The sequence below is a fragment of the Conger conger genome, chromosome 9 (assembly GCF_963514075.1).
Source record: "Conger conger chromosome 9, fConCon1.1, whole genome shotgun sequence".
Classification (NCBI taxonomy): Eukaryota; Metazoa; Chordata; class Actinopteri; order Anguilliformes; family Congridae; genus Conger; species Conger conger.
Window position 1 is genome coordinate 15831129 of NC_083768.1, and position 142341 is coordinate 15973469.

Sequence of the window (142341 nt, forward strand, 5' to 3'; positions counted from 1 at the left end):
TCAGGACAGCAGAATCCCTCCCCCGATTTCGACGCAGACTCAAAACACACCTCTTCAAACTCTACCTTAGTCCTCCCTCCCTCCTAACCCCCCCCCCCCCCCCAAAAAAAAAAAAAAAAAAAAAATGCACTTATGATGACGACTATATGTTTAGAACAGCAGTCCAGCTGTATTTTCCTAGTTCTGGATGTGATGCTTTGACCTGTGGTAGAACCTATGCACTTGTAAGTCGCTTTGGATTAAAAGCGTCTGCCAAATGACTAAAATGTAAAATGTAAAATGTAGTCCAAAACGTCAATACATTTGGCAAGGGGCAGGACGGAACCCTGGAATAAACGGCTTAAGCGCTTTGTCAGCTGGAATGAAAGGTGTTATCCTTATCTGGTCTTTACCCTCAATGGTGAACAGAAAATTGTGGCTTGTATTCAACCTAGAGAGCACAGACTGGGTGAAGTTGGTAGCCTCAATGCATAATTCAATTTAGTTTGCTAAACAAAATGTCAAATGAAAGATGGATTAATCAGCTACTGATTCTGATACACCTCATCAGCAGGGGTGTGTGTACAGGTGGGCTAGATAAACCTTACAGAGATAAGCCTCGTCCACCCAGAGGAATCATCATTTCTGTTATTTTGTCATTGGTAATCAAAAAATGCACTGCGTTCCTATTGGTCATTTTGAAGGTGAGGGTGTGCTTAGTCAGTGCTCCTCCTTACCTTACCGAGACGGTGGTTTCCTTAAACACGCCCTTGGTATTCCTCACGTTTGAGCGCTGTCTTCATGGCAGGAATGCCAAACTCGCACTCCAAATCATTCTTTAAAAAAAAGCGATGTTTAACATTCTTGATAGAGCTACAGCGGAGATGGAGACAAGATTCTCTCAAAGAAATGTTGATTTAATGAGGGTCAAATAGTATGAGCTTGCACAATGAAATTGCCGTGATCACCGTAATGTCGTAATAACTGATTCAGACCTTTCTGCAGTATGCAAATGGGTTCAGGAGCACAAAGAGGCCTTCCCTATGTTGCTGTATTTCACAGCACTCATCATTGGTGTGTCATCAGCTGCATGTGAAAGCTCTTTTTCTACCTTGTCTCGCATTCTCACCCCTTTCCGCAAATCAATGCTGAATTCAAGGAAAAGAGATTTAGTCATTTTGGCACACAAGAAAACCATCACAAAAAATTGGGCCATGAATCAATTTGTTTGAGAATTTGCCAAGACTAATCGCAAACTGGTCCTGTTACTGCATTCAGCTATATTTTTACTGTTCTAGCTCCCCCATTGTCATCATACAGTATGTCATATGTGGTGACCCAATCATTTACTTTACATTATCTTAGATAAACGCAGCATTCAGCAAGTAGCCTGTGTGATTTAATTGCACTCAGAAGGCAAACAGAAAACTTTTTTTATACTGTCTCCATTCTAGTTTAATCACCTGTGTCTTCTTTTACCTTTATTGATGTTTACCCTAGCTAGCTATCAATTGCATTGTAGGAGTTCTACATTCCTTGACACACACAAACTAAATAAAAAAAATACAAAATAGTTCAAAATTATTCATTAATAATCCTAGTTCATCATACAGGCACTGCTGCCTGACCCTGTGCATTCTATTATATTGCAGCCTACTGAAGATCCATAACCAAAATTTGCTCACAAAGCTTCTGCGTCATAAACAGATTGCCACTGTGAACAAACCTTGAGCTACACATCGAAGTGGGTGTGATTAAAGTGTGGTGTAAATTTCTGCATAAGCTGTACTTCAATTACACACCTACCAACACAATACCACATCACAGTATAGTCATTTCCTGCCTTCAGAAATGGAATGTTCTTTTGAGAATTAATCTGGTATAAACATGGTGCACAACAGTGAATACAAAGGGAAGAAATCCTTTCAGTAATGAAGTGTTTGAACATTTGCTTCTTTCATTTTTGACCGGCTCAGTGTGTCTGCCAAAACATTTACGTACCTAGTCTAGGATACATGTTATTTGCATACATGAGTTCCAGTGCATTGGAGCTCAGCTTAAAATGTTGCTGCTGGTACTAAGATGCTCTCTGCTGCAGCAACGCCTGCAACACAGTTCTGAAAATTCAAACTCACTTTTTGTCATAACAGTAGGACTGTCCAGCATGTGGAAAATTATGCAGATACTATTTAAAGTATAACCACTTTGCACACTGTCACTCTGCTCCTGCTCAGCCCTTAGCTGCTGAGCTAACTAACTGAGACGCCACATGCCCCATCACCACTTACACAGTGTACTCTCTGCCACATGCCCCATCACCACTTACACAGTGTACTCTCTGGCCCATGCCCCATCACCACTTACACAGTGTACTCTCTGGCCCATGCCCCATCACCACTTACACAGTGTACTCTCCTCCAGAGTCCAAGACCCGTGTTTGCACCCTGAGTGGCACTGAGGTCCATTTTAATTCAATTGATCTACTGTCTTCAGTCAGCTGGCCATATGTCAGGGCTATTTACAGGTTCCCCTTGCTGAGTAAAGCTGTAAGGGGGCGGGGTCGGAGGACCAAACGCGACCAAGTTGGGTTCTAAAAGTTCACAAGACGTGTTATAACCACTGATATAACACTTGGGGCGTCCCTAGTAACAAGGGGTAACCAAGAAAGGGATTCGATAACTTCCCGACAATTAGCCAACCAATAAAACAACCTATCAAAATATTAATATTAATCTGAATTCAGCAAGGAAATAACAAACATTATGGCATTTACCAGACGCTCTTATCCAGAGCGATAAACAGTATGTAAACTCAACCTCTCATCCTTCTGATTACCATGGCCATGAGATGAAAGGAGTATGAGGTAGGTAGCCTATGCAAACTATGGCAGGGAGAAACTACACAGGCTCCCAACTGTGCTATAGCCTACCTCGGACCGGGAACGGTAAAGTGATAATGAAAGACATCCCGTCTCCTATTCCACGGACAAAGCAGGAACGCTGAACCTACCACTACACAAAAACATTTACAATTTAATTCAACTGTCGAAGCAGTCTTACGGACCCTAACACTATAAGACACGAAAACATTTACAATTTAATTCAACTGACGACGCAGGATTACTTTGAGGAGGAGACGGGAATACATTAAACAAATTAACACCCCTAGTTCCACTGGCAAAGCAGGAATCCTTATAACGGGATAGGACGTGTACATACACAGTGGCGGGGGTCTCAGTTCCAGACCCCCGAGCTTATCGGCGAGTTCGCAAAGCTCCTCCAATGACCGTGTACACTACTTCACATTGAGGAAAGTCAGCAACCACAGAGATTCACCAGGTGCTCACCTAGGCTCACTGACTGGCCAGGAGACTCAGCACCCCGGGGCGGTCTCCCACGACCATGCATTTCATCTCAGTGAAATCAACGCACTAATAACAAATATACATTATTCATAAATACAGGAACAGCCATGGAGATCTCCGATATAGAACTCCGGGCTACCGGAGCTTCACACAGTTCTTACTGGCAGGCTTGATAACTCCAAACTCACGCATATATATCCTTAGTGTAATATGTAGAAACAAACATTGGGACGAAGAAGGGAACAAAAAGCATAAGTACCTTGGCCAACAGGCTTATGCCAAAGTAACCCAACGACACAAGCCGCCAAGGGGATATAGGTGTGACCTGTGTTCAATCCCTGGTGTAGCCACAAGGCCCTTGAGCAAGGCCCTTAACCCTGTGTTGCTCCAAGGGAGAATTGTCTCCTGCTTAGTCTACTGCTTACATCACTCTGGATAAGAGCGTCTGCCTAATGTCATTAATGTAATGTTATTACACAAGTTCCTTTTGGCCACACAGCAGCCCCTAGCTGCTTTCAGAAAATCACGGCTTCAATTTCAACAGGTGTTCCTCCTTTTGTATCCCACTTTGCTTTCTGTAGATCTGTTTCCTGTTCATTATTCGTTTCACCTATTCATTGTTTCCTGATTCTTAGTTACCCATCTGTTAGTCATTATACCTTGCTATCTGTCTATTTAAAACCGCTCAGTGCCAGATTTGAATGTGCTCCTACCATTCGCTCCAGCGGTTGTATCTGATTTACCTGTGCTTTGACCCGTTTCTTGTATCTCTACCACCACCTTTTGGATTATCCTTCTGTTCGTGTTCGTGACTCACTGTGCTTGGACTTTGTTTGGACTCCCGGTTTGTGATCTTGCTTTGGTTTATCTGCCTGTTTGGACTGCCTTCTCATTAACAAACTTTTGCCTGTGACCATGCCCACTTTTTTGGATTTCCTTTGCTGTGTCTGTTTGCCCCGTTATCGAACCTGGACTATTGACGACAAACTATAACCTTCAACATTACCGTTTGCCAGTGTCTGATCTTGCCTGCCTGTTTTACCTGCCAGTTTGCCAATAAAGACTTTTTGGTTCCTGGGTTCTGCAATCTGACAAACAGAGCATTGTACCAGAGCTGGTTTCTCCCTGGAATGGATGGGAAGACCAGGAAAGTCCAGGTTCACCCAGTTGGAATCCTAGAAAGGTATCAGAAGGACAACACTGTCACTGATCATTAGTCAGATGCTGTCTCACAACAGGCCTCTGAGCTACCTGTGCACGGTGTGGAACGGTAACTTGTTATATGCTACAGGAGCCCCAATGGCAAGTAGTTTCACTGGATGAGTTCCGTCAAGCCTCAGAGGCTGGCCCACACTTCACCACTCACGTACAATACACTAAGGAAGGCAGGGCGCACATGATTGGAGACAACATGGCCCCTGTTCAGCATGTGCACCATGAACTTACCTGCTGGAATGATGTCTGTGCGGCAAGGCATCACAGAACAGTCTTGTCTCCTGCTCTGCGGTCCTGGGGTGCTACAAATGGCTCATGAATGGGATTGGGGTAGTGTCAAGGCCAAACAGTAGCGTAGGAAAAAGCAGATTGAGCTCCTAGATAGAGACTGTACAGCGTGCCCCCTCAGTGCAAAGAGTGGGCAGCCAGCTACAACTCCCTTGCAGCCAGTGGCTTGGCCAGAAAAACCCTGGGAATACAATTTCTGCATTGGCATTGATGAACCAGTGCTTCTTTATCATCATTTCTGACTTCAAATGGACAGAGGTTTTCACAACTGCATCAGTGACCACCCAGGTTGTCAATATCCTTGATATGCTTTTCTCCCGATAGGGCCTGCTACGCTGGATAACGATGGATAATGGGCCTCAATTAATTTCTGCTACATTTATGTCAAGGCTAATAGCTTTGAATATGTCAGAACTGCAGTCTACAACCCATAAACAAATGGTGGGATTGAAAGATCCATCCACGGGGGCATCCACGCCCACTTTTCACAAGACTGCAACTTGATACCATTCTTACCAAACTTCAAAGAATTCAGCAATTGTTGTCGTTTTTTTGCAGCCTTCCTCATGCTAGGCTGGGGATACAACTGCTATTGGACCATTTATGTTCAGAGGGCAAAATAGTTAACTGTAGCCTACCGAAAGCAACCAGAGAGCAGCACCAAAGGGAAATGACAGTTTGACAAGACACATTGGATTGTACTCTGAAGCAAATTGACTGGGTCAGGTTAATGAAGCCGACTAAAAAAAACAAACAAACCGCATTCATCGTCCACCCCGCAACAGATTTTAAAGAAATTGGACCAGTCACCTTCCAGCTCCACCTTGGGTCACCTTGGCACGCTGATGAGTTCAGCCTCCATCACCCTCAGAACTCCTACCAAAAACCAGAAACCCATGTCTTCCCCTGGGAGGAGATGCTGTCGGGGCTCAGAACAATGAACCCGATAGAGAACTCACAGAAATTCCAATAAAGGACTTTATTGAATATTGGGAAGGTTAAACAGGTGAAGGTCGATTGCTGGCAAACAGGAGTGTAGTAGGCAAAGCAGTTTGTGAATGATAATCGAGGCAAGAGTTTGGTAACGGGGGCAAACAGACACAGCAAAGGAAATCCAAAACATAGTCGCGGTCACAGGCAAAAGTTTGATAACAAGAAGGCAGACCAAACAGGCTGATAAACAAAAACGAAATCCCAAAGCATAAACCGGGAATCCAAACAAAGTCCCAGAACAGCGGGTCATACACAAACAGAAGTAGAATCCAAAAGGCAGTGGTAGATGTACACGGAACAGATCAAAACACAAGAAAATGCCCTTTTTACATATCACAGATCCACAGTAAAACAACAATATACTTGAGTTTAACTTTGTATATAACAAGCCCTGGTTTTAGTTGTATATTTAACTTTGTAATAACAGAAAGTGAGAGAGCTTACCGGCTTTTCCACAAGGGCGGAGACAAAAACAAGGAAGACATGATGCTGACAACCTAGGATTATTATTATTTAGTCTCCAGATAAACTCAAACCTTGCCAAATGATCAGCAGAGACATTAATCTCACAGGCTGTCTGTCTGTTTGAGAGAGAGAACATTCTTAGAGCATATTTCCTAAGCACTTAATTCAGCATACATGGTCTAAGTTGTAATAAAGATTTTAATAAAGGGTTATTTTTAATCACTTGATTGTCTCTATGTTAACTAATTTATATGTCAATTAAATTACCCTTACATAAGTCAGAATTAATAAATGCTGGAGAGAATGGTGGAGCACATTAAAATCTGGCATTGAACCAACGAAACAGACAGCTAAAGGCGAAACAAGAATCAGGTGTGCACGATGATCAGGAAGTGAATGAACAACATGACTTAACAGAAAACAGGGAAACAAAAGGTGAAATGATGGGGACCTAGACAGAATACTGATACAGACAACACAGATCATGACAGATGCAGAGAATGGGCAACTAGGGAACATGCCACAGTCACCCCTTGCTAGGGATGTGTATCATTAGGAGTTTATTGATACCGATACCAATACCGATACTCCTTATCGGTGACGGTATTTATCGATACTCTTATCGATACCACCAATCATTTTTTTATTACCACAAGGGGGGTAACACCAGCAACATCATTAAACAACTTACAGCACCTGCCTTTTAAGCCCTTAGCAAGTCAACATGTGCAGTGCGAGGTATGTCAAAAAAACGAGCAGGCAGCTCCATACAGCCTTAAAGGTAACTGTCAATGTGATAATGCTTCAACAGAACAGAACCCCAACTTAAAATTACAAATGCTTCTCAGAATAGATTAAATTAAAAAGAAACCTAGGGAGATGACCAAAGCTCTTGCCTACATGTTCAACCCAACAGACACATACATGTAAACAGAACAGTGTAGGGGAGGCGCTTCTCCTGACGCATTTAGCCCTAACAGTTTTTGTTAAGGAAAAGCAACATATTAACTTTCTCTGGCAGCAGCCGAGATCGCTCTGGACAGAGTGACGTCACGCTATACACTCGGATAAAATGGCGCTGTGCATGTTTTACAAAATGGTAATTTAATTACTTATTATTTTTAATCCAGCTTTACTGGCAGTCTTAAACCTTTAAGGATGTATATATTGGGAATCAATCTTGTAAATTATGCCAACTTTATCTAGTATTTCACTTCCCCTTTAATGATTCATACACTCACCGTGACTTGATGAAGAAGCACTGTCGGAGTCTGCCTGCACGGAGGAGGGCACGGTGTTGTTAGCGTCTGCCGGTTGCTAACTTTAGATGCGTTGTTTAGGCAGTCAAACACGCCACACTCCTTCAACTTTATGCTATGGGTAGACTGCAAGTGTTTCATGATGTTGCTGGTGTTACCCCCCTTTGACACAACTACTTTCTTGCATATATTGCACTGAGCCGAGGATTCATTGAGTTTGATGAAGTGAGCGGTACTCTGGTACCAACCAATTAGGAAAGGGTACCAAAAAATACTGGCTCTCGGTACACATCCCTACCCCTGGCAATTAGCTATCTGCATTTACTTGGAAAATTTTAATCACATTATCTGAGAGGACAGGCTGGTGATAAGAACAGAAGCCTCTCTGTGGGAATCGTGTCTGATCATGGCCCGCAGTCTGCAAACTGATGGCCATGATCAGACACAGTGTCCACAGGAAGGCCATGAAGCCTGAATGCATGTTGGGCAATACGCTGAGTGGTCTCTCAGGCTGAGGGGAGCTTGGGCAGAGGGACAAAGTGGCCAGCCTTGGAAAAGCTTTCCATGACATCCAGCTGCTGTCCTCCTCAGATGGCTCAAGGTGAAAGAGCATAGTTCTTTGAACCTGGATGATAGGAGATGGTAAACCTGAATCTGTTATAAAGCAATGCCCACCTCGTCAGACGTGAGTTCAGGCATTTGGCATCCTGGATGTCTGTCAGGTTCCTGTTGTCCACTCAGACAACAAAGAGTTATTCTGCACCCTCCAGTCAGTGCCTCCACCCTACTCTCTCTCAGTGGAACTGGTGTACGGGTGCCGTTTCTGGTCCTTCAATGTATGCTTGAGCATGACTGCATCCACTCTCAGCTCAACTTCTGAGGACCAGGGGAACTGGGAAGAGGAGCCTCTAGTGAGAGTCATCAGGGGAGCTGCCAGGGAACTGAGTGGCTCTGATGAAGTGCTGATAAAGGTTGACAAACCCCAGGAGATTTTGGTTTAATGTACAACTGGTGTTTCATGAGCTGTCCATGGCTTGGTGGACACGTTGCACATGTTTGAGATGCATTATTTGCATTTGTGCAAGAATTATGGGTTTGTTTTCACTTATGTATAATACCAACCCACTTCTCCTGTGTGAGTGGTGGGGCGATTTGAAAACTTCATCAAGAGTTATTTACAAATAAGTGTTTTAGCACCCTGAAAGTGATGTTTTTTCACCAAAGTGTTTTTTGATTAACTGATGGACACCACAGAGTCCAAATATACCTCATTTAACTAACTGTTTTGTAGGTTATGAAGCAGTATAGGTTTGGAACATTCACTAGCAAGCAGAGACTGTGAGGCATGCAAGAGTACAACTCGCACAATATGAATGCCTATTGTAAATGCGTCAGCCACAATAACTTTTAATGTAATGTTGTATATTCCATGTGGACCATGCACTTATTTGGTCCTATTTAGCACTCACTCGTATCCATTTCTTTCCAGTCATGCATTAGATATTAATGTTGCCATATACGGTTAGTAGCTATAGACAAATTATAGACCACTTCTACAGGACAATTATCAAATTTTTAAAAAGCATTTACCAGTCTGTTACCAGCGGCATCCTCATCCTCGCTGTTGATACGTCGCCGTCCCAAATTAGTGTTGCCGTCAACTTTATAAGATAATAAAAACTGTTAAAAACTGATAATAATAAAACCGCAAGACGGCGATGCCAGATTGTTAAACAGACTCTCCGCTTGCAAGAACAGCACTTTAGATTTGTATCTACCTCTTACTTGCAAAAAAGGGACAATAAAACAGCAGGTTCCCCCATGCCATATGAATGGCTTACAATGTTGACCGAGTCAGGGACTGAGATAATAAAAGGCATATTCTAACAATCTTTGATACAATTTCCCTATGTCAGAAAATCATGTTTCAATATAAGAACAAAAATATACAATTCAGAAGTTGCATGAATAAACACTTCTTTTTTTTTTTCTTAGCTCACCTAAGATTCCAGAATTAATATACAGATGTGCCCAATTGCAAGATTTGGACTTGCTATAGATGTAAACCTGTAATTGTGGCTAGCAGGGCTCTGGTTAACCTAATTTTTAAATAATGTTCCATTTTAAATGTGATGCAGATTTGTTAGAAAGCGTTAGGTTGAGTAATCCTTTTTGGAGAGATTTTTGAACACTTTGGAGAGCTTTACAAAAACATACTCTCATACATGTAAATAAAACACATGTGAAGGTTAATTTTCTTTACATTTTGTATCAAAAAGTAAAAGCTTTTCTGATCATTCATGTGTCTGGACAAAAACATATATAGATGTTTTGTATTCGGGTAGATTTGGGGACACTTGAGGACATCTGTGTGCAGTTTTTGGAAAACTCATGTAGAATTTGAATGCCTGTCGATATCTCTACCATATTTTGTACAAAAGTTGACTTCAGGTTTGTGCACAAATATAGTAGTTCTGGGTTGGTCCTTGACTTGGAAATTGAGATATTCATTACTAAACTATAAGAACACAAGGCTTTTTGTAAAATATTTGTTAAGATTTGTAAAGATCAAAAAAACTGAAAATCCAAAAATCAGGGCACAGAAAAACTGCTGAATAAAAAAAAGCTGAATAAGGCTCGAACCGGGGGAAAGGGATACAAGGGCAGACATACTAGCAACGAGAAACTGAAAAGGACAGGTTTAAATACACACCTAACAAGCACAAAAACGTGTAACAGTTGGAATGAATGACAGGAGACAGGAAGGAAGTACATATAAGGAGTGGTAGGCGGAGAGTGGAAAGGGTTAAACCGGAACAGTTTCACTCTGACCATGTTCGACTGAACTGTAATCACCAGGAATGTCCTAGAATTGCATCGATGGTCTATCATCAGAGAACATAGATGTGTCTTCTTTCTAGAAGAAAAATATTTGCTCTAATATGTGTATATATTTTTTAATTCAGCAAAAACCTAAAAGTGTTTGGTTGTTCCCCGGTCTTCCATAGTTTTTTATACAGAGGATTAGGCTTGGGCCAATTTGGTTTATTTTTGTATGAATACAGATTTCACTGGCTGAAACATTATCTCTCGGGGTATACCATAGGCTACAATACTTAGGGGGGAATTAGGGGGTGAAGTTAGCTGTAAAGTATTTTGGGCAAAATTCGAGAAATACCTGTGCCTACCTGTCACGGACAACTTGGCTAATCGGTGTAATTGCTCCCAGCAAGGATTTGGCGCATCAACTTTAATTAAAGTGACCTACAGAGTGCAAGGCGAGCCGCCTTCTTGGCTAATGACCAAGAAGCTCCTTCTTCTTTATAGTAAAAATAAAAAAGCAAACATAACTTTAAATAAAACATCCACAAATCACCGGGTAAAAATGTGACTGACGGTAGAAAGCAGGGAAAAGTTGCACTTGCAACCTCTAGCGGTAAAACACATTTCCGCTTAGCACATGCCGATACACATATGTGCCATACATATGTGAATACATGCCGATACACATATGTGCCATACATATGTGAATACATGTGCTCTCTCTCTCTCTCTCTCTCTCTCTCTCTCTCTCTCTCTCTCTCTCTCTCTCTCTCTCTCTCTCTCTCACACACACACACACACACACACGCTCACACACAGACACAGACATACACTCTCTCACTCAAGCACACAAGGCGTATTTTGATTTGCCAATTTTCTAAAATAGTAGCTTCTCTTTTCTTTAAGTTCTGCCAGTAATACCGACATTTTCCAAGTAAACAATTGCAGAAAGGTAAATAGAAGAGACCGTCAGCAGTCAACAAGAATACTAACCTTCGATTCTTAGAGTAGGCAACGGGAGATGGCCATGTCGGGAGCGATGGGGTCAGTGGAATGCGACGGCATGTACTCCAAACTTATAAATAAGGAAGAAGAAGATACGCTATATGATGAGAAAAATCACAAACGTGAAAGTTCTGATGTCCAAGGTAAGTGACTAGAATGTATTATTATTATTTCGAATGTTGTCGGTCCAATTGTTCTCTTTGACATAGCCTATATAGCCTAAACTTCATCATTGCTATGCCTATAACTAGGCATGATAGTATCGATTTTTCAGAATGTCTCGTATTCATTTGTAATTTCGTTGTTATTCAAGTAGTTATAGAATACACATTATTCTATTGCCCAAATTATGCCATGGTTCACAGCACAAGCAACACCGACAACTGTCATAATCATAATCACCATTATCGTAATTTCCCTAAAAAGTTACTTCTCGGTGCGATTGGTCTAGAACTACAATATCATATTGTGGGAAGTAGGGTATTGATATCCATGTTGTTATTCTCGTCATTACGGTTATGCAAATCATAATATTTATATTCTAGCACGTGCACAAGAAAAACTTGAACAAACAAACTCCCTCCCAACCACAGACTTGTGTCAGACTTGTCCAAACATGATGCTGATCTGTTCAGGATATAATCCTGACAGCAGGATTATTTTCACCCCGAGATATATTATGATAAAGGTCACAGTTGCTTTTCAAAAGCAGGCTACACATTCTATGTGTAGGAGACGTATAATCTGATTGAAGAAATTAAACGATTAGACCTGGCCTACACCTCTACACACTGCACTCCACACACTTTTCTAACGCCATGGGCCTGCATGTTAGTCATTTTATGTCTACAATTTTATTTCCGCGGTCCTGGCTGTCCAAATATAATGCAAACAAAAGAACCTTTAAATAATTTATATATACAAGTCACTGGTGTGTCTGGAGAAGCTTGAATTCTGAAGCAGCAGGCAAAAATATATAATTATGGGCTTCTCAACCTAAAATGTGCAACAGGAACTCATCATGTAAATAACAAAATAATTAGAATGTACGTGTTCATTCCTGTGTGCATCCGAGGTGGTTGGAGTCATTAGGTTGCAGTCTCATTATTTATGTCCTGCAGTACCTGTGCCCTCAGCTGGAGCTGCACCTAGCTCTCACCTGTACAGACTGGCTACAGGGTGCCTTGGTTTGCTTTGTGTGGTGTTTTTGATTTCCATCGTGGTCCTGTGTGCACACTGTGAGTATGCCTCACCATCATGTCCTTTTCAACACGCATCTTCACAGTAACATGGTCGGTGTTACAACTGTAACAGTGTTAAATCATGTACACGTGGTCCCTATTGGACTCATATACCCTGTTAGATTTGTAGTGACACTGGACATTTTACTGTGTGCCAGCAAAGGTTACACTCATGTTTGTCCATGTCTCAATATCTGGAAATGTTCTTAGCCAATTACGCAATGTCTCTCTGCACTCTTTCCACAGGGCAGTTCCCAAGCTGCACAAATGTAAAAACAGCACCACCTGGTGGTCAAGTCCTGGGAACACCTTGCCTTGCCATGCAGAAGACAGTTGCCAAGTGCTGTCAGTTCTAATTGGGTGTTGTGTTCTCTTACTCCCCCCCCTGCAGATAAGAACCTGTTGTTTGGTGTGAGTGAGGAGCATGACATGATCTCCCAGAACTATTCCTCAGCACAGAGCACAATGGAGCGCCTCTCCTTCAATGTCTCAGCTTTGTCTGATGCCATCAGCAAACTACAGAAAGAGAAGGCAGATTTGGAAAAAGACAGGGAGAGACTGCAGAAGAGGGTCAAGGACCTAGGTATGTGTGTGTGTGTGTGTGTGTGTGTGTGTGAGAGAGAGAGAGAGAGACCTGAATATACTGGAAATCTCACACTGATCTGTTCTTATTACATTACATTACATTACATTACGTTATTGCCATTTGGCAGATGCTCTTATCCAAAGCGACATACAGTTGATTAGACTAAACAGGAGACAATCCTCCCCTGGTGCAATGTAGGGTTAAGGGCTTTGCTCAAGGGCCCAACGGCTGTGCGGATCTTATTGTGGCTACAATTAGAACCACCGACTTTGCGTGTCCCAGTCATTTACCTTAACCACTACACTACAGGCCGCCCCAGTTTCACAGTTTTTTAATTACAGTTTCACACTTCACACTTGTTTTGTCCATTTATACATTCTTTGATATAAAGCAGTTGTACAGCATGCACATCAATGCAGGAGCTGAGATGATGCAATTGAGACAATAAAAAAAATGTCTCTTGGTCTATTTACTTTGCAAAACTCAAACCTCTGAAAATGTCAGCAGGACCTCAGTTCCTTTTTATTTCACTTATTAAGATATTAGGAATGTCCAGGTCAGCAAATAGTTAAAAAAGGAAAAGAGAAACTTACGCAATAGAACGTGGTCATAAACTGTGAATGTGGCAGTTCTTCAGAACTTGGGGTTTGAGGAGCAGTCTTTGTAAAGGTGTGACCTTCCTCAAGCCCAACAGGTAGCTCCACGTTTTGACTCCATTAGATTCTCTAGTTATTTGGAAATAAGTAATGGGCTGTCAGTGTATAATTATTCTCTGGTGTTTGTGCTAACAAGCTGTTTCCATTGTAAACTTGGGTTTGAACAATTGCCCACTTCCCCATATTGCCCACTTCCCCATGTTTGCCCCATTGCTTTGAGGACTCATCTATTAAAAAACTATACAACTATCAAAATTTCTCACATTGTCTTCTCAGAAACCTGTTTTTCCCATGGCATGCACATGCGGCCAGGGGCAGAAAGTCACTGATTCAGTGCAGGTCCTCAGGTACTCACTCAGTCAGTCACTCAGTCATCATATTATCATTTTTTGTTATTTCAGGATCGTTTTCTTTTTTTGTTATACAGCGGTGACTTCTTGGGACTCTCAAATAGAGTACTGTGCAAAAGTTTTAGGCAGGTGTGAAAAAATGCTGTAAAGTAAGAATGCTTTCAAAAATATAAATATTAATAGTTTATTTTTATCAAAGTCGAATGTAGAAAGTTTGATATCCATGTAATGCGCTTGGCTGAACATAAAATAGCAATTTTGAAAATATGTATTTCTTAGTCTTGATTTTTATGAGGAGATACCAATGCTGATACCAATATGGATGCTACGCAATTGTGTTATGGATGTGACAGGTCTGAAATGTGCATTGTTAGACGATCTACTTCCCAGTCAAACACAACACAGAACCTTGACCTTGAGAAAACCATCTGAAATGGTTTTGAATGTTTTCAAGATTGCCAAGTAGCATTGATATCAACGGTAATGGGACTAATAAATACATTTTAAAGCATTTTCCTGTTGTTAATCTACAGTTTATCAGATTTCAAAATGGTCACAATCAGCTGCTTAGGACATAATAAGTTTAATTGGGAACTAAGTATGTTTATTTTTTTACGCTCAGGTTGACATTACTGTGGAATTACCCATATAGCTGTGTATTTAAACCGTGAAAAACATACATATAACATCACATAGTTTGCTTATATTTAGCTTTCAGCACTCTTAATAGAGAGCAGCATACTGGAAGTATCGTTCCCGATATATCCACTTTACCTCACTATTAGCTTGGTACGTAACTAACGTTATGCACAAGCTTTTCAGTTATCTGATTTAAACTAGAGTCCATGGGCCTCGTTGTGCTGAGCACAAGGGAGTAATAGCATTATTGCAGACATCTGAATTTTATATGTTTTTTGTCTCTCAGAAGAGGAGCAGGTGAAACCCAAAATCTGCCAGCCAGAATGGATTCAATTCAACACCAGCTGCTACTTCATCTCCAGCACTAGCAAGTCCTGGGATGAGAGTCAGGGATATTGTGCAGAGAGGGGAGGACACTTAGCCATCATAGACACGCCAGAGGAACAGGTGAGAGGAGTCAACTTCTTCTTATTGCAGTTCATACGCAGATTCGACAGTCATCTCCACCTTCATATGTATGCTTCTGTGACCTACAATGGGGTGCAGCAATTTGGCCACCCCTGGTTTAAATGTCTGTTACAATGAATCTGTATATGATCGAAAGCAAACCTGGTAAACATGAGACCTTTCTGTAAATTTTAAAACAAGATTGCTTTTTATTTTAATTTGACTGTTTATAAATGATAAACAAAAATGGAAATGGCCCTGTGCAAAGGTTTGGGAACCCTTTTGGATTATCCTTTGTTACTTTAAAAAAAAGATTATTTCTAAACTCAGACCCAGATGATTTACTTGTTAGGGCTTCAAGTATAGAGTCAGGTGAGTATAATTCCAGGGCTGGACTTTTTATTCTGAAGTAACTTCATGCCTTCTAAAGTATCCCAACTGCAGTAGCTGTTCTGTCTAGTGTTAACAACCATGGGTTCCTTTAAATAGTTGTCTTAAGGATCCTCAGATGGTTAATTTCTACCAAGAAGGAGAAGGCTAAAAAACTATTAATGTGTAAAATGACCTATTTCCACAGTCAGAAACATTATTAGAAAATGGAAGATAAATGGAACAATTGAAGTCAAGGCAAAGTCTGAAAGACTAAGAAAGATTTCAGATAGAATGGCCAAGACCTTGTGAGAACTGCTATGAAGAACCCACACATCACTGCAAAAGAGTAGCAGACACAGGTCTTGCTGTTGATGTATGCAAAAGAAAACATTGAGAAGCTTGAAGCCTTTTGGAACAATGTGCTTTGGACTGATGAAACCAAAATTGAACTTTATGGCCTCCACCAAAGAATATGTTTGTAGAAAAATGGGTGAAGCCTTTGTAGAGGCTGTGAAGGCAACTGTGAAGCGTGGAGGAAGAATGGATCCACCAAATATTAAGAAATTCTAGAGGCTAATGTTCAATGGCATTGAACATTAAAGTTGAAGAGAGGTTGGGTATTCCAGCAAGACAATGATCCAAAGCATACCTCAAAATCAACCATGAAATACCTCCAGGAAAGACAGATGAAGGTTTTGGAATGACCACCACAGTCCCCAGACTCGAACATTATTGAAAATCAGTGGAGAGATCTCAAACGTGCCGTACATGCAAGGAGGCCAAATAATATTTCAGATCTAGAGGTGTTCTGTCAGGAAGAATGGGGAAAAATTGAAAGCAGGAATTGAAAGACTTCTTTCAATTTCTGGCTACAAGAAGCGTTTACAAGCTGTTATCTTTGCCTGAGGAGGAGTTACAAAGTACTAACTGACAGGGTTCCCAAAACTTCGCACAGGTCCTTTTTCCTTTTTTCATTATTTTGAAACTGCTTTAAAATTTGAAGAAATGTGTGATGTTTTACATTGTACTATTTAGAGGTCAGGTTCACTTCTGTTCACTTAGATATTAAATGTTTTTGACCAGGAGTGCCCACATTTTGGCACACTAACCTCACTTCATATCATCCCAATGATGCACCTTTGAAATTGAGATTATATTTAATAGATAGACGGAGAAGGAACAAAGAACAAAGAAATGTAGCACTGGCTGGACTCTCATTGGTTAACACTGAAACTATGAATGGGAATTGAACATTCGTCACAGGATTGTTGATGGAAGGGATTTGGGTTTGTGGGCCCCATGTAAAAATCTGCAGGACCAAGACCAGCCACACTGAAAATTGTGCAATCATGTATTTAACTGAAGTAGAGCACATATTTCCTATAAACACAGTTAGAGATGATTTAGTGGAAGAAACTTGCAGGAATGGTGTTTGCTCTCACTTGGAGAACACTTGAGGAAACACTGCACTGTGGGATCAAGAGTAGGAATGTTGCCAGCTTTTCTGATTCTGTGTCATGTGACTGTGTTGAAGACTTTTCTGTGGAACCAATTGGTCAGAGGTCACTGGAATGCATACTGGTTTGGGATCAGTGATGAAAAGGCAGAGGGCGACTGGTTCTGGGTGGACGGGACTAAACTTGTTGGAGGGTAGGTGTGCTCTCTGCTTCATAACATGCAAATGAGTCAACTCTCATTGCCTGTGCTTGGTAATGCCCCCCACATGCTTTGTGATTGGTGAGCGGAGTAATCCATGCCAATTGGTGGATAATGTTCCTTCTCAATTTTGTCTCTTAGGTAGTCTTATTTTTCTTCAGTAAACTGTGTTTCCAATGTTTATTTAAGGATATGGACATATTCAGGCCTTACTCTTTGTTTTCTGTTCTCAGAGCATGTTGACAGTATACACAACAACACAACAGTTTGTGCAAATTTAACTATGTACTAGACTTGATTGGGTAGCATGCTTGTTTGATATCTTGTTTGTATTTTAAATTAAAGTACAGTATACGGTATATTCTTTCTGGAACGTGACATCCCACAGAGGGGAAACAGTCAAAATGTTCAATGCTAAATATATTTTCTTGATGCTAATTGAGTTTCCAAATGGCATGCTCCATCAAGCAAGATATAGGAATATGGGTAGACACCAGTGCTAAGTTTAAAAGTGTGATTTCAGCCTTGTCCATTTCATGCTAATATTTATCTACCAAAGCGACTGCACTACATACATTTTTTTCCCACTTTGGGTGTTTGGGTATTAATTGCATGGGGTGGGACTACTCTCCTTCTAGCTTCTGGATGGATGGCGAGCCCAACAACCACATTGATGAGGACTGTGGCTATATGGTGAAGACTCGCAACCCAGGCATACTGGCCCTGGGGAGCTGGTATGATGCACCCTGCAGCATGCACTGGCCATGGATATGTGAGGGTCCAATCAGTTAGATATTCACATTTGCACTGGAAAATGGGAATGTGCCAAAGCATCAACTTTAGAATCATCAGTCTTTAGGACAACAGTTTTATAGACAATAAAAATGGGCAAACTAAACACATATTGGGAAAGGTTATGTAACAATGTTTAATGTGGCATAGAGAGAATTGTATTAATCAATTACCAGTATCTGCTACGAATACTGTAATAATAAAAAAAAAGTGTTCTCAGTCGGAGCTGGACTCTTTTTTACTGTCAATAAATGACCATGTTTCAAAAGACTGAACTCTTGATTGCTTCCTGTCTTGAGACCGATACAGTTTCTAATGCCTTGCTAATATGTAATATATGTGTGTATATGTGTGCATGCGTGTGTTTGTGTGTATGTGTGCATGTGTGTTTCAAACCTTGAAGTAATGCACAGGTATTTGTTATTCATTCATTATCCTAACCGACGAGCTGGTTGGCGCCTTGCATGGCAGCCAATCACCGTTGGTGTGTGAGTGTGTGTATGAATGGGTGAATGAGAAGCATCAATTGTATAGCGCTTTGGATAAAGATGCTATATAAATGCCAACCATTTACCATTTAAAGCCACATTATTTTCAACAAATTACCAGGAAATCTTGGCAGAAAACGTGGTTGCCTTTACTAGGAAGCTGAGGCTTGGTCGTAGGTAGATTTTTCAGCTGGACAAAGACTCCAAACATAGAGCAAAATCCACATGGAAATTACAACATCCATGTTCTGCAATGGCCATCTCAGTCTCCAGACTTAAATCCCATTAAACACCTGAGGTCTGAACTGAAGAGGGGGGGTCCATAAGTACAAACCCAAGGATATCAATGATTCTGAAAAGTTCTGTTTGAATCCCTCCAAATCAGTCCTCTAAACATATCAAATTATAGGAAAAGACTCATGGCTGCCATCTTTGCCAAGGGTGTTTTGCACAAATTATTAACCCTAAAAACGCTGGCCCCTTGTGGTTGAGTCGTCTGCATCTCAACGCCAGATTGTAACAAAGATTCTCCACTAGCGAGAACAGTAGATACTTATCAGCCTATTATTGTTAAAGCAGGGCAATAAAACTTCAGCATCCCTCTCGCCATACTCACAGTTTACAGCCCTCACCTCACCACAGACAATAAAAGCCATATTCTAACAATCCTTGATACGATTTCTCTATGTGAAAAATCATGATCCAATATAAGAAAGAAAATAAAAAAATGTGAAGTTGCAAGAATAAACACATTGGGCCTCATTTATCCAATGTGGGTTGAACGAAATTGACCATAGAAGGAAAGTAGCACCCTTTTTGCCTCCAGTTTAATGTCAAACCATTTTCTTTTTACCTGCTCCATAGCATGTTACTTGAGAAAGAGATTACGACTGTCACGTAGCGCGGAGCAGAGGAACCAGAAGCAGACACAGGGGTGTAAAAAAAATGGCAGGTTTAATGCAAATAAAGGTCAAAAACCAGGGGGTCAGTCCACACAGGCAAAGGTACCAAAGCTGATCCAAAATGAGACCAAAAAGCAGGCAGGAGTCAAACACAAGAAAAACAGGAAAACAAAAACCAACCGGACAGAACGGCAAGGGCAAGGGCAAGGCTCTGGAACAAGGGGGCTGGAACAGGGGTAAGGAAATAAAGGCTTCGGGACTCAACAACAGGACAAGACGAACTAGCCAGGTGCAACTGAAAAGGACACGTATAAATACACAGAGGAATGAGACAAACTCGGCGGGGCATGGGAGTGAGGGTGGTAATAGCACAATAACGAGGGGGAAACGAAAATGCGGACTGGATTCACAAAGACACACATGTAATACAAACAGCTCCTGACTAGGGAGTAGACAATTGCACAGAATCAGGAGATGTAGAGATGTGGAGAAACAGGTGCAAATTCTTTGCTGAAACTAAGCAAGTAATCAGTGATAGAATAGGGAGGCAGAGCTACAGAACAGAATTGAAACTGGAGATGCGTTAGTAAGTTAGTTACGTGATTTAAATTACCCAAAACTAGTGAATGTTAGTTTGTTAGTTTGATGAACATTAGTGTGTTAGTATAATTAGTACTGTACAAAATCTAAGTTGGAATTAGTATATTAGTGCATATCTAATACATAATGCATGGATATGCTTATGCAAAGAAATGAATAATTAAATAAACTAGGGGAGACCAGGGAACAAGCACTTTTAGGTTTTTGCTTAATTAAAAAATATATACACGTTAAAGCTAATATGTTTAATCCAGAAAGAAGATACATGTCATCAGTACAGTTCTAGGACATTCTTCGTGATTACAGTTCAGTCGGAAATAGCGGGATTGAAACTGTTCCAACATGCCCTGACTATTATTTGCTCTGGGGCAAATTTAAACAGTGTTGGAAAAACAGACTGGAAAAATGCTTTGTTTTAATACAAGTCAAAGGTTGGTGAATTCAGCATTTCTTGCCATTTACATTTTTCATCTGATAATCCTGTAGAAGTTGTCTATATTTTGTAATGCATGGTACACATGGAATATAGAATGTCACATTCAAAGTTATTGTGGTTTGATACATTTATAACAGGCGGGGGCATGTTGCAACACAGCATTGGAACACAGTCTCTGCTTGCTAGTGACATGTGCCAAAACTATACTGCCTTATAGTCCACAAGACAGTGATTTACATACTTGTATTTGTGTCATAATCAGCTAATCAAAAAACACTTTGGTGAAAAGACATTCATGCTACTAAAACACAGAATTGTTAGTTACTCTTGGTGAAGTTTTCAAATAATCTTGCCACTTGCATATGAGAAGCAGGTTGCTATAATACATAAGTGAAAACAAACCCATCATTGTTGTGCAAATGCAACTACGTTTGAAAAATCCCCATGTTTCAACATGCTCCTTGTTACATATCTCCCCTATTCAGAAATTGTCAGTATGTGGCTTGCAATTTAAAAATGAAAACAACCAGACTTCCTTAAAAGCTTTGTGGTTAAAGAGAAGCTTCCCTTCTGGTATTAGAGAGCGACATTTAAACAGAACAGGCAGACATCAGGGCTCGTATAGACCAATATGAGAAAATAGTACTAATATCAGAAGATAACAAGCTCAGACAATGGAAATATCAACTCTATCAACAGATAATTCGTATGAAAATACAAGCGGTACCTACACCGGACTGACCTTGACAGATAATCATGAATATAGCACATTGGAACCAACCTCAAATCCAATTCCAGAGGCACAGATAACAGGTAAGCACCCAGTGAGACTTGGTCTGGCGGAGAAGTGGATTGTCTCGGCCCGCCTACTGGTGGAAAAACACATGCAGCTGTGTTGTGTTAAATAATCAGCCTAGATGCTTAAAGTTTGTTTGTTTCCACAGTGTGGGAGACCGGGAGCATGCTTTTTAGTTTTGTGTTGTAGTTTTTATTGTATGTATGCCTCTGAAAAGCAGTCGCTCAGTTTTACTTTCTTATTTTAATTTATAGTGTTTGTTTGTTATTTTATTGTTATTTCCCAGAATCTGTGAGGGGGATGAGGGACCTTTTATTTAATTATTTTTGTCTGTTTGTGTGGGGGCTCTCTCTCCGTGCGCCAAACAACAGTGAGAAACCTGGAAGTGACCCATCTCCCTCTTAGGGGAGTCACACGGTGTGTGGCACACTCCTTTCATAGAACTGTGAACTCCATATAACCCATTTGACATTATTCAAAAACAATGGAATTTGTATTGTATCTTATGACCATCAAAAATAACTCTCAAACTTCACGTTTTTTGTTTTTTCATTGTTCTAATCCTCAATTTCGTCTACACTCTACAGCTAAAAGCAGGCACAACTGTGCCCCTTACAAAATGGCTACAGTGTGTCTGGGACTGCTATGTGCCTCCTTAGTGCTTGCCATCATTACCCTATGTGTCTACCGTGAGTACCATACTTTGCCACAATTTGTTCCTTAATGCACAAAATATCACAGAAGATGTTAAATGTATCTGCAAAATATTTCAAAGAATATTTAAAACCCCAATTTTATACTTGGACTTTGCATCTCATTACATTTTGGCATATAGTAGACATGTTTAGAGACTTGCATAGATCACATGTTTATCATATTGTGGATCCACCAAACGTCGCCATTTGGGGGCCAAGACTTGGTCCATTTTAGATAAAGATATATAATAATATTATTTGTTTTTGAGCTGACACTTTTATCCAAAGTAACTTAGCAATGGACAATCCCCCTGCAGCATTTGGGGTTAAGGGCCTTGCTCAACAGTCCAACAGCTTATTGTAGCTACAACAGGGCTGGAACCAATGAAATATGGAGGCCACGCCAAGTGGGATTTGGTTCAGAATTACGAAAGGAATGTGAGCAATTGTGTGTCAAAAGGAATGACACAAAAATGACTTGGGGCCTTCCTGGACGGTTGGATTAAACAAATGTAGAACAACTAAATATCAAGCAGCACACATGAGGTAATGCTGCTCATGTGTCTCATTATTAGACCCTACCTTATATTCACGTTACCAACCTTAGCATTATGACCAGGCGTGTGTGAGTGCAGCTCCTGTCCGGCATGCGTATATTTAGTTTCTTTTATTGACAGTGTGGCAATAGCTGTTCTGTATATTACTGTCATTATCAATTCTGTGACATGCATTTGAATGGGTATTGCTATGTTGAAGATTAAAATCACTTAGCATCTGGCCTCTCATAGTTGAGATTGAGTCACTTGAATAAAAACTGCTCAGCGTCTGACCTTATCTTTCAAACTAAGTATTATAGATTTACCCCACCTGTGAAATCTAGCAGGCCAATTTAAACTCTTTAAGCTAAATTTTCTGGCCATATCTGGTTATATCTGCAGTGTTGAAGTTAGTTGTCCATATTTTTTTGCTCTCTAGTGGAGGCCCCCACACGGTGCCCTCAGGGCTTTGTGCCGTTCCTCTCACGGTGTTACTACTTCTCCACGGTGAAGAAGAACTGGACTGACAGCCAGGAGGACTGCAAAGCACGTGGAGCAGACCTTGTGATAATAGAGACCAAAGAGGAACAGGTAAAGACGTTGGGATCTGGAGCCAAAAGCTATACAGTACATCACGCCTTGATGTGGATGGGAGTAACACTCCTACGGCACTGTAGTTTGAGCCCATCCAGGTTCTTACTAGATTCAGGATTGTTCAATTACCGGAAAGCACACCCTAGCAACATGTACACCCGAACAACATGTTGCAATGTCGTACATATTCTATTTTGGTATGGGAATGGCTGAACCACTATACTTGTGTGTGTACACATTTCCAACTCCACATGCATATGTTTGTCATTCTAACAGGTGTTCATACACAACCACTGGGGAGGTGAATTATACTGGATTGGGCTGACAGATTCAGCCACAGAAGGGACCTGGCTATGGGTGGATGGGTCTCAGCCTAATGTTTGGTAAGACTGCTGATGACCCATTCTCAGCACATAGAGTGGCCTTCTGACTGAGTAGCATGGTACAAACCCATGACTGCGTGAGTTCAGAATTGCTGACATTTTCATCTCAACATGTTGAATTTGTGGCTGTTTAAGGTACTGGAAAGATGGCGAACCCAACTCCCATAATGGAAGGGAAGAGAACTGCATTCATGGATACAGCTATCCGGATCCTCTGAAGAGCTGGAATGATATAGAGTGTCGTGTCTTCTTCTATTGGGTCTGTGAAGCCAAACCTCAGTGAAGTCACACACACACACACACACACACATACACACACGCACACGCACGTGCACACGCACATGAAGTGACCTGTCTGCACAGACAAACACAGGATGTTATTTATGCTTCTTTTCCCGCGTTGTTTCAAATGTATAGATGTGTAATGTTTAACACTGGCAGTATGTTTGACGTAAACTATGCAGATACACAGAAATATTATACAATGGGCTCCAGAATTATTGGGACCCTTCATAAATATGCACAAATATACTGTAAACTATAAAATAATAAAGTTATTTTTTCAACATGTGTAAAGTAGTACACTATACTAATGATTCATTTTGGCAGAAAAATGAAACTATATGCTTGAAATACGTAAGACAGATCATTCTGATTTGAGCAGAAAGTTTATTCAGTTTATTATATTTTTTTGTTTGCAGCCTTGTTACCATCTATACAAAAGTGATCATACTTGCATTGAAATGTGCATGTATATAGGGTAAATATAGATGTAGTTGTCACTGAAGAGATTTTTCCGCTATTACTGCTGTATATGTACTGTTGAAACACCTGGCTGTCATTTCAGTGAACAACCTACCCAGGTGTTTGTTGTTTGTACCACATATACAAAAGGGGCCACCTTTGGATTGGCATTGGCATTTTTTAGCCTTGGTGGGGAAAATGGATGCAGCCAGAGGCAAAGGAAGAAGACGTCGTGGAAGAGCAAGAACAGTTGTGTCTGATGAAATCAGAGCCACAGTCATTGATCATGTGGTAAATCATGGTCTGTCCCTGAGGGAAGCAGGTTGAGGGTTCAACCAAACTTGCCTAGATCCACAGTGGCTTCAATAGTGAAGATGTTCAGGCAAACCAATAGGTACTATGCAGTATTTACAGCATTCTGACTGAAGGAGTTCAATTGATGTGTATATTACAGCAGTACTGTAATTTGAGAAGTCTCCAGAAAAAGCAGATGTATCAGTGCACATTTGTCTTTGACTCACTACAGGACCCAGCGGTTACCTCACACAGTCACACAGGGGGAAGGGGAATAATGTTTATGCCTCAACAGGAGGATACAATGGGATGGTCATTGTCAACAACAGCATCAGGCTAAGAGAAATATGCAACAACATAATCGCAGACAACAACATATTTCCAAACATTGACAGTGTAAGCACTACAACCATTTCAAGAGTGCTACAGAAACATCTGATCAGGATGAAACTGTTGTACACTGTCCCCTTTGACAGGAATTCTGAGGTTGTCAATGAACTCAGGTACCAATATGAAGTTTATGAAGGTATATGTGAAGGTTTAGGACCACCACCCACATGAACAGATGTCACTTCTAGATGCAATGGCTGCTGGGTGTATGGACATAACAGTGGAAATTGTTATTCTGTGTTTCCAATATTGTAAAACATTTATTCATTTACAGTTTACTGTAAATTTACCACACTCAGTCATGACATCTATTGTGAGAGGCAAACCAACAGATCAAAAGTTTCTTTCGCTGCTTGGCTTGAAATATTTGTGGATGCAAAAATAGAGGAAAGGGAAACACATAATATATGTATTTAGCATGTATTTATTGTGTTTTGTAGTTCATTGAACATTGAGTGACAAAGTAGTCTTATGGGAGAAAGCATATGCTATAGTTATGGCAGCATGAGTCACTTTTGGGTGAAATATTAAGTGTTTTGGTGGTTGAAGTGCATTTTGCACCAAAGGTTAACTGATTGCTCAGGTGTGTGTTTCAAAAGCACACTGTGTGAAGAGTTTTGAAAAAGTGGACATGGTATTGAGTGTGAAAACGATTGTAAAAAACTGTAAATTGTGCCACTGGACCACTGGCAGCGAATTATCTCCAAAACATCAATGACCCACAAACAGGGCGGCCTGTAGCGTAGTGGTTAAGGTAAATGACTGGGACACACAAGGTTGGTGGTTCTAATCCTGGTGTAGCCACTATAAGATCCGCACAGGCGTTGGGCAAGGCCCTTAACCCTGCATTGCTCCAGGGGAGGATTGTTTCCTGCTTAGTCTAATTAACTGTACGTCGCTCTGGATAAGAGCGTCTGCCAAATGCCAATACTGTACTGTAATGTTATGTAACGTAACATATTTGACAGTAGGTATGAGGCCCATCTCCTTGTATGCATTCCTCTTTTGCCACCAAACATGTGGATGGTGTGTATGGCCAACACTTTACATGTTATTCTCATCTGACCATAGTAATCTCTTCCAGTCATAATGCCAATGGTTTTGTTTATTGTACGGGATCGGGGTCAAAACAACAAACTAAAATAATCACGACAAAGAAAACTTTCACTCTGCAGCTTCCACTGTGTCATTTGTCAGCTCTGTGGCTTTCAGCCTGACTCTCACCCAACAGCTCTGCTGTACATAATTCCTCATTCTCAGATGCTTCCTGAAAGACAGCCTGGACTAATTCATCATGTAGAGGACCGAACACACCATCAAAATGTTTGGTGGCAAAAGACTACTGATTAAGTAGACAAACACCTGGGCTACTATTATTATTATTATTATTATTATTATTATTATTATTATTATTATTATTATTATTATTATATTACACATTATTCAGGGCTCAGAACAAAGGAACCAAATCGCGAACAGAGAGGTATTTGATAAAATGTCTTTATTCAATACACAGCAGGTCAGATATGAGCAGACCGGAATATCACAGGTAATAAAGTTTGTGGTGATTAATACAGGCCAGACTTCAAAATCCAAATCCAAGAGGCAACAAATGAAAGTCCAGTCCAGATCTGAAAACAGCGGTTCCAACACAGACAGAAGGGTAATCCAGAAAACAGTGGTCGGGTTAAACGAAACGGGTTGGTACACAGGTGAATCAGAGAACATGTTGGAAGCAGACAGAAGCGGGTTTAAATAGATAATTTGTATGTAATGACTAACAGGAGGGTGACACAGAATCAGGAAACAACAGATGAGAATTATTATTAGTCATGCTGTGACAAATGTGGTTTACAAGGTTCTCCCAAAATGAATAGACTAATGGGCTTCAGTTTCCATGAGATAAATACAGACACGTCACACGTCACACGTCAGCCCCCTGCTTACTTCCCTCCACTGGCTGCCTGTCATGGCTCGCATCAAATTCAAAACATTGGTGCTAGCCTTCCAAGCAGTTAAGGGGTCTTCCCCAGCTTACCTACAAAAAATCATCAGACCCTACACCCCTGCCAGACCTCTTCGTTCAGCCTCCACATGCCGCTTGGCACCTCCCCCTCTCCGAACCTCCACCTCACGCTCACGACTGCTGTCTGTTCTGGCTCCACGGTGGTGGAACGAACTCCCCATTGAGGTCAGAACTGTAAAATCTCTCCCCACCTTCAAGCGCAAACTGAAGACGCACCTATTCAAGCAGCACCTCTCCCCGTCCCTCCCTACCTCCCTGTGAACCTCAATTGTTGTCTTTGTGATTTACTTTGTGTATTGGTATTTTTAGTTGGCTAGGTAAACAGTGTTTGGATAGTTAAGTTTGGTCACTTTTGCTTTGTTGTTTGTTTATTTGTTTGTTTAAAAAAAAAAAGAAAAAGAAAAAAAAAGGCCCTGGTCCTTATCTTTATTGTACAGGTAAGCAGTTGAAATTGTACTTCCCTCTAGGGTCTTTCAGCACACTTATCCCTGGTTATGGGTATGCACTTTGTTATACGTCGCTGTAATGTAATGTATTCTAATGGAAATTCTCTTGAATTGCACCATCTATGCGAGAACAGTGAAACAGGCCGACATGGGATGTTTTATGTACTAGTGTCGAATGTGAAGTCTCTGTGGTCACAGACCAAACGATTGGTACTGAATGTCTCATGCCTGACAAACCAAAGAGGAATTCATGTGACAGAAACTGTACTTCTCAGAGAGATCTCTGTGGCAAGGTTCATAGGATTCTGCAGTGCATCTTCTGGCAAACAACTTCTCTACATTGCATAACAGGCTCCACTAGTGGCTAATGCTAATGTGATGCACTGATCAAGGGGTTAGAAGTTGAACCCCATGTTCACTCACCTGACCCATGGCCTGTTCTCCCACTCTGAGTAGGTGTGTCCAGCAGAACTGTCCCAGCAGTGGTGCCACTTCCCACCACCCAGGTATACCCTCAGCTCCGGGCACTAGCCAACACTCCTGACTCACTGACAGACTCCTGCAGTGACTTATACTGACATTTTCTCTTTCCATCCATAGGGTTGACAGCTCAGACATGAACAAAATAAGCAAGATAAATAACTGAGGTAGACAAGTCTGTCTGTGGGCATGAGCTTGAAATGGATCACACTAGTTTATAGTCTCATATTTTATCAAATGGAGCGAGACCCAGTTCCTCTTCTTCTACTGGTGGGAACCCCAGTACAGCATTGAGAGAGTGAGAGAGAGAGAGAGAGAGAGAGAGCGAGGTAGAATAACTGATACTGTAATACATTATGTTAATGACAAATGAGAAACATATGCAGGGAAGTAGAGGTGGAGCAGACACCTTCATGGAAGGAATGAGGGGGAATGTGCAGCCGGGAGAGATTATGAATCATGGACATTTCAAACAAATGTCCTTTCTCTTATGGTTTATAATGTCAGTGAATACTCTCAAACACGTCAATCCAGATTACAAACCTTTATTTTGCATTTGTGACACCAATGATACGGCGGCACAAAATACAACAAAGAAACACACTGGTGCAACACAAATGAAAAATCCCAGAAATGCTGTTTTACACACCAAACGCCCCTATGGGAGTATTATTAAAACACACACTCATACACGTAACATGCCTTAATGACTGTATCATGACACTCATACATACAGAACATGCCTTTACAACTACCTCACCATGACGCACAGTCACATGCATAGTACATATCTTTATAATCATCCTATGACTACAAGCACTCAAAACATTGCTCTGATACCATTTATACATTTTCCCTGCATTACAAAAAATATCCATTATAATCCATCATAGTCTATTATAATGTAATCCTCATCATGTTCTTGTCCTCAAACCCGCAGATACAGCCCCAAATGGCACACATAGTGCAGCTCTGGAATGGAAAAAATGCAGAAGTAGAATTAGCTATCGTGAACGGACTACTGAAGATAAGCCTTGGTTTTGAGTGATGTGGGAGCAGGGAATAAAGCAAACGAATTGTGTGCAATTTCAACTACCCTCAGGTGTGTCATTCAAGGTCCATAGAGACCACAGTTATGCTTTGGCACGTGACTAAAATCGAGTTGTTGCACGCACGGCTACTGGGAAAGGAGTGACACTAAAGGAAAAAGGGTAAAGAGAAATGAGGAAAAGCCAACTGCAGTTTTCTTCAACATTCTCAATTGTTTACTTAAAGAGGCATCAAGTGGGTCTACGTCAGAGTAAAGAAAAAGCAGTTTTGATGAACTTTCTAAACATTTGTTCATGTAAACATGCCCCCACATAGGGGAGTGAGTGAATGACTCCTTTCAGCAGCAGCAGCTGGATAGCATTCTGAAACAGTGTAGCCCAAAGAAATAGTTGTTCTTGGGTGGAGATTTCTTGACAGCCAATCTGGACAGGAATCACATGGAAACTGCATTCCTCATCTATTAGGGAGCTGAACGAATTATTGCAACATAACTTCTGAGACATATGGAAAATGTTTCACGGTAACAAGCAGTATTCCTATGGCAGGTCAAAAATGGTTCTGTGTCAATGACCAGCCTTGTTTCATTTTAGTGTTTTAGTGTTGCCATGTTTCATAAATTATCCCCAGCTGTCTTTGCATATAGTTATGTACAAATTATCGTGATGTCCTTAGCCCTCTCACTGGTGTCCCATGTGGCATGGGGCTGGTGTATTGGTCTTCCTTTTGGGGTTTGGTCCTTTTTCATTGATTGCAGGATGGGCGGCACCTGTTTGGAAATCATTTATAAGGATTGCTTTGTAGGTTCTCACTCTGCAGAAACCAATTTAGATCCATGCTGCCTGTGTTACTGTTTTTCCTTTTGGTTAAAATAATTTCTGTTAATAAATTTGTTGCTTTCGCTAATATCTATTTTTCATGCTTCGTGCTTTTTGCTACTTGCCAGGGGCGGACCATACGTTATGTGCATGTCTTTGACCCAAATGAAAACCCCCTAGTTTTCAGGATCATTTATCATTTTATAGATCGCAATATTGTCCAATTTTAATTTAACAAGCTTCAGTCATTTAGCAAGTGATCTGATTCAGAGTGAATACAGAATATCAGTGTTACTGAAAACGAAAATGTGACATGAGCAGGAAGACATTTATAATCAGTAAATTTAATGTAAACCGAACAATTTGTGTTGTGAATACCACTTGACAACTTAACCTATCTACATAGCTATACCTATAAGTCCCAAATGGAAATCCAAATAAATGACAGCAAAAGAGTGTTATGGGAACAGTGCAATCTGAAGGAGTGGGTCTTCATCTGAGTGGGTCTATCAGAAGAAGGAAGTTTTGGGGGTGGGGGTGTTTTTTGGTTGCCACATAGCCCCATGCCAAGTGGACAACATTCAAAATGGCTTTGTTCCCCATCACCACTTTGGACAACAAACACAATCACACAGGCAGCAATTAAGGGAGGAATGCACAATTTTATTTTTTAAAGCAGGGAGAACACAGTTATCACTCTTTCTTGCCACATTTGCCAGAAGCAACACTTTGTCTGAAGTGTGCACAATTTTATAGTGGATTCGGTTAAATTTTTCGGTTGAACTTTTCTGGTCAGTGGTTTCTTAAATCTGTATCTCACAGGGGAGAGCAGGAGCCGGAATTGGCCGTAGCAGCAATAACATCACAATCAGTGCTAATCAGTGGAGAGTGAATAGAGAGGTTGAGTTTGGAGAGTTCATGAGTTTTGTGAAAAGGGAAAGGGAATGTGCCAGGACACGATGGACACCTCCCTCTATTAATTCACCCCTTTAATCTGTCACTCGCTTGTGTACGTAACAATTACCTCTGTTCCATTTGCATCCAATCCTCTCTTTGGACCTCAGAGCTACTCTTCTGCCTTAACCCATCTCTCTCACTCATTCATTACAATGGAAGTACAGGTCCCTCTCAGTCCTGTATCTCACTCTGTAGTGGTACAGATACCCTTAACCTCTCTCCCAAACTAACTAAGGTACTAGTCTCTCACCCCTTCTGTCTCACTCAGTCACTCCTAGAGATGGTATTTGTCATTCAGTGAGGTACTCTGCTTGAGGGACAGGTATCTCTCAGTCATTCTGATATAAAGGTACAGGTATCTCACTCTCAATTTGTCATGTTCCTGATGAACTACAGGCATCTCATTAACTCTCCTGTAGAGGTATCTCAACCTCTCTCTTAACTCAGTAACTCGCCTGTAGAAGCACAAGTACTTCACTCTTTCTCTCAGGCTCTCTCCTGTAGAACTACAGGTATCTTTCTCCACTCTCTCTCACTCAGTCGCTCTTCTGTAGAAGTACAGGTATCCTAGGTCCTTGGGGGGCTTCTCAGAGGCACACACCTTCTGATCATTGAAGATCACCCACCTGAAAAGAAAAAAAAACCATGAATAATATGCTCTTTATTCAAGCTTGAATAGTAATATGCTATGGCAGTGATCACCATCTCTGTTCCAGGTGATCTACCGTAGGTTTTCATTGCAACCCAAATTTGGCACACCTAATTCTACTAATTAGCAGCTAACAGGATCTTTAGCTGTTGAATGAGGTGTGCTTTACTGAGGTTGGAGTAAAAACCAACAGGACTCCGGTTCTAAGGGCTGTATACATGCTGAAGCGTTTGGGAGGCAACTGCTCCCAGCCTGCTGTGTGGCCAATGAGCATGTCCCATGTCTGCTCCAGGCACTACTGGGCCATGGCTATGGCTATGGCTACTGCGTACACAGCTTTTAGGGTGGCTGAAATTACATTTGGATGGACTGATCCATACTCTCCAATCTTTGTAGAGTCTATTCTTTGACCCATGGGGCACAGAGGGTTGTTCTCATGCTTAACGTAGATGCATATCATGTGGAGGCAGAGGGGCAAAGTTGCAAAACATCATTATTGGTAGTGCTGTGTTAAGCTGAACCAGCCATGGATCATTATTGATAGCGCTGTGTTAAGCTGAACCAGTCATGGTCTGGTGGTGACTGTCTCAAGCCTGCCCTCATGGCTGTGTTGGCCACTGCCTCTGTTTCTCTTAGCTTTGCTGCCATATGATGCCAGGGTTTTCCTTATCGCATGCAGGCGCCTCTCTCCCCTGCTGTGATTGACCAATTACCATCTGAAACCCATAACAATGTTATGTTCCTCTTCTCCCTGCTCTGGGCACCTGCCCGGAGCTCTAGCCCAAGTTTCCTGAGCACCCCCTCCTGGCCCAGAGCTCCAGCCCAAGACCAGCTGTGCACCCTGCTCCTGCCACTGCTGATTCAGCTATAGCACCAAACCTGTCCCCTTGTCTGACAGCGCCACCCGTTGGGTGTTCCTTCTATCCCTCTACGTGACCGAAGTAATCTCTGCTTGGACTAATTAATTGGGATTGGACATTTATGTACTATAATTAATCTGTTTATATTTACAACCATTTTTACAACAAACCGGCGTCAACCAGTGGCAGATGGGTTCCCCCACTGAGTCAGGTTCTACTCAAGGTTTCGTCCTGTTAGCCTCGCCACTGTTGCCCTAGACGTACTCTTGGGGGCCGGTTCTCTGTAAAGCTGCTTTGTGACAAAGCCACCTTAACAAATAAATTGACTGATTGATAAACTTTCATTTCTGAAGCTGACAACATTTAAACATTTAAATTAAAAATTAAACAGCTCATATGTCCAGCCCAACACTTTCCTTGTGTTTAACTTTCAAATATAACCATAAAAAATGTCATTCACTGCAACATCAGAAGGAAGATTACTGCCGGTGCAGACACGTTAGAAGACTGCCAAGTTCTTTGGGTAATGGTGCTTCCGACCCGCCTCAATTGAGGCCAAAACCCATTTCAGTGGCTGTAGCTGAAATTATGTCCTTTAAGTGATCCTACGGGAAGATAAAAATTCCTTGTTTTTGTGCGTAAAGAGAGTGAGGACTGTGGTATAAATGTCAAAGATTCTCACTGCTCGTCCTTCTTGATGTGGCAGACATAGTGACCACACATGGTACTCGTGCCCATGTGACTGATGAAGCCAAACAGCTCATACTCTGAAAAGAATGAGAGAGGAGAGGACAAGATGGAGGGAGATTATTAGTACATTATTACATTGTGTGTGTGTCCATATATGTACATAACATTCATGGATTTGCATCTTATTTGATTATTTAAATAATATAAAATTTACATGACTGTAAGTTTTACAAATATTAGACAATTGGATTCAGGGGGTTTCATTCTGTCTTTTGTTATTCAGCATTAAATTGAGATTTTCACTGAAATGAAACATTTTCACAGCACATTGCAGTGCATTATATTATTGCCATTTGGCAGACGCTTTTATCCAGAGCGACGTACAGTTGATTAGACTAAGCAGGAGACAATCCTCCCCTGGAGAAATGCAGGGTTAAGGGCCTTGCTCAAGGGCCCAACAGCTGTGCGGATCTTATTGTGGCTGCACCGGGGATCGAAGGCCGCCCTACAGTGCAAACAGGATTACATAGCTAGATGTTCATCCATCTAGCCCACTGCCCACGTTCTCCACCCTCCCTGCTTCCTCCCCTCCTTGAGGGGGGCCCCGTGACTGACTTCCATCTCCGTCCCTCACGCGGGGTCCTGGGGGGGGCTCCCTGCCGCCCTCGCTCTCCGCAGCGGAGCGACCCCCCTCCGACACCTCCATGGACTCCAGGTCATCCAGGTGGGAGAAGATCCAGTCCACCGCCCGCTCCAGAACATTGCTCTGAGAGAATGGGGCCAGAGAGAGACAGAGAGAGGAGAACGGGGGCAGCAGAAGAGCATGATGATCTCAGATCATAGCAGAAAAAGCAGCTGCATTTAGTAATGTTGCTTTTACAGGTCTGCTTTGGCAAGAACATGAAGGACATGCTATCCTAATGCTATGGAAATTGAAACTCTGCAGCCACAAATCAGGATTTGGCATGCATGAAAGATATTTAAAAGTAATTTTTACCAACAAATAATTGTCGGGTGCAATGTGAATAAGGTAATATTATACAGTTAGGCTCTGTACATATTGGTATGTAAGGTGGGGACCATGTGTGCATATGTTCTAGCACTCAGCTGAAAGCCTTTCTTAATCATTCCTATGAACTGTTTTATGGATAGAGTTTCATTAATATTTCCAAATGAAAATACAAAGCAACAACTGCTAGACTCAAAACAATCTTACCCATATACATTTGACTCTCCAGGAATGCTGATACAATACAGATTGTATCAGTAAGAAAACAGCCCTATCCGCACTGCATAAGATATGTGCTTTTCCTACTGTTGCGCGGAGGAAGCACAGCAGTGGGTTAACTTACTGGTGTAAGCGCTGAGACTCACCGTAGCCCGCAGCGCTCGTGTGGCCTGATCTCGGCCGAACCCCATGGAGACGATGGTTGCTAAGTGCTCCTCGGATAACGTTTCAGTGGGCGTGGACCCCGGGGCCGAACTTCCGCACGGCAGCACCATGGGGGCAGAGAAGTCTGCAGCCAATCACAGAGAGGTAGACGGGAGAACAAAAACAATTTAGTCATATTTCAAGTAGGCTCCAATTGTTATCATAATGTTAATGTTGACACAGCCATAGCTGCTTTCTGACCCATCGGATGGACCCTTTCCACTCACCAGGGTCGTCCATGTGACCCATCACCCAGTTCATAGCGGCATCAATCCCAGTGTTCCCAGTGCAGTAGACCGCCTTTCTGCAGGCCTCCAGGGGGAAGCCCATCTCACACAGCTGGGACACTGTTGAGTCATCTAGTACAGGGGCTGAGAGAGTGAGAGTGAGAGAGAGAGAGAGAGAGAGAGAGAGAGAGTGAGAGAGAGAGAGAAAGAGAGAGAGAGAGTGAGAGAGAGAGAGAGAGAGAAAGAGAGAGAGAGAGAGAGAGAGAGAGAGACGGATAGAGGCAGAAGAAACTGTTTTAAAACGTGAGCCAATACAGTATGTTCTCACAGTAGCACACTGGACCAAATTCATTTTATGGGCATGACTAAGCACAAATGTAAAAGAAAAGTGGGGACAAAAAGGGGACCAAAAACAGACAAAGGTACAGAAACAAATAAAAAGGAAGGAAAGATGGAAACCAAAAGCCACACAGTGGACAGATGAGAGGCCCGACAGAAGTGAGGATAAAATACAGACAGACTGACACAGCAGTGGGGAGTACAGCGAGTCGTCATCCTCGTTGCCGTGGGAGCCCAGGATACCTTTGACCTCCACGTCAGGGGTCATGAGAGGAGGGGGGGCCACCTCCGGAAGCACCTCCTCCCCGGGCTGTAGCCCAGTCCCTCTGAGCGAACTCAGATCTAGTGTTTCAGGCACATCAATACTCACATCTGGAACCAAATAAACAACAAAGTTGTTCATCCCTGTCTGTAAAGCTTCAGTACAGTCATATATGAAATTAAGGCAAGCAGTGCAATGCTTACCCACCTCTCATCAAATTTTATATTACATTACATTATTGGCATTTGGCAGACGCTCTTATCCAGAGCGACGTACAACAAAGTGCATACCCATAACCAGGGATAGGTTCGCTGAAAGACCCTAGAGGGAAGTACAATTTCAACTGCAGATTGTGCCCATGCCCCCACCAGCAGCAGTGAAGTCTGAAGTGGATGCGCTGTCCCAGTGCACTAGCCCCTGAACCAATGATTGTGTCTCACACTTTAAGCCTGAGAGCATACTATACCGGAGCTAGCACCAACCAGGGCAGCCAATCACTAACAGTCGGGTAGCTTACAGGATACTCTTTCAGCAGTTACCCAAGCAGCCCTGACCAACTTGAACCCACTCTGCAAAGCCAACTGTGTCATGTCATTGCACTCCAGTCACAGTAGGCTAATCACATTGACAGATACCTTCTCGTTTACACTGAAGTTAGCTAATTTATCAGTTTCCAATTTATCAATACGGCTTTGAATTCAGGTGCGCTCTTACATTGCAGCCTCTGGAAAACAGTAAGATAATGCTTTTATTTCCCTCCATTTAAAGACTGAGCTCTCCGTAGGCCTGGTTCATACCACAACAAACTGTAAAATAGGGAGATAGTGCTATTAGCCGAGAGGCAACATTTGTTTTTTATTAACATGACTTATGCTTGGCAGAGACTACAAATGACAGTTCAGGTGAAGACTCTAGAAAGACAGTATTTACCAAGCTTCTTTGGTACCCAATCCAGGCCAAAGGTGAACTTCTTGATTTGGATGACAAGATAATCAGGGAAGGACGCAAAGCTGGTCGTCCTAAGCAAGACACAGGATAGTTATGTCAAGTCAGCAATGCAGAGACTCTGCCTATTTGCTGTTCAGGAACATTACAGAAACACTGTAACTACATCTTTTTAATATATCAGGGACAGTGCATATTAATCAACATTTTCAGTTTCCACATCAATATAAATGTGCCAGTTAGCTAATGAGCTTATTTTCATCTGTAGTCCCAAACCAGCATGTCTTTCGACTGTGGGAGGACACTGGAGTACCCGGAGGAAACCCACGGAGACACGGGGAGAACATTCAAACTCCACACACCAGAAGGCCCAGGCGGGGCTCGAACCCAGGACCTTCTTGTTGCGTGGCAACAGTGCTAATGCACCACCGTGCCGCCCTATCCAGTATGTGCCTCTTGAAGCCAAAAATCTAAAAACTTTTAGACTTCTTTCTTCTTGGATAATTCATGTGAATTATAGGGCTGATGGTGTGGTCCTATGATAAGAAACCCCCAGGGCAAGTTTCTGGGTTGACTCAAGCACTCACTAAAGCATTTATATAGCAGCTGCCAGGACACTGTTTTGCTTTTGTTTACTTGGCACAGTATCTCAAACATTCCCATTTGGTTCATTATTGTGCTGACTTGATTAAGAGCAAAATGTCTTATGACAAACATGATTACATGGACTGGATTATTTATAACGTAAAGTATCTTTTTACAGCAATCATCATGAGATACTGTACATGTGCATTTTCATTCATTTACAAACGTTACGTAAATAACACCTGCCACCTACCTACATCACTCCTCTGACACAGAAACCACTGTATACATACTGCAGATCTCTTCTTGTTGTCAGTTAAACTATACTTAACATTACTGATCTCCAATAGCCCACAACAATACTGAGCGAAACCAGCCCGTACTTGCTGGCAGTGGTCTTGGCGTGGACAGCAGAGCTCCAGAAGTCTACGAGAGTCTCAGGTTCACTCAGGGCATCCAGACAGGCATCGAATGGGATATAAGCCCTGGGGGTGGGAGGAGGGGGCACGCCTGCAGCCTCCGCCTCCTGACGTTTCTGCTCCACCTCCTGCAGCTCATCTGATGGACAGCAGATGTTTGTAAGTCTCCATTTTGCAATGGTCCATTAAAAGAAAAAATCTAAAGGCCAGTGGGTGCTGGGAAATGTAGTTCACCTGCGTTAGTGGCTTGTTCCATAGGCACAGGTAACTGTACGATGTAGTCCACCCTCTGTGTGTACTTGACTTTGTTTGACTGCTGACAGACAATCCTTTCCTCCACCAGGAAGCGAAAGGCCTCAGAGGGATTTTCCCCATAACGACAATTCCGCTGTGGAGGAGCAGAACAAGAGATGAAAGACCCCATCCCGTCTTCCTGTTTTTGCAACACACTTCCTTTCATTGCAACATGCCAGTCAGTGGAACTACTTCTCCAAAGACAGAAACAGCACTCCCAACGCATAGCATCAGCTGAGGTGGCGCGGGAGGGACTTAATTATGCTAAGTGCTTCAGCTAACATGCATAAAACAGTGCATGTTAGGTCAAGCATACAACATCACAGGAATTTACAGGAAATCAAATGCATGTACCTCCACCATGTTAATGAAGTGCAGAAAAAACTCCTGAGCATCTTGCTGCCGATTGGTGGAGAACTCAGGGTGTCCTCGACCAACTAATGCTTTGAACATTCGCGGCGCTATGCCGACCTGATCACCCTGAGTGCCAAAGAAAAAAGTTTGAATATATAATACATATTATGACTTCAGAAATACAGAAAAGAATGTGTCCGTAACTGTACGTTCAGGGCTCACACTGGGGTTATCTTCAGAGTCGTGGGCAGGTTTTGAATATTCCCCTGACAACAAGGCATGGCCCAACTTTGCCCTGAAACACAGATGGAGAAATGCAGACATCGATCCACCAGTACACTGAAGTACTGCAACTGAACATGAAGGGCAAACATTTCCATTGTGCCTCCCATAACAACTGACACAGCAATTTACTGCTCAACTGAGACAACAAATAGCGCAAGTCAAAAAGTGGAAAACAAAAGATAATAATGTACAACTGCCACAGCCATGCACTCTCTGTAGTGTTTTAATTTAAAACTCCAGGCACTAAGGACACATCGGAGAGCTCAAGATAGACAGGGAGTAGAGTCCGCTACTTTCTTCTTTATCTTGTGCCAAAAGCTGTTTACACCACTTCAGTGTACACAAATGTCCATTGTTCACATTGTGAAATATTCAGTACAATGTTGCAAACACTTACACTTGCGTTTTGAAGTCATGTGTGGGGTCGCTTGGAGCGTTGGCAAAAATCTTTTCGATGTTGGAGGCATACCTGCAGAACACGGACATGGTGTACAGACAGTTGTCACACAGAGGGGAGTGGGCAGAGAAATTTCACGCCCTGCCCCAAACGGTCTCGTCCTCTATGATTTACATCTTATTACATCTTTACCGAAATACTCATAAACTGAATCCAATTTTGTCACGTAAACCTGCTGCCTTTCCACAAAGTCAGCATATTGCAGTTTCATCTTAGAACTGATCTAAAACATCACAGGATGTGTTTATGCACTCAGGTTGTTTATGCTGTGGATAGGATGTTTGATGATTTGGTTGGATATTGCCAATTGGTTATCTAGCCCTTCTTTTTCCCTTGATTTTACACTGTATCTGAGGTGGGTAAAAACCAGTACTGACTTGCGCTGGAAGTCCGGCACGGTGAAGAGCACTTGCATGACAGAGTTGAGGTAGCAGCTGTTCCCCAGGTTACTCATTCCAGTGAAGCCGGGGCCTGTCAGGGGTTGCAGCGTAGCCCCCGACTCTTGGATCACCTCCCACTCCCCCATACGCTGGTTAGCCGCAATTTCCAGCTCAGTCATCGTTCTCTCTGTCTAAGAGACACAGTACACATGGAAAGAACCATGACGCACATTGGCATCCAGCAGCCTTCCTGTCCCAAGTAGCTCAATCTAAGTGCCCCTGGGTGGGGCTCGGTTAGTCCTTTCATGCCTTGTGCCATATGACAAGACCTACCTGTACTCATAAAGCGCCTTATAATAGGAAGGCTGATTTAGGATCAGTTTTCAACTAGTGGTTCATAATAGGCGTTGTAAGTATGACCTAAAATCTTTGCCCAAATATGGATTTCCGGATCAACAGAGAATTTCTCTCTGGAGAAAATCAATGTTTCACTGGACCGTCTCCGTCACGGTCTGTGATTTCAGCTGGCTGGCAGCTGCACGGTTTATCTGCACACACTTTTCTCTTAAGTGGCGCTCGATCCACTGAATTCTGATGCTGTTTTCCAAACAAAATAATTATTTTGCTAACAGCAAGCTAACACTGCTGCAAATGTTATGTATTCACAGCTAGCGGCTCTGTGGCAAGGCTTTTCAAGCTAGTCATATGAATATAAATTAAAAGAAACTACTTGAATAACTTTTTTTGACATAAAATCTATTCTTTGATAAAATTATTATTTGAAACATCCAGATGTCATATATTATTTCAAGAAAATTAGGAAAATGGAATTAATTTCTCACATAGGCCATCAATTATTTTGATCTGGATGTCTCCGAACCTAAATGGAATAACAACATGACTTCTGAGACCCATGAATAAGGCTAGGATATGAACTGGGGCAACCTGATCCAAGATCAGCACTGTCACTCAAAGATTCTTAATGAATACAGGCCCAGATAAAAGATAGATAAGCAGTTAATATTCCTGTAGGGGACACCGCTCATCTCAAACAAAGCAGCCCAAGGTCCTGGTTCAGTCATGGGGATGCTGCACTGAAGTACTGCATGACAGTAAACATGACAGTAAATAAAGGATCTGAAATAAAGGATCTGATTCAGTCTTTACAATACCTTCTCCATGGTCATCATATCAATGCCAAAGTGAGACAGGTGTTCCGGCAACTTAGAGTCCAGAACCATGTCATCTTCCTCATAGGAGTACACATCTGAAACATTCATAAACAAAGACGCCAAATGACTCAGTTCTCTAACTCATCTAAACTTCCACACATGTAGAGTGTGCACATGTCCATAATGTTTGGGACAAAGACCCACCATTTATTTATTTGCCTCTGTACCTCACAATTTGTGATTTGTAATAAAAAAAACACAATCACAAAGTGCACATTGTCAGATTTTAATAAATGGCATTTTTATACATTTTGGTTTCACCATGTAGAAATTACAGCAGTGTTTTTACATAGGGCACCATAAAAGTGCAGCACATGTTAATTGTGTGATTCCAAATCTAAAATTGTGGCAAATTAGAGGCAAATCAAGACTTAATGGGTCTTTGTCCCAAATATTATGGAGGGCACTGTACATAGTATATACATTTTTAAATGGGAAATCATATTTTAAGAATGAAGATTTATTTTAAAACCCAGGGGAATGAAGGCCCGTCTGAGAATTTGTCCTGGAGACTGGGGTTATCACCTCTACATGCCGTTGGATTTTTACTGTCAGTCAGAATCTAATGTCAAGTCCCCGCAAGAGTATCTACCACAGCATCAGAAATGAATGGCAGTGAACAGGCAAATCAGGCAACTGCCTGTTGCCCCAAGCATCAGTGGGGCCCCTCAGGGCTGGGTTTTAGGAATTTTAGGTCACATGATGACAGTAAAAGTCATCCAGAATGGCCCCATTGGACTTTCTTCCAAGAGTCCCCCCCCCCCATTCTCTAGAACCACCTCTCTGAATTTATACTGTAATCATATCATACAAATATGAATTCAAAGCTCCCCCCCATCCTCACCTGCTCCATCAGGGGTAATAGTACCCAGTTTGACAGCTAGGGGGTATCCGGTCTGCTGGAAGTGCGCAAGGGCATGATTGTTGCCTCCGGAGCCATCAAAGTACCTGCGCCCACAGAGGATCTTCCCATCTGAGAGATTCATCCACAGGTTTTCCTCCAAGCCACACACGTCACACTTCCACCCGCTGAGAGAGAAAGGGGAAAGGGAGAGAAGATGTGAGGGAAATGGGTGTCCAGTGGGGTATGGGCCTGTGTAGTGAGGTCACATCGGATCCTGCGATGGTGGTTCTGTGGATTATCTACAGTGTAGCAATTAACCTAATGTGTTAAGAGTGAAGCGGGCAACACACAATTATTTAGCAATGCACTAGACACTACTGGGGTTGGAGTTTGGGTCAGTCAATTCAGGTAATAAATTTAAATGTATTTAAATTCTTGAACTGAATGAATTGAAATGTAATCGACCCTATTCCAACTGGACACATTACTTTAATATGAACTTTCACACACTCACACACACAGATACGCCCACACACGCCCACACGCACGCGCACACACGCACACACACACACATTGACTGGCCCGGAGAGACACAAAGACGCACGCACACACACACACTGACTGGCCCGGAGAGACACAAAGACGCACGCACACACACACACTGACTGGCCCGGAGAGACACAAAGACGCACGCACACACACACTCTGACTGGCCCGGAGAGACACAAAGGCAGATCACCGAGGCCCGCGTCCTGCACCTGGGAGGTATCTTGACGCCGTTGTCCAGCTGGCTCAGGTCGGCCGCATGCCGGGACTCCTGCCGCACCTCGCCGTCCCACTGCTGCACCTGGATGGTGTGGGACACCGAGTCTGCCGACACCAACCCCGTCATGGACAACGACACCTGTGAAGGAAGAGGATGACTCAGCAGCCACGACTCCAATCCTAAAGCCGGGGGCTACCATCCGCAAGAACTGTGCATACAGCACAGCTGTTGCTTCAGCAGGGAGAAACGGATGCATTCTACAGTATACAGCGAGAAAGTCACCCTCCGTCACTGTACAGTGCTTTGAGGCCCATGCAAGGCAAAACCAATCAAATGCATCTTTTTCTTCATTAACTGTAAGTCTTTTCAACCTGACAGGCCTCACCCGCTCCCTGACAACATCGGGCATGGTCGTCAGGTCCTCCAATGTCACTTCCTGTTTGTCAGGAAAGAGGACAACCTTGACTTCTTCCTCATACTGCTCCTGCTCTATATCAAATCCCCCTTCTATGCCTGGAAAAGAGAGGGAAAAGAGAACAGAGAGAGCGATGGATTGGAAGAGTACTGTACTATGTTCTGCTCACATACTATACCAGAATTTGAATTTAATAAAAAGACAAGGCTAAACCCAGTGTTTTACCAATAGCCAACCGTATCGGCTTTTTTGGCGAGTCAGAATTTGCGTCCTCGTCTTTCTGTAAGCACATCACACAGAATATATTCTTACACATCATGATAGCAAATTAGCTAAAATTATCTGTCAAAGCAAAACACGGAATCCTGTCAGCCATATTGTCTCAGTAGTGTAAAATGTTGTTAGGCATGACAACAGATTAACAGACTTAAACAAAAAGTGAATGGACTATCCAGAAAAAGAAAGAGCATTGAAATATCTGGATTGCATATCCGATTCCAAAACTTGAAGAAAAAAAAACGATCTACTTTTGTTGAGCAATATTGTATAATGCCCCTTTAAATGCAGTATAACATGTTATTTGTACTTGAAGGCATCATCATTGGCAGCAAGGTCGTTAAGGGAGCAGGTGGTTACCTGGGCTTTACGAGTGCGCTTGATGTGCAGATACGCCCTTTGGCCATTCTTATTGTGATGTCTTTCCACGTACTGAGCACCAAAGCCAAGGAAACTGTTCATACACACATACAGACCACCCTCTGCTTCCTGCGACACATGTAAACAAATGTGGTTAGTACGGTGTCGTAGCTGGCGAGCACGGGTACAATCTGATGACTGCAGATGCTGATGATTGTACATAAAAAACAAATGCTATGACGAAGGGGGATACTTAAAATATAACAGGAAAAAATGATAAAGATGGATGAGAACCAATGGAATAGAATATCAAGCCCACAGTGACACAGCACAGTGGTGAAGCAGAATGAGACTGCGCGACAAGGGACATATACGTTGATGTGGCAGAAAACGTGGACATGCACAGGCAGCGTAAAAAAAAGTAAAACATTGAAATTAAATAATAACGAGAGAGCTAACTACGAATACATGCGCTCACCGGATTTGCAAAAGAGAAGACGCATTCGTCTTTGTGGACACGATCTCCGGGCCTCGGAACCCGAATCGTGGACAGAACAGACATCAAAACCTCACTCACATCAGCCATCTCTCTAATAAATGGTTTGCTAGCTTCTGTCTCTTGGGCACTCCCTTTTCCCAAGCCAACTCCCTGTTTTCCCAGTCGCTCACTCCCTCCTCTTCCAATGATCCTAGCTACCACCCTATCTAGGTCCTGTGGTCCTGTGTCATCAGTTGATAAAAGACGGGGCTTGAGTGCCACCGACAAACACGGTTTTGTGGGTACCAGCCGTAATACTGTGAGTATGAGCGTCAATCCAAGCACAGTAAGCAATATGTACCGGAATGTATTTAATTAACAGATTATACATTTTGGATCACATAGTATACATTCTGATATTATTATTGTTTATGTTAGAATCGAGACTTATGTGTGAGTTGTATGTGAACACTTGGGTAAAAGTTGCACCGGACTGTTTTTTACTGCGCAAAATTACAATCATTACGGTGGCGTCAGATTGCCAATGATGAGAAAGCAGAAAGTTATTGTTGTTGTTCAGTTAATACGTCATCGCCCCCGTGCAGCTGGGAGTGGTGTTGCAAGCACCTGCACCCTCAGATCGAACACAACTTGCCTGTCCTGGGACGTTTTACGAAAGTCTGTAAATTCTCGGTCCGTGTTTTGTATCCGTATCCTTATGAAATTAACCCTTGTCACTAGAATATAAAGCTCACGATTAAAAATATTTTTTATTTTATATATATTTATACATATATGTTACACATGAAAGGTCCCGGTTAAAAAAAATAGAGATCACAGTCGGCTAAATGGCCTACATTTATATTTCGCAAAAATATATTATCCAATGTGATTTCCTAGCTTTTTGGACTCCTGATTATATTTCGCTAAAACTATGCTTAACGAATACCACGTGCTGTGTGCTTAAACGCGAGCCAGCTTAAACGTAGCTCAAGCTACGTTTTGAAACAGCTGGTTACCAGCTACCAGCTGTTTCAAAACGTAGCTTGAGCTGTTCAAACCATGTTGAGTATAGTGCTGGTATAACTGCTCAACCAGCTACCAGCTGCTTCAAAACCTAGCTTGAGTTACAGGGTACAATGCTGATGCACTATCCTGGCAGAGTTAGCAATCTGTGGTCAGTAGCCATTCCCCTATCCTGTCTGTGTCAGTCTTTTGGTGAGTGATGAAGACCAATTTTAAGTTTCATTATGATCAGCACCCATTGGTGTTCTAGCTGGGTTGAGATTATTTTCCGCAAGGCTTAAAGGCGTGGGTGCTAATAACCCTCCTTCAGCGATATAATGTAAAAGTTGTAGATCATGATACTGTTACAGAATTAGTCCAGGCTACATTGTGCAATTTCAACGTTGAGCTTTAGGGGGCAGTAAGGACATTTGAGTGCCCCCAACCACCCCAAAGGAAAAAGTTGCATTACTTGCATGTGTGTGTTTTGCTAAAAACTGAATTTTAGGTGTTAACATGATACTCTTTCATCACTTACAGTGCATTGTGGCACTTTGTCCAGATAGACTTTTTATTACAGATGTTGCCAGTGAGGTGGCCTTTGAGAGCAGAAAGGATGATGATCAGTTATCCGCTGACTGGTTAGTGGTTTTAATTGTGTATTATGTTTTTTAAATGATTTCCTGTACGGTCATGAATGAGGTCTCAGTATGTAGCAGTTATAACTGCTAGAAGTCTTGGTTATGAGAGAGGGCCGATGGGTTTAGTTAATCTCAGTCTAAAGGAACCCTATTGTGTCATTCCATCACTGTTTCACTAGATTATAAAAATGGGGTAACAAGCATGTCATCCTTCAGCATGGGAAAAGCCCCTCCCATAAGCACAAACTCAAGGATATCAATTATTCAGAAATTATTACCAGGGGTGCCAATGACTGTGAAACCTGGGGAAAAATGTAACATGTTGGTTGATTTCATTTAATTATCAATAAAGCACACTACACATGCTGAAAATGAAAGCTTTTGTCAATAACTATATTATTTTTCAGTTTACTATACTATTTTTTGCACATGTTTATCAAGGGTGCCAATAATTCTGGAGTCCGCTGTATGTAGTTGTGCCCACCACTGGTCCTGAAGAACCATTGGGTTTAAGAGATCCCTTTCAGTAGCTTGCAGGAACTATAGGTGGACAAGTTGTAATCTAATCATTGGAGCCAATGAAGCTGTCAAGACTGGAAGTGAATTTGAGATGGTACCTGCTGTATATATCTGCAGTGTTTACTCAAGTTTTCTTGTCTCTCCTTCCTGTTATTGCCAGCTCTGCCCCTCGATTGCACTCTGGGAAGGAGGCCCGGTATTATAGTGTCAAGTCGAGTCAATTAGTGCACACTGGATTAACCCCCTAGCTGCCCTGTGCTACAATCCATGTTCAGCAGTTAAGTGGGCTGAAAAGAAAACGAATTGGCCTCTTTTGTATTAACCTCTCCACTCACTCTCGTCATCTCACTCACATCAGCATTGTGTTTATATCCTCTCTCCAGCTCAAATATCCAGTCACTAGGTCACTGTGTATGGAAAAAGGAAACCAGTACTTGATTATGACATACTAAATAAAGCTGCATGCTCCTTCAATAACACGGTGTAGATATGTGACATCACAGTCTTTGGGAAAACGGAAAATCTTGGCATAGTCAAGTGTATCGAGGCATGGTTGTGTCCCACAGCTAGTGCACCAAGTGAGCAGCCCAGGTCCCTGGTAATGTGACTGATGTTTAGGCCTTATGTTTAGGCACCAGGGCATCCAATGTGCCTGTCCACGTTCCAGCTCTGCTCTCCAAAGACCCTTCATCTACTGTACATTCAATGTTCAGTGGCAGCGTGCTCCTTCCCCCACTGTCTTTCTTCCACTGTGGTGCATCACTGACCCCTGAGACAGTGTGACTGTGAGAGCACCCAAGCTCAAGCAATCTTGTGTTCATTCGGTTCAAGAAAAAAAGGAAAAAGTCTACCCCTCTCCCTCTTCTATCATCAGGTTAAGGTGCATCACTTCCTGGGCCAGTCCAACGGAGGGTATGTAATGTTCCCCTTGCCCCTGAGCTGGTTACCAGAAAGTGATCAGGAAGTTTGTTAGCCTGCTTCTGTCAAAGTTCGTTAGGATAAGAGCGAGGGAGAGAGACGGTGAGAAGTGGAGCGAGACGTAGACAGCAAGAGGTTAATGCTAACCTCTTTATACTCAGAAGGACTGGACACCGCTTTATATTGGCGCTTCTTGAGACAAACAGTACAGTAGGGGTTTACTACTTTAATTTATTTTCTCATAAAATTATATTTAAAAAAAGTAATTTTCATAATGTTAAGTAAATTACAGTAATGTATTCCACTTTGAAAATTCCACTGTAATTGAATGTAGTAATTGAATATATAATTTAAATGTCAAAATTTCCTTAAAATGTCAAACATGAAAAGCATACCTATTCATAGCACACCACATGAAGTAGAATGTTGGACACATGAAATGCTCATTAACATTTACACACCTCCAGGTAACTCTGGCTGTGGAGACCTCTATGCTGGGGAAAACATTAATATACAGTCCCCTCCAAAAGTATTGGAACAGCAAGGTAAATTCCTTATTTTTTGCTATATACAGCAGACAATGGAGTTTGAGGTCAAAAGATGCACATGAGATGACAGATCCGAATTTCAGCTTTTATTTCCTGGTATTTTTATCTATATTTGTTTAACAACTTGAAACATATCACCTTTTATATCTGACTTTTGTGAGCAAAAGTATTGGAACATGTGACTGAAAGGTGTTTCTTGTTTCCCAGATGTGTTCTGTTAAGATTGATTAGTTAAATAATAAGTAGTTTGTCTACTCTTGATGTTAACCTTGGGTTTTGCCTGTGAAGACTGCATCTGCGTTAGAAGAGATAAACCAACATGAAGACCAGAGCGCTGTCTTTGGGAGAAAAGCAAGCCATTTTGAAGCTTAGAAAAGTGGGAAGTCAATCAGCGCCATTGTACAAGTATTGGGGATTGCAACAGTTGAATAATGCAACAGTTTGATGATGCTAATGGACCACCGGCTTGATGCAGTTATTGCAAGCAAGGGATATGCTACCAAATATTAAGTGTTATTTACTTAAATACTCTCTGTTCCAATACTTTTGCTCACCTAACAATTGGGTGGTCTGATACCAAAGGTGCTATGTTCTAAGTAATTTTAACATATCTAGGTGTAAATACCAGGAAATAAAAGCTGAAATTCGGAACTCTTGTCTCATGCTCATCTTTTTATCTCAATCCCAACTGTATTCAGTGTATTGAAAAAAAAACAAAGGAATTGGCCTTGTTGTTCCAATAGTTTTGGAGGATACTGTATATGAATAATGTATTGCCAGGAAGGCTCCAACTGCAACTAGATATGATGGTGACTAAGATGGTGACAGCAGTGATGTTAATGACAAGATCCATATGTTGTTGCCTTTTGAACTGCGACAGATATTCTTCTGTCTTGGTTCTGTTTACTTCAGAATGATGGTAAGGTGTGTCACAGGCAAGGAGAGATAGCACCCTTATCACTTTGCTCAAGGACTGGTTCACTATGGAAAGTATTGCTGTATAGGTTGCAAGGCCCATAGCTCCTTGGTTCTATAGAAACTAGGATCCTGTGTCCCACATTGCATCGTGTTTACTTTGCACAACATGCTGTCCTACATCTGTCATACAGCAGTGTCTTTATATACCTGATGTTAACCAACAAAGCATCTGAGGGATGCTCTGGACTTGAACCACAGCCCAAAGTATTGCATCCATATACACTTATTGGTCTTCTGCTGATGTAGCCTATCCACTTAGAGGTTTGACGTGTTGTGTGTTCTGAGATGCTCTTCTGCATACCACTGTTGTAATGTTTGGTTATTTGTGTAACTGTCATTTCTTGTCAGCTTCGAACCAGTCTGGTCATTCTCCTCTGACCTCTCTCATTAACAATGTGTTTTTGTGCCAACAGAACTGCTGCTCACTGGATGTTTTTTGTTTTTTTGCACCATTCTCTGCAAACTCTAGAGACTGTTGTGCATGAAAATCCCAAGAGATCAGCAGTTTCTGAGATACTCAACCCACCCTGTCTTGCAACAACAAGGTCCAAGGTCAAAGTCACTTACATCACATATTTTCTCCATTCTGACATTTAGTCTGAAAAACAGCTGAACCGTTTTACTACATCTGCATGCTTTTATGTATTTAGCTGCTGCCACAGGTTTGGCTGAATAAATATTTGCATGAACAAGCTGGCGTATAGGTCTACCACTGAGTGTATGCCTGTATAGTTCAGTGTGCAACTTGCTGCTGAGTGGACCTTGGGGCTGACTGGTGGCAATCAGTGATTGCAGCAAATGGTGCCAACATGGGAAATTGAAGTCCTTTATTAGAAAATTGAGGTCTTCAATCACTTAACATTCTCTTTGATTTAGTCATGGATTCATTAACAAATCAGTTACAACTACCGTATCGTTATCTGCAGTTCAGTTTTTCTGTCTGATAAAGGGAAAGTTGATACATTTTTTTAGTCAAATCAGTCATTCAGTCATTTGGGTAATGTAATGTACCAGTCCAGCACCAGTCAAGACTTCTTCATTAATAAGAAAACAATTAAAATGTAACTTGTGTGAGCATTTTGCATGTCAACTCATTAATATCTTTCTTTTTCTAGGTATCCCATGCAGCACATCTCTAATCCATGCAGTCATGCTCAGTGAAAATCCTATTGTTAACACTGGCCAAACTAATTAATGCAAAGAACGGCCACTGTGCAATTTGAAAGCCCATCTTTATCCCCGAAATGAGAATATTATGACAGTTTCATTACCTTCATACAGTTAACAATTTAACTGCATTGTGGTTGGCAGTTAAACCTATAACATTTGTTTATTTGAGTCAGTGCAGCTGAATGTCAAAGAAACAGAGCTAAGTAGCTTGTTGCAAGCAGCAGGAGGTGCAGGTGCCAGATTGTCTAAGCACTGTGTCTACTTTCAGTTGGTGCATTCTCCTTGCTCAAATTATCACATGTAATATACACTCAGTGAGAAATTTATTCGGGATTTATTAGACTTATTTTTTAGACTTAGTAAGTCTGCTGCTGTAGCCTATTCACTTAGAGGTTTGACACATTGTGATTTCAGAGATGCTCTTCTGCATGGTGAAAATGGTGAAAGAAAATCCCTCCAGATGTGTTCTCTAATCTCATCACAAATTATAGGAAAAGACTCATGGCTGTCATCCAGGGGTGTTTGCACAGAGTATTAATCCAGGGGTGCCGATAATTGTGGAATCTGTTTTTTTGGAAATCATTAATGAAGCACACTACTTTATACATGTTGGAAAATAAAGCTGTATTTACTGTATTATTTTTTTAGTTCTTAGGCATTTTTTTGTTTTGTGCATATTTATCAAGGGTGTCAGTCATTCTGGAGCCCACTGTACATTTAATGACATGCTTTCAAAAGAAAATATTTTTAAAAGCTGGCAGAAGACACTTAATGTGTAAAAAAAATAAAAACAGGACTTCCCCTCTCACTCCAGCCGCTGAACTGGGACGTGCATGTCCCACTGCCATTAAGTGTAATCACTATAATCAGTAAATGAACTAAAAAGTAAAGCCACCAATTATTCAAACATTTCAAGTGACATCCTATTTCTGAACATGATATGTGCACATTCATTTTTGAACTTTTTATGTGTGGTGAATATTATTCTGTCATTATATCAGAATTTGGACAGTGCTCCAAGGTGGTTCTGCTCTTCATGTCTAGAGGTGTTTCATGTGCAGAACACATGTTGGCAGGAAGACTGTTTGTTAACAACACTGCGTCTAGGTTTAACAGTGGAGTCATTCTATGAACCTGCCTCATTAACACTTTCTCCATTTTCCCTTTTCTCCTTCTTGTCGTTCCCTGTGTCTGTGGTGACGTATGTTCATCTTTGGATGTTCTAATTCCATAACAAGATTTCAGATTCCCCCGGATATCCAATTGGATCCTGATTAACTGGGCTGAGCTAATTAACACTGACAAACGAATTCAACCTCTTCAGCCTAAACCCTCGGCCGGAAAAACTTCACCTACTCGTCCAGCTAGAACCATATTCAATATCGTGATATTAATCTTTGTGAATGATGTAATGATAATGTCTAAAGCAATTGATGATGACCAAAACCAGTACTATTGTCAATATCGGACTGTGTTGGCAATAATAAGGATGCTAATGAAACTAATTAACAGTGACTGCTTGCATTAGAGGCTGTCCATGTACTCTTGTAGACGGCTTTCACTGGCTGGGAAAAGTCTAAATCCCTCCATTCTGCTCTCCTCCTGGCACACCTATGTCCTCTGTTCATTTGCCTTCCTTCCAGCCACCTCATCTCCATCTCCTCCTGTCTTCCTCTGCATCTCTAACCACCTCCTGTTGCTGGATATTCTTCTTCCCCCTCTCATCTCCCTCTTCTCTCCTCTGTCCTTTGCTTAACTTGCTGTTTTTGACCTCATGACCTGATTCCTCCCCCAATCCATTTACCTGACTTCTTCATTCCCTTGTGCTCTGACTCCCACCCCGCCCTCTCTCTCTTTCTCTCGCTCTATCTTTCTGTCTTTCTCTCTCTCTTTCTTTCTCTCTTCCTCTCTATTTCCATCTTTGGGCTTATCCCTTCAGCCCTGATCTCTCTTCATCCCCTTCAATCCTCAGCTGTTCCTTGGTCCTCAGAGAGGGAAGGGAGAGCCAGAGAGAGTTTCACAGGTACCTGTCTGTCAGTCTGTGAGAGAGGGTTAGAGTGACTGAGAGAGAGAGAACAAGTCCTGGAATAGGGGGAGAAAAGTTGGGCCACAAAAGAAGAGAAGAGAAGAGAGAGAGAGTGAGAGGAAAGTAAAATAACCCTTTAGCAAAGGTAAAGGTGAGTGATTTGTTTTTGCCCTTTTGTCTTGTCTTAACCACTTGACGCAGCACGTCACTTCTGAATGCCTGCTTTGCTCTGATGGGAAAAGTCAAGATATTAATTTCTTTTTATTGAGCAGTTTTGGAATTTTCCACCTCATAGTCCTGTTATTTCCACTATGATATCAGATTGATATCTTGGGTGGAATGCTTGCATAAACCGAAATGCAAACGCAGTTGGAACCTATATGATTAGATAACAAGGGGGACATTGGTAATGTCATGTAATTTCACAAATTCTCCCATATTTATTAATTGTTTCTTGTAGCAGATTTGTTTGCATGGCATTTTGTAGCATTTGATTGTAGAGTGAAAAGATTTAAATTACTGATTGTCATGAAGCCAAGGTAAAGACTAATCATGTTGGTCACAGTTGCACTATAAAGCAATAAATTAGCATGGTTTTTGATGGTCTCTGTTGAAAATAATCCTTCTCTGCACCAATGAGAAGCATAATGTTGGCATTTATAGAATAGATCTTATAGCATTTTCCAGTACAGTAATGTATGGCAATAGTATTATTAAGACAATATTACATATGTTGATGTTTCAGTTAAATGCATTTAAACAACACTGAACTAATAGTTTGCTTGAATTTAATGAAGCGAGTTGTAATTAAATAGTAATTGGGCTTACCTCAGGAGCCAGTGCTTCTGTCAGTCAGTCACTGTATCATTCACATCAAGGAGACAACACAACAGGATATATAAATTATAAAGAATAAATTAGCATTTTTGTATAAGCACCCACCCATTTCCCCCTCCCTTTCTCCCTCCCTGATCCTGTGGAAAGAGCAATCAGTAATCGGATGACAGAGGATTTGACTGAAAAGGCTTCTCTTTAAAATCTCCTCCGGGGATTTGTCCACGGTGCCTTAATGCTCCACAGTGTCCTCCACACCTGTACAATGTCCAACACCTTTAATTCATTACAAGTAAAGGTACAATAATGCTTGGCTTAGCAGTAATTATAGTGGAAAAGGTACAGATCGTTCTGCATAATTTTGTATAATGCTGTAGAAGCATAGAATTTGAAATGCCATGCAACAATGGCCTGAAATTATGTTCTTATAACCCAATGATCATAGTAAATAGTATTAGTAACATGCTACAGTGCGTCCAGTTTTTTTTATTTGCATGTATATGTGGAAGGATTTACTAGGCCAAGGGTGTGTACATGAATACTGTATCACTCTCTCTTGCTCACTCTGACTCGGTTTATTGTTTGGTTTTGCAGCTGCTGTTTAGGAAAACTTCAAAATTGAACAGAATGCAAATGCAATGTAAAAAACATAGTCCTTTCTTATAAGTGGTCCTTAGCATGCCAGAACTCCAAGATGGCTGCAACTATCAAAATGGCCACCAGTATTCCTGCGATTGTGATTATGATGGGTGCCATTATGGCACTGATGGTAATAAATGCTTAGCAGAAACATAACTTAAAAGTTTTGGCCAAGATTGCATAGTATAATGGCTGAAAGGCCAGTAGCCGTGTATTTTAAACTGTACCCTGTTCATATACCTTAAACCGGCACTACTGAACTCCACGTCTTGCAGGCCGCAGTATCTGCTGGCATTAGCTTCAACCGTGTGGTACACCACCTCATTTCACTAATTAGCTTATTATCTGAACCAAGCAGGTAAAATAATTAGTGAAATCAGGTGGTGTAAGAACAAATACCTGCAGACACAGGGGCCCTCAGGACCTGGGGTTCAGTCACACTGCCCTAAATAATGCACTGTACCCTGCTCTCCCATAATATAAACATTGGATTGATGTACATGCATAGGTGGTTTATTTTCTATAGAGACAATGCGTAAATTTGACATATTTGTTTTTTTACTATGTACTGTATACCACTGAAAACTCACAATCTTTGAAGATTGGGAATATGCATGTGTACTGTATGTATGTGTCTACATGCATGTGTGGATATGAGTATGCGAGTGCATGTTCTCATGTTATTATCTCATGCATATGTACATATGTGTGCAAGTGTGTGTGTGTGCATACAGTTGCATAGGAAAATGCCTTGGGGTCTGAATACATAGATCGCAGGTGTATGAATGCAGTTCTACAGTTGCTGCATAATAATATAAAAATTCAGTAAGATTTCATCCTAAAAATAAATGACAATTTAATTTTATTTTATTATTTATTTAATCTTATGCACAAATGTACAATTCAGGACAGTGATACAGAACAAATATTTAATCAATATGCCGGAGAGGTTTGGAAACCCCTGGTGGCTTATGCTAGAACCTCACCTAAAAAAAAGAATATTTACATTATTTTAATTGAAGGATACAAAGAGAGATATTACATTAGAAGGCTAAACAGAAAGAAATTATATATAAAATGAAAAGAAAAATTAAGCATAAAATTTATACATACATGGATGCTATTGATGATGGTAATTGTAACACAAACTCAGCATGAAAAATGTTTTCCCTCTATCTAACCCAGGCTTCTACCTGTTTGATCACACTCCTCTGTCGGTGACAGCACCTACCAGCCGTAACCATGGGTGACTTGGAGCAGCTGAAAAAGGAAGTCAAAACCATTAAAGAGCAAATTGCAGTGAGTTAAATGAACCATAAAGCAGCTTTGTCTTGTTGTTCGACCTGTAGGGCAGCGCCTGTAGCGTAGTGGGCCTGTAGTGTAGTGGTTAAGGTGCATGACTGCGGCCCGCGATGTCGGTAGTTTGATCCCCGGTGTAGCCAAAATAAGATCCGCACAGCCGTTGGGCCCTTGAGCAAGGCCCTTAACCCTGCATTGTTCCAGGGGAGGATTGTCTCCTGCTTAGTCTAATCAACTGTACGTCGCTCTGGATAAGAGTGTCTGCCAAATGCCATTAATGTAATGTCATGTAATGTTGTGTAATAGTAATCATTGCATCTCCGGAACTGGCAGAATTAACCACAAGCCCTCGTTAATGTGTCATATTCCAAAGTGTTAATATTAAAATGAACACTCATCTAAAAGAAAAAAACACTGTCATGCCAAATGACATTATCAACAATATTAGACGCACAAGTGCAGTGATAGAACACAATTGTGTTCTGGGATTAGTCACATTTTTTTTATTTGCATTGTAAATGTTCAAATATTGCCAGAGCTGAAGGAGGTTTCCTCACCACTATTACCGCTGGGAAGTATGTTTATTGTTGTTATCGGTGACTATTTCCCTTCCTACTTCCCAGTCGGCACGCAAGGCAGCCCAGGACACCACCCTGGACTCTGTGGCCTCTGGGGCAACAGCAATTGGGCGCATCCAGCCAAAGACTAGGAAGACACTAAAAGGACACCTGGCTAAAATCTATGGCATGCACTGGGCCACCGATTCCAGGTACGAGACCTCTATGTGCTCCAATATAAACACTCGTCCACACAAAAACATTCACGCAGGGATTTGCCTGATATTCATATTTATCCATCGGGTCAAGGGTAGTCATTACTGATCCTGTTGAGCAGCGTTGATACATTGCTCACCCACATCCTTAATCACTCCACTGGGGCATTTCTGAGGCTCCTGAAGAACCGCTCGATTCTCTGATTCTCCATTCTGCTGATTAAATACAGTAGTTAGGAAAAAGCTGAAGCCCATAGAATCTGACTTTGTGACTTGACCTCAGTGCTCACAGGTCCATGGACCAGTGGATTTCCATCGATTTTACAGCTATAGTTATTGAACTTACTTCATCCCCTTTTCTAATCTTTCTTATCAATTTCTCTCTCTCTCTCTCTCTCTCTCTCTCTCTCTATCTATCACACACACACTAACTCTCTTGCTCCCCACTCTCATTATTTATGTACGTTTTGTCTCACCCAGGCAAATGGTCAGTGCTTCCCAGGATGGCAAGCTCATTGTGTGGGATGCCCACACCTCCAACAAGGTAACCTAAACACTAGATTCAGATTGCAGGTGAAATGCAGTGGGAGGAAATGTATATGTAGATATGTTATATAAACTCAGTTATATAAAATATGATAATGCTCCTCTTCTTTTTAGATCTCAAGACATGACAAATGTCCGATGTAAACGGGACGTTCTCTGTGACACAAATTGTCAGATTCTGTTGGTAATGGATATAAATGCAAACACTTCTTCTGTTGCCAACATTTAACTTTAAAATGATGGTGCCAGAATGGACCCCAACAGTTTGAATTGTATTGTAAGTTATTGTAAAACAAACCTGTTGACACTTTGTGTGTCACCTTTTTATTGTCTCCCAAATGATTGGCCTTTTATCCATAAATATGAACAATCTGTGAGAAACATCTCATATTAGAGCCTGTGGTAAGTGAAAGTCTGTCACCTGAATGGAAAATTACCACCAGAATCATCCACAAAAAAATCAGAGATAAAAATAAAAATGCATATTTTTGCATATTTTCTATACAGCTACAGAGAGTAAAGCTAACCCCACACAACACCTTTGTTTGTAAAGTTTTTACAGGACTTGAAAACATTGCATTAAGTTTATTTCAAAATTTGATATCGATATCATACAGTGAAGACTACATCAAGATTTTAAAAAGATGTCAAACATTGAATGGGGTCAAAGAGACCCCAAACATAATATGAAGGTTAATCTTTAATAATAATAATAATAATAATTTAAATTAACGTTTAGGAGAGTTTGATGTATAATTTAGTTCTTTTTAAACCTATCAATGAACTGTTATCACTGCTCACGTGACATAGATCTTCTTCCTCTCCACTCAGGAAGTAAGTGAAATGTGGCACTGGGTTGACCCCTCCCCTTTCCCCCTCTCTCAGGTGAATGCCATCCCCCTGAAGTCCTCATGGGTGATGACATGTGCTTTTGCACCCTCTGGGGACCTAGTGGCTAGCGGTGGCCTGGACAACATATGCACTGTCTACAACCTGCAGGGCAAAGATGGCAACGTCAGAGTGCTGAGAGAGTTGGATGCCCACTCAGGTGTGTGAGGAGCAGTCTCTGATTGGGCATTTTTGCTTTCCAACCTCACTTGTAGTCCAATAAGAATCTGTTTTTCATTTACGCAAGCATTGGTGTCTTTTCACTGTTCTGCCTATAGTACCTGCAAGTACATGCATGTCACACATCTTGCCATCCCCATGTTATCAAATTAGTGAATTTTTCACCAAATAGTTAAGTAGTGGTAGGCAGTTAGATTTTTTATTTTGATAAATGAATTCATTCCATCTTGGTGGAAAAATGAATTATCATTAATTAATTTAATTTGAGGTTGATCACTTTGGCTTCAAACACCTAGAATAATGGCGCGATCTAGGTGCAGCAGGCGTAAAATACCCTGCCCTGTTCCTGTCTCCTGCCATCTCAGGCCATGGCAAAATGGAAAGCTGCTTCACTTAAAGCAATTTATGCTCTTGTCCCAACTGCCTACTTCTGAAAGCTGATCATGTTCCACATCCCCTAAACTAATCTGAATCTCATTCTTTAACTGAAGGGGTTCATACACTGCCACTGAATTAGTTGATCTCTGCCTCTTATGGAATCTAAATCTTTCTCGATTTCTTGATTTCGTACTGAAAGTTTGGTGGCTAGTTTGATGGATTGTGCTTGAATGTTTGGCAGGTCATGTCAGAAATCTTCATGAAGTTCAACAGTGGCAGTCACTCACGCCAGTGGACTGAATTATTAATTCACGGAGGAGCTGTTCCTGAACTGGGAACCACTCTGCTCTGGTCACATATGGCTAACGGCCTTCCTGTCTTTGTGCTTGCCCAGGTTACCTCTCCTGTTGCCGCTTCATGAATGACAACGAAATCATCACCAGCTCTGGTGACACCACTTGGTAATCAATTATCAACATAGATGATTGACAGTTCCCCTTCCTTCTCTGCACTGCTGCACGCTGTGCTATGTCCCAGTGACTGCCCTGATGAACGGGGCTATGTTTGTACGACTGCTGCACCGTCCTGCGATCCTGACCCTACCTATCTCTCCCTCCCACCAGTGTCCTGTGGGACATTGAGACGGGCAAGCAGAAAACAATCTTCGTGAACCACCTGGGCGATTGCATGTCCCTGGCCTTGAGCCCAGATATGAACACATTCATCTCCGGGGCCTGCGACAACCAGGCCAAGCTGTGGGACATCAGAGACGGAACCTGCAAACAGACCTTCGATGGCCACACGAGTGACATCAATGCCATCTCAGTAAGACGTCACAGACACACACACAGACATGACATGTGCTATCTGTGGGCTTAGGGCTAGTATTTTCCCCTTTTTTGCTTCCCTTCACTCCGTAAAGCGCCTTTTGACAGTCTTCTGTGAAAAGAGCTGTACAAATAAAATTTAATTGAATAGAATTGTGCATACACGCACACACACTAAAATATTTCTGCACATACACACACTTGCTTACCGTCCTTGAACATGATAGACAGGCTCTCTCTAATGCACGCATTTACAGTATGTGCGCACATGCGCAGACACAGACTGAAGTTCAACGCTCCACAATTGGACTGAATTGGGTATACTGGCAGGATGTGCTTTATCAAATCAAAACTATTACATGGTTGAAGTTAAGAATTGGCAGAGCAGAGCAGTCCTATCGCTGTGAAACAGCCAGCAGGTTTTCTCACGGGCCTCGTTCTCTCCACCCCCCTCTCCAGTTCTTCCCCACCGGCACCGCAATCGTGACAGGATCCGACGACTGCTCCTGTAAGATGTACGACCTGCGCGCAGACCAGGAGCTGACCACTTACATGGACAGCAGCATCAAATGTGGCGTCACCTCCCTGGCCCTGTCTGTCTCCGGCCGCCTGATCTTGGCCGGGTACGATGACTTCAACTGCAACATCTGGGACTCGCTCAAGGGCGAGAAAGTTGGTGAGTAAGATGGTCAAAGGACGTTTGGTAATGGACAGGGGCGTAGAGGTCGGGGACAGGAGGTGCGTGGGAGAAAACAAGGAGCGTGGCGTGAGAAATGGGAAGGGGCAAATGGAGAGATGGTTAATGGGTGTGTCTAATATTTTAGGGTCAAGGCAAGGTGCGTGAAGAGGAACAGTTTGTTGGATAGGCATATCATAGTTGTTAATTGAATTATAGTTGTTAATGAAAATCTTGTCTTATTGTCCCTGTCTGTTTGGCAGTGATAGATTGGTAAAGCATAATGTCTTTGTCTTCCTCCTTTCTCAAACAGGAGTGTTGTCTGGTCATGACAACAGAGTGAGCTGCACAGGAGTGCCCCCTGATGGTATGTGCGTTTGCACAGGATCCTGGGATAGTTTCCTGAAGATCTGGAATTGAGTTGGTCCCCCAAAGGCGGAGTGAGGATGAGATAGAGCAAGGGAGAGAGTAAGAGAGAGGGAAGGGGTTACGATAAGAGAGGGAATGAACCAAACATGTCCAGAGAAGTCCTTCTGAAGAAGCAGAATTGGACTCCTTAGAAAATATTCATTGCATCTGTAACAGCATAAAAAATGAAGATGCATTTTACACTGAGGTCCCATTGCTAATAACATCAATATTTCATCAATGACCATGAAAAATAGTGATAAGTAATATGTTAAAAACCATAAATATGCTGTTATTGTATCTATGTAAAAAAAATAATTTTGTTGATTGATAGGTTTTTGACAAAACTGAGTGAAATACATACAGTGTCAAAATGAGATATAGCATTGCAGTTTTTGTCTTTTTCTCTTTAAGATCTTGGATTGCGATTTAAGATTCTACCCTCCCAGTAGCTGAGTGTTGCTATATTGGTTTGTATATTTTCAGTAGATAAATTAGGATGCAGAGTTGCTGGACAACACCAAACAACAAACATTTCAAATACTGACTGAATGTTAAAATCATTCTTTAAAATGAAGATGAGGCTAGAAGTGACTTTTTCCCACGGTGGTTGGAATAAGGCCTCATACAGCGTGCTACATCTATTTGAGTGAATACTGGTGCTGTTACATGATATGGCATTGTGTGCAGTGCAAAGCAGTAGACTATATTATATTGCATTGTAGCTTTTTTCCGTTAAGCAGCTACATTGTACTGTTCTGTTTTGGGTAATGTAAGGAAGATGAAATGTATGTCTCGCATAACTACTACAAATGTATAAAACACCCCCTAAACATTTACTGCATTTTTGTAGTGGTTTTCACATCTTCAACAGACATTGTTCATTAAAAATACCTTTCTAATAAATATAGAATTCTGCATTGAAGAGAACATTGTCTGTATTTATGTGTGAGTGAAATGTGTGTCAACACAAAATATACCACAGACAGTCACTGCCGAAATGCAAAAAGCATACTGAAACTCTGTCACATGCCGTGAGACTCCCCAGGGAGACAGAAGAGCTGGACACAAGGTGATATGAAAATTCCGAACATTGCTGGTCGTTATTTATTCAAGTTAGTCACAATGGGGTGGTTACGGAGAGAGAGGGAGGGCCACAAACAGAAAAACAGGCCTTCAGCCTTCACCCTCATGAGATTTGGACTAAAAATAACTAAAAATAATAAATGCAATAATGATAAATGACCCGACTCGCATGTAGCTTTTCAGCTGGCTATCTTTTCAGCTCTCTGCTCTCTAGCGGTTTCCCAGAGCACACCTCATAAACCCCTGGACTGATTCATACCGTCGTCCAGGCGTGTACCTTACCCAGGAGGAGTGGTCCTCAGATTGCCCAGCTTCCTTCCAGCAAACCGAGTCAACGTGCCGCACACTCTTACTCAATGTTTAATATGACCCAAAGTTTTCTGTTCACTATTATTTTAATTTCAAATAAGGATATATTCTCAATCAGGAGCAGAAGGCTACTGTAGGCTTGTGCTTAGGCGGTCAAATGTCAGAGGTCAGAATAAGATAGATACAGGTTCATTTCATTCATACTTATTGGTCTCTGTGGTGAGGTACTTTAAAAGCTAGCCGACCCATCGCTCCCAACCCAGCTATTCCTTAGTTCACTAGCCCACAAGTGACATGGTATCAGTTTCAGTTTTTAATATCCATAGAACTACTTTTGCTAAGCAGAATTGACTTCCATTCTGGGTAGCATAACCAAGTTAGCTGATGATCTCTAAGGCAGTAGCCAATAAATCATGCAAAGTAACACAATGGTCCACATAAGACCATGAGAGAGAGCTTGCAATCACTCCCTGGTGATGAAATTCTCTGAAATTCTTCCCAGATCATTGATAGATCATTTGCATGAACTTTAGATTTTCTGCGTGTATGAAATTCCAAACATTCAAATCATTTACAATGTCAGAAACAAAGAATACAGACAACAGTTCACCATAGTTTATTAGATTATTTAATTGTAACATGATACCATCAGCTTGTGTATGGCAATATACAAACAAACAGCATATACACATCATTCAAATGTTTTTATTATGAATTTTATATCAGTACAATGGGTCAATATAATAATTTTTCACAATCATTGTATAATGAGTTTTTTATGGGTACTATATAATTATCATAGTCATATTAATACATTATTAATGCAACTGTTCAGTTTCATATTACATTGAAAAAACACAGGCTTAATTTAGTGACAAGTCATCACTGTACACAATAACACACAGACAGACACCTAGGTAAACAGGAAGAGGTGAAAGGAAGCTGTAGGAAGAAGGAGCATTTAATTACATGGACAAAACACAAAGGGTGCAAAACATTGGAAAGTGTGAACAGAGAGAAGAACGGGTGAAAGAGGGAAGGGGAAAGACCGGCTGAAAATGTCGGGGATTAAGAAGCCGTGGAAGAGGGAAACAAAGGAGCAAGGTAGAGACACTATTATATCACAACAATGTGCCTTTCAGTTCACAGAAGTCCAAATGCTTACATACAAATTAACTGACACTAAGCAAGCTTGCCGTATTCATAACTATTACTACTATTATTGTCGTTGCCATAACCAACAGCACAGGTGAGAGTTCAAATGAGGGAAAAAGGAAGAATCGGTGTTAAGACTGAATATTTCTCTCCCCTGTTATGGGAGAAAGAAAGAGAGAGAGAGAGAGAGAGAGAGAGAGAGAGAGAGAGAGAGCGCCACCTCTGTCTACATAGGCACAGTGGGAGAACTGCAGCTCATCAAAATAATAGTAATAATACTGTAATAATAATAATAGTATTTACAAAATTTCAGTACAATCAAAAGTGCCCAAGCTGAGCTGACATTCAGGATACAGTGGGGGTAGTGATGAGGGTAGCAGACAGTCAGTGCAGTGGAACTGTTCAGCTGTGAGGACCGTGTACGTGAAGTGTTTCAAACATAGCTTGTGTTGTACCATCTACAACAACCACATCAACGTGTCACACCTTATTACTATTACTCGTGTGCTGTATCTTGTGGCAAAGGGATGTGTAAATTGTGCATCAGTGTTAAACTATTTGTGTGTTGTAGTTAATATCTTTGCTTTTGTATTTTATCGTGTAATACTTATTTTTTCATATTATTGTTTTGCGTAAATGTTTTTGCTTTTGAGGATTTCAACATTTATTTCCTCAACTCAACTTCGAATATCCCAAACAAACATGAACCGATTCCTTTAGGAATGCCGTCAGACATGCAATAGAAGGAACTTTTTCGAAACATTTTAGTGACAGTTCGATGTCCGATTATTCATGAGAGATGATTCCCGAGTCGTTTCGTGAAAAAAGGAACTGTAAACAGATAGCAATAATTCAGGAAACACTAGAAAGAAAATAATAGGCAGGTAAGGCTTGTAAAAAGAAAATCGAAATTCTCCCAACGTAAGTATGTTGTGTATTTGGTTTTTGCCTCAGACATTTCTGTAGGTATATTTCCCGTGGTCAAGAACTGAGTGATAAATAATGTGTAGTGTAGGCTAACTGTGTGGTATTCAGTATGTTTTGAGCAGCAAGTGCTGAGCTGTTAGCACTGGTTGTGCATATGATGACATTGATTTTGAGTAGCATTGTGCACGTCATGCATAGTCCTTACGAATGTACACTCTATGGTTGTCTTTGCTGTGGTATACTTGCGTGTGGTACGTGTTTGAGTGTATACTCTGTGCTGCGGTGGTTGTGTGTAGTGACTAGGCTGTGATTGACTTAGTAACGCCGGGGGGCAGAGTCTCTCCCTTCCTTCTTGATGATGATTTGCTGATCATCGCTGGCATCGCCAGGTGACTCCACCCCTTCCTCATCTTCCTCGTCTTCGCCCTCCATATCTGTGGCCACGCCCATCCTCGACTCATACGTCTGAGATAAACAGAGAGGAGGAATAGGCCATGCATATACATTACCTACTGTACATTAGTCATTACATTTTCAGTGTATAAATGTATTACATTTTATAATGGGGATTCCCAATATTGTGTAAACTTGAAGTTGGTCAACGTCGTGAAAAATATGATTTTATTTTATTTTTACAAAGTAGGCCGAAAAGCTGGGAGAAAGTGTAAAAGGTCTAAATATGCATCAAGGAGCATGCTGCAATTTCCACAGTTTTCACTGCATTATTAATGAAGTGTTCTCATGCACTAACGATGTGGCAAGCTGTCACTGTGCACCCCATTTGGGTTCTTCTCAAATCAGGTGACACCACTAAAAGGCAGTTTTGAAAAACTTGGCATAACTCATTGCTTTTTGAGAGATCTATAATACATGTGTTGCACATCATCATGGACACACAGCAAACGAATGAGAATTTGATGTTGCTGCTGTACCTCCATGGGGTTAACGATGATGGTGAGCGCAGAGTCGTCCCATTGGCCGCCACCTTCCTTCTCACCGCCCCTGACCCCGTCTCCGCGGCGATGGATGGAACGGATTCTGAACACGCCCAGGATCACCATGACAGCCAAGAACCCCACGCAGACCATAATGATAACCGTGGCTGCTCCTGGCACAACTGAGAGAATTAAAAACAGGAGGGCTTAGCTACAATCGGTGACAAAGATAGATGAGACATTTGCGATGTTGTGAGGAGGGTGCGCCAGAATTAGAAACAGACAGATATATTCTGACACACCAGCGACAGAGCTGTTAGTGCGTGGGTGGGAAACACGTGCTGGAGAAAGAGACGGTGAGTCACCGAAGAGGCAGGCAGGCACAGATGTGGTGTAAATTTGGGGTTGGGCATTAGAAGGAGAGAGGAGAGTGAGGTACCAGAGCTGTGCTGGGAGCTGGGGAGCGCGTGTCCGCTCAGCTCTCCAGAGTGGTGGGACGGGTGGAGGAACTGCTGCTCTGAGGCCAGGAGGTGTGAAGGATGGTACAGACTGTCCAAGGAGTGCAGGAAATTCACCTGGGGGAAGTTTGGGACGGGTACAATAAGGAGAAGATCAGGTCTCAGCCCAGCTAAGACAACATGTCCTCATAATGTTATTGGAACATTTTGTTATTGTTGTTATACATCACAGCTGCATGGCAGCAACATTGTGAGAATATTTAGTGTTAGCTGGAAGGATGGTTAAAATGAGCCTGAGGACCTGGAGTACACCTGTGTTTGAGGAGGGGAGGTTAGATGTACCTCCAAAGTGAGCTCGTTGCTCGTGTATCGGCCATTCATCTCTGAGCAGGACAGACGGAAACGCCTCTCGAAGCGGGCGGAGTCCTTGGCCAGGCGGTATCGAATGGAGCGCAGGACGTCTTCGTACACCGAGATGGACTCGGCTCCTGGGAAAGAGAGGGACGGGATTTGGCACAGTGCGTCAAGACTAGACTAGACCTTGAGGAGAGTGTATCTATTGAGTACAGTAAGCTACTGACCCTTACCTCCCCTGGACCCAACAGACCACTGGAAGATCATTGTGACCACGACGAAACATTATCGGATGGCAAAGAGATGTACTGTTTTGCATCTTATGACAGTCAGTGTTCCATCTACACTTAGCTTCAACAATGGCTCAGAAAGGCAGAGCACAAAGGCAGAGGTCACAAACCCTGTTACTAGAGATCTACCGTAATGAAGGTCGTACCTGTGATTGCAATGTAAGCCGTCGTGTTGATGATGTCCAGCCCTCTCTCTCTAAGTGACTCCATGTCCACCATAAGCTCCTCCCTCTCTGGGTTTAACTCCTCCCCCAGGGGCTGGACCTCACAGCCATCCAGAGTGTGGGCCACGGCATCGGACATGAGAGCTGAGTGAGAGAGAGGTTTTTTTTTAGCATTTTATCCTTCATGATGTATAAAAAAATGGAATGCAATGGAATGCTATCAAAACATCAATAAATCACAAAATGGCACCCTTAAGCTACCCAGGGGCACATGTGCTGTCTGTGCTGCATCTGACCAGCATGGAGGGGGGCTGCAGTCGAGCAGTCTGAGAGGGCATAATGAGCTCACCCCCTCCCTCCATGTCCTGCGCTGCGGTGTTGACAGTGTGGGACAGTGAGCAGGTTATCCTCAGCTCAGGGAACAGGGGGATCCCGCGGGGCCCCTCAAACTCAGGGGCCGGCCTGGCCAGGTGGGGTCCCACCCCGGACAGGGAGATCTGGGGAGCGTCGGGCTTAAGGACCACAAGGTACCCCTCGAGCTGCTTGAGAGACAGACAGCTCTCCTCGCTGAAACACCTGCAGAGGGAGAAGGAAGGGCCATTTCACGGCTGTCTAAACAGAACTCTGTAAGAAATATCTGTCTCTGATTCCATTATGTGTGATCGGCACACATTCCCTTGATCTTATCACAATTACAATGCAGTTAGCAAACATTGATTAATGGTAGAATCGTGCCTAGGAGTAAGAGACTAGGAGCTACTCAAGACAACAGACATGCTATCACCACAAGGATGGCCAATACACAACAGCCTATTTGATTGGTGTCACAAATTCACTGCATGCTTTCTATTCTTGTACAAAGCATCATTCCTGATCAAGGTATAAAAAGCTGTCATTGCAAAGGGTCTAAGTTCAGACTAACTCCACTGAATCCAGAATGTTTCATGTATTTCTGACAACTACCTTTCCTGTAAATAAACGTCACTTTCATCTAGTTCGAGAAACCTTCTTTTTTCATCTTGCAACTCACTTTTTTGCCTTTAGGTTGGGACCGTTCATTTATGAACATCCATGAATCATAAATGAACGGTCCTCAACTGGCTCTAGGCTATCTGTTTTTTTCTATTCCCTCCGGAAACCACTGTCTGGTGATTTGTGACAATGGGATTGTACAAAAGGGCTCTTTGATTGGCTCAACGATAGTGACACAGCACAGGTGTAGAGGCACCTGTGCAGGCTGTGGACATTACATTACATGACAGTCATTTAGTAGACGCTCTTTTCCAGAGCGACGTACAATAAAAATAAAGAACCAGGGACAAGTGTGGACAGGTGTGGAGGACAGCCCACCTGAGCGAGGTGGAGAGCCTGAGAGGACGGACCCCAGGGGTGGCAAAACGGAGGGAGTTCCTGTAGGTCACCTGCTGCACTGCGCGGTTGAAGCTCTCGATATCATCCCCTTCCAAAACCAGCGTAGACTGGCTTGGGTTTACGTGCACCTAGGAGGCAGCAGAAAAGAATGGTCTGTGTTGTCAAACAGGAAGGCACGCTTTCAGTGTGTGGCTGGGCCCCATGGTCTGGTACTGAATCTGGGCCATGCCTGTTGCCTCAAGGAACAACCAAGGACGGAAGGATTTCAGTTGGCTAGTATGACAGCATCTCACTGTGCAACAGTGACCTTTGCTGAACATTAAGGCACCTGCAAGTCCATTCGTTGTATGTGCGAGCCTAACTCGTAAGCTATGGTGTGTAAACTAAGAAGCCCAAACTGACATTAAACGCTTAGGAAGAGAACATGTGCTCATCTACACTCTCCAAAACGAGTCAGGCAATGAGCAGTAATAAAATGTAATTGGGCGTTCCAAATTGTGGAAAAAACGGGAGACTGCAGTTTATTTAAAGACACTGAACTCGACAAAGAAAAGCTATTTTTAATCATCTTTGGTTGTTTGCTCCACCACACTCCACAGACCACAGAGATCCCAGCTGCTGGAGACCACAGCTCCTTACTTTCATCCCTGATCCCAGCGTTTCCAGGTCACCAAAGTCCAGCCCCTCTCTGCAGGCGTACAGGCACTCCACCACACTGTGGGGCTCCACACTGCCTGGGCGCACGGTCACCCCTGACAACAGCCCCCGGTAACCTCCCACAAACTTCGCTGAGGGCAAGAGACAAAGACCATTGGACACCAACCTTCAAATACACCCATGGCTGCACTCCAGACAAATAGTGCAGTATGCCCAAATAAATACATTGATAGATGAATTAATAATTGAATGCCTGCTACTAATATGTAGATGACTGCAAAGCATCAACACTGGCTAACAGTGACTCACCTGTGTCTTTGCTCTCAGGAATAGTGTTGTTCACAATATCCTTTGGTTTCTCTTCTGGTTTAGAGGGAGAGAGAGATGGATGTGCCATTACTACCATTAGAGCTGTATCCTATGATAGCAAATCAATTGTGTATCAGCGAATACAGTGACTTACTTTAGCACTGACATAAGTACCAAATAAGTGTACATCCTGGGTTATCAATTAGTTAACACAACTTGTGTTATGTTTGGCTGAATTCTGCCATAAACAGTGCTAAGATTAGTCAACACAATGATAAATAAGAAGAGGCTTTGCTGTGTCAGTATCCTCTTGTCCTACTTATGTCATACATACTTGTGTGAAAAGCTTCCATGACACGTGCCTAGACTCCATAAGGCAAGCAGGAAGATATTATCTCATTAAGAGTACAACAGTAGACAGTGCAGTCTTTGTGTTGACTTCTTTTTCTCCCATGGGCCGCCCCTCATTTGCACAGATAATCCAATTCTTTAGGAACAAAGCTGCTACATTTCTTCACTGAAGGGAATGAGAGTTATCGCCCACATACAGTATACCCCAGAGTTTGAATGCAAACGCAAAGATGAAACCCAAAGTTCACAACTGCACGTCAATAATGACCAGAAGAACAATAAACACTATAAAACTAGTGTGGTTCAGTTGGGTTGGATGATAGGTACCCCAGCATGCTCCAATGACCACACGCTGATGAGGGGCAGGGTTGGGGATCACGCCGTTGTCATGGATGAGGGCAGGGTCGAAGGTCACACCATCGACGTAGAGAGTGACGGAGGGGAACTGGACACTCAAGGAGAGGTGATGCCACTCGCTGTCACACACCTGGGAGAGGGGCAGGGAGAGGGGGTCTGAAGGACACATTGGTGCACAGAAAGTGATTACTGACTAACAAGGTGAAAGAGGTGCACTAGAAACTTTTCACCAAAGTCCCTAAAACCATCAATTTAAGCCTACTCATGGCAAGCTCTGTAGTACCCAGTTAAATCCAGGCGACACTTTATGGCAAAGGCCACCCTCTGACCCCCTAAATCCCCTATATCGGCAATGCCCCATTTCTCAGAAGTTCCCAGCATTCCCAAGTAACCTGTTCCAGTTTCCAGAGGAACTTGATGGGACGGGCAGCAGTGACATCAGGCCAATAGAACAGAGACAAGCGGCAACCATGCACTGACAGGGAGTAGTGAGAGAATGAATCATCTGAGAGAAATGAGAGAGAAAGAGAGAAAGGGGGAGAGACATCAAATTGATGACTGTTTAGTTGACTGATTACAGAGTTCAATCAGAATCAGAAAAAAGAGGACACAAGTGACTGTTTATCACAACTACTGTTTTGTACACAGGTCACGCACAAAGATCACTCAAGGACAAACCTAACAGCCAGACAAATCAGAAGGGCCACAAGGAAAACTACATTTTGCCTACTGCCACACCCTCACGTGCTGATACAACAGGACTGACCATTCCTGACAGTGCTGCAGATGATGGTCTCCTCCTCCCTGTGGCTCCCTCTCGCCTGATTGGTTGGTGCATGCGCATTGGCTCCACCTCTTCGCATCCATAACTGGAGGGTAAAGTGGTCACCGGACACCGTGGCGGCCACCGAATCTGGCACAACGGCAACGTGGTTCGTGCCATTGAAGGAGAAGATTAGCGACGAATCGGAGGAAGGGAGGGTGGGGAGGGCTGCTGTCCAATTGGCTGCTGGTGAAGGGGGAGGGAGCAAGTCGGCTTCCCCCCTTAACGCACCTGGAAGGGGAGGGGAAAACTCAATTCACCTGAAGACACATTTTGTGAACATTTTACACCACTGCCAAAAGCACTCATTCTGACTTGCTAATACTTTGCCTTGTAAATTTGCCAAAGCTATTTACAAGAGCTTCCCATTAATACATAATTTGTGCACTGACATGAAAAATGCTATTAATTTCACACTGGTAAACACATGAGTGGCACAAGAAAACCCAAAAGGTATTTAATTCAACTCTGAAACGACAAATTCTCATTTGCATTTAGTGCCCTGCGATCTTCATTATATATCGACTTTGGTGCCTTTGGTAACTTGCTGGGAAATGTGGCTCTGTAATTGTATAAAAATAGATTTAGCTGGGGACAAGGTAAAACTCATTATGTACTACACAGAAGATTGAGGGGGAGCTAGAAGAAAAATGCATCCAGCGCAGTACGTACAGTTTGCTAAACATACACAAGACTGGAGTGACAAGTCAAGAAGAAGAAACTCACAGGGGGAGCTCAATTATCTGGTCACGTGACTTACTGTACCCAATACAAAAAGAGATACTCACCACACAGCCTGCGGACCGACCTATCAGAGTAACTGTCCCTGTCGCAGCCCTTCCCGATGTGGCCCGTCTGCAGCTCGATGGTGGCCTGAATGTTCCAGACCGTCTCCTCGCACGTCTCCAGGTGAAGGCTGGGGAAGAGGGGGATACTGCCGGACCCTGGGATGTACTCCACACGCTTGGACCACCCTGAGGAGCACAGAGGATTCACAGAGTTTGTTGTATTTTTTTGTGTTTTACTATGTATTTCCAAGCTGGCTAGGGTGACCGGATTCCCTTGAGGACTGTGTCTACAATGCAACAAGAATCTACAATAATGGAAAGCAGAATCAGAAAAACCCATCGAAATATGCTATGACAAACTCGGAACATGTCGGACAGGGGAAAAGGTTCTGAAATATGGGACAGCTGGTCACCCTTAAGTGGAGCACGGCGAATGGTGAACAAGTGGGCTTTCGTTATGGGTGGAGCTACCATGCATGCAGCCAGTCAGAGTTGCTTGAACCCATGAAAATGAGTTGTGATCTCCACAAAAAAAATCACATAATCCGGTACACAATAGTTCAGATAATTCAACCACTGACAGCCCATGATGGGAATATCCATTTTGGGGTTTGTGAAGACTCACTAATCTCTCCACTTCCCAAAAGCCTGAGAAAGGAAGGCAGCCAGCGCAACACCATAAAAGCAGGCAATTGAGAGCGAATCTGAGATTACCGATCCAGCCGGGCTTGCAGGACGGTTTGACGGTCACGATGACCTGGGCGTCGGCCTGGGCGCGGTTCTTGCCGCAGTCGAACGCGGTCACCCAAAATGTGTGCACCCTCTGACGCTTTGAGTCCAAGGGCTCCGTGTTCTTTATGTTCCCTGCGAAGAGAATTTCTGGGATAAACTATGCCTGCAAGCTTCAGCATCTCTAATGCAATTCAACTGACAGTTTATGGGAGGGAGAGGGTCATTCATTCAGACACATAAATATTGCATTTTTAAGGCAACAATTCATTGGCTAAGTCTCTCCAATATTGAAACTGGAAAAAACGCGTCCTTCAGGAAATAACGTTGACCCAAGAAAATGACACTGAGGGAGAAATGGTCGCCGCTCACCGTCGTTGTCGATGGCGAAGGGCACGTCCGGAGTGATGATGTCATAGAAACAGATCTGGCTGTACTGCGGGGAGCAGTCGGCGTCCAGCGCCTCCACCCTCACGATGCGGTCGAAGAGGCGGCCCTCGGGCACGGACGCCTCGTACCGACGCTCCACAAACACAGGGGAGAACTCGTTCACGTCGTTCACGCGCACGTGTACTGTGGCCCTGAGAACCGGAGACAGAGGAGGAGGGGGGGGGGGGGGGTGTATTCATATATAGTACATACACTGACACAGCCGGGATATTGCATTACTGAAACACTGGCAGAGTGAAAGTACAGGATGTACACGCAGTGCAAGATCACTGCATCCTGCCAGCAGCCCAGCTCCGTTCGGCAAGACAAGCAAACACGACCGTACACTGGGCAACAGGGTTAATAAATGCCATAGCCAGCTAATGTTGCCAGTTCATTCGCTAAATGTCATGGTGTCCAGGTTCAAGACATCCGCTTTAACGGCGTAATAAATTCATTGACATTGACACCAGATGATAGCTGGCGGTACACCCCATTATATCAGACAACTGACAAGGGCATTCTCTTTAATCTGGGAATTAAATGCGTTTAACTATTTTACTCCGTGATGCACGATGGTTCCGGAACGACATCACAATTTCACTCTCTTTACTCTCATATACAGGTGTTCATCAGGAAAGCCTTCTGGGAATTGCAGTGTTTCTTACTTGTGTGATTTTTTGCTGTTGGACCCATCAGGGCCCTCTCCGCAGTCATAGGCTTGGATAGTGAAGCTGTGCTCTCGCTGGTTCTCACAGTCCAGAGGTTCCTTAGAGCGGACCAGTCCCTCCCCTGTCGACCGGTCCAGAACCACCGCCTCAAACTTAGCTGCACCGGAGCCCGAGGTCCCACTGTGAACCTTGAAGCCACAAATCTCACCTGGGAGAAAGGCGAGGAATGGGGTCATTCCATTAATACACATGCTAATATAGTAAAGGAAAATACAGAATGGAGAAAGCTATAAAATATGTAAAACTTTACTTTATAGTAATATGTAATGATTTCTGCTCTGAAATAAGTATTTTGAGTCAGCTGAGTCCATTACATAAGTGAGGAATAGAACCAAAGTTTTTTCTAATTTACTAAATATAGTATTCATTCATTCATTCATTATCCTAACCCGCTTATCCTGAACAGGGTCGCAGGGGCCTATCCCAGCATACATTGGGCGAAAGGCAGGAATACACCCTGGACAGGTCGCCAGTCCATCGCAGGGCACACACACCATTCACTCACACACTCATACCTACGGGCAATTTAGACTCTCCAATCAGCCTAACCTGCATGTCTTTGGACTGTGGGAGGAAACCGGAGCACCCGGAGGAAACCCACGCAGACACGGGGAGAACATGCAAACTCCACACAGAGAGGCTCCGGCCGACGGGGATTCGAACCCAGGACCTCCTTGCTGTGAGGCAGCAGTGCTACCCACTGCACCATCTGTGCCGCCTAAATATAGTATTACTAAATATATTTTGTCATTCTTTTAAACCATGTCTGATATTTTTCGTGGGACAGATCTATAAATATTCTTTGACATATCTTGTATGAGAATTAGCTATCTGTGTTTAAATCTTTTCATCAAAACTGTAGAGATCGGGGTGTCAACAAGACCGGAAGCTTTGCTGCTTCCAGGCTGAGAGAAACCCCCTCATCCCCAGCCCCCATTGTAGGGAAATATTGAGATTACAGGCAGAAAATGGGGGAAACATGGTCAGATACAGGAGAGCTATGAATATGGCTTTTATGAACCACATAATGGTTTTTATGAAGCTCATAATAATCGGTGAGCCAGAGTCTTTTTCTTGTTATCTCTATAGTAAATAAAAATGCTAAATGCATGTATAGTTTATATCACCTTTCATGGGTATTAAAACATTTCAGATTGAGGGGCATGACTCACCTCTTCCACCACCAATATGCAGCACCCACCTGGGTGAGTCACACCATGAATTTTGCTTCATAACATTTATTACACCTTAGCTGAGGTGGAGAGGGATGATTATAATAAACCAAATAAACCGTGCATTGATTTTGAGGCAAGACCAACATAGACAGACGGGATATGGGGAGGCAAGCCGTGATTTTCTTTTTTCAATTAGCAGTACAACAGTGATTTTTACTGACTACATTTCAGCCAGAGAATATCTTCTTCAGAGACAGTTTCCCTATCACTGCAATGGGGGTCCTCACACCGACATGACGTCCCATTCAAATGCCTACCAGGCCCCACCCCCACTTATACTCCACCACCACGGTATACAAGCCTGCAAGCAAGCCCACAATTGTCTATAATTAGCCTATGAAGCAGAGGCCTTTCGGACACTGCGCAGTGTTGTGGTCGGAGCGGTGGGATATCCACGCTGACGGATGACGTGGAGAGGAGGTGGAGAGGGGCGGCGAGGCGTGGAGAGACGGCTACCTGCGTAGTGCAGAGGCGCGTCCTTGTCCACGGCGAAGAGAGGCGGGTTCAGCAGCACCGTGTTATCGTTCTCCATCACGATCCCCTGGTATTCCGTCTCGATCCACGGCTTGTGCTTATTGGCTGCGCGGTCCAGAACGAAGGGGAGTTCTGATTAGCACTGAAATCGTCAACGCCTAGCTAGCAGAGGATGAGTGCACATCCAAGGCTTCGATCAATAGCTTAAGCTGATTACTATCTATGTCACATAGGCAGCCTAACCAGATTACAGTTTATTACATACGACCTGCTACATATTTACAATGAAATCAATAGAGATAGAAACTGCAGACAGTGTATAATGGCTTTCCTCTACGCTGTTTTTTCATTGTATGCGTCTTTTTTTGATAATGTAATGCAATAAAATTGACTGTCAGTTAGAGGCAGTTCAATTGAAAATGCTGTCCCTCCCGAGGTCTGGCCTGATGTGAGCTGGATCACACTTCCCTTTTTGGTAGCGTCTTTTATAAGTCGGTGAGTGAACATCTTGGGTATACGTTCATGGTACTTTGGGAGACATTGTGTTCTTATTGAGTCCTTTAGATTAGGTATAGAATGACATAAAGACCAGAGGACAGTGTGCCCCTGACTAACCAGTCTTGGCCACAACTGACACCAAAGAGCATCGACAGAAAGCAACTTTTCTTTCTTTTGCTACCTCTACTCCCTCGTCATACATTTTTCTCTATGACATCCCTCTGTCACTTCCCTTCTGCTTTTCTTCTAGTGTTGGATAACAGAACAAGAGAATTGTTTTCAGTCACACCTCATCCTCCCGTCTCTCTCCCTGACGCCGTGTCTGTGTCACACTCCGTCTCTCTCTATTCTCTGGGCTAAACAGTTTCTCTCCTCCTGTCACCGCTGCGTTATCTTTTTCTTGCAATCACCTTCTCTCTTTCCCTCTCTCCTTCAGCCTCTCCCACTTCCTTTGTTACTGTCTGCTTCTCCTTGTCTCATAACTCATAAGTGCAACAATGGCAGTTATAAAATACACATTTGGACGAAAAATGATAAGCAAGAGATACACACAGAAAAACGTAAGAAAACTGTTATACTGTAAATTATGAGAATAGCAATTGCAGAAAACATTGCCATAAATCAATTCATGGGGATATTTAGCATATTAAAATAGAATACAATACTACACATTTTTAACCAAAATTTCTATTTTCATATTATTTTATACATAACATGAGTGAGGAAGGTGCATGAATATAAAACTAGAAATATTGCACAATTACACTTTCCACCATGAGCATTAATATCCTACAGTAACTCAAATTCTCACAGTTGTACGTTAAGAGTTCTATAAGGTAACGGTGAACTAAGATGGTGTGAACTCACCTTTGTTACCGTGGGTAACGGAGGTCAAGCACAGGAGAAGAAAGGAGAGAAAAGTCACTCCATCCATCTGAGGAAGGAAAGGGGAGGTATAGGCATGGGGATATATTAATATGAATGCATTAACCGACACTGAGTCTACTGATAGACCTGTAATAGATGAATGGACTGACAGTGTGACACACAACCTAGATACATCAAGATCCATTACTGCTACCAGAAACATTACCAGCTCTTGACTCGGACATCTCATTTGGCTGAATTATATTTCATCTGCTGTCAGATAAATGCTCAGTCACCTTGATATTCCAGTTACCTCACATGGACATTATTTCTAAAACCAGGTAGGGCTTTTAATATACAGGGCATTATTCATTACCAGCTAGAATACTAGGACGCAAAAAGCGAATAGAAAAAAGCTTCTAATGCAAGCGTTAAGGTACACATATTGGCTACAGAACATGCTTAGATATATTTTTGCTAACGTATCAGGTGTGTGCGTGTTAGACATAGACGTATGATTTTATAGCTATTTTACACATCGACAAATAGAAATTGCACGGGAAATATTTCTTACGTTGCCTATATTTAAATGTGCCAATTCGTCGATAAATGTGAACCATTAGCCTAATGGAATAATAATTTATTTCATATTCACGTAGGCCTATAATAATCTAAATGGTAGATAAATGATAGATAAATCGGGACATGTTCTTGCTATTTAAGAAAACGTTGATAAACGACACACATACAGACAAATTTAGATTTAGCCTGAGAAAAAAACGGCACGGACAGACCCACAGACACACGTGTATGCGACAACAATTAATCGATTTTAAATAGCAGAATATGTTGATATCTTCTCGCACACCGTCTAGATCAATCGTTTACTATTTAATAATGCCGTCAACACTGGTGACGCTTAATAAACTAGGTAAGCCAGATTCTTTAGAACATCCTACCGTGGTAAGGTGTCTTGGTAGCCTACTCGACTGCTCGCTCTCGCAGCATCCGCCGTGCAATCCCCGCTGTCTCTGTCTCCTCCGCGGAGACGAATGCAGCCTAATCGACAGGTAAATGAAGAGCTGTTTATATGATCTTTTTCATTAATATTCTATCTTCGGTTTATGGTATCAATGTTCGAAGTTGGTTATGTAAGTAAAAATCGAATTATGAATGTAATTATTGATTTAAGCAAACCGGTATGAAAAAACAGTGGCTCTATAATATCAATGCCCCCGCCCTCTCTCTCCGTTCCTCTGCCCGCCCCCACAGCGTCTCTCTCTCTCTCTCTCTCTCTCTCTCTCTCTCTCTCTCTCTCTCTCTCTCTCTCTCTCTTTCTCTCTCTCTCTCGCCTGTCCCACTCTGTTCAAGTGCCCAGCCCGTGATTTCATCTATTCGCCATCGACTACTGTTTGTCCCCGCAGCTACATATGCCATAGTAGAATGCACAGTGCATTAAGTGCCAAGATAATAATATAATTTTGTTTGTGTGTTTTTATTAGCAGCCAGTAATGGCACGGACCGCCTGTGCCTTAGGCTGTTGCCTCTTCCTCTCTTTCCCCGTCCACACCGCAAAATGATGTCACTCCTATCGTGCAGGAAAATGGACACAGCAAATGTCAATGGTTCACGAGTGCAATGAAGCAACCACAAGTGTGTGGTCAATAAATATAACCAAAAACGCTTCATATTTTATTAGGAGTCATTTGAAAAATATTTTTATCAATACATATGAATGAATTATCACAGTCACAGAACTTTTCCTCAATCGGTTGTTTAAGAGAATAACACTTCAGTTGAGGTTGCCACATGTATTCATGCTAGGCCGCCTGGGTAATCATTTTTCATTCATTCATTCATTTAAAGGGTGGTAGTTGTGCTTGTATTCTTCTGTGTCTATGCTCAATGAGAAGCAAACAAAAATAGAAAAATTAAATATTGCAAAGTGAAAATCCGACACTGTAAAAAAACAAAAAGCTAAAAGCTTACAGTGTGCTGTAAATCCAGCTGTATTCTGTAGATCCTACATTTAATGCAAAAAACAATGTACATTTTTTAAAACTATAATTGTCATGTGTATTTACTCGCAGTGTTGTTATTTAATTAATTCAATTCATTAATCTTAATTTCAAAGGATTGCCTTTTGGGGATTACCGTCATACTAACATGGACAGGCGTTCAAGAGCATGTGTGTATATACTGTTCCATGATACTGATTTTCTCATTGTTATAGGCCTACACACACACACACTCACACACACACACACACACACACACACAAACAATCAATAGACAATAAACAGACCGTCTACGTGTTTATTTTCGAACATGCAGCTCTATGCCACTTGCCAGGTAGCCTGTACCTCAAATATTTAATTGTACTTATTACTTTGAGAGTTGCCAGTATCTGCGGCATTACATTGGGCTGCTTTACTGCCCTTGACATCTCATATAATTTATGTGTGTTACTGGATACCTCTCTCATCAATCTCTCAAGAATCAACCTTTCTATCAGAGATCAGCAGTAGAGAGGCAAATGTATCTCTTTTGTCCAGACTGTTTATCAGATTTATCAGGAAAAACAGACTGGAAAAAATATATACCTTTGTCACTCCACTCCTCATCTCCAATAGAATGTATGGATCCTTAAATCTCCCAAGAGACTACTGCAAACTGGGATCTATTCTACACAAAGACGCCTAACCCATTCCTTGGCTTAATGAACTCCAAGCAGAAGACCGCTGTCTTGTTTTCCTGCCCAAACCTAATAAATAACTATTAGCGGACTGGTACAGCCCCCAAAGATGGTCAGATGGTCAAAGATGTAATGAGATGCAATGAGATGTAATGATGTAACCAGTGGTTCGCAACCTCGGTCCCGGGGGACCCCTGTAAATGCTGTATAAGCCTTTCATTTTTATTAAGTCGCTTTTCATGTTTATAGGGATTATTTACCCTCTAAAGTCACATTATGTCAGAAATAGCTATGCTTGCCATGAAGCATAAAAATCCCATGTTCACATAGTCACATAGTCCATCACAGGGCACACACACCATTCACTCACACACTCATACCTACGGGCAATTTAGACTCTCCAATCAGCCTAACCTGCATGTCTTTGGACTGTGGGAGGAAACTGGAGTACCCGGAGGAAACCCACGCAGACACGGGGAGACGGGGAGAACATGTAAACTCCTCACAGAGAGGCCCGGCCGACAGGGATTCGAACCCAGGACCTCCTTGCTGTGAGGCGGCAGTGCTACCCACTGCACCATCCGTGCCACCTCCTCTAAACATGAAAAACCTTATTAATAAAAATAAACAGTTTGTATAATTTGATAGAATGACCTTTAGCCATTGCAATGTGCCAGTTACTATACAATTCAACATGCTATCAGCTCAAACCTTTCTTATTTAAACTCCAATGACCCTACAGAATATAGTGCTGTAAATGAGTAAATCTTGTATATCAGTAGCAATATTTCAGGGGGAGAAGAGAGACTTGGGATAAAATAAATTTGTATGACTTCTAAATGTTTCTGGATACCACTGTTTTCTTACAGACCTGTTGCCGATAAAGACTATAGTAGCATTCCTTTCCAACACACCTTCAATGTGCAAAAAGTGAGCCAGAGCTCATGAGTGTTGCCATCTTAACTCGCATTTATCATAGATCCATTGGCTGTGCACTTCTGCTAATTGGGCTAGTATGGGCTGCTAGTATTTTCATTATTTCATAGAGGCTAGCCCATTATTTTGAGTAATGGCATTTTTTACATTACATTACATTATTGGCATTTGGCAGACGCTCTTATCCAGAGCGACGTACAACAAAGTGCATACCCATAAACAGGGATAAGTTCGCTGAAAGACCCTAGAGGTAAGTACAATTTCAACTGCTACCTGTACAACAAAGATAAGGACAAGGGCCTTTTTTTTTTTTTTGTTATTTTTTTTTTTTTTGAACAAACAAACAAACAGAGCAAAAGTCACCAAAGTTAACTATCCAAACACTGCTTACCTAGCCAACTAAAAATACCGATACACAAAGCAAGTCACAGAGACAACAATTAAGGTTCACAGGGAGGTAGGGAGGGATGGGGAGAGGTGCTGCTTGAAGAGGTGCGTCTTCAGCTTGCGCTTGAAGGTGGGGAGAGATTCTATAGTTCTGACCTCAACGGGGAGTTCGTTCCACCACCGTGGAGCCAGAACAGACAGTAGTCGTGAGCGTGAGGTGGAGGTTCTGAGAGGGGGAGGTGCCAAGCGGCCTGTGGAGGCTGAACGAAGAGGTCTGGCAGGGGTGTAGGGTCTGATGATTTTTTGCAGATAAGCTGGGGAAGACCCTTTAACTGCTTGGAAGGCTAGCACCAATGTCATTTAATGATATCCTATCTCATGTCTCAGTAAATCAATCCTATCTCATGTCTCTCTAAATGATTATATTTGTACTGTATCTTGCCAATGCATGGATATCAGGGGTATTGGGTCATGATCATGTAATGATGCCTTAAACTGAATAAACTGAAAAATATTATACAAATAAATTAAAATGTGGCCAAAATATAGCTAGTCATTCAGCCTCTTTCCACAGTGCTTGTATCACGAAGGTGGAATATAACAGCAGTCGCCATGGGGTGGTGTGACCCCCTTAGGCTGCGCAAATTTGTACTGCGCCTGCGTATATTGCAAGATACGGAAATTTTATAGAAAGCCTCCTCTCTAATCGTCTTTGCTCCTGTCAATCCTGTTTCGTGTCACGGTTATCTTTGTCCCACCCTCAGATGCTAAAAAAGGAAATACTTTATGGGCGTGTCTATGGCGCACCAATGATGTAGCTGCCTACAAGAGCAGAAGATAGGGAAGTTAATATATTTTACTCATCGCTTCAGTGTTGAGTGTTTCCACTGAAGGTCATTCATTTGCGTACGCTCGCTTCACGTTCATTTCAAGGGCTGTGTCGGAGCTCCTCAATAGCATCATGTCTCCAAGAAGGTTTTTTGTCGGTGGGAATTGGAAGATGAATGGTGACAAAAAGAGCTTAGGCGATCTTATCAACACTCTCAATACTGCCCAACTCCATCCTGACACCGGTAAGGTTAGCTCGCTAACTTGCTTAGAACCTACTGACAACAAAGTATTGGCTTTATTTTTGTTCATTAGCAAATTAGCACATTCAGCAGCTAACTTGCTAGCTTGAGATGTGGGTGCTATCAACTTAATGTTTCGTGCAAAGTATACTTTATTCAATTAACTTCCATGCCACTATGTTATTTTGGCTGGCTAACATTAGCTCTTTAAGCTATCTAGATGGTTGTCGTACGCACTTTCTGTGGTCCAGTTAGTATTGCTATCAGGTAGCTGTCAAACGTCAATCAAACAACACTCATGTAGGTTTCATATAGCTAAGTTGGCTAGCTATACGTTAGCTGAACCAACTCGATAAAATACATTCATATAACTAACTGGTTAGCAATATTTTGCGTTTAATAAGTTGCGCTTGAAACGACCTGATTTTAACGTTGCGTTTTTTTATTCAGGTTAAACTTACCCATGTTCGCTAGTTGACACATAAGTTACTGATCTATGAAGATTCAGATCGTCAGATTGATGAACCCGAACGGCTCCGTCTCGGACGAATGGCCTATGCCGAAAATGGGACCCGCTCTAATATAAAAAATAAAATAAAAAACTCGAATATGGGATATTTCGGTGGTTAACGTTATCTGACAATGTGTTTACTGTCCTGTGTGGTATGTGGTCGACTCTTATCGCGTGCGCCGAATGCGTTTTTATTAAAAAGTTGTCTTAAGGGAACGCCTGTACACTTGGTTTCCATGTAACGTGGTCCTATGAATTAAACTGTTCATAACCACTGTGCATTGCTCCACGTTTCGTAACATTTACGTTACAAGTGGAGTGGGAGGGAACCTCACAATTCTGATTTGTGCACAACGTCTCATTGATCAATTTATGTGGTTCAGCTGTAAGAACCTGGGGCTGTCTTGCACAATATTTATTCTGTCGCAACGCTCTGTGATAACGTTCAAGAACCTGATGGTTATACAGAACGTAATTGTCTTGGTTTGGCTTGTTGCATATTAGTTCGAACTTCGAGAAATGAAATGGCTACTAGTAAAGCTTTCCCAGTTGAACGTAACAAGTAATTGTTGAGGACCCAGCTTCCTGCCCCATTACTACTGGTTATATGAAACGGCAAACGTAGTTTTGCATAAACTGAATAAAAGAATCATACCAGCATTTCCAGTGTGAATTTTTACCTTTTGTGAGGAAGGGAAACGGAAGCAGAATGCTGTATAGTTATTAATTTCCAGCACTAGATATAGTGGTTATACTTTTCTAGCACTTTACTTAGTGCCTTTACCTGGGTTGTGGATGGCAAACTAACCAATGGAAATAGTTGAAAATGCTTTAACGTGTACAAACGTGACCCCTTATGTTACTGTGTAAAATCAGTACTTTAAAGCCAAAATTTGAGACTGAACTATTATAGCCTTTTACTAGAGCAGCTGTGGAAGGTTTGAAGGGGTGGAACTGCAGTCGTGTTAAAGTTTGACAAGAAGAAGTGTTCACCTGGCCTTACGATGAAATGTATGTACTAGTACTGATCCTTTTTATTTTTCAGAGGTGGTCTGTGGTGCCCCTGCTATCTACCTTGACTTTGCCCGGTCGAAATTGAGCTCTACGATTTTCGTGGCTGCACAGAACTGCTACAAGGTTCCAAAGGGCGCCTTCACTGGGGAGATCAGGTACTGCAGCTCCCTTCTGCAAAACTCGCCCGTAGTGTCTGGCTCAGAACAAACACACATGATGCATGTTAGTTTGTACTTTGTCATTTCTTATCTTCCTCTTTCGCTCCTACTCTCACAGCCCTGCAATGATAAAAGACTGCGGTGTGGAGTGGGTCATCCTGGGACACTCGGAGAGGCGCCATGTTTTTGGGGAGAGTGACGAGGTATCTGCTTCACTTTCTAGCTGTGGCTGTGCAGTTCTATTTTCTCTTTACTACTACTTTACAGAGGGTATTTTTCTCTGTAAACTCAGTACATTTGAAAACGTTCAAATGTTAGGTTCCACTGCATTTGGCATTGGTTAAAGAAAATAAATGTCTTGGCTGAGCTCTGTCAATATAATCCTGCCCTCATCTGCTCACCAACTTTCCCCTTGCCTCTGGATTGGCTGCGTCCCTGTTGTGTTGACAGCTGATTGGTCAGAAGGTGGCTCACGCATTGGAGAGTGGCCTGGGTGTCATCGCCTGCATTGGTGAGAAGCTGGATGAGAGAGAGGCTGGAATCACAGAGAAGGTTGTCTTTGAACAGACCCAGGCCATTGCAGGTACAGTAGAGGGCACCAGAGGTTAATTGTATAACTAACCTATATAATCTGGAATGTAGAAGTTTAGTTGTCTTAGAATGAACTAAACATTATTTGAAAAAATGTGACATGCTGCACCAAGTAAAATAATGCTTATTAAATCTAGGAAATCTGATTATATGACTATAAAACAACAAAATCTATTAATATTTGACATTTAAATTTATCAAAAATTCATCCAATACAAGGAACCAGCAATAGAACTATATATATTTTTTTTTAATGCATTTTTATAATTCAATTTATTCAAATAAAAGGCGTATGAAAAGTTGTGATGTGTTTCAGACAACGTTAAAGACTGGAGCAAAGTTGTTCTGGCCTATGAACCCGTCTGGGCTATTGGAACTGGCAAGACTGCCTCACCAGAACAGGTAGGCTTCTGTACACACCTGTAATCGATGGAGGCAGGCCTTTACAACCAATTGAACATGCAGGCTTCTCCCATTGGACACTTATTAAATATCATTCTGTATAAATCTTAACACATCAGTATAGGAGTTGCATTAATAAATATTGATTTGCAATTGCTACAGTAAGAGGCCGGCAGTCTAACATGGAAACGGTTTGCACCTGCACTATGCTGGCATTGAATTGAATTGCACAGTAGTGAATGAGATTTATAGACAAAATAGCCATGTTTAATGCATTTTTCAGACCGCTTTCTTTTCAACTGTGTTGAATGGCCAACTGTCCTTTTACGTATCCATTTGTGGATCTGTACATGTGCGTGAGTGAATTTGACCAATTGTGTGTGAGTGCGCATGTGTATTTGTGTGTGTCATTTAAGGTAGGGTCAGGAAACTCTGGTTCCAAAGTGCTAGAAGTGTTTTTGTCTTAGTTTGTTTTCCATCCAAGCTTGTTTGCCCAGCTTAATCAATTATTAAAATCTTGAGTCTGAATATAAATTAGATAAACACTGGAATGCTGAGTAAGTCCAGCAAATGGCAACCAGAATTTATTAAGCCTAATTTGGGGAGGGTTTTGATGAACCATAAACTGGGAGCATCTCTGGCTCTCCTAGGCCAGGGTTGCCTACACCTGGTATACTGTAGGCTAATGCGTGAACATCTTCTCATCAGGCCCAGGAGGTTCATCAAAAACTGCGGGAATGGCTGAGAGCCAACGTGTCTGAGGAAGTGGGCAACTCTGTCAGAATCATCTATGGAGGTCAGTAGGCGACATGCTGCGCTCTACAGTGCCTACTGTAGTCTTGTAGGCTGCATAATTATCCACCAGCGGTCTGTGTCTGGTTATTTAGTACAGCGTGGTATTGCTTCATTCTGTCAATCCTTCATTTACAACAGCACAGTATTGCTTCAGTCTCACAACCCTGCGCTATTCTTCGTGACCTCTTGGCGAAAGTTCAGGAATATGTTCGTGGTAAGATGGTGCTTCTCCAACCGTGAGGGTTGTGTGTATTTCAGCCAGTGATTGATATACCTTAACTTGGTGAGGGACGGAGGAATTGCCATAATGTGCCTGTCAAAACTGTTAAACACACTTGGTGTTGCATTAACGGTGGAGGAAAATGGTTCAAAGAGAGGAATGAGTTTCTAGATGGCTAGAAGGAAATACCAATGTCAGCATGTTCTCATTGGCAGGCAATGCCAATAAAATGTTACTGCCCCGCATGTTAGTAAAGCTAGCTAAGAACAACAGATGCTAACAATATATACTGTGGCACAACTTTAAATCTGTCAAATGTGGAGGTAAAGGTTTTAAACAACATTTTGCAGGTCTTGAGGCTTTTGCCTCGGGAGTGGCCTTTATTTTATTGTAACTTTGCTTGGCTCAAGTGCTGTTTGTGCACCATGTAAAATGCACATTTGTAAGTGGCTAAAATTACCTGCCAAATTACTAAACTGTGAATTGGAAATTGAAGGGTTGTTACTGCTGCAGCCAATTGGCACCTGGCCTTGTAAATAAGTTCATGTAGTCTGCACTTAATAACACATCTCCCTGTATCAATCTCCTCGACAACATGCAGAGGTAATAACATATTTTGCAAGCTGAATAACTGAGAGATACAAATACCTTGAATATCTACAGATATTAGTTTTCACAATAAAACATTGGTGTGGCTCTTGCACTGCTAAAATATTTAGGCCATTATCCCCATAGACTTTCTTCAACTAGCTTTTCACCCGATTCTTAGGACAGTTCGGTCCACACACGGTACATGGGGACAGACATTGAACTCTATAAGTCGAAAACAACAGGAAACTTTTCATAATAGATTTGGACCAATTAATGGGAAATACAATTTTGTATAACTGAGTTGGGTGTAGTGAAATGGAATCCATTTCATGAATTAAGTTAAATCAAAGCACTAATTTATATTTCTAATGTACCGTAAAAAGGCTGTTTCTCTTCCATTGTATTAATTTAATGTTCTGCAGCAGTAAGTTAAATCATTTTATGCGTTTGGTATTGTAGTGTTCAGACTCCCCATTAGTTTCACATTAGATGGGTACCCCCATGGATCCTGGCTCAGTGTCCTTGTTCCTACCGAAATGGTTTGGGCCAAGAGTATGGGTATATGGGGCTGATCTTGGGTCAGTTTTTGGTGGCTTGTGTGTGAAACTCCCTGATCTCTCTCCTCAGGTTCAGTGACCGGTGCCAACTGCAAGGAGCTGGGCTCCCAGCATGACGTGGATGGCTTCCTAGTTGGCGGAGCCTCTCTGAAGCCAGAGTTTGTCAACATCATCAACGCCCATGCATAGAAGGCAGGAGGGAGCGCTTTCAGCAGTCATTTCTGTCAAATGACCAATTAGTCAGTCCCATTCCCACCTTTGACCAGGGATTATGTGTGATGTCACTTCCTTTAACATATCTTTTCGAAAACAACAAATGTCTCATACTGTACTGCACCCTACTGTAGGTATACTGAATGCACCACAGATGTATCATTTTTACACCCTAAACAAGAGTTGCACTTGATAAAACAACACTGAGCTTATAAAACGTGTGCACTTATGAAAGTTTACCAGTTTGTGTTGTCAGTTATTGTCAAATGCCCTTAATGGCTTTTGTGTGTAACTGTAGTGTTGCGCTAATGCTAAGGAGGATTCCCAACAGTGTATCAATCATGCCACAGACTGTAGCTTTTATTATTCATTTAGTTCATTTAGTTCATTTAGCCAAAATAAATGCCTAAGTGGACACTATCAGACTGAATTTGTCCTTATTTTCTTGCACGTCTTCGGACTGAAGGCTGAGCTGTTCGGCCCTTCTTTTGCACAGGACCCTTTTGCCACTTACTTTCTGTATTCACGTGGGTTCCTTTCATTTTACGATGAGTATTTGTGGTCACGAACCTGATTACCCCTTGAGTCGAGTCCAATCGAATCCACTTGTACCAGTTGCATAGTCATCCTGAAATGGACCTTCAGGGCTTCAAGGTCGAGGGAAAACCATAAGCACACTCAGGAACAATGCAATGCTGCAGCATCGTGGTGGAAACTGAGGCAAGAATTTGTGAGGAGATTAACCTCTGAACATAAAGAAGAACTGCTTGGTACTTAAATACACCTTCAGGTGCTGCTTGGACACGTCATCAGTGATAGACCCGGGGTCATAGGGTGTTTGGGGTCTTTAATCACCCTCGCCCGGGCGACCCAGCCGGGGGAGATCAGTCCCCGGCTTGTGTCCAAGTGGCGCACTACTCCACGCATGCCCCCTACAGATCCACAGCCACCGCGAAGCCTTTTCTGCAGGCTCCAGGATGTTCTTGATGCCTCTCCTAGATTGCAGTCCTTTCCAAGGAGTTTGAGAATTCGCTGTAGTGCGGGAAGTGTTCGGCACTGTGCATGGGATGATTCAAGAGGCTTTAAAAAAAAAAAATTTCAAGGCTAAGAAATAGTTTGCAGAATTTGTACTATGGAGTTTAAATGCACTCACTGAGCGCTTTATTAGGAACACCTGTGCACCTACTTATTTGTGTGATCAACAATCATCCTGGAATGATTGTCGGTACCAGACCAGGATGGTGAGTGTCTCGGAAATTGCTGATCTCCTGAGTTTTTCACGCGCAACAGTCTGCAGAAAATGCGAAAAACAGAAAACATCCAGTGGGAAAAAATGATGCGGGAAAAAATGCCTTGTTAATGAGAGAGGTCAGAGGAGAAGGGCCAGACTGGTTGAAGCTGACAGGAAGGTGACAGTAACGCAAATAACCACATTACAACAGTGGTATGCAGAAGAGTATCACTGAACACACAACATGTCAAACCTCTAAGTTGATAGGCAGCAGAAGATCAGTAAGTCTAAAAATAAGTCTAATAAATACCTAATAAATTGACAACATCATGACAACTAGCAATTTGAGTGCCTACTAGTGTCTAAAAAGGTGAGCATGACCACATCTTTATTCCTCTCCTCCACACAAGAGGTGCCTTGCATGGCATGGTGTGAGTGTGTGTATGAATGGGCGAATGAGAAGCATCAATTGTGCAGCGCTTTGGATAAAGGTGCTATATAAATTCCAACCATTTACCTTTTACATACATAGGCTAACTACCCACTGAAAGCCAATAGAACACTTAACAATCCTACGAATTGTGTTCTTACTGTATGGTTGACAGTGTTGGTATTTCATTATTCATAATTACATATATCTATGATTTTATATATATTTGTATATATATATATATATATATATATATATATATAGTTGTTACATTTTTAAGAAAATAATATTCATGTGGCACTTTGTGACAACTGACAACCCTATTAATTTGTTATTTGTTTGCTTAAAATGGCTGCAGTGAGTAGTTTCTCTGTGCAACTCTGTTGACACACTTGCTGGTCCAGTAGGGGACACTGTTTGCACAGCAAAAGTTGAGTTTTCCTCTGAGGAAATGCTCTTTTCCACCACTTCTAGTGCTACAGTTATTATAACGCCTACAGCTCCTACACTATCCTTTTGTCCTCAATTTCTCAATAAATGTGAGATGTTTGTGTTGATGTGTCTCTGCCTGTCACACACATACTTGTATGCAGCTATTTGATACACTGAGTTTCTGACGTACACATTCTAATATACCAAGTTAATATAGTATGCCTGGGTAAAATCAACATTTTGTTAAAAATATATATGAGTGTTTTTACCTAATTCAGTCATTTGGCTAGTTAATTTTGGTGATCATTAAAATCACTACATGTTTTTACTTGTATTTCAAAATTCAGTAAAAAGAAATAAAAAAATAAAATAAAAAATAACAAGGTGCAATAAATCAAGGCATAACATTTTAAAGTGCAAAAGACAAGGAAAGACAATTAATGATTTAATCACTCACTCTTTGCTTCGCTAACTTGACGGTCATTTAATTGAATTCATGGTGTCACTTGCAATGCACATACCCTCAGTATCTCCCCACACCCCTGCCCATCCCCCCACTGATCTACTGCTGGTGTCCATCTGTCTCTCTCCCCTGCTATCCCACTGCAAATGCCCATCCATTTTCATGTCCAAGGCCTCTGCAGACAGCTCGTGCTGCCCACCGACGTGAGCAGAGCAGTTGCTCACCGCCTTCCGTCGCCTTCCAGAAATTCACTCTTCAGCAGCTGGCTTCCCAGAATGCATATGTAAGATGTAAGATGTGATAATAATTAGTTATTTATCTGATGCTTTTATCCGGAGTGACTTACAGTTGATTAGACTAAGCAGGGTACAATGCTCAAGGGCCCAACAGCTATGCAGATCTTATTGTGGCGACACGCGGGGCTTGAACCACCAACAACCACCAACCTTCCGGGGTCCAAGTCATGTACCTTAGCCACTAGACTACAGGCTACCTTTATAAGGTCCTTTAACTGATAGTGCAAGGTGCAGCAGGGCAAAATATTTTCACATTACACATTATTTTCACATTAGACAGACACATTAACACCTGCAGAGAGCATGCAAGTCTATACAATTCTGAAATAAAATTTAAAAAAATATTTATTGAGCTATCTTGAAACCAAATGACTATTTTAATTTGTTCAAATTTCAATAATTCTATTTTTTACATCCCCTCTCCCCCTGAAGGATTTATTAGTATTATTATTTTGCAATCAGTAGGGATTTAGGTACAGAGGTGTCAAGCTCAGCATACTAATGTCTATGTGTGTTGGGGACTGCAATTGGGCGCTTATTGTAGCTGTATGGCATGGTTAACCCTCCTATTATGTTTGGGGTCAATTTGACCCCATTCAGTATTTGACATCTTGACATCTGTTAACCTTTTTTTCATCTTGATCCTGTATGATTTTTTAAATGTTCTCTTTTGGTGGGATTCAATAGTAAACATACAATAAACTAACATGTGCTGAAAACATAGTGCTAAGTCCTGTCAACTTTGCATTTGTTGTATGGACTTCTTTTGACCCTCTGTAACTATATATGTCATAAAATATACAACAATCTCAGATTTCTTTGTGGATGATTCTGTGGCAGACAGATGCCAAATTTTCACTTCCTGTACCTCAGGCTATAAAATGAGCTGTTTCTCACAGGTTTTTCATATTTATGGATAAAAGGCTAGTCATTTTGGAGACAATAAGAAGGCGTCACACAAAGTCTCAAAATGTTCATTTTGCAATAGTTTTGGTGTTAAAAAAAATAAATGACACCAAAAATAAAAGAGGTCATAAACCAAAAATATTAAGCGGGTTAATGCGGCTAGAAGCGACGACCGAGTGCTGTTTACCCCCCTGCTGTGCTGTATACCTCTGCAGTGGGGGCCTACGTGCCCACCGCACAAACCATGGTTCAATGATTGCCTGGCTGGTTTTAACAATAACATACAGTAAAAATCTATATAAGGTTTTCCCCAGCTAGCTAGACCTTTTATGAATTGCCTTGGTTGGTTTCAAGTAGAGCTGTTGCAGAGTGTGTTTGAGGGATGTAACAGCATTCACTGGGTTGTTGTGGGCGGTGGGCAATTCATCTAAATGTAGAATCTAAAATGTAGCTTGTATGTATGTTTGTATATACAGCCTATATTTATATATGCATGTATGTTATGCTTTTTCTTGTTAACATTATGAATCATTATTATTTTATGTATTACTATAATTATTATTAATTATTATTTATACATTTATTATTATTACTATTGCCATTATTACTATTGTTCTATTTATGTATTCATTTACTTTTTGAACTACCTGCTTATGGCTAAATAGGTCCCATGAATGGGCTGTGAATGTATGTTTGTATGTGTGAGTTGGTATCCGTTGCTGTGTTATTAAATGCAAAATAAAAAAATGTGAATTTCAGTAATTGTGGAAGCAAAATAGTTTTCCATTAGGTGTATTGCTTTTGAAATATATTGCATGTTGTTAGTAAAACTGTTTATTAGGCTATCAATGGAAGGAGCTGCTATCAGGAACAAAAATAACACAAAATAAATTGTTCTTCTCAGTTCTGATTTATCAACGATTGATACACAAAAAAAAAAAACCTGAAACACAAAACTGTAGTTGAGAAGTTTAAAAAAGTTACCTAAGAAACTAAATAAAAATAACAAAACAATGAAAACAATGTACAAAAGACATCTCGTTATATTACCATAAACATTAAGGGTCTGTTTTGCATGTTTGATAATTGGTTGACTCAGGTTTCTCAAACAATTGCTGGATTGATCAATGCTGAAATGAAGACATTCAAGTTTCAACAACTGAAGTAATTGTTCATTCATTGAATCTAAGCATTGAATCAACAATCCGTCCAATTCTCAGACCTGAAAGGAAGACCTTGAAGTCTGAGAATATGGTGATGAATTGTGAAACTCAAATTCTCATCATCAGACAAGATTGAATAAAATGAAGATGATTATTACTTTGTACTCCTCATGTCCATCCCGCAGCAGTAGGAGAGCACAGGCTTGTCTTATTTACTTTGTTCTTTCTTCTGCAGTCCTCCAGCGAAGCTGCACAGCCACTGACCTGGAGGACTGCACCTTCATGTGCCGCTGGTATTTGGAGGATCACCCTGCCAATGAAAACCCTCTGTCCCTGGGTAATGCTAAGACAAATTGTACCTTGATCCACAGAGCTCCCAAAATGACATGGTCAGGCTCCTGGACCAGGTCCACCATTCTGGACCAATGGGCCCATCATTGCTTCACAAACCAGCACTTTAGATAGATACAAGAGCTCCAGATAATGCCCAATAATACATGGAGCCAAGGTAAACAATGTTTGATAGCGTGAATATTCTTTACTGAAAAATTCAGAGCTGGAACATGGATGATTGTTGGAGTGCTTGCCCTTTAGATTATCAGCTTAATCTCATGCTATGTGATGCAAGGGCTTTGGTTTCAAACCCACAACAAGCCCTCTCGGAATACACGTGTCCCCCTAGCGTGTATCTTCATGTCACCTTTGTCATGCAAGCTTGGCTTGTAGCATGTTCTCATATCTGTTCTGCATATAGCCAGCCATCTGCTGAATGTGATTCTACAGGAGAAACAATAGCATATATTGTTTATATGTGTGCTATTAACAAAACTAACAGGTATTTTAATTGTACAGCAGCATTCATCAACTACTTCTTCCTGGGAACCATATTATTAAAAAATGCAAACTATATGCTCCAAACAGTCCAATAAACACCAATGCCCATGTTCTGTCATATATCACGTACAGAAATATAAAATACTCAGTTCCACATCATTTTCAACAGTTAGCCCATTACAGAAGTAATGAGAATGCTACATGTTTATCAGCATGTTTACATGCTGTATATGAAATTGTGAGAATCAAATTAGCTAATGAAGCAGAACTGACATCTGTCCATAGCTCACAAGCTAAACATAGAGATGCTTGCACTGACAGCTATTAAAAAATAATGAGGCTGTGAGGAAATGTTCATCTGCATGATCTCAGAGGCAGCCTGATAATGCACTCATAAATATCTCACGCATATTTGACCCATTTTGCAGGATTTCTTTTGAAATTTCATAGTATAAATGCTTAATTTAGTACAGCAACAATGTTTCAGAGTTAATGTTCATTTGATACTAAAATGTCTTAAACACCCTTACAATTGCTTGTTGCAATGTGATATGCTGTTGTTGATACTGTATGCAAAGTACAAAGTAAAGTATTTGCATTTTATGATCTATAAAGAAATTATTACAAATGTGAGAAAATGGGATCCACTCACTTTTCAACCAGAAAACATATGCTGGAAAAGTCCTAGTTTTATAAGCATTTTGTAATTCATTAAAATAAACTTTTGATAAACCAAACGTTGGTCCACAACTGTCATACAGTGGCATCCAGAATTATTGATAAATATGCACAGAAATGCTATAAACTAAAAAGAATAATAGTTATTGACAGATGCATTGTAATTTAGTGTGCTTTATTAATGATTCAATTGAATCAATGTCTTACATTTTTTAAATAAGAAAACATTTCCCCCAAAAATAGGTTTCACAATTATTGGCACCCATGGTTTAGTACTTTGTACAAACACCCCTGGCAAAAATGACAGCCATGTCTCTACCTATAATTTGTGATATGGTTAGAGAACACAGTTGGATGGATGTTTGACCATTCCTCCATGCAGAACATTATAGAATCATGGATATACCTGGGGTTGTGTTCAGACCACAGATTGTTGATGCTGTCTGGAGATAAGTCTGGAGATTGCAGAACATGTATGTTCTTTTGACCCTTTCTTTGTGGATTTTGATGTATGTTTGGAGTCATTGTCCTGCTGGGAAATCTACCTACGGCCAAGTCTCAGCTTCCTAGCAGAGACAACCAGATTTCCTGACAAACTTTCCTGGAACTTTGTTGAATCCATTTTGCTATTGATCTAAAATAGTGCCCCTGGATCACCAATCTCCAAAACATCAGTGACCCACCTCCATTTTTGGTAGTGGTAGTTGGTATGAGGCCCTTCTCCTTGTATGCATTCCACATGCTGAACATGTCAATGGCCAAATCCAATGACATTTAAGCAAACTCCAGATGCTTTTGTTTATTGTGCTCAGTATGGGCTATATTCATGCCACTCAACAAGTTTTTTCATATGGAAGTGCTGTTTTACGGTTCTTTATGAGACGTGGTGACTCGAGCAATCCTGGCAATTCTTAAACTGTGATCCTTGAATCCTTAGGTCCTTACCATCTTCCTCACCGTCCGTGGGGACAATGTGCGTCCTCTTCCTGGCAAATTTGCAACCATTACATATCCATTTATTATCCATTTATTTTTATCCTTACAGTGCTAAGTGGTATGTTTAACCGTTTATGATTTTGTTTTTTGTACCCAATTTCCACCTGTCTCTTCTAAATTGAGAATTCTTTGACTTTTCCCATGCTGAGGGATGACAAAGGGATTTTGCATGCTTGTTATCCCATTTTTATACTGAAGTGAATCAGGAAGTGATGGATTGATACAATGTTGTTCCTCGACTGAGACTGACTAAATTAAGTTCAATGTTGTTGCCAATTTAACTTTGTTTGATTTTATTTACAATAATTGTTAGGGGTGACAGTAATCTTGACCTATGTTTTCAGAAAAAAATTGGATTACTTAATAAAAAACACTGACACATGAGAGTAAATGTATTTAAATAAAGGTATATAGTTCCTATATATTTGATCATATAACATACAGAACATTATTTGTGTTGTTTATTATATGCAGCCTTTTTTCATGGCAATAATTCTGGAGCGCACTGTACATCTATTATTATCTATGTATATACATTGCTCATTTCAAAGCTCCTACACTTTATGTTTTTCCCTGAATTGATGCCTAATAAAGCAATGTCTCCATCGCATTATTATATTCTCTTGCCTTTCGCATAGTAGCAATATTGTTATTTAACTCATTACGAGTTAACTACATTGCAACTGTGCAGTAGTGTGGAAGAGCTACAAGCAGTGTGGTTCACTGATAACCAGCCTTAGAAATATTACACATGCATTACATTACATTACATTATTGGCATTTAGCAGACGCTCTTATCCAGAGCGACGTACAGTTGATTAGACTAAGCAGGAGACAATCCTCCCCTGGAGCAATGCAGGGTTAAGGGCCTTGCTCAAGGGCCCAATGGCCCAATGGCTGTGCTGATTTTATTGTGGCTACACCAGGATTAGAACCACCAACCTTGTGTGTCCTAGTCCTTTACCTTAACCACTACGCTACAGGCCGCCCTAATACATAATACATGCAGCTTCATGGTGTGTTGTTGCCAACTTCAATAACCTGAATCACATCAATCCACAATGCACAAAATGCACAGACGCAGTGACTGTGGTTTACTTAACCATCATAAATAGTTCTCTTTTTATTGTATTGAATATATCTATAATGCATTCAATTTTAATTCATTAATTCAGCGAACATTAGGAAAGAGGGACAGGGAATGCAGGATGGGGAAAAGACTGGTTAGAAGGAAAGATCAGACCAGTACAGGAACCATGAACGCTTCAGAGACAGAAAAAATATGGGAGTAATTAGAAAGAAATACAGAGCAAGCATAGAGGAGAGAGGCAGACAAGAGAGGAAGTGCAATTCTGTCACAAATTTAGCGCGAGACTGTGCTACACACTGTTTGTGATTCTTTTTCTCTGTTTTATAGTGAAGCAGTCAGTCTTTTAGTGTTCATCAACCATGCAATAAAACAGTCAATCAGTGCATCAGACAGGCTGTCCTTGTGAGTGAGTGCCAGTTATTTGCAATATGATTTTGTTTATGATTTTAATTGCGATATGATTTTGTTGTGTGAGTGTGTTTTTCAGGCTGTGCCAGCCTCTGTTCATGTGTGCCTGTCAGTCTTCATGAATATCAAAGTGGCTCAGTGTGCCTGTATATTTCGCTGTGTATGCAATTCTCAGAGGGCACTGGGATTTCTGAAATTGTGCCCAGCAAAACGAGCTTGATCGCCCAGCTCCTCTTCGATCCTGAGAGAGACAGAGAGAGAGAGAGAGAGAGAGAGAGAGAGAATTATAGAATTGAATTGAGAGAGTATTGTATTGCAGTAATACAATATGATCATTTTAGTAGAATAATCTATTCAAAAAATGTTCAAGTTAATAGGTTGATTATTTTTCATTTGTTGAACCAGTAGGTTTTGATTACTATTTGAGTATAATTGTCTACAATGTGTGCTGGAAATAAGAGAGCATTAATACTCAGTTTGTTTGTCTCGCACAAGATGCAGGATTTTTGACAGACATCAGTACACTGCTTGGGTGAGTAGGCTACTGATATAAAAGAGGCCAATCACTTTTGCACTGTTAACACTGATGGGCTCGACCAGTACAGAACAAACTGACCGCAGTGGCCAGAAAGGATTAAGACTGACCTCATCAGCTGGTTGTATTTGGCCAGGCGTTCCGATCTACAGGGAGCTCCGGTCTTAATCTGATTGGAGGAAGCGCACAGAAGGGAACACAGAAGAAGAAAGAGAAAGAGAGAGAGGGAGGGGGGGAGGAATCAGGGATGCGGCAAGGAACAAACTGTGTGCAAATAAATATTTGCACACGTTTGCAGGTGTAATTGTGTGTGACATCCAGGTGCTGTACTCACCTGTCCAGTGCAAAGCCCCACCACCAGGTCAGCGATGAAGGTGTCCTCCGTCTCCCCAGAGCGGTGGCTGACCATCACTCCCCAGCCATTTGCCTGGGCCAGTTTGCACCTAAGGCATTTTTAACATAATTTGGATTTACACATTTATTTGGGGCAACAAACTCCATTCTTAGAGGGCCTCAGTGTCTGCATTTCCTTTCAATAAGCCAGTTAAGGCCTGGAGAACAAGGTACGTGGACTCTATAGCCAATTGATTATTTAAATGAATCACTCACAGTGGAACAGACAAACTAAAAACCAGCAGATACTGTGGCCCGCCAGCACTGGAGTTTGACACCCCTGATTTACCTGGTAACTAAGTTCTCCAGTAATGATTTCTGCCAATATATACGGTAATTCTGGCAACAGTTAATTGTTGTATTTATAGATGTATGGCAGGTAGAAATATAGGCAGTTTCTGGATTTACTGTAAATCCCACAGCATGTAGGTGAGTGGTGTGGATAGAAGCATTACGCCTGTATGGCTTCGGTGACCGAGCCGATCTGGTTGACTTTCAGCAGCAGGCAGTTGCAGGCCCTCTCCTCGGCTGCCTTCTCGATCCTCCGGGGGTTGGTCACGGTCAGGTCGTCCCCAACTATCTGGATGCCCATGGAGGCGGTCAGCTGTGACCAGGCAGGCCAGTCATCCTGGTCAAATGGGTCCTCTATGGACACGACTGGAACGGAGAGGGTTGCCAAATCGTTTACAGGCCCTATCATTGCTGTTATGCACTGAAGATGAATGCTGCAGAGCACATTGCTGAATTCACTCCAAAATATACCGTTTGGGGTATGTGATAAACCTGACCCTAACACCCTAGCATGGCGTATCTTTTGCTGCGAAGCCAAGGTGAAGCATTCAACGGTTTCCCCTTTTATCAACAAACCTTAGTGAACACAGGGAACACAGCACAGACAGGTAAATAGGTAAACAGAGGTACAATCCAGCCTCACCTGGGTAATTGTTGACAAAGCTCTGGTAAATCTCACACAGTTCCTCTGCACTGATGTGTCTATCAGGGTTAGGGGGGGATTTGAAGTCGAGATCATATTTTCCATCACGGTAAAACTCTGAAGCAGCAACATCCATCCCCACCACCACTTTGTCTGTGAAGCCTGCCTTCTCTATGGCTGTTTTCAGCAGCTCCAGAGCTGAGACAGAGAGGACAGAGAGGCTAGGTGAGAGAGGCACTGTGAATGCGCACACAAACTTACGGCCCATCTCCCTGCTTAATACAGATTATAATATTAATTATAATAGAGTAAGCTGCCGTGAGAGAATTGATCCGACATCTCGCACAAAGAGAACAAGGACAGACTGAATAGAGTCGAGCTGAGAGAGGAGATTGTCAGAACTGGGTGGAGGGCGGCAGTAAGTCAGAGGAACGTTAGTGGAAAATAGCTGGGCTTCTCACATACCTTCGCTGTTCTCCAGGATATTAGGAGCGAAGCCGCCCTCGTCCCCTACGTTGGTGGCGTCCTGGCCGTACTTGTCGCGGATGACCCCCCTCAGGGTGTGGTAGAGCTCAGCACCCACGCGCAGAGCCTCCCGGAATGACTCAGCTCCCACCGGGAGCACCATGAACTCCTGCATGGCCAGCTTGTTCCCAGCGTGAGATCCGCCGTTGATCACGTTGAAAGCCTGAGAAAAAGTAAACAAAAAACTAGATGGTTAGCATTATGAAAATCATCATCATATCCTTCTATACTGAGGTAAAAAAAAATAAAGCAAATATTCCATTGGGATGCTGCAGTTTTTGTTTTTCCGCACTAACTATTGCCTTCTAATGGATTCACTGCGGTACCAGGGTCTTCTCCCACTCAGCTACACCAGGGATTCCCCAAACGATATTCCCTGAAGACTGTCCTAAAATGACCAACCCATGGCTAAGAGTCCTCAGTGTAATAAAGTGATTAATTATTGATACATTCACATAACACTTACTACAGTCTGTAATGCAGAGGGTATATAACAGACCAGTACATGTTTAAAAGAGAGGAATGGTTTTCATTTTACCCTCTGGTAAATCCTTCAGAGACCACTGGGTGTCTGAGAGATCCCTGATCTACAAAACAACTCTTCTTCTCTATGGAACCTGATATCATACTTCATGCATTCATGCAGACCACACTGCAATATTTTACTCATGCAAATGTTAGCGGTATTGGTATTAATCTCATCGTACAGGAACCGGCAGCACCAGCTCTGTGTTGCCTGCCAGGTCAGCAATATGGCGGTACAGGGGAACGCCTTTCTCTGCCGCTCCGGCCTTGCATATGGCGAGAGAAACGCCCAGAATTGCATTGGCACCAAACTGAGCTGGAAGGAGGGAGATAGCGAGTGTAAAGTTCACATCATATACACAAAATGACTGCAAATCCATTAAGCAAGAGAAATATCACTAAACAGTTTGAAGCCTCAGTTTTAGTGTGATGTCAGCCGTATGGCGAGGGGTTCAAGTGCTACTGTTCTTTGAATTCTTTTCATATTCATTGATTTATTAAATTGTGAATATATGGATCAAGTAGTATTAAAGACGGTTTCCCTCTGATTACTAACACAACAGTATGTGTAGCTCTTTCTGATCTGACTGCGTAGAAGCTGGTAATTAATGGTGTGAAATGGTTTTGGTTTTGCATATCGATGTACTGAAAGGTTTATTAGCCTAAAAGTGTTGCCTGAGAATGGCAGTATTTGTGGATGTAATGATGGATTGTGTGACTCACACTTGTTTTCGGTGCCATCCATCTCAAGCATCATGTTATCCAGCTTTTCCTGCTCCACAACACTGATCCCCTGTAAAACAATAGAGCTGCATCTATGTGCAGGCAGAGAAACAACACGACTCCCTTCATACACACTCCTGCTCACGACCGTCACAATCCACATTCACAAGTGCCGTTCACATTTGTCAGCTGGATAAACTGAAGTAGATGGACCTCCCACTGAGCCCATCTCAGTGTAGCAGAAAGAGGTCTTTCTCCCCATTGTTGGAAGTACATTTTATTTTCAAGTGCAGCTAATCACGTTGAGGCCTGGCACTAGCACTAGAAGTCAAGGCTGTGTTTGCCATATTGTCCAAAGAGTCCTCCACTACACTGTTCAGTCACAGTTGCCAATGACGTAGGGGGTTCACAAGGAGTTTGGTAAGAGCTTGGGGCTTATACTGTAACTCACAGACTGGAGAAGAGCTGGGCGGATGATGTCATTGATATTAGACACGGCCTTGAGCACACCTGGGGGAAAGGAGAGAGAGGGGGAGGGAGATATATAGAGAGAGGCAGAGAGATAGAGAGAGATGAAAATGAAACCCCTAACTTTCAAATTGCAAAACTCATTTTTCTTACAGCATTAATCGTTCTGCGATCAGGAAGATTTCAACAAAAACAGAGAAACATTACTGATCATTCATAGTTAATAGAAGAAACAGCATGTGTAAGCACGTTCTTCAATACTGAGATTCAATGCGATTTCTTTTTTTTCACGTCAGCCTCTCATCCAGTGACTAAGTGAAGTACGTGTGCTTTGAAATGTCCAACCACTTTAACACATTGGAGTGTTTTCTTTGCTTGTTTACTGGAAAAAATGACACAAACGAATAGTACAAATAAACTACCCACGTCTCACCCACGTCAAAACAAATTCCCTGGATCTTTTTTTGAAATTTGTATAATGAATAGCATAGCAGCTGATAATCTCTCACCTTTTCCTTTGTATCGACTGGCGTCCCCATCTCTGAGTTCAAGAGCCTCATAGATACCTGTGGATGCTCCACTGGGAACTGCTGCCCTGAACACACCTGGGTGAAAAAGAGGGGGAAGAGAGAGTTAGTTAAAAAAAGATGGCCTATTTTCTTCGTACAGTACAATCTCTGCAGGCATCCCACACCTGTACACATGCTGTGGCTCGGGGTATATCCACCCATCCATTATCTTAAACCGCTTATCCTGATCAGGGTCGCAGGGGGGCTGGAGCCTATCCCAGCATACATTGGGCGAAAGGCAGGAATACACCCTGGACAGGTCGCCAGTCTATCTCAGGGCACACACACCATTCACTCACACATTCATACCTACGGGCAATTTAGACTCTCCAATCAGCCTAACGTGCATGTCTTTGGACTGTGGGAGGAAACCGGAGTACCCGGAGGAAACCCACGCAGACACGGGGAGAACATGCAAACTCCGCACAGAGAGGCCCCGGCCGACGGGGATTTGAACCCAGGACCTCCTTGCTGTGAGGCGCTCTGGGTATATCAATAATATATTGTCACAAGAACCCAGACATCTCAAGTATAGAAATTTGGTGCAACTCAAAGGATGTGACTGCAAGCTGAGGCATGATTGCATTTACCCTTGAGTAAGGTACTTGCCCAAAATGGCTTCAGTTAATATGCATCTGTATTATAACTAAATTGTAGTATGTAAAAATGTATTCTGTGTAAGTCATTCTGGAATGGAATCTAACAAATGCAAAATATCATTGAGATGTTTGACATGTTGCTCTACACTATTCTTTCTGACTGAATTTTCAGAGGTTTTTTTGTTGTTGCATAGATTCTAGTTTCCTTTTTTTGTCCATCGCCCTGTGAGCCACACACTGTGAACAGAACATGCCCGGGGTTTTGGCTCAGCCGCACTCATGTCATTAGAGAGAAACGTCCCCGACAGCTCCACAGGAGGTCTGAGACACAAATAAGCGAGTGCAAAATACAGACAAATCGCTACAATGAAAAAGACTCCCGCGGTTAACCAGAAGCTTGCATACTTATTCACAATCCAGAAACCAACGTTTGACCGACGGTTAGCTGGTCACCTTTCTCAGTGTGCAGGTCCACCTCCACAGTGGGGTTTCCTCTGGAGTCGAGGATCTCCCTGGCCACAATATTCACTATGGACATCCTGTGTGAGAGGACAGGCGTACAGGTGAGACACCCCAGGGGGCTTGGAGGATCTGGGCTCGTAACCAGAGCAATGCACATTCAGTCCCCAGGTGGTGCTGCAGTACCCTTCAGCGGGCTGCGTAACCTCATTTGCTCTCAGAAACATCCAATAATACTAATGGAATAAAGCACATGAAATATTGCACGTTGCCCCGGAGAAGTGCTTCCACTAAGCAAATGCAGAACCGTATACATTCCAGGTCTCATATTTCAGATTTCATTAATTTAATTTGGCAGGAACTCTCGTGGTATTATGCGGGTATCAGTTACAGGGACAAAGGTGCATATTAAGCCTTTGGGCATTATGGTCCGCACGGCTGTGATTCCCAATAAACACACTCAGAGACCCCGTGGAGTGACTGACGCTTTCAGAGACGGACGGATAGCCACAGGTTAAATAAACTGGCAGTGACAGTTATGCTAAAATGAATAACAGGATATACGCCAGTGTATTCCATATATCACCGTGGCATAATTCAATACTTAAAGCATCTATGCAGCATCGGCACGGCTTATCACAGTGGACAGTCTGCATCAATAAAAAATAATAGTGTAAAATAGAGGGTGAGAGAAGGAGGAAGAGAAGTGATGGGGAAAGTGAGATGAATTATTAAATCCCCTTATGGCTGAAAAAGAGACTACTCTGAGATGGAAAGAAGACAGAAGAAAGGATATAGATCCATGCCCAGATGAAGAAAGAGAAATAGAGCAAGGAGTAGCATGAGTGCGCTGGATTTGCAGGGAAACAGAGCAGCAGCACAGACGTGCTGACATAGACACATTACATGGACTCACACACACACGGACGCACACTCACAGGCACTTTGACGCATCAACTGAAAAACACACACCGGCAGTTAGTGATGAAAAATTCACTGACACATATATATACTGTGAATTAACATGTGTGCATGCACACGTACAAACATGCACACACAAACTTTCATTTAAACACATGCAAGCACATCCAGACCCACATTAATGAGCATACACATACACACACATTCCTTACAATACTTGAAATTATGTAAATTATATAAACCATGAAATCAGCAGCCAACGGGCAATGAGCAGATAAGAAAATGCAGACAAACGGGAAGATGGAGAAGAGATGACGAGAGCGAAAGGGAGAAAAGATAGGATCGGATTTGCTTTTTCATCATTACCTGCCGTATTCGCCTTCAGCCTTGCAGGGCAAGCGAGAGAATGTGAGAGACAGAGAGAGGGAGAGAAGGCAGGGGAGGGAAAAATGAGAGGGGGGGATGATAGAAGGGGGAGGGGTGGGGGCATGAGTCACAGGAAGAAGCCAAGTAATAGGGAGGGAGGGAGGAGGAACAGATGAAGGAGACTGGCAAATTAGGGAGAGCGATGCAGTGGCACTGTCAGAGAGGAAATTATACGCTTGCGTTTTAGCTGTCTAAAAAAGGAGGGTGGGTGAGGGGAAACAATACTATTCTCCTCTTTTCTCTACCGCATGGGCAACATGGTCGGTCCCTGATACAGAAAGTACTGTAGGGACACATCATTGCCGATGGGGTGAATTTGCCTTTTGCGGCTCTACCATTTTAGGTGCACAGAAGTGGGAGTCAGGATTTGATATGCTTCACACTAATGACGCATGTCTTCCCGCAGTATCATCTTTAACGACGCCTTGGATTTCCCTGTCACGTACAAGCCGTCAGCTCAGTTCAGTACAACCAGCCAGTGTTATTAGGAGTTTCACTGACGTGCAGTGCTTTCTGTTACAATCTTCAGATGGTATGATCTCTGGTCCTGGAAAGGTACATTATTGTTCAGCATCTTCTGTGTGTTTTGAATTGGCAGAAACATGGATGAGTGTATTCATTTTTTCATGTCTCCACTCTTTTAGCTGAAATAGTATCTGCTATTATCAACACTTTCTGGTTTGAGAGCAGTCTATTTTAGTTACCCTTCAGGGATTAAGCAACACACTTTAAACAAATTACATGGTGGCACGGAATCTTTTGGAAATGAGGTAAATGGCAATGGGGCCATCTCAGATTAAACAGAAGTATTTATTATTATTTTTAACATAAATTAAATGTGTTCTTGCAAATTGGCTTCATTAAATTACAAATGACAGTTCATCATGTCCTCAAGAGACACAGGGTGAATGTTTCCTGAAGTATCACTTAATTAGCCAGACGAGGTGATTAGCCACATGACCAAACCAGCTGAGTAGCAAGCCTGGTGAAAATCAATGTCAGCACAAAGACAGAAACCAATAACCTGCCTTCCTTCCATCAGGTATCTTCTTGGCTGAACTAAATCAGTACACTCACTTCATTTTTGTGTCAGGTATTTATTGCACATTCAAATGCTTTCGACCCATCTCTGCTGCTCTGTCCTGTCATTGGAAAGAGCTTTGAGTGTACTGTATGAAAATTGCCACATGAAGCTATTGCTCAGGGCAGGTTGTGATGTAGTCAATCGGACGGACTGTAGGGAAAACCAGTGTACTCTTGCCTGTGAAATGTGAAGAAACAGGCTCATTTCTAGGAAACATTTGGCATAGGGTTGCCCACAACCCATTTCCCATGCCTGGTCATACTTTCACACTGCATGTTCTGTAGCAAGGAGGGGGGGTTGGGTGTAATTGGCTTTAAAGGACGAGCATAAAATGACTGACAGTAATACGAGTTGAAGTCCCCGCACCGAGAGACACAGGCATGAGAGATAATCTGTAAGTAAACGGCTGAGATTAACGAGATTAGCGCCGATAACAACTGACATGCTGTCCTTGAACTGAGAGCTAGGGGGTGTCTGGATAAAGGCAAGACGGACAAGCTTATAAATAACACGGCTGTGCAGAGGGAGAAGAAAACGCGCGTAGAGCTTTGCCAGGGAAATGCTATTCACTGGCCGTTTCCTTCTTTCAGCTGGTTCTGTAACACATCCAGGTTTTTTGTCAGTGTTTTCACTCCTGGCTCAGAAATGTATACTCAGTGAGCACATTATTAGGTATTTATTAGACACTTAGTTATGATGCATTGCGTGTTCAGAGATGCTCTTCTGCATACCACTGTTGTAATGTGTGGTTATTTGCATTACTGTCACCTTCCTGTTAGCTTTGACCAGTCTTTTCCTCTGACGTCTTTTGTCTCATTAACAAGGCGTTTCTGTCTGCAGAACTGCTGCTCACTGGAATTTCTTTAGTTTTTTGCACCACTTTACACAAACTCTAGGTGTGTGTGAAAATCACAGGAGATCAGCAGTTTCTGAGATACTCAAACCACCCTGTCTGACACCAATAATCATTCACTTAGATCATCATCATCAGATTCTGATGGTTGCTGTGAACATTAACTGAAGCTCCTGACCCGTATCTACATGATTGTCTGCATTGCACTGCTGCCACACAATTGGCCAATTAGATCATCGCATTAATAAGTAGGCGTAACAAAGTAAAAATGTTCCTAATAAAGTGCTCGGTGAGTGTATATTATATTCTATATTCTAGAATGCAAATGCCATTACATACATGCAGCACATGTGAAGTGTGTAGAAATATTAACCACATGCATTCTTACCTACAGTGTGCATGTACAGGGGGGTTTAGGGGTGTAAGGTGCCTCTTGAGAAAACGGAAACTTAATGTACTCAGCAGTTGGGCTGCCGGTTGTGTTCAGATTTCTTCAGCTCCTTTGGTGGTCTAGAGGAAATTACCAACCATTTTACACATTTTCTCTACATATAAAGTTTATTTTATTAATTTTCATCGAACATGCTTCAGGCAGACGTTTTCAAACAAAGTAAATGGACGTTGAGGTTTTTGTTATGGACTTCATGTCATGTCCTATAGTGCAGCATCTGATTTCTGATTACACAAATTAAATCAACAAAGTCACCTAATAAACACAGACCTGAGGGACATAGGGAGAGAGATGAGTCAAATGAAGTCGGATTTCTAAAACAGCTGACTTTACAGTCATCGAGTCAGACAATACACGCTCTTCCAATTATTTAACAATGTTTATTTATGAATATTAAGTTTCGTAATTAGTCTACAGTGTACAATTCAACCCACGCAGAGACCTCAGCGTCTACACCAACCTACTTGGACCAAATGTGTTATGTAATACTGTTTTAGCAGCATGTCGTGTGTGTGTGTGTGTGTGTGTATGCGATGTTGCATAATGTTCATATATAATGTTCTGAGGCATGTAGATTGTACAGTCCCATTATAGCAGACCTCTTCAATGACCACTTACTATGCCCTTCTGTCCCTTATCATCCTGTTTTCACAGCATCAATGCAATAGCCTTTACATGTTATCAAGAGGGGGGAGGAAGAAAAAACAAAAAAACTCATGACCGAGGTGGAGTTAACTGACTAGGACCAAACATTACCATTTTAAACACAGGGAACATTGAAATTGTTACACATTCTCAGCACTACATTGGTCTGGGCATCCCACATAGAAGAATTTTATTAAATCTGCAAAAACATTTGGGTTGAAAAGAAGAAAACAAAAATGCCAATGGGCACAAGGAATACATATTTATAAGGACTGTATGAGAGGGCTCCGTCAAAAATAGGTGTGTGTCAAGTGTGATCTCTGGTTCAATTGCAGCAAATCCCGCTAGTCTAATTGAAAGGCGGCTTCAAACTAGATCAAACGCGAGACCATCAAGACCTGCAGAGCAAGCAATCGCACATTCTGATTGGTCGCTCGGGTATGCACAAGCCAGGCTGAGATAGCTTGCCATCCGTCCGTCAAAATGTAATTAAATTATAATCGCGCCATATGCACTTGGCTGTTCAGAGGAACAGTAACCAAATGCACCAACAGGGCCAAGAAAAGTGGCGAGAGAAAGCCTCTTGTTCAAACGCTTGTTCTGCGTAATCTCCACTTGTGAAATCGCATGCACTCCGCACCGGAAAACCTTTTTCTTTTGGTTTTTTTTTTGTTGCCTATTCTGCCAACTCATTTTTACACATACACTGGGTTGTTTTAAAAAAAAATAATAAAAAATAAAAAGGTTTTGCACAAAACTCACTGCGCCTACACCACCTAGCAATTTTTATGAAAAATGTCAACCTATAATACAGGCAAGGAAAATTTTTTTTTTTTTTTTTTTTTAAATACACAATCTCCTGCCACCCACTGCAAGTGTCTCACCGTTCACAGTAATGAAATATAATTTTGCAAACCAAGATGAGATGCATTGTTCAAAATGCTCAATTAAAAGCAAACCCATATTTGACTGCAAGGTTCAATTACTGCATAGCTAAATTCACATCAGAATTCTTAACATATCTTTGAAGTCTTGATTCCTTACAGAAATGCCATGGAATGGACTGATGACACCTTTAAAAACAGAGGAGTTTAGTCATCACTGAGGTAGGCTGAAATAGAGTGCTCTCCTTCCTATCCAACGGTATCGTAAATGTGCCATTTTAAAAGTGCAACCCACTTCACTTACTCTATTACTCACCTCCTCACCCAACAACTTTAAGTCGAGAAGCCAGAGTTTCATTTAAAGTTCCTTAGACACTGAATATGTATTCAGAAACAATCATTGAGATTTAATTATCACAATGGACCAAAACTCCAAAAGCACACCTCCTTTAATTTTGATGTGGTAATATAAAAGCCCAGTCTGTGTAAATGAGCAGGGTCGACTGAGATGTGCAAACGTTGTGAACAGTACGCTACAACATCCTCCGCAGCACATAAACGCATCCTACTGGCACTCCAGAGGGATCCGTTGGCGATCCTCAGACGTTCCATACAAAAGAAAATAAGCTTTAATGCACTGGTGAGAATTGCAGAGACCAACGCAGTAGTTAAACGTTTTATATCAAAGGCGATCTCCTAATTAATCTCCGGATGTTTGCTGCAATTGAGGCAGACTCACCATACAATGCAATAGTACTTGTTACTGTGCCGTCATTGTATTCCATGTTGATTTTAACCGATTAGTTCCTCTGTTCCCGTTGCCCGGCTCTCGTCGCCCGCTCACCAATCGTAGCGCGGGCGAGAAGGGGGTGGGCGGTGCCGCGGGGAGTCGTGGTGAGGGGGGGGCGGGGAGGAGTCACCGGGGGGGGCTGTGAGGGCCAGCTGCTGCCCGCCCGCCGCCGCCCGTCTGTCACGGCCGTAGTCCAATCCCCGGGCGCTCGGAGGCGGGTACCTGCCCGCCTCCCGCCTCCACTCGTCATCGAAGGCAGAGGCCTCGCCTACACCAGGGGGCAGAGGGTAGTTTGGTTGACTCGACATCCCGAATGGAGACTCCCACATGCTGACTCAGCGCTGCGCCCTCCTACTCCTGTAGCAGATTAGCGTTTAGGCTCGTCTCTCCCACACGCTCCCTCTTTCGCCTCATCCTGGCTCTTCCTTTCTTTCACGCTCTCAATTTTTCAATTTAATTACATTTATTTTTGTATAGCGCTCTTCACAGAAGACTGTCACAAAGACACTTTACAGAGTAACATGAGAGAATTAAACATTATCAGCTCTAAGCCTTCCGTTTTAACTTTGTCCCCTCATAGGTTGGACAATGGACACTCATTCAAAGAAAGGTGATAAGACCCTTTGGACAGAGGTAACAGTGACTAGTGGTGCCATCACCTTTCAGTCAGGAACCAGAGGGGAGTTCTCCACCAATCAGAGTACTTTAGTAACAACAAATAAAACAACGGTAATTGGTAAATGCCTCCCAACTATATTCCCGCCATCAAAAAAAGGCTCCTGGACGCATCGTCAGAAAGCATCCACCAATCACCATTGAGGTTGCTCCTTTCCTTCCTACCAACAAACTCCATGATTGGTGAAGCTCCTCCTTGCTTTCCAGGGAAATCTGCTGCGTTCATGTGCTGTCGGAAATATCGCATTCACGAGTCATGTGCACTTGATTTTCCTATGATACAAGTTCCTGAGTTAGAGGCATGTCCTCAAAGCAAAATGGTGAAAAAAGGTTAAGCCATGACCACTTATAAGCATTTCTTATTCGTTACATTTAGCATTAGTATTTTAGTGTGTGTTAATGTGCAGTTTTTGTGTTTTGTGAACGCCGTTTCTTGTAATCTAACTGCAAAGCAAGTCGGTGGTTATACCCTGCTACGCACCAGCCGACTGATGTCAACAAAACAGTGAGGACACAATTAATTTGTAGTTCTCATGTTTCAGCAAGCCCAAATGCGCAAGATGTTGACTGAAAAAGTGCAGTGGTGCTTATATTCATAAATAAAATGGTAGCCACAAAAATAACGGTATCCATTACATTATAATTTTTTTGTTGTTGTTGCTCATTTCTGACTAAGAGCACTTGGAGCGTGTCGCGTGATAATCAGGCCTTCCGAGGAGCACATGAACGCAGCAGGAGCGATGGCGCTGACACCTGGCGCTGGTTTTGTTGAAGGGGGGGGCTCACTCTCTTCCAGGTTGATGAAGTCCTGCCTCTCCTCGCGGTCGCCCGTGCGGTGGTTGCGGGACCTCTCCATGACGTGGCCGCGCTCGCGGATGTGGTGTCCGATGGACATGCGCTCCAGCCCGCTCTCGCTGTCCCGCATGGCCTGCCGCGTTTCCCTTATCTGGAGAGGACAAGACCGAGAGAGAGAGGCTAACTACCCCCGCAGCGATCCGCATCAACTGCTCCCTGCTGCACATAGAAATTAGACGCTCGCTTTTCAACAGCGTTTCACCAATTCACTGGAATGAATTCAGTCCTTTGAAATTCCAAGCCAATTATTTCCAACCAGAAACGAGTGAAAATCCCAGTAAAGGACTGCCTAGATTACATACACTCAACCCGAAACGTACCCATTTTAAGGCAGATCATTGGCACGGCTACTAAGCATTTCTTCAAACCGAATATCAGGGTGCAGGTCCTAGGTTAAGATCACATGCACCTCACCCAACCTGTTCTGTAGTGGGTTCTATGACTCTCGTATGCACTTTTCTTGTACATCGCTTTGGATTAAAGCGTGTGCTAAAATGTAATATCATGTAATAGGAGTTATTTTAAAAACCCTCTGGCCGGCTTTGCTCTCCTTCACCACCCCCAGCCCTCCTCACCCCGCCGGGAGCGGTCCTGGTGCTACTGGACTGCTGATAGACTCGTGGGGCACCAGAGCCCGAGGAAGAGTAGGAGATGACCGTGGAGGAAGAGTACGTCTGACAGGCAGGGGTGCCGGACATTCGGTCCTGGGTGAGAAACAGGACAGCAGCAGTAAGAAGGGGTCAGGGATCAGTGTAATAGGCTCGAGACCAATAAGAAGCAGATGTAGCAGTGACACGTGAGGAAGTGACACCCACCATACTCTCCATCATCCCTCCCATCATTCCAAACATGTCCATGAAGCCTCCTCCCTGCAGGACAAACCAGGAGTTTAGAACGATGGAGCAAGGCTAACAAACAACAATGTTAAAGGCCCACACATATCAGCATTCTCTTCCTGGCTTCAGTATCCAAAACACAGACAAAACACTAGCAACGTACAGTGATGTAGGTTTTCTGAAAAGTCCCGAACCCCGTCTCCAGATCCCAATTGCCCCTCCCCCTCCACCTCCTGTAGTGAGATCTCAACATTTAGCAACGTCATCAGAATTACACAAAAACATATACCATGCCATGTGGGAAATAGTTTTACAAACGGCTTGGAAAAATTTTGATCTTAAATGTACATACTGCTACCAAAATGTATTTGGATCAGTATGAAAGCTTCAGAATTATATTAAAAGCACAGAAAATATGCATGTGGGTCTTTAACTAAAAAAAAGAAAATTAAAATAAATAAAGTGAAGACAAAATGATACACCGAAGGCCTTACCAGTCCCATCATTCCATAGGGAGCCAAGGCACCCGCCTGTGAACAAGAGCAAGAACATCAATCATTCAATGAAAATCTCATGAGTAACAGTGACCTCGTCCAAAGAACACGGAGTAACGCATGCATGCACGCACGCATGCACAATCACCTGGATAGGGGGGTTCCGTGGTGGCTGTATTTGAGGGGTGAAGGAAAACGGTTCAAAGCCATATGAGCCAAACATACTTCGCATTTGCTGCCGATGAGCTGAGAATGGATCCCTGCAAAGTCACAGACACACTCAGTAATATCCTCAAGGTCCATTACAGAAAATGTTCCCTAAAATTCTTTGTATCGTTTTGGCACAGGTGTGTTACTGTACTGTAGTATTTCTTGTCTGAAAAATAAAAAGGACAGGAAACATCCAGGAGAATGACAGTGCCTGAAAGGTTTTGTGATTTCCTTTCAATCAGAGGCCAATTTGGGCCTTGGAAACAAGGACACTTTAGCCAATAAATTACTAAATTTAAGCACAAAGTGCTGAAACAATCCACAAGCCAGCAGATACGGTTTAGTTTACAGTTTACATATTAGTATGCACATTTGACAGTGCGTGAAATTCTATGATATTGCCCACCCAGGAACAGACAATGTACATACTAAACCGCACTTAATTTCAGTCACTTGAACGTTCATATCCATTCCCCGTTTGGGTTGTTGTATTCAAAATCAGTCAATGCACATTGGTCTCGAAAAAGTTTGACTGCTGCGTTACCCGTCCGTACTGCAATTGTAAGTACTGCTCTTTCAAGTCTCACAAGGCGTTCGGCCTAGTTTCAAAACGGTTTGCGCTTAATTTGCAGTTTTCGTACAGCGTGTCAATGCAAATAGCTAAAAGTAAGAGAAAACAGGAGTTGTGAGTTGTTAATGTTAGGAAATGTTTGCAAGATACTTACATCACATACGGGCTCTCATCCACGTCACTTAGGTACCGAAACATTTTTGTTTATCCAGCAGTTTCGTTTATTCGGTTCAAATTTCTCAAATAAGTACTGTAAACTACCAGCTATCTACCGAGTAAATTGAAAATCAAGCATTTAGCAATAATGATGAGAACAGCTGGCTAACGCTATTCTATAAGTACACACAGCAAGCACTTGCTAGTGAATAGCTACAAGTTTACTATGTTAGCTAGCCTAGCTAATATTAGCTAGCTACCTGGCTTGCTAATGCTATCGAATTGACCTGCTCGCTAAATGTTTCTCGTTTCAATTTATGAGACACCACACACACATTTGACGGTAGTGTTAACTAACCTCATAATATGCATTCTCACAAAACACAATAATGTGCATGCCAGCAATTAATTTTCATTGAATTTCCCCGGAAAATGACAAATGGCAAAGGGGGACTGGCTACCTAGCTAGCAAGCACTGGATAGAACAATGTTTACACGCTAGCAAGCGAAACGAATAGGTAGCTAACTAATCATCCTACATATCACTTATTTGGTTTACTAGGCAGTTTTCCAGTCAGCTAAAATGGCTTTGCAAAAAAAAACAACAAAAAAAAAAACACGCGAGTCGCGTTACTGTTTTCGCAAATGCTAGAACGCCGAAGTGAAACTGACAATGGAAGCCAAGAGGACGACTTTGCTGATTGTTGTTTTCTGTGCATATGCTCCGATCTGTTTAAACAAGTACAAAACTCACAGGCTCCGCTTTTTTTTCCAAAAATAAAAATATCGAATGCCAGTTTACACATACATACATAAACGAGTTCGCAATATGTTAAATGTAAAATGTAAATTTAAAGCGAAACACCAGGTGAAGACGACGAACATTCCATGTTACCTAAGGACACACCGGAAATGGCGTCAAACAAATCTGTAAAACTGGCCTGTTTTGTCCACGAAATACGGCACCGGACACAGCAAAATTGCTGCATCTGCACCTGACCTCTGGCAAAGCAATTAAGGTAATAAATAATTTTTCACTGGGCTCTGGTCTCAGAATATACCGAAATGTGACCTTCTTCATTTTAAGTATTGCTATACTGTTATATCAGGGATTTCTATCAAACATAAGGTTAAATTGGCATTATAATAGAGAAAGACAAAAACACTAGAGGGAATTTTAACCCCTCTAATTGCCCCAAATAAATTTGCACAAAATGTACATGAAATCCTGTTTGATAAAAAAAAAGAAAAAGAAAATCCATTATGTTGAAAGCAATGTCAGTGTTGAAGGAACTTTATTGTGGTAGACTTAATATCCTAAGTACCATTTTCCTCCTTGAATACATACAACTTCCCACAAGTATTATATAGAGGTGCAGAGAATGGTGCAAAAAAACTAAAAACATCCACTGAGAAGCGGAAAAATGCATTGTTAATGACAGAGATCAGAGGAGAAAGGCTAGATTGGTTAAAGTGGACAGGCAGGTGACAGTAACACAAATAACCACGCATTATAACAGTGGTATGCAGAAGAGCTTCTCTGAATACACAACGTGTCAAACCTCTGAGTGGATAGGCTACAGCAGCAAAAGGCTTTATAAGTCTAAAAAATAAGTCTAATAAATACCCAATAAAGTGGTCACTGAGTGCATGTCCCTTATTGAGTGCAAAAGCCAGCAATAAGTGTATTAGCGATATTATTCAACGATATATTTTTTTCTAAACCTGCTGTAGATTTCATTTGGAATACTGACAAGTGAGTAAGGTGCAGCACAGATATTGCCCAGTTAAAGCAAACCTTAAAAAATGTTAAATTGATATGGACACTATGCACACTGTAATAATACTAATGAAACAATAACTGGTGTATTTTGGGAATACATATATTTCACACAATGATTTAAATTATTCGATAAATTGTAAAATCAGTTGTTTTTTTAAACTGAAAATGGAAAATGTTCCATTTGAGTTTCTAAAAATGATAAGGTGAATGTAAACAAAATGTATGTTATCAAACTTATCTTAATCTTAGCTAAATATCATATCCATTCCAGCTAATTTGCTAATCAGAAACCAAATTTTATAGCATTTAAGGCCTTTTTACAGATAGACAGTATAAATGGACAGTATAAATCATTGCTCAAATTCTAAAGCCATGAAGACCAAGACATTATCTGATATATTCTGTATTTAAATTCTATGCCCATTTCCTGCTGATATACTCCTGTATGTTCCTGTATATACATTTGTATTGTATTTGTGCTTCAATAAATAAAATAAATAAAAATCTCCTCCTGACCTTGCTGCGTTTCCAGAATTGCTCTGAATGAAAGAGCACAACAGCAAGCAGGCCATGAACCCCCGCATAGGCGCCCACCATTTGCATTTTTAATCATTTTTTATTTTTGGTTCTCCATCAAAATTCAACCAGGATTTAGGGCTCATGTTTCCAATTTGCCTCATACTTCCTTCAGGCAGTCTTTGTGTATTGACATGAATAAAACAGAATTGTAGATATATCATGCATAGCTTAACAGATAGCAGGGTCTAAAGACGTTATACAAAATAGCTACCAGTTTTGGGGATTAACACTTTTATCTGATTGTGCTGTATGTAGGGATATGAATGAAATAAAAATGTAGTTTGTATTAGAGTGAATAACAGGAGTAGAGTTACAAATAGTTAATATGTTGTATCTATACAGAATGCAAAGAACACAAAAAAAACCTCAACAAAAACCTTTAAGAATGAAAAGTCATATGTGAGCATAAACGTACAGTCATGACACATTCACAAATAAAGCATAGTAATATAATGTTGATATCTATACATACCAAGTCATCACCCGTACGGAATACCTTCATGGTTAAAATAAATGTATTCTTAATCCTGATTATAGACCATATCTTGATGCAATACACACTTTGGGCACAGGCAATGGGGGCAATATTTCACTTCAACTATAAGCCATGAGAAATATGATCTTGCACATTCAGCCAATTTAAAGCTTCATATCTGAAAGATTGGCTAGTCTGTGCCCACACACAGGACTGCATAATAGAGGACACAACCCAATCACTTACTGTCCCCGGTGTCAAAACTGGGCCTCACAGTCAGCTATGACAAGAGCTCACTTCTGCCCAGTCAGAAAGTAACATTAATTGCCATACACCTAGATTCCTGCAAAATGGAGGCTACTCCTTGAAGAATTGCTTCGTTTTCTCTTCAATTAAAAACTCTGTTCGCTGCTGGTACTTGCAATTTCGTTGAGGGAAAAGACAAGTCTTAACTCGGTTCCGTTGGTGAAAGACAATCTCTTTATTTGTCAGCTCTTCAATCTAACACACCAATATTGAAACATGGCACAGCTTAAGTACAATTTCTAAACAAATGGGGATCTAGCTAGGAGGAAGTCTCACACGTGATAATTCAATCACCTGGGGTTGCTTTCCAAATGGCTCTCGGCTTTTTGGGGGAGAGCTTGCATTACAAAAGGTACTTAACACCCAGACAGAGACAGGATAAGGAGTGGAGACATACAGCTTTTACTATTGAGACTGTGAATAAAAATATATTACTAAAGAAAACATCAAAATCTAACATCCTTCTCCTTAGCGGGTAGTGCAAGGAACCTCGGCGTGGTGATAGACATCAGACTGTCCCTCTCCGAGAACATTGCGGCGGTGACCCGGTCATGCAGGTTCTTCCTTTACAACATACGGAGAATCCGTCCCTTTTTCACCCCCTACTCGACCCAGCTCCTGGTCCAAGCGATGGTTCTGTCCCACCTGGACTACTGCAATTCCCTTTTGGCTGGCCTCCCAGTGTCCGCCATCAGACCCCTCCAACTTATCCAGAATGCAGCAGCTCGTCTGGTCTTCAACCTTCCCAAATATTCACGTCACCCCCCTGCTTACTTCCCTCCACTGGCTGCCTGTCATGGCTTGCATCAAATTCAAAACATTGGTGCTAGCCTTCCAAGAAGTTAAGAGGTCTTCCCCAGCTTACCTACAAAAAATCATCAAACCCTACACCCCTGCCAGACTCTTCGTTCAGCCTCCACAGGCGGCTTGGCACCTCCCCCTCTCTGAACTTCCACCTCACGCTCATGACTACTGTCTGTTCTGGCTCCATGGTGGTGGAACGAACTCCCCGTTGAGGTCAGAACTGTAGAATCTCTTCCCACCTTCAAGCGCAAACTGAAGATGCACCTCTTCAAGCAGCACCTCTCCCCGTCCCTCCCTACCTCCCTGTGAACCTTAATTGTTGTCTTTCTGTGATTTACTTTTTTGTGTATCAGTATTTTTAGTTTGGCTAGGTAAGCAGTGTTTTGCTAGTTAAGGGGTTTGGTCATACTTTTGCTTTGTTTATTTGTAAAAAAAAAAAAAAAAAAAAATTCTAATAGGCCCTGGTCCTTATCTTTGTTGTGCAGGTAGCAGTTGAAATTGTACTTCCCTCTAGGGTCTTTCAGCGCACTTATCCCTGGTTATGGGTATGCACTTTGTTGTACGTCGCTCTGGATAAGAGCATCTGCCAAATGCCATTAATGTAATGTAATGGGTAAAAAGCATCTTCTAATGTCAGGGAGCTGACCATGAACACATACCTGAGACAAATGGATATGCTAGTAGCAACCTCACCTCTCATCCCTCTCGGTCTTTTGGCGTTGCACCCCTTCCAAGTGTGGGTCAACAGCCTTAACCTGGACCCCAAGCGGCACAGGCACATGCAGGTCAAGGTTACTCAGCACTCACTCAGTTACTCTTCACCTTACTTCCATGGCAAAGGGAATCATTTCTGACCACAGGAGTTCCCCTGGGCCTAATCCCCTCAAGATGGGAGGTGGTGACAACAGATGCCTCCCTCACAGGATCTGGCAGCACAGAACTGTCAGAGGACTGCGGTCCCCTCAGTAGAGGCTAGAACATATACATGTCCCGGAACTCAGGACTGTTAATCTAGCCTTCAAGCACTTCCTGCCCTTTCTCAAGAACAAAGGTGTTCTTTTACGGTCAGACAACACATCTACAGTGTTCCATATAAACCACCAGGGGGGCACCAGGTCACCCCAATACTTACAGCTGGCACAGTTGGCCTTCCCTTGTCCAGCCATCCATCTCTCCGGGGTGCAGAACCGGATGGCAGACCCTAGAGGAATGGCGACTCCACCACAACTTATGATATGATTTGGCTGCAATATAGCAGAGCGGAGGTGGACTTTTTTCCTTCTAAATCAATGAGCCACTGCCCCCTCTGGTTCTCCTTAACGGAGATAGAAACCCCACCAAGGCAGGACGCATTGGCACATGCGCGTTCGCCAATCCCACTAAAACCAACAATGCTACACCATGTCTGGCAGAGCAGCCGCAAGCTTCTCCGAGCGGCCCCAAACTGGCCGGGGAGGCCGTGGTTCCCACTGCTTCATATGCTCCTCCATGGGACACCATGGCGGCTTCCTTGCAGACAGGATCTACGGTCCCAGCTGGAAGGACAAATATAGCACCCAGACCCCAGTCACCTACAGCTGTTGCTGTAGCCCCTGGAGGGCCTGTGACAGATCTGTTGTTCAGACCATACAACACTAGAGCCGCCATGACTAGGTCACTCCACGGTTGTCGATGGAGATTGTTCTCAGAAGGGTGCATCCGTTAGAATGAAGACCCATTGCACAGCTCAGTCACAGTTCTGCTGCACTTCCTCCAGACTCTGCGGGACTTAGGGCTGCCACATTTGATTCGTGAAAAACCGGAACATTCGCCATTATCATTTCAGAAAAGTGTTCTCTTTGCCCAGTCTGAGTTGTACTTTTTTTTGCTGTTGGTTGCTTGTCTGATTTTGTTCTCTCATCCTCCTCATCCATTTGTCCTCCCATTTTATAAAACTGACAAGATAAAAAATAAATCAGAAGTATTAGGCTCTTACCTCTAACTTTCCCACGGTGGGGTTGTTGAAGTGAATGCACACGCCAGACTGACAGCACGTGCAGCAGTTGCTAGGTGATAAGGTAAACTTACGTATTTCTGCTGTCAATTTCTGCTAAGAAGGAATATGGCCAATCATCGCTGTGTTTTACTTACTGTATTTTTACCTGTTTACAGACATGGGATTGGATGTCTAAACGTAAAGAGGAAAAAACAGAATAGCAGTAGAAAGATCCCGTTTTATTTGGAACTCTGACATTTCGAAGTAGAAAAAACTGGGACAATTTGTGTCCCAGGAAAGAATAGTCATTTTCCAGGGCAGTCGCTCAAAAAAGAGAACAATCCTGGAATGTGTGGCAACCCTAGCTGGATGGAGGGTGGTCAGCTTCTGCTCTGAAGGTGCACATGGCTGCCATTTCGAACCGGCACATTAGAATTGATAACCATACAATTTCTAAAGGTAGTTGTAAGGGTACCACATGTTACCCACGTACCAACATGAGATCTGCCTCTAGTGCTTGAGGCTCTCTGTTTACTCCCATTTGAACCCCTGTCAGGGATTGATCACAAATGGCCGTCAAGTAAGACTGCTTTCCTCCTTGCAATTACCTCTGCTAAGCGAGTCGGTGAACTCTGTAGACCCAAGGTGATTGAGGTGGAATCCGGATGGTTCAGGAGTGACACTCTGGCCCAACCCATTTCTTCCTCAAGTCTTATCTGCTAGCTATATGAATCAAGCTATTGAGATAGCAGCTTAGCACCCTCCACCTTTATTTAACGCAGAGGATGAAATGCCTTGTCATTATACCAATTAAAGCACTCAGTGCAACATCAATACAACTATTGCCCTGCGGAAAGCTGAGAAGCCCTTCCTCTGCTATGGTGGATATGAAGAGGGCCTCACACTCTCCAAACAGAGACTTTCCCACTGATTAGTGAATGTGATCTCTCAATATGTACGTATGAGTAAGGGCTTCTCCTTTTCTTAGGTGTGAAGGATCACTCCATAGAGTATTTCCATATCACATTGCTGCTCCATGATAATGGGGATAATGGGACACACCCCTAGAAGGAACATTTAAGGGTTTGGAATGTTCTTAGATATGCTGGACCTTGATCGATTTACAGGTCAGGAGCAAGGAAAGGAAAAACGTGGAGAAAAATAAGCGATTGGAATGAGCCCAGCGACTCTAAAAAGGCTGTTGCGACTATGCTTAAAAAAGTATGTCTCTATGTGATTTTCTTCTGTTGAAGATATATCGTCAGTATACATTTATAAAGATCATTTTGCATGAATAAAATGTTTTTAAGGTATAAATTACTTATTTTGGTTTCCTTTGCAAACATCTGAAAATGATGATTTGGAAGACCATTGATTGTATTTCTCAATAATTATTTGGTATCCCATTTTTTGGTTCTAAAATAGCTATTGTTCTATTTGGTTCTAATTAGATTTAATTATTATTATTATTTTTATTATTATTATTATTATTATTATTATTTTTATTTTTATTTTTATTATTATTATTATTATTACTACTACTACTACTACTACTACTACTACTACTACTACTACTACTACTACTACTACTACTACTACTACTACTACTACTACTACTACTACTACTACTACTACTACTACTACTACTACTACTACTACTACTACTACTACTACTACTACTACAGGGGCAGCACGGATGGTGCAGTGGGTAGCACTGCCGCCTCACAGCAAGGAGGTCCTGGGTTCGAATCCCTGTCGGCCGGGGCTTCTCTGTGCAGAGTTTGCTTGTTTTCCCCGTGTTTGCGTGGGTTTCCTCCGGGTACCCCGGTTTCCTCCCACAGTCCAAAGACATACAGGTTAGGCTGATTGGAGAGTCTAAATTGCCCATAGGTATGAGTGTGTGTGAGTGAATGGTGTGTGTGCCCTGCGATGGACTGGCGACCTGTCCAGGGTGTATTTCTGCCTTTCGCCCAATGTATGCTGGGATAGGCTCCAGCCCCCCTGCAACCCTGTTCAGGATAAGCGGGTTAGGATAATGAATGAATTAATTAATTATTATTACATTATTTCAATGATCACATTTGAAGTGTTAATTTATTGCAAGCAAATTATATTGTCAAGCAAAGTACATGTTAACAAAAGCTTCATAATTAGACAATGCAGTATTTAGAAATATGTGGTGAACCATTACAAATATGAACTATTTTCAAGGATATCATTTTTACAGAGGCCAGATGGTGGTGCACTGACCCCATGCACAGGCAGCAGTTCTGCTGCTAATACTGATTATACAGTTTGATCACGCAAATACTCGGATGGAGGTATACGCATGCACACACACACACACACACACACACGCACCTGTAATTTTCTATAGACAAGGAGAACTAACTTGATAAAACTATTTGATTTTCAACAAAGCCTATTAATTAAAACACATTCATTTGAACTACCATCTTGTAGTCATTTAATAACACAGTGGCGGATGTCTATGTTTATTCATTTTCTGGTTTAGGTTGTGAACAACAGAAATTCAGAGTAAGAGAAAATCAGTAATGAAAAATGTTTTTGATACCTATTCCAAATGTTATTGGTTCAAGCCCGCTCAAAAGTGTCCGGGAGAATCATTTATATACCAAAACCATTCATGTCTCTGACGTGCCTTCTGAAACATATTTTTAGAGGGCTGTAAAAATATTTACATTTCAAGGTAGTCATAAGTTCCTTCCAAACCAGACCATTGTTTTCATGTGACTTTCTCTCATTCACATTGCACAATTATCCAACTAGGATTGATTTAGGTTGCATTGCCCACTGATTTCTACCCGGATTCCAAGGAGTCTCATCTCATGAACCGACCCGTGGGCCCACTCTGAAACTGTTAGTACCATGTGATTCCAGTATAAAAATACAATAGGACAGTCATCATCTGAGGGACTACCATTGATTAATTTTCAGAGGAAAACGTCATCTATATTACACACCCCATTTGTTGGCTACTTATTCTGGGATTAGATTCTTGCTATAGCAGTCTGCCACATTTTTGGTCCTATCTTTGTGCAACATAAACATTCCTGTTGTCAAGTTTACTGAAAATGGAACTGAAAATTAATCTGTCGACAGATGACCTGCACAACAATGTGATCACAAGCTCAGTGGTATGACCACTACTCCACACTGATACTCTTGTTTAGTTGTTCTGTTCTACACTATTTAGATGCATTGAATTCTTTTTCAGTTCTGTACACAGACACAATATTCATGTGATATGCTGAGGTGGTCACGTAGCAGGCCACCAACCTCTTCCATGCTTTCTCTTTCAGGACGATGACTGCTGATCTCTTCCTGCAGTGTGCTCTCCTGGAAGACGGTGGGGGTTGAGTTGATGGTGGAGAGTGTGGGGGAGTAAAAGAAGAGTAGGTTATAAGTTAGTTCAGTGGAATATTGTGAGTTTTTGGTGGATTTCTTGGAAAATGTAGTCAGGTAATAATTACAATGTAATTGGTAACATACGTAATATGTTGGATTGCATAAAGTGTGTAATCGAATTGCTTTTGGATTGCTTCAAGTTTCATTTGCCAAATACTTATTCTGACTCTGGATTCATACATACAATCAATCACTACTAAAACTGAATATAGTTACAGTAATCTGTAACAGCATCTATAATTTTGACAATACAGATTTCAGCGACTGACAAATGCCAATGAACGTTTGTAATACAGAAAAATTAGTGGCAGTCCTACCTAAGTTATGAGCTACCTCACCTGTCATCACAGTGCATCATCCAGTCCCCACAAAGCAGTTGTGCACACATTTTGATTTTTAAGGATGATTGTTTAATTTGGCATAAATAAGAATCAGTCACAACAACTATTATTATTATAATTATAATTATTTTTATTTTATTTATATTTTTTAAAATTGTATTATTCTTAATTTTTTTAGGGGTGGGTTACTTTAATGACACGCCCCTACTACCGGTTACATCGATACTGCTGCTCTCGCAAGTAAACCCGGATGTAACAACGCCTTGTTGGATTGAGAGGGTGAGTTGGTAGCTAGCAGTTCAATTCTGGAAGGAAAACTGCTACGTTTGACGGCGACATCACTAATCATATTTACCTAACGATTTAGAATGAAGTTCATTTTACAATACTAACCATAGGCAGTTTTTGAGGTGATGTATTTTTATTTCGTAGGAACTACCAAGATAGCATGCTAGCTAAGTGGAAGCGCCCAGCTAGATTGCTAGCCTAGCTAACCGGCAAACGTTATTCTGGCCATCGTAAAATGGCTAACCAGTTTCTAAGTTTGAACAACTTTTAAAAAGTTTAAAAAGTAATTTAAGAACTTCCTTTATATGTATAATCATCCACAGAACGGTTGCTAACGTTGCTTTGTAGCTTGAGATTAATGTTAAATGAAAAATATTGCTAACTTACTGCTAGCTTGCTAGTAGGTGTTGCTTACTTTTAAAACACTGACAGGTATATAATTTAGACGAGCATTGTTGCTGATTAACATTAGCTGTCCATACGCTTGTTTTGGATTTCAAGAATAGTATAGTTTAAAGACAGTTTATAATTGACTTTATGCAACGATATCTGTGCTTACTGCTAAACGTGGCTGAGGAAGTGGTTGACTGGCATTTAGCAGTTACCGACAGCGATGAGTCCCAGACTTTGCTTTGTATTGTACACGGAAGTGAATAGGTTTTGTGTCATCAACATTTTGCATATCTCCAGTTAACGTTAGCAGGTATTGTAGTTGTAAATCTGTTGGTGTCCCAATGCTGATTCATATTGCCACATTTCTGAAATGCATTCTATGCAGCAGTTTGCCAACGTTTCATTGTGCAGTCAACAATCATTTCCATTGTACTGCTGATACTATTTAAGGGTTATATCATTAAGGGTTGGAACGCTGGTGTGTATGTACATGTATACATCACATCAGTAGGACTGACAGTATTCCATCTTCTCAACAGCAAAATTAAGAAAAGAATGATGAATACAAATGCTTTGGCATGGATATTAAAGTGTTATAACCCTGTGCTGTCATCACATATTTCCCTCCTGTTTGGTAATTCTGATGGCTTGCTGCTGTTTTTCAGTGATTAAGATAGTAAAGATTCTTCTCCAATTCAGCACACAATGGCAGTATTCACATTGTGCTGAAGCCAGTGTGCTGGTAATGTGTTAACCTCTTTCTCTCCTCATCTGTGTTTCTGTAGATGCAGACAATAAAGTGTGTTGTGGTGGGGGACGGTGCTGTGGGAAAAACCTGCCTGCTGATCTCCTACACGACTAACAAATTCCCTTCTGAATATGTGCCCACGGTGAGAAGCAGAGATTCTGGCCAATTCTACATCGAAGAACACTATCCAGATTTTATTTAAGATGGTAGGCGGTCAGGATCTATCCTTGTTAATCTGATCCTGGGTGCAGTTTTGAGGGATGCAGATGACCCGGAGTGAGTCAGCTCTCTTGATGTCAGTGTCAGAAGCCGCACTTCAAGCTGTGAAATTACGGCCGATTAATGCCAAGACTCTCATGACATCCAAGGAGGTTCCCCAATGGTTCATCCAAATGGTTCCCCATGTGAAAAAAACTACGCTGAAGAATACCCGGAGTATACTATTTTATACATAAACCAAATTATACATCCAGTTTCCTTATGTCAATGCTTAGTTTATTATTTTTTCACATGGGTCAGTTCAGAAAAATGCTGAATTTGTGGCTTGCTGCCACAAATGTTGAGTTTGCTACTCCCAGAACCCGGTCATCTCTCTGACACTGACTGAGATTCAGGAGGGTTCAGACAGGTCTGGATTGAGTAAGGCTCAGATAATTTCACCATAGCGGTCGTCTCTCTGTGCTCATGCCCTCTTCTCCTCGGCAGGTGTTTGATAACTACGCGGTGACGGTGATGATTGGTGGAGAGCCCTACACGCTGGGGCTGTTTGACACTGCAGGTAAAATGTGGCCACGCCTCCTCTCCCCCCTGCGGCATTAGAGGCAACAATATGGCTGCCCTGTCTCCATTCACAACCGTTCCCATGTGCTGTTGTGGCTGATTTTTCAATGTGACCCCTTCCCTGTCTGCCTTCAGGCCAGGAAGACTACGACCGGCTCCGGCCGCTCAGCTACCCCCAGACGGACGTGTTCCTTGTCTGCTTCTCCGTGGTGTCCCCGTCCTCCTTCGAGAACGTCAGGGAGAAGGTCAGCTCGCAGCTTTGCCCTCGAGTCTCCGTTCGGCTCGTCTACGTTTCTCTTCATTCCGTCTGTCTGCACCTCGTTTTTCGTTCTGTTTCAGTGGATTGTGGTGTAGGGTGTTAGCAGTTAGTCAGTCAGGCATGTAACCGGTTAGTGTCTGCACTGATCTGTTTTGGTCTCATGGTGCGTCTTGCTGCATAATTCTCAGTTTTGATATGTACACCCTGTCCGCCTTCTCCCATTCTATCTTGTTCTTTCTCTCCCTTCCCTCTCTCTATCTTTCCTCTGTGTCTCACACTTCCTCCGCCCTGTCTGACCCTGTTTGTCTTTCCCCCTCCTCCTCAGTGGGTACCTGAGATCACTCACCACTGCCCCAACACGCCCTTCCTGCTGGTGGGCACTCAAATGGACCTGCGGGACGACAGCAACACGGTGGAGAAGCTAGCCAAGAACAAACAGCGTCCCCAGTCCCCTGAGAGTGGGGATAAGCTGGCGAGGGACCTGCGCGCTGTCAAATATGTGGAGTGCTCTGCCCTTACACAGGTACCGTATGTGCTGCAATGTTACCGGGTGCTAATTACGGCTATTGTGAATGTGATTGCAGTGACCCAATGAAAGACTGAACATTACTGGAAGGCACACTGACATTTCAGATGCATTCCTCACAATTGTATTGTGTGTTGAACACAGTGTATCCTTAGAATAGTTTTTCTTAAGTCTTTCTGTTTTTAACTGCGGCAGGCAAATCCGCACGCCAATGTCTATTTAGCTCAGCTGGCCAAAAACATTTTTACAGAAGGTATTCATCTGTGAGTTGCCACTGTGCCTTATGGTCAAACGGTTCTCTTTGTATAAATGAAAAGCAAGAGAGCAATTAACTGAAATGCACATCGGTGTGGCTCAGCAGGGAGAAGCACCCGATGACAGCACCTACTTACCATGTCAATGCGGTTCCTGTCAATCGCAACCGAAACCATATCCGTTTCCATTCCGCCTGATATTAGAAGTGCTTCAACCACTCTGATTCGGAGTCAAGAATCTGGCCCAACCGCATACCAGTGAGTGGATTGATGCAGGTAGATCAGATCTGTGGTCATTTGAATAATGGAACATTCTAGCAAAGGCCCACTGGCTAATGTAGACAAGCGCAGTGCAGCTGCACCGGTCACTGTACAGCTGTCAGAAAGAGAAATTAGTCTTGGCCTGGATTCATATAACTCACAAGTATTTGTGTGTTGTATATAAAAGAAAAGGTAACCATAGCAAAGCTCTGTTCACTGTAATTAGTCCTACTTGAGTGCCGGGTGCTGAATTTAGAAGGTACTGTACGCAGGGTACCTTACGGCCGATGAAGCAGTGACTACTGACACGGGACAGGTGTGATTGGCATGCGACACACCAGAAATTTCAGCTGGCTGATTGACTGTACACGTCACGCCATTTGAGTGAATCCGGTTAAACCTGTTGTATGGCTGAAAACTTTTAATTTGAAGCGGTAAACCTCCCTGGCTCAAAGCCGTATTGTTCTTGCCTTCTGGGCGTTAGCGCTGCTCGTAGATGTTTTTGGGAGCGTTCGGCAAATTTGTCACATCCTGTTGTATGTTGAGTAAGCGCGGTCTGATCACGGAGGATCTGCAAGTTCTGGCGGAGCCATTCGCTTTCACTTTAAGTATGCGACAGTCCATCCAAAACCAATTAAGGAAGAAAGCTGAAAAGATTGATGGAGCTCTAGTTCCAAGCCCAGAATGCATACTGCAGTTGTTAATGTGTCAGTTGGTATCAGGCACTGTTCAGTTAAATGCAGTCATGTATTGGATATGCATCATATTCCTGCAATGGTGTCCATCCTGGCTGAATTTCTGTTTGTGCTAAGTGACATCTTATCATTGTTACCATTGACAGATTCATATGGACATTCCTTGTGACCAAATGCTGCAAATGTCTGTTAACTGCCATTAAATAAACCACCTGCTTTAACCAGTTTTTAAAAAAGTTTAAAACTGTATGAACTTGTCGATATACACTTAATCATATCATATAATTAAATATTATCTGCTTATACGAGTACACATAAGTGAGTTGCTTAATTAGATGACATCATGAACAGTTCATACAATCTTAACGGATGCTCCAGGACCTGAATAATTCCCCCCCCCCCCCACATATCAATATATGAAATATAAGTGTTTATAGACAAGTTGGTACAGCATTTTTAATAATGATTGGTGTATTCTGGAGAATGTTGCAAACGTGTACATCAGTAAAGTACTGGGAAGCATTCTAATGCACATATTAAACCGTAGCAAAGACCTTATTTTATCTACGTTTAACCCCGTTAGCCACCAAGTGCTGACTGTCAAACTAAACACATAGTTTGCTACCACTGCACCCACTTCTTTAATCTTGTTGTATGTTGAGTAATTTGTGGCGAATTACAGAGGAACTGGGAGATTAGTGTGTATTTAATGCATGTTACCGCCTATGTTAAAAGCAGCCCTTGCAAAACTGACCTACGTAATGAGGCATTAGGCAGCTGTGTGAAATCCAGTGCCCACTGAGACCGTCCAGGGCTCTCACTCTGTGGTATTCAGTGGAGCTGAACATACTGTGTATTCCCCATTCCTCTGTGCTGGTGCCCCTAACCTCACAGCAGTGTCGAGCTCTGGGTCCGCTTCCACAGATTGATGGTTGCTGGCTGCGACTGCGTACATGTGAGGGTTAAATGGTAGCTAATGCCAATGCCCTGTCCCTTTCTGCCTGATCCGGTCTGGTCCAGTCTTGTGTGGTCCTGCGTTGGGTATATTTGTCAGTCCTGTGGGGTATATCGCAGAGCAGGATTACTGAGTTAGCTGGATAAATTCTGAGTAAAACCTGCAACAGCTTTTTTTACTCTAGGCCATGTTCCAGTTTAGGAAGGGTCCCGGGTTTTAATGGGTGAACTTACCCAGCTAACTGTGTAATCCTGCGTTGTGATATAGGGGAGAGTGGGGCATATTGTCACACTTTTCACTCTTACATTTCTGCAACGACCGGTTTTGACGGTAGTGACTCTAGTGTTGGAGGAATTAACAGTGTGACAATGTACCCCTGTGACAACTTACCCTGCTCTGTTTGAGTTGCGTTTGCACTCTGAGAGGGCCCGCTAACGCAGATCTGTTCCCTCTGTCTCAGCGAGGGCTGAAGAACGTGTTCGACGAGGCCATCCTGGCTGCACTGGAGCAGCCCGAAACCAAGCCCAAGAAGCGCTGCGCTCTGCTATAGAGGGAGAGCAGGAGGGCGGGAGAAACCGGAGAGAAGACAGGAAGGCAATGGAAGAGGAATAGGGGAGCGGGGAAGGAAGGGTGGGTGTGACAGGAAAGGAAACGGACAGAGGGGCCGACTCGTTGACACAGTGCCTTCAGCCAATCCCGAGGGGAGCAAGTGGGGGGAGAATTTCTCACCCAATCAAAACCCAGTTTTGTAAGGAGAGTCCAAGAAGAGAGGGAGTTAGTCATTCTTTTTTTATTTTTTATTTTTTTATTATTTTTATTTTTTCTCCCCGCATGGACAAAGATTGAAATTGAATTTTTTGTTAACCTTGCAGTTTCGAGCTCTGGAAGGCGGAATGGTGAATTATGATATTTCGACGTAAAGAATGAGCTGGCCAGAATATTGCTAACCGTTAATCTCTGCAGACTGGAAACAAAATGCATACTTATCTACTTTTCTCCACCTGCTGCCACCTTCTGGTTAATAATGGGAACTTCAAGTGTATTTTTCTCTAGCAATCTGCTGGCCACAGAGAACTGAATTTATATTGTCTTTTTTTGGAGTATGATGTTATTAATATTATAAATATTTTGTTTTCCTCTATTGGGGGATTTTTAGCGGTTTTCAATTTTAAGACTTGAGTTTTTTATTGTTTTTATTATTTTCAGATTTTTGTGCAAAACTTTCACTTAGGTTGCAGTTTATTAATGACATAACAATCATATTTCTAATGTGTAAATTACTGATCTGAATAATTCCTCTGGGTGTAATCAAGGAATGTCTAATAAAAATGGTTCTAATGGCCGACTACGGTTATTCATTTTATCACCACGGCAATGTCGCTTTTATTGCCGATTGGCTAATCGAATACTTTATTGCTTGGTGTGCAGTGTTCTTGATTCAATCCCATTTTTCTTGCTTCTTGTATGTGCATTAGGCTGAATGTACACTGGTACATTGTTAAGAAACAAGAATGCACTGGTGAGCTCAGCAGTGACTGCAAACGACAGGAGACCAGTCTAGTGGATGACAAAAAATCCCTTTGTAACTGTTGAACAGACCCAGAACACTCTCTAGGATGTAGGCCTAGGATGTGTCAGAGGACCATCAGGAGAAGACTATGCCAGCATTACCTCAGAGGGTTCACCACAAGATGCAAACCCCTGGCAAGCCTCAAGAATAGAATGGCAGTTGGCAAAAATGTACATTAACCTCTGGAGTTCTGGAAGTGTTGTGGACAAGGATCAACTTGAAAGTGGTGGAAAGAGGAAAGTGTGGAGAAAAAGGGAACCGGCCATCTTCCAAAGCATACAACCTCATCTGTGAAACATGGTGGAGCTAGTGTTATGGCTTGGGCATGCATGGCTGCCACTGGAACTGGCTCACTTGCTCATTGATGATGTCCCTGCAGGATGAATGCCGGGGTATACAGAAACATCTTGTCTGCCCACATCCAAGCAAATGCCTCAAAACTGTTGGGATGCTGCAATCACCTGACCTCAATTGAAATTAATATGCATTCCACTTGCTGAAGTCAGGCCCTGAAACAAGCAGGAGCTGAAGAGGGCTGCAGTACAGGCCTGGCAGAGCATCACCTGGCATGATGTCCAGCATCCGCTGATGCCTATGGGTCATAGACTTCAGGCAGTCATTGACTGCGGCATTCAAGGATTTGTGATTAAATATTGAATAGGATTATTTCAGTTTGTGTTCATTTGTCCAATATTCTTTAGTCCCTTAAAATTTGGGGGGGGGGATATGTATAGAAATGGCTGTACAGGATGTGTCAAAATCCTGGAAGACTGCACTACATAGTGATTGTTTTATTTCACCTGTTTGCTGGAGTACAGAGCAGAAACAAGAAAAAATGTCACTGACTGAATAGTTGTATTGAATGTTTACATTTTCTGAATAATATTTTTTTGAATTTCAGCTCTAGATGTAGACAAAAAAAACTTTCGGGAGCATATTAAAAGTGTAAATGTTTTAACAAAATGAATTGGTGAAATTGCAAGAGATGATTTGCTTTGTGCTTGAAGAGATGGAAGCATTATTACATGGCATATAGGCAGTTAGGGGGGGGGAAACTGTCTTTCTAGGATGAACTATTACTGTACCCAACCTTTGCTAGCCCCTGATCTACAAGCTTTTTCAGGTAGTGAGGTCATTTTGAGTTTATGCTGAAGATGTGATTGAGAATGGCCTTACAGGCCTGAACTGCTCATTCAGTTCTACATTTGCGTTCGATTTGTGTTCTGTACTGATTCAAGTAAAACAATTGCAATGTTGGTAGACGTATGCATATTTTAGGGTCTAACTGCAATTTTTCTGAGCTGTTTTTAAAATGATTTCCCACGTAACATGGCGTATGTGCATAATTATCAGACGATGTTAATCATCTTATCAAATAAATGTTAACACAGAGAGCTGACCACAGGGGGGAGGTGGAGAGGGAATTGTGCTCTAATATGGACTTTTCAAAAAACCTTTGTCACTTCTCCTTGCAAATGTTTTGTGACTGTTATTGATACTAAAACTAGGAAGAGAACGTTGGTGCATCACCAACCGCCCCCCTAGACCCATTTCAGAGGTGCCAGGCTGAAGCACTGAAGAATGGTAAATGTTGGCATTTATATAGCGCCTTTATCCAAAGAGCTATCCAATTGATGCCTCTCATTTACCCATTCATACACACACTCAAACTCGCATGCCAACGGTAAATTGGGGGTGAGGTGTCTTGCTCAAGGACACTTCGACACACCCAGGGCGGGATCGAACCGGCAACACTCCGACTGCCAGACGACTGCTCTTACCACCTTAGCCAATGCGCCCACACATGGAAGTGGAAGCAGGGGTGAATAAACAGAGAAGTAAGGCAAATATATTTTGACATGGGGCAGTTATAGATATCTGGGTAGGTTTTCATGGCCCTTAGAATTATTCTATGGGAAAATAAACACGGTGCACTTTTCTAGGCATTTAGCGACCATCTTCATTAAACTACTTGGATCAATCTACGCATGTAATCAACTATGAATCTATTACCCCTGAATTCCAGGGACTTTTCTGCCTACTAACAAAACAAGGAAAACTAATTAATAAGCCTCCTCTGTTTAGGTCTGCTGACACAGTGATGCACATTATGGCTCAGGACCAACACTGCATCAGGAAGTGGAGTGGTTCCTGCACACAGAGCACGACTGCGGCTAAGTCACCTCATCATGCACGGGCAGACTGGTGCTGCAGAATGTACAAACACCTGGATACTGTGGTACAGGATGTACTGTGTGTCTGAGAGGACACATGTAGGAAGTGTAGGAAGCACTGTTAAAATGCACATTCAAGATTGTGGCACACTGAAAGTATACATTCAATGACCATAGCTTTTAAAGTCAAGAAAGGACAGGCTCTGCTCACAAGACAGATTTATACAAATTGGGGTTTCCAAACCAGCAGCTCTAACACTGCTTGTGCCTTAGGACACTCATAAACACACAGAGCATATCCTGCTGATGGCATAGAAAGTACTCTTTTTGTAGATCGAGATTCAACCTGCCGGCCATACTGCCAGTCGGATAAATCCAATGTATTTCCTTCCACTGGAGGTCACCCGCCCGTGCGGGGAGAGGACCTCTGTCTTCCAGCAGGGCTGGACATCAGCATCGATTATAAACCCTTCACCCTATGTCTACCAGAGCTGGGCACAGCACAGATATTTCACACGCATGTGATATACCTGCTCTTTCTCCAGTACGTAAAGCCTAAGTCCACCCAGCCCACTCCACTGCAGCACTGAATCAGCTAACCTCAGCAGTCTGAAGTGGGTTTACAAATAAAGTAGGGCAAAGAACCATTTGGCCTAATGTGTGTACTTTGGTAATGTCCTTTACAATAGACTTTGCAATGTTTTTTTTCTGTTGAAATACCCCCAAAGAGATTGATAAAGTGAGAATATGTGAAAGTGAGACACAGATGAATAGACAACAGAGAGAGAGAGATAGAGAGAAGGGGAATGGAGATACGAGTTGGAAATCAGGGTTGAAAATGAATGTAGTCCCTCCAGTGAACTTAATTCCTTAATACCAACAAACATCTGGTCTAATGTCTTGGGTTTAATAATCACCTTTGGAACTAAAATAAGGGTCTCAGTACCATTACCTCCACCTTATGCAATTGCTGCAAAAGTTCAAAGGGAACATTACTGCTGGAAAGAATATGGGAGAAAATTTTGCAGCTTCGTAGAAACATCAGATCAGATCTGGCAATGCCAGCCTCCATATCACCATTCAATAGCAAAAGAGCCGAAACACGCAAAAACAAAACTAACCTTACCATAAAAAGCAAGAAAAAAGAACTGAGAGCAGACAGTCTCGAAACAAACTTGAGAGTTATTGGCCCATAAACTGAAACCACCATTTTTAGAATCCCTGAAAAGGAAAATGCTAATCCTCAGTGCAGAATCACGGCCTAGATTTATAAAAACAAATCAAACCACACAACACTATAGGCTAAAGATGCTTTGGTGTAAAACAATATTTTGCAGCATGCCCTGTGTGCACTGTGTCCTAGGCGGCTGCTCTGTGGTAATGCAGACACAACAATCTAAGAATAGTATAAATTAGCTCAGCATTTTATATTGCATAAAATGCCAGATCACTTGGCATTCAGTGCCCACAAAAACATCATAAACTCTCCAGGCCAATTGGCCCAAGCCCCAAAGGGGAAAATGCGGAGTTTCATAAGAAATCAGCAAAGTGGCCAGGCCAGTTAAGACTTTAAATTAGCAAACTGATTTAAAAACCTAGATTTGCATTTGTATTGAATTGTTAAGAAACCAGTGGCTATCAAAAGCTAACAGGGCACTAGCTCACAAAATGATATTGTCAACACTGCTTCGACAATCAAATGTCAAAAGTGAAAGCGATCAGTTATGATCAGCTAGCTAGTCAGTCTACTTTTCATGGTTGTGGCTCATAATGTAACTAATGTGTGTAAAGGAGATTCAATAAGATAAAACAGGTTAATGTCAGGGAATGATAGCCTACCTCAGGCCACTGAGTTGAATCATTTTCCCACTCTAACCACAATAAGGACAACACTCATCGGGGCGACATTAGCTCAGGAGGTAAGAGCAGTCGTCTAGCACTTGGCCGGTTAAGACGCCTAACCTCCAATTGCTCCCAAAGAGCTGGTTGGTGCATTGCATGGCAGCCTATCACCTTTGGTGTGTGTGTGTGTGAATGGGTGAATGAGATGCATCCATTGTAAAGTGCTATATAAAAATGCAGTCCATTTATTCCACTCCTGTTCTCTTTATTTTGCCAAAAATGTATCTGCTGGTGAATATGAAATAAGGATTGCATGTAATTTGCTGACATCATTATTTATTTAAATACGAAAAATAGCAATGATCGACAATGGGACGCTGTCCAGAACAAAAGCCGACGTAGGTTTTTCCCCCACGCAAGGCTCCGCATACAAGCCGATGACGCATCACGGACGAAATTTATGGATTTCTGTCAACCACTTTGTGCGCGTGCAGAATGCCTAACGATATTGTCATGTTTAGAGCAATAGGGGGCGCTCTTTCATATATTTTCCGCAAGACATCAATTGAAAACGAGTCGTTTAATTGAATTCATAGTCACTTATGAATCATTTGTATGTGTAGGTTTATTTCAATATCATGAACAAAACTAGTTGGCATTTAATTGTCATTATATGTCATAGATATGATGAATGAGAAAATCTTTGGACAAATCTGCCCCACACAATTTGGGATATCCAGTATAAAATAACAATTATTTGTTGGTATGTAGCCTATCGTCCTATATCATAGTATAATCATTTCCCCCATATAGGCAATTATGATAGAATAATGATAGTAACAAGTGAACTGGATAAATTAGTAAGTTTAGTAAGATAAATTAGTAGTGAGTAAATTAAATAACATACATTTTGAACCTTTTAATCTTAAAACAGATTTCTACAAAACGGATCCCATGATATGCAATATCTCTCTCTCTCTCTCTCTCTCTCTCTCTCTCTCTCTCTCTCTCTCTCTCTCTCTCTCCCATGCACACACAAAAACACTCAATTATTTAAACAGGTTTTCCCTTGTTATGGTTCATTGGGATAATGTCAATGTTATTTTAGGGATTGTTCAGATTATAACAAAGTTTTATTTCTTCCGTGCTTATCTTTCTGTTCATCTAGTATTTCTGCGATCTCTCTTGTTCTTGAGTTTTGAGGGTAAAATAAGCTTCAAGGGGCAATTAGCAGGGTCCAAGCGAAATTGGGCAAATGGCGCAAAACTACATGTATCGTCTTATGTATCATTTGTCAGAATGTAATGACTATGCAAAGACACAACACATCTGACTCAGCTGAATCTTGGAATGGAAGGATTTTGAATGTAGGCCAAGTAGTTAAGGGGTCAAACATGTGAAAATCTCAGCCTTCTTCTTCTGAGTAGTGGCACAATGGAGCGCAACCTTACGTACTCAATATGCTCTGTGGACTTCAGACGAGCATGGGAATGTAAGTTGAATGTCGGACAAGCATGGGAATGTAAGTTGAATGTCGGTTGCGTTTGTTGTTCAGCGGTTATGCATCACATCCGTTTTATCCATATTCAGCACAGAATTTCAAAGTGCATTATGGCCGAATGCTTTGGGTTAAAAAATGATTTGATAACCTATGAGCATACTCCAAAGGGTGACAATCCTCTGTTTCAAAAACATCGGCCTATTGGTCTTGGAGATAATTTTGGCTGTGGAATGCAATATTTTGGCAGAAATTAAATAAGTGTATAAATTATATTCAGTCCTCTTTACTGAATGTATAAACACCACATTTTGATTCTAAGTCAAAGAATGCCAGAGTTATGCACCAAACATGCCTTAGCTGAAGGTACCGCTATAGAGCCTAAAAATATCTTGTCAAAGTTCCTCATGGCCATGAGCCAAATACATCTGTGAATATTTTGTCCCACTCGCAGTGTTGAGGAGTTACGCCTCATTTCCTGTTTACGTGTATTTCTCACAAACTTTGTGAGAGCGATAAGGTGAAACACTTTGGCATAGAAAAAATAGTTTGACACATGTTCATCTTGACAAGAGGTCAAAAAATGATTTTTTCAAAGATCACAAATTTGTTATGAACAGTACATGTGCTAGATTCTGCCTCAGAATCTGTCTCAAATATATTTGTTTTTAGGCCTTACCGTCCATGAGATACATTACATTACATTATTGCCATTTGGCAGACGCTCTTATCCAGAGCGACGTACAACAAAGTGCATACCCATAACCAGGGATAAGTTTGCTGAAAGACCCTAGAGGGAAGTACAATTTCAACTGCTACCTGCACAACAAAGATAAGGACGAGGGCCTTTTTTTTTTTTTTTTTTTTTTTGAGAACAAAGAAACAAACAAACAGAGCAAAAGTGACCAAAGTTAACTATCCAAACACTGCTTACCTAGCCAACTAAAACTACCGATACATACCATACCAATATAGCACCTTGTTACAGCACCACCATATGGTAAATGTAGACTAATTTTTGTGAATACTGAACACTGACATGTTCAAGTTATTTTACTAATTTGGTAGCTCTATGCCTTACACTTTCACAGGTTTTTGTTATTCTGATAGCATGGTCCATATATTTCAGTCTTCCCATCCTCCCTTCCCATCTCATATCCTCAAAAGAGCACTTTTCTTCTAATTTTTTTGTCCAGTAGATTACAGGGTAAGTAAATAGAGGGATCAAGTGAGAAGAGAAGTGAAGAGAGCCTATGTAATGGCATGAGAACAACAGAAAATGGGGGATGAATTACGTAAGCAGAAGTGAGTGCTCAGTACTCTCACTATAGCACATCAACCGCTGCTACTGCAGAGACCATTTCTGCAGCAAAGTTATATCAAATCAAAGGACAAACTACCACATAATCTCCCTACAAAGGCATCAAACCAGAGACATTTTGCCCACCCCGTGCGGGCCACACCTTCCCAGAGACATACAGACTCGCCTCATTGTGAGAAGACCCAGGCATTTCACACCGGAGACAGTACAGGATGTGATGTCACTGTAGTGATTACGTTTAGTTTTCCTTCTTCTTGTTGTTACTCTGCCTGCTGTGGAGGTGCCAGTACTTACAATGGGTGTCTATTTTGGGAACCCCCTCCATTGCCTGGTAATGAAAGGTTAAATTGAAGTACATGAGGGGTTAAACTGTCACCTCTTGTCATCTCCTCTTTTCCTTTCAGCAGCAATCTTCCATGATCCTTTCCTTTTTTAAATTTCTGTCATTCTTTGAGTCAAATTCAGGTAGAAAATTGATTTTGCTGGTATAAGGTCTCACAAAATGTAAGATGAAAATCGTATTTCAGAAATAAGTTATCAACTAAGACCCTCCATCTCCATTTTATTTCCCTAAAGTGGACAGTGATCATGTCCTCCAATAGGGCACCAACTCAACATGCCTGTTAACCTTCTGGCAAAGAATGATTTGGTGCTGCCTCTCATTTCATCAAATGCTCGCCTTTCAGACTTATAATCAGCCACAGCCTGACCAGAGTCTAACACATCTGTCTCTGTGACACAAGAACATTGTCAGAACATCTTGTAAATGCATACCCAAACCACTCCACCTGATGGAATGGGTAAAACCACTCCACCTGTTGGGACGGGTTTATCTCAGACTTGGATTGCTCAGGCTTGCCACCATCTTTGCTTTTTTTCCTCTTTGCATCACATACTATTTCTCTTCCGTGATGGACCACTAATGTCTCGTCTGCTGTTTTAGCTGTTCTATGCCTTGCCTCTGTCTCATAAAGAACACCCCATCTCTTTCCATCTCCCCCCCCCCCCACACACACACACATACCACCCTCCTTCTTCTGTGCCATTGTAAACTCTTTTGTCCTACCCTCCCCGGGCAGGGCAACACCACCTGCAGCCATTTCACGAAGGCCTGCATGTAAATGTCGCCTCCACTACAGTAGGGATGGGAGGCACGCACTTCACACTTCAAATCATATTATTTTTGCATGTTAGAACCTGCAGGTAAGTGAAGATTGAACAATAGAGACAGGGAGGTATCAACCGTTTCAAGGTATCATTGCCTTGTGAACCCATTAGCCTACTTTACATTCTAGTACTGTGTCCCCGCTTCTGACAGCCCTCTCTGTGCATACACAAAGGTGCTTAGTCTGAGTCACTGTGGCTTATTTTACACCTGACACTGTACTGACCTACAAAATTATAATTTTATGCTACGTAACAATCAAGTGTCTCTCATTAAGCTGTTACACTGTTTGGAATAACTTCCACCCAAAGCGAATTGTTGGATGGTAATGCTCTTTTTGTTATGCGGGGAGGGGGTTTGTAGTAAAGCGTTTTATTGCATTTTATTGCAGACACACACAATTATTAGGGAGACCTGTACACCAGCTTGTTAATGCAAATATTTAATCAGCCAATCATGTGGCAGCAAGTAAATGCATACAAGTATGCAGACATGGTCAAGAGATTCAGGTGTTTTCAGACCAAATGTCAGAATGGGGAAGAAATGTGACTTTGACCGATCTTCTCAGATTTTAACGCACCACAGTCTCTAGAGTTTGCAGAGAGTGTCGCAAAAAAACAAAAAACATCCAGTGAGCAGCAGTTCTGTGGGCAAAAGCGTGTTATTAATGAGAAAAGGGCTAGACTGGTCAACGTTGACAGTAACGCAAATAACTACACATTACAAGAGTGGTATGCAGAAGAGCATCTCTAAACACACAACGCGTCAAACCTCTAAGTGGATAGGTTACAGCAGCAGACGACCAATAAGTCAAACAAATAAGTAATGAATACCTAATAAAGTGCATAGAGCGTATATTTAGACACACACAAACAAACACGCTTCCTCTCAATAACTTTACATTCTACATTAGCTTGAGCTTATGCAGCTGAACAGTATATATTAAAGTTACACTGTGTGAAATATATGTGTGTGTCAGTGAGTGCGTTATAAATCTGCTCTCCCAAGGTTTCAGTGCTGATGCTGTTCTGTACATTTTAATACATACAAGCCTACTTTCTGCTTCAGTCTCTCTATATAATAATATTGTGTAACGTCATGCCATATTTCTAGTTGAATGTGATTGTGATTGTTTCTCTGTAATTTACAGTCATGCATAGACGTGTGTATACTGAACGGTTTTCTGTGTCAGTAAACAGTATGTGCCTCTCTGCCTCCTGGAGTCTCTTAGTCACAGAGGTTTGTGATTATTATTGGATGGCCAGTTGACCTCATTATAAGAGGGTTGCCACTGGTAACCATAGACGTCTGGGGCAGAATTATGGGATTGAAAACCAGCCCCTCCCTTCACTTTTCTCTCCCAAGACACTGCTCAAAAAGAAATATCAATAAACAAAAGCTACTCATAAACTATGCCTAGCGCATAATCACATCGCAGTCAGTCCAACACATACTCTTCCCGCAACACACGTATATAAAATATACATACAAGCGGCAAATATATACACACATTCATACTATGTACAAAGACCACTCGGATCAACTGTGGACGTACAAACGTACTTATCTCTCAGTCTCTGACATAACCGGTTACCATGCTGACTGTGACAGCGAGGAGGCCGTGGTTGCGTGGCAGGGTGTATATTATGGGATGTTCTTTGTTTTGTCACAACGTGTCCTGGTATGGGATAGAGGGTGGGAGGCTGAGATAATGTTAGAGCACGTATCTGACTTGCTAGCGGGGAGCAGTACTGTGGACCATCCACATCTGAACACATACGTACCTCCTCCAATGACTGGGCCCACACTGCAACTTCACAACCCTGTCTTTTTCCTCTGGCCTGCACCGCGATTTAACTGAAGAAAAGCCACCGTTGTGATCACTCTAAGGGTTACATGCAGTGGTTAAGGTTGTTATGAAAATCATGGAGCTGTTAAGGACCCTCCAAATGTCTTCACACATGAGGTGTTTCGTCACTGTACAGACACACTGTACTCACAACTACAGAGACAGTGCAGTGGGGAGGGTGAATTAGCACAGTGGGGGAGGGGGTGTTGCTGTGGTTATTATGGGCTGTCTGTGTTGTTAGGTGGGGGAGGGGTGGAGGGGGTGCAGTGGAGTATTATGGTCTGGCTTCGGCCTGTGCTGCGGTGGTTCCTAACTATGCGTCTGTGTCACTCAATCCTTCATCATTTAAATCAATGCTCAATGCGCGTATTCTGGAAAGTTTATACAGCAATACAGTACAAATGCAATATAATGTTACTGAAAGAGTATGAAACCACCTTGACTCCACACAGCAGGGTTTTTAATGAAATAAGATACTAGAGTGAGGTACACAATGTTCAGTGAAGTTTACTGTTGTACCTTCATCCAATTTTCCATAATATAAAAATATTGCTATAATTCAGCAGATTATAGCAAGGCAGCACTGGGAAATGTACAAACAATGCAAAAGAACTCTGATTTTCGGAACCAGTATTAACTTGGAACTTATTGTTGAAAAAGAACCTTTGCGTGAAATTGCATATCTTGTTTTAACCTTGAACTTGTTTCAGTCTTTGTCTCTCGGTTTAGCAATCATACTGTCCCTGTCACATGTAAAATTACACTTGTGCAGCAGCATAAACTCTAAATGTACATTGCAGAGCCACTGTGCTTTTGGAGATTATTACACTGCCAGGCAGTGAACCTGAGATTGATAACTGCATGTTAATGTTGTACAGTTTTATCTACGGCAGAAACAGCAAGTTTTTTTTTCTGTCAATATCGATCTGTCTTGCTGGGAGCTTGTGTCTCCTTGTGCACTGTGACCGATATGCACTTGCCATCCCTCTCTCCTTCCCTCTTTCCAGTCTGTATCTGTTCATCTGTCTGTGATTGTATTTCTGTGTCTATCTGTCTAAGCTCCTTCGCCCACTGATGGTGTGACATTATGGGATGTCTGGAATGGGGGGTGGGGATGGGGGAGGGGGCAATGGTGAAGTGGGTGGGGATGGGGGAGGGGGCAATGATGAGGTGTGGGGGGGGGGGGTTGTGTATTTTAGTCTGTTTTTGGGTTTACATGGTAATCTGACCCTGCCTGTCATCCAACCCCCCTCCATACTGCTTATCTCCATAACAACAGTTGGTCTAGAAAGAGTATTATGGGCTGTAGTTTCTTTTTACAATGAAACTATATTATGGGATGTTCGGTCACTGTGAGTGCGTGTATTGGGGGTGGGGGGGGGGTGGGGGTGGGGACAGTGGGGGTGTAATGACTGAGGTTTCCATGACAACCTCCCCCACATCCCTCCTGATTGGTGATTATGGGATGCCGCCACCCCTTACCCCTAGTTTCCATGGTGATGGAGCAAGAAAGGGGAAAAAGAGAGAGAAAGAGGGTTGAGAGTGTGCTCTCTATTTCCGTTGTTCTTTGTGTGCACACACAGGCCTGCCGTACGAAAACGAGCGCCCCAGGAAATGTACAGAGTGGGACAAAGGGAGAGATGGAGGGAGGAGACAAAGGAGTATAAAATAAGTGTCAAAAGAAGCATTTGCTGAGTCAGAGAGAGTGGAAGCTGGTGAGCAAATGCAGGAAAGTTAGCAGGCTTTAACAGAGGAAAATAAGATGGGCATAAGCACAGGGATAATTTAAAGGGTTAATGATAAAAGGCAGAAGCGTAAGTTTGAAAGAAAAATGGCTTCTGTTTATAATCTTTACAATTACTGCATTCTGTTAAAAGCTCCAGTCAATACCTTTTTAATATGACAGTAATACTTCTGTTAACCAGCATCTTCTTTTGACACAAGCCTCTATAAATCTGTTAAACAAAACGTGTCATGTCAATCATTGAATGAACTCATCTGTACATATTGTGTACACATTGTAGGTGCGCTTGCCATTGTATCATGTGGTGGTCCACTGTATTGCACTATGGCCCATTCAGGCTTAAAGGACAAAAGCCCAAATGGAAAAAAGAGAACAAAGTCTGATAGTCTTTGACATAGGCCTTGACCCCATCTGTAACCTATTTATGTAACAAGAATATCTTGAATATATTAGCTTCACAACCTTCACAACTTTTTCAACTACACATGTAAAATGTCCAGCGTTAATTCAACTAATAGTAGATATGAGTCCAATTGGGACCATATCCACTCTGTAAGAGCTGATTAAACACTTACCATTTATTTGACTGTGAGCAAATACATAAATGTATTCATTATTTTGTTGCATGACCTTGGCTACACACATCACAGCATGTGTGTGGTCAGCACATTTCAGGAGCATACATTCAAAGCAATGGGCAGCAGAGTGTGTGCACTGTGAGGAAACGCCTCTTATATAGGCATAGAATGTCTCATGTGACTCAGCTAGTTTCTGCGGTACCTGTGTCATGTATACGGCATGGACACAACATGCATGTGTTACGCTGTTTATGTGCCGTATTTAAGATTGGTTGTGCGTAATGTTTTGCTTTCTATGTGAACATACATGTAAAAGGTCGCACAGGAGTTACACAGAAGTGTAATGCAGTAGTATGTCAAGTGGCTTGGAGTTGCCTTGGCGACCATGTGACTGCTATATTTTTTCTCTTTCTCTGAAGTTATGCTTATTGTGGGATGTAAGTGACTCTGCTTATTATTATGGGATGGCAAGCGGAGGTGGGAGGGGTGAATATCTCCATAGTAACGGTGGTTGCTAAGGGGCCGGAAATAGTAATGGGGGGGTGGGGGGTAGTATTATGGTCTGTACGTTGCAAGGTAACTATGCAGAGTGGGGGGGTGGGTATTATGGGATGTCTGCCCCCTGATCCCTTTGTGTGTATGTGAGGGGTGTTAGTAAAAGAGAGGGAGACGACGAAGGCGTATGTCACACTGGACAATATTTGAACATTTCTAGCAAGCTAGCGTGTTTTTCCTGCCTGCAGAAAACTAATACGGAAAGGAGCCTTTTCAACGTGAGAGCATCTGGTAACACCGTCCCTGTTCATTGACCGATTTTAATCAGTAGCTGGAATATTTTAAGTAACGTTAGAGCGAATCGCTAGCTTGGTATTTGCGTTTGCCTTCCTTATGGTGACCTAACATTCCAAGACCAACCGAACACGGAACAAAAAGTATTCTGTCATTCATTGTCAAGCCAGATCCACATGGATTGAGTCCACTCCATCGAAGCCCGTTTCTTAGATTTTACGTAGATAGTGGACGTACAGCTTGCTAGTTAAATATATGCAAATATCCAGGTTGCTAGAACGCTAACTAGTTCATGGTTAATTACATGTCCCATAACTAGCAAGCAATAGTCTCTTGTAGCTAGCCTGCTATCTAGCTACATAGACTAAGTCAACTCAAGTTCGTGCATGGTTTCTTTTCGCCTTTTTTAGAGGGTAAGTTTAAGGCGGCTTTAGCCGTAGCTAGCGGTATAGCTACACGAATGTCTAACGTTAGCCGACCAGTTAGCCAGCCGCCACCGTCCTGTGTGCTTATCGGTTTTGTTTGTTCAGTTTTTGTCTTTGAGGAAAAGAAACACGTTATCTAAGGTTCCGTTTTCTCCCCCCCCCTCCTCCTCTTCTTCCTTTCACCTGTATTCCTCTCCAATTCTCACTCCTCCGTCTTCGACCCTAACATCCAGGACTGAGTGGGACACATCGGATTAAACTACATTCATTTAGCTAGCTGGTGAGCTAGCTAAATTTGAACAAAAACATGTCCGGGAGTGAAGAGGACAGGGACGATTTTGGACCATCCGAAGATCGGTCCCTGATACAAGGTAAGATTTACCTCCGTAGCTGTAAGTTACGTACAAAAAGCTCACGTTAGCTACGTAACGGTAGCGCGAACGTTAAGTGAATTAAATATTTGTTGAACAGCCAAATATGTATCGTTATTGGTTTAAACGTAGCTAGCTAGATGGCTAACACTGGTTAGCTAGCCTACTTAAATAAAACTGGTTGGTAATGGGCTAACTATAGCTAGTTTGCTATGCTAACCATAAGTTGAATCCGACAACTTCGCCTAAGTGGACGGACTTGGTTAAGTCGTTATGGAGTGCATTTTGAGTATGTATAACTTTAGTTAGATCATTCTTATAAATAGTATTTTTTTCGAGTTCATGTTGGCTAGCTTAGTCAGTTCTCTAGCTAGTTGACGTTTGTTCGCTATTTTAACAATAGCACGCTACTTCTGAATCGAAAGTTTGTTGGTGAGCTAGCGTGCCAAGTTTACGACTATGCGAAACATTTTTGTTTCAATTAATTAATAACAAAAATGAATTCCGGATGGTTATACCCAGTTTGGTTGGTTTGCCGCCAGGTTCAATGTTGAATTAAAATGCCGGTCTCTTTGGCGCAGTTGGCAGACTGCGGCCTACCGGTATCTTCACGTGCGAGTGGCTGAGCTGCTAGCTAACGTTAGCACATGCTAACTAATGACGATAAGGCATTGTGATCACGACTATACTCAGATTCCTTTGTGCATGTATCAATTGCATTTCAGGGACCTGGCGCTGGGTATATTTAGAATTGGAACCTCATTTTTCCCGACAGCTTTCTAACATCTTAAAGTTTTAAGTTGGGGCAAATAATAGTGAAATTGTTTTAGCAGTTTGGCTAGCTGCCAGTTCCGGAAATATTTCTTTTTTTTTCGGGTGAATTCACACATTTATCTTCAATACAGCTTGCTGTTCATAGATTTCATCTTTTGAACCAGTTATTTTGCGTGTCTCAGATCATTGTAGCTGCAACGTTCATGCTAAGCACCAGCAGGACTCCCATTTGTCATTAAACGGTTAGCTAGCTAACAATTGTCAATGAATTGTATAACGTTAGTCGACCAGCTAGATTTCACCCGGAAGTATGAAATTATTTTATTGTTGAGTTAATGTACTTGGAATCTTGGAATATACCAAACAAAATATAGAGAATTAAATACTAACTTCATGTTTATCACCCATAAAGGCACATCTATATAGCAAAGTAAGGTATTGTGTTTGCAGAAGCTGCAATACAGATTGCAAACTTCCCTTCACCACTTAGTTGGCTATAAGAAAAAAAAAAAGCAACTGTACTTAACTGAATTTGGTTTTCCTCCTCTCTCCCCCCCCCACACTCCTAGAAGTTTGGAATATTTTGGGTGCTTGCTCGTAGAACTTGTTTGACAAGTTTCCATCCCATTACTTGGTTTTTAAAAATCATAATCTCAAGTGCGGTCACCAGCACATAAACGGATTCAGTGGCCAGTTAATATAGTGTAAGCCAAGTTTAGTTACTCTTTCATAATTGATTTACACGGCAAAAACCTTTATCCAGATGGCTTCATACAGCTTAATATAATAATAATGCATAAAAAACTTACTTCATTGGAATTTACTGAACTTATGCAGATATAGCTCCTAACTCGGCGTGTATAAACCACCTGATTGCAAGTCCTGTTTCAAGTCCATTACATAAGTTACTGAATCTCATGTTTTGGTTGTCACCGATGAGGAGAACAGTATGCTCCTGTTGTCTTTGTGCAGAGTCTTCCCTCAAGCACTTAACATCATGTTTGTATTTCTTGGTCACTGGCAGATGAGGATGATATGGAGGAAGACATGTCTGAGGGGGAGGCTCCCAAAGTGAAGAAGAAGAAGAAGGCCAAGAAGAGTCGCGAGAGCAAAGGCAGCAAACGGCAGAGGCAGCGCAGAGAGGTACTGTACCTGGCCAGGTCTGACCGCTTTGCCTTCCCTTTCGAGTCAGCTTGCATAAGTGTGCAGCTGTGCACTCGCTCTGCCTTCCCTGCGGAATTTCTGAAATAGCTTTTGAGTCTTTGTTTTCCCTGTGCTTGTGCTCAGACTGTACTCTTCTTTTTCTCTGATCCTCCTGCTTTTTTTTTTTTTTTTATAGGACTTGGCGGGCAGCTCTCCAGAGATGATGGAAGGCCCAAATGGGGGAGATGTGGAAGAGAGAGACGGCGATGTAGTGGGCCGGTCGGATAGCGAGGGCAGTGACTACACCCCGGGCAGGAAGAAGAAGAAGAGGGTGAGCACAGTGAAGGACAAGAAGAGAGGGACGAGCGGGGAGAGGGAGAGGGAGAGGAGCGCCGGGGCGTCGTCTGGAGGGAAGAGTAAAAGGAAAGAGCAGGAGCCAGAGGAAGAGGATGAAGAAGAGGATGAAGACAGCCAGGTAAGCCTAAGCTTGGCCTAAAATATTGGTTTCCTGACTGGTCATAAAAATAAAAACATATAAATTCAACTGTAAATAGCACAGATGCAGTCAAATGTCATTTAAGCATTCACATGTGGAATAACTAATAACAAATCTCTGAAAGGGTTTACTTGGACGATAATTTCATCAGATGTCTTGTCAGGAGGATAATTTTACAATTTTTATTGCGAGCCAAATGCAAGTGTACAAGATGCCCACACACAGGGCAGACCGGGAAGAAGCAGTGCGTGATCTAATCGCTTGAAGAAATTGTCAGAATTTCAGTGGCGTGTATTGCTGCCATCTACTGACAGGAATGCTCCATGCTACAGCATTGAATATTCATTCATTCATTCAGAGCATGATTGGGAATCGCTGTGGACTAAATGAGCTCCAGTTGGAGGCGTTGGTTCAGAATTAAACAGCATTATGTACACCTTTATATGTTAAAATGGTGGCTGGATTATCAATGCATGAGTTTATTTTGTACCTGCCAGCATGCACATAGGTATATGTGAGGCAAAAGCAAAGGCTAAAAGATCTTGAAGGACAAGGTCTTCATGTGCATGCATGTCACTTTCAGGAGCCAAAGAGCTCTTCTCAGCTGTTGGATGACTGGGGGATGGAGGACATCGATCATGTCTTTACCCAGGAAGATTACCGTGCCCTCACAAACTACAAGGCCTTCAGTCAGTTTGTCAGGTACCTTTTTCTACCTGTGTAGTTCATGGGATTTTGCACATTACAGCCTCTTCCTCCACCATCTCTCACTATACAGAACATCTGTACTTTTTGTGTTGAATGTCTATGCCTTTTAGTGTCCTTTCCCCCCCACTGATTCTCTTCAGCTCTGTTCCGTCTGCCTTGTCATGAGATGCATCTCATCCTCCTACCGCCGCCCCCCCCCAATTCCCTCTCACGCTCTCCTTCTCCGCGTGTCTCTCGCTCATTTTCTCCTCACAATGTTCTTTCCCCTCCGCAGGCCCCTCATAGCTGCGAAGAACCCCAAGATCGCCGTGTCTAAGATGATGATGGTGCTGGGGGCGAAGTGGCGCGAGTTCAGCACCAACAACCCGCTGCGGGGCTCGGCCAGCGCCACCGCGGCCCTGGCGGCCGCCACGGTCGCTGCCACCGTGGAGAGCATGGTAGCCAGCGGGGCCGAGGGGGGGTCCCCCACAGCGGCCCCTGCAGCCCCCAGCGCCCCCCTGGTTGTTCCCCCACCCCCCGCGCCAGTCGAAACCCC

General features: G+C 42.1%; 10 protein-coding genes across 20 annotated transcripts in view; 6 read left to right on the forward strand and 4 right to left on the reverse strand.

The window, feature by feature from the left end:
- Window positions 1–11064: 11064 nt before the first annotated feature.
- Window positions 11065–18400, forward strand: zgc:174904 (uncharacterized protein LOC564690 homolog). 2 transcript variants are annotated; one of them, XM_061256244.1, is made up of 6 exons: window positions 11065–11534; window positions 12513–12629; window positions 13024–13215; window positions 15150–15310; window positions 17217–17332; window positions 17977–18400. In XM_061256244.1, exons 1-6 carry the CDS (start codon window positions 11408–11410, stop codon window positions 18128–18130), a joined length of 867 nt encoding a protein of 288 aa, XP_061112228.1. In that variant the 5' UTR covers window positions 11065–11407; the 3' UTR covers window positions 18131–18400. The 2 variants fall into 2 exon arrangements, with proteins under 2 accessions (XP_061112228.1, XP_061112229.1); XM_061256245.1 differs by lacking the exon at window positions 12513–12629.
- Window positions 18401–21154: 2754 nt separating this feature from the next.
- On the forward strand, window positions 21155–24076 carry LOC133136125 (CD209 antigen-like protein C). The gene is made up of 5 exons (XM_061253355.1): window positions 21155–21369; window positions 21940–22041; window positions 23023–23174; window positions 23454–23560; window positions 23696–24076. Exons 1-5 carry the CDS (start codon window positions 21231–21233, stop codon window positions 23841–23843), a joined length of 648 nt encoding a protein of 215 aa, XP_061109339.1. The 5' UTR covers window positions 21155–21230; the 3' UTR covers window positions 23844–24076.
- A 6371-nt stretch (window positions 24077–30447) lies between these two features.
- Window positions 30448–43582, reverse strand: LOC133137526 (ubiquitin carboxyl-terminal hydrolase 5-like). Of its 2 annotated transcripts, none has more exons than XM_061255853.1 (20): window positions 43312–43582; window positions 42834–42962; window positions 42423–42477; window positions 42168–42295; window positions 41775–41920; window positions 41017–41201; window positions 40113–40207; window positions 38938–39131; window positions 38501–38572; window positions 38041–38113; window positions 37819–37944; window positions 37405–37558; window positions 37135–37309; window positions 36152–36240; window positions 35203–35331; window positions 34621–34764; window positions 34336–34478; window positions 33577–33727; window positions 32954–33038; window positions 30448–31388 (listed from the first exon to the last, which is right to left on the reverse strand). In XM_061255853.1, exons 1-20 carry the CDS (start codon window positions 43417–43419, stop codon window positions 31295–31297), a joined length of 2475 nt encoding a protein of 824 aa, XP_061111837.1. In that variant the 5' UTR covers window positions 43420–43582; the 3' UTR covers window positions 30448–31294. The 2 variants fall into 2 exon arrangements, with proteins under 2 accessions (XP_061111837.1, XP_061111836.1); XM_061255852.1 differs by having other exon boundaries at window positions 35146–35331.
- A 10249-nt stretch (window positions 43583–53831) lies between these two features.
- LOC133137013 (guanine nucleotide-binding protein G(I)/G(S)/G(T) subunit beta-3-like) lies at window positions 53832–58601 on the forward strand. Its single transcript, XM_061254976.1, has 8 exons — window positions 53832–53888; window positions 54512–54657; window positions 55141–55204; window positions 56092–56254; window positions 57047–57113; window positions 57276–57477; window positions 57939–58155; window positions 58469–58601. Exons 1-8 carry the CDS (start codon window positions 53832–53834, stop codon window positions 58573–58575), a joined length of 1023 nt encoding a protein of 340 aa, XP_061110960.1. The 3' UTR covers window positions 58576–58601.
- A 1957-nt stretch (window positions 58602–60558) lies between these two features.
- LOC133137963 (calsyntenin-3) lies at window positions 60559–75097 on the reverse strand. Its single transcript, XM_061256391.1, has 19 exons — window positions 74820–75097; window positions 73861–73927; window positions 72478–72600; window positions 70724–70934; window positions 69999–70207; window positions 69612–69761; window positions 68898–69083; window positions 68053–68340; window positions 67679–67791; window positions 67257–67416; window positions 66579–66632; window positions 66252–66400; window positions 65592–65740; window positions 64591–64817; window positions 64224–64385; window positions 63776–63921; window positions 63415–63550; window positions 62973–63157; window positions 60559–62505 (listed from the first exon to the last, which is right to left on the reverse strand). The coding sequence occupies exons 2-19, from the start codon at window positions 73925–73927 to the stop codon at window positions 62356–62358; spliced, it is 2865 nt and encodes a 954-aa protein (XP_061112375.1). The 5' UTR covers window positions 74820–75097; the 3' UTR covers window positions 60559–62355.
- A 3589-nt stretch (window positions 75098–78686) lies between these two features.
- On the forward strand, window positions 78687–84060 carry LOC133137820 (triosephosphate isomerase B-like). The gene is made up of 7 exons (XM_061256185.1): window positions 78687–78951; window positions 80505–80628; window positions 80750–80834; window positions 81082–81214; window positions 81539–81624; window positions 82333–82420; window positions 83858–84060. Exons 1-7 carry the CDS (start codon window positions 78840–78842, stop codon window positions 83974–83976), a joined length of 747 nt encoding a protein of 248 aa, XP_061112169.1. The 5' UTR covers window positions 78687–78839; the 3' UTR covers window positions 83977–84060.
- Window positions 84061–92517: 8457 nt separating this feature from the next.
- Window positions 92518–100010, reverse strand: LOC133136776 (gamma-enolase-like). Its single transcript, XM_061254498.1, has 12 exons — window positions 99945–100010; window positions 98652–98737; window positions 97540–97635; window positions 97014–97072; window positions 96563–96632; window positions 96022–96155; window positions 95255–95477; window positions 94790–94987; window positions 94311–94512; window positions 93797–93905; window positions 93573–93631; window positions 92518–93168 (listed from the first exon to the last, which is right to left on the reverse strand). Exons 2-12 carry the CDS (start codon window positions 98734–98736, stop codon window positions 93099–93101), a joined length of 1305 nt encoding a protein of 434 aa, XP_061110482.1. The 5' UTR covers window position 98737; window positions 99945–100010; the 3' UTR covers window positions 92518–93098.
- Window positions 100011–102752: 2742 nt separating this feature from the next.
- LOC133137957 (myeloid leukemia factor 2-like) lies at window positions 102753–109435 on the reverse strand. Its single transcript, XM_061256386.1, has 7 exons — window positions 108507–109435; window positions 107720–107831; window positions 107572–107607; window positions 107057–107110; window positions 106817–106945; window positions 106173–106332; window positions 102753–104979 (listed from the first exon to the last, which is right to left on the reverse strand). The coding sequence occupies exons 1-7, from the start codon at window positions 108548–108550 to the stop codon at window positions 104762–104764; spliced, it is 753 nt and encodes a 250-aa protein (XP_061112370.1). The 5' UTR covers window positions 108551–109435; the 3' UTR covers window positions 102753–104761.
- An 8995-nt stretch (window positions 109436–118430) lies between these two features.
- Window positions 118431–124702, forward strand: LOC133136476 (cell division control protein 42 homolog). Of its 2 annotated transcripts, none has more exons than XM_061253987.1 (6): window positions 118431–118479; window positions 119667–119771; window positions 120335–120407; window positions 120545–120654; window positions 120994–121191; window positions 123820–124702. In XM_061253987.1, exons 2-6 carry the CDS (start codon window positions 119667–119669, stop codon window positions 123907–123909), a joined length of 576 nt encoding a protein of 191 aa, XP_061109971.1. In that variant the 5' UTR covers window positions 118431–118479; the 3' UTR covers window positions 123910–124702. The 2 variants fall into 2 exon arrangements, with proteins under 2 accessions (XP_061109971.1, XP_061109972.1); XM_061253988.1 differs by having other exon boundaries at window positions 118478–118610.
- A 13010-nt stretch (window positions 124703–137712) lies between these two features.
- LOC133137864 (chromodomain-helicase-DNA-binding protein 4-like) overlaps window positions 137713–142341 on the forward strand; it is a 25160-nt gene continuing 20531 nt past the window's right edge. For 4 of the 8 annotated variants that reach the window (XM_061256251.1, XM_061256257.1, XM_061256253.1 and 1 more), the window contains exons 1-6: window positions 137713–137886; window positions 138548–138685; window positions 140484–140602; window positions 140799–141077; window positions 141682–141800; window positions 142081–142341. The exon at window positions 142081–142341 is cut by the window's right edge and continues 59 nt beyond it. In XM_061256251.1, coding sequence (XP_061112235.1) covers window positions 138622–138685; window positions 140484–140602; window positions 140799–141077; window positions 141682–141800; window positions 142081–142341 — 842 coding nt within the window. In that variant the 5' untranslated portion in view covers window positions 137713–137886; window positions 138548–138621. Of the gene's footprint in view, window positions 137887–138032; window positions 138303–138547; window positions 138686–138834; window positions 138975–140483; window positions 140603–140798; window positions 141078–141681; window positions 141801–142080 lie in introns of those variants that run through there. The other 4 variants (XM_061256255.1, XM_061256259.1, XM_061256252.1 and 1 more) reach the window with 4 other exon arrangements.

Bases quoted from the DNA above. Each gene is read 5' to 3' on its own strand.
- zgc:174904 (XM_061256244.1), top strand. From the start codon at position 11,408: ATGGCCATGTCGGGAGCGATGGGGTCAGTGGAATGCGACGGCATGTAC. The intron at 12,630-13,023 runs GTGAGTATGCCT...CCCCCCCTGCAG, and splicing joins CGTGGTCCTGTGTGCACACT to ATAAGAACCTGTTGTTTGGT. The intron at 13,216-15,149 runs GTATGTGTGTGT...TTTGTCTCTCAG, and splicing joins GAAGAGGGTCAAGGACCTAG to AAGAGGAGCAGGTGAAACCC.
- LOC133136125 (XM_061253355.1), top strand. From the start codon at position 21,231: ATGGAAATATCAACTCTATCAACAGATAATTCGTATGAAAATACAAGC. The intron at 21,370-21,939 runs GTAAGCACCCAG...TACACTCTACAG, and splicing joins TCCAGAGGCACAGATAACAG to CTAAAAGCAGGCACAACTGT. The intron at 23,561-23,695 runs GTAAGACTGCTG...TGGCTGTTTAAG, and splicing joins GGGTCTCAGCCTAATGTTTG to GTACTGGAAAGATGGCGAAC.
- LOC133137526 (XM_061255852.1), bottom strand. From the start codon at position 43,419: ATGGCTGATGTGAGTGAGGTTTTGATGTCTGTTCTGTCCACGATTCGG. The intron at 42,296-42,422 runs GTAAAACACTGG...TCTCTTTTCCAG, and splicing joins GCCGATACGGTTGGCTATTG to GCATAGAAGGGGGATTTGAT. The intron at 39,132-40,112 runs GTATTGTAAAGA...TGTGTCTCTTAG, and splicing joins ATATGATGACCATGGAGAAG to ACAGAGAGAACGATGACTGA.
- LOC133137013 (XM_061254976.1), top strand. From the start codon at position 53,832: ATGGGTGACTTGGAGCAGCTGAAAAAGGAAGTCAAAACCATTAAAGAG. The intron at 57,114-57,275 runs GTAATCAATTAT...CCCTCCCACCAG, and splicing joins AGCTCTGGTGACACCACTTG to TGTCCTGTGGGACATTGAGA. The intron at 58,156-58,468 runs GTGAGTAAGATG...TTTCTCAAACAG, and splicing joins GCTCAAGGGCGAGAAAGTTG to GAGTGTTGTCTGGTCATGAC.
- LOC133137963 (XM_061256391.1), bottom strand. From the start codon at position 73,927: ATGGATGGAGTGACTTTTCTCTCCTTTCTTCTCCTGTGCTTGACCTCC. The intron at 69,084-69,611 runs GTAATCTCAGAT...TGTGCTCCTCAG, and splicing joins CTGCAAGCCCGGCTGGATCG to GGTGGTCCAAGCGTGTGGAG. The intron at 64,386-64,590 runs GTGAGCTCATTA...TCTCTCACTCAG, and splicing joins GCAGGACATGGAGGGAGGGG to CTCTCATGTCCGATGCCGTG.
- LOC133137820 (XM_061256185.1), top strand. From the start codon at position 78,840: ATGTCTCCAAGAAGGTTTTTTGTCGGTGGGAATTGGAAGATGAATGGT. The intron at 80,835-81,081 runs GTATCTGCTTCA...TTGTGTTGACAG, and splicing joins TTTTTGGGGAGAGTGACGAG to CTGATTGGTCAGAAGGTGGC. The intron at 82,421-83,857 runs GTCAGTAGGCGA...CTCTCTCCTCAG, and splicing joins TGTCAGAATCATCTATGGAG to GTTCAGTGACCGGTGCCAAC.
- LOC133136776 (XM_061254498.1), bottom strand. From the start codon at position 98,736: ATGTCCATAGTGAATATTGTGGCCAGGGAGATCCTCGACTCCAGAGGA. The intron at 96,633-97,013 runs GTGAGTTACAGT...ATTGTTTTACAG, and splicing joins GCCCAGCTCTTCTCCAGTCT to GGGATCAGTGTTGTGGAGCA. The intron at 96,156-96,562 runs GTGAGTCACACA...CCCTCCTTCCAG, and splicing joins GGATGGCACCGAAAACAAGT to CTCAGTTTGGTGCCAATGCA.
- LOC133137957 (XM_061256386.1), bottom strand. From the start codon at position 108,550: ATGTTTCGGTACCTAAGTGACGTGGATGAGAGCCCGTATGTGAT. The intron at 107,111-107,571 runs GTAAGGCCTTCG...TTTGTCCTGCAG, and splicing joins CCTATGGAATGATGGGACTG to GGAGGAGGCTTCATGGACAT. The intron at 106,333-106,816 runs GTGAGGAGGGCT...TGTCCTCTCCAG, and splicing joins CCAGGACCGCTCCCGGCGGG to ATAAGGGAAACGCGGCAGGC.
- LOC133136476 (XM_061253987.1), top strand. From the start codon at position 119,667: ATGCAGACAATAAAGTGTGTTGTGGTGGGGGACGGTGCTGTGGGAAAA. The intron at 119,772-120,334 runs GTGAGAAGCAGA...TCTCCTCGGCAG, and splicing joins CTTCTGAATATGTGCCCACG to GTGTTTGATAACTACGCGGT. The intron at 121,192-123,819 runs GTACCGTATGTG...CCTCTGTCTCAG, and splicing joins AGTGCTCTGCCCTTACACAG to CGAGGGCTGAAGAACGTGTT.